We start from the raw sequence: 121,896 nt of genomic DNA, 5'->3' as shown, positions 1-121,896 counted from the left end.
TTTAGGACGTAGGGCCTCAGATTATGGTAAGAAATTGTATTTTACTCTACATGTAACAGTTCATGGAATTTAAGTCAACTTTTGTGCTTGGTTTGGGTGTGGCTGGGCGTGGTGGAGTGGTAGTCCTGCCATGAGGAGGCAAATACAGAAACTTTTCCTTGGAAATATCTCTATGTCTTTTAGCAAAGTTATTGGTTGAAATTAATGTTCACAGTGCTCTCCATAGGACCTTATATATGGTATTTGTAGATATTCAAAAAGCAAAAACACTACAATTGGAGATTCTTTTTGGGAGGATTGATTATAAGAAAACGTAAAAACATTCAGTTTGGGGTTGTGTGAATTAAAGTACTTAACACTATCTAGTAGTACTTTCTTGGTTTCTGTTCTGTTTTAGCGGGAGTTGAGGAAGAAAAACAACACTGTTGATGATTGGAATTTTTCAAGAAATGCTGTTTTAGATGTTTAACTCTGTGAAGATTTTATTTCAACTTTTTAGATGAGGGAACTGACTCTTAGTAAGTTTATACAACTGGAACTCAGTAAAAAAAAAGGAACTTGAAACCTAAGTTGTTTGGTTTTTAAATCTGTCCTCCTTCTTTATAACATGATATGCAAAATATTTAATCTGGCAAACGCCTTCAGCTATTTTTAGAGGAAATTATATGGAATATAAGTCAAAGGGCATTAGTTACTGGGGTTTCAGCGAGATACTTCTCATTGAGAGAAAGAAATAATGCAAAGTGGCAAGAGAGGGAAACACAGCACGGCACCACTGGGTCAGCTCTCTATTTAGATCTATCTGTAGTCTGGTTTCTATGCATTTCCAATATTATTCAGGTTTGAATGATAGCGTACGTTTCTGAGTGCTTGGAAGGATGGCACGAGGAACAAAGATCATTTTTAATTTAAAATTTCTAAGAAACGAAAGATATTTAAATATTTTTAAAGATTTTATTTATTTATCTTTAGAGGGCAAGGGAAGGAGAGAGGGAGGGAAACATCAATGTATGGTTGCCTCTCCTGAGTCCCCTGCTGGCAACTGGTCTGCAACCCAGGCATGTGCCCTGACTGGGAATCAAACTGGGATTGTTTGGTTCCCAGACCCGCGCTCAATCCACTGAGCTACACTAGCCAGGTAAATATTTTTAAATGAGTTCTGTATAATGAACATAAGCTTATTAGAAAAATAGAACATTCACTGATTTTACCATTTTGTATTCATGTTAAAATTTCATATTAAAAATATTAGCATTTCTGAGGCAATTATTTCAAAAACATTATTGAAAATTTTTCAAATTAGCAAATATATACATTTTATATTTTCCTCAGTTAATCTTATTAATAGAAAAAACACTTTATATTTATGCTCCTCACTCTTCAATCTGTAAAGTTTCTACTTCACCAAAGTCTATCTAAAAGTTCCTTCTCGAACTTTCCATGACTGTCTTATTTGAATAAGTGTTACAGCTCAAAACAACTGTTTTCTAAAATTTTGAAATGTTAAATATTCAACAGATTGTAATGCCAATGATTGCCATTTTGTTGAATACTTATGATGTAGTGGACACTTTGCTAAGTTCTTTATGGGTGTGCTCGTCTTTGCCATCACAATCATTTCACAAAGAAGAGAGAAGATTAGGGATACTGAGGCTAAATGAACTAAAATCCAAGTTTATTTGAAGCCAAATCCAGTGTTATTTATTATTGTATTTTGTTTGATGTTTTATTTTTTTCTTTCACAATTCTTAAAAACATTCAGTTGTGTCTGACAGTTTATTGACTGACAGCAGAGACAAAAAAACTGTGTGCTGGATATTAGAGATTTTCTCTGTAAGTTACCTAGAAGTTGCCGGTGTTTAGTGTGTGTGTGTGTGTGTATGTGTGTGTGTGTGTGTGTGTGTGTATGTGTGGCTTGTAAAGGAGAAAAATAAAAGGAATATGCAGAGTTAAATAAAAATTTTCCTAACATATACTTAGCTTTAAAACTTTAAACAATTTATCATTGAACAGTGGCAGATATTTTGAGTAAAAAAATTGTAACTGTTTATTTCTTCATCTCTGTAAAAGCCATTTCTTGGCAAGATGGATCACTTAGGTAGCTCACAGCTGTTCACATTTTGAAACTCTGCAAATTTCCCTAGAGTGATTTACAAATTTTGCGGAACATTCTGTTTAGAGTGGGGAATATTTTTAAAAGGAGGAAGACTATTGGAAAGTCAAAATTCTTGCATTCTGATTCCAAAAATTTACTAAGGGGAAGGAAATAGCAGCTTCCTCTGGCTTTTAACTCCACAGCACCTGCAGTTTAAAAAAGAGAGTTCCGTAAATTGGAATCACACTCTCTGTGAAAGTACAGATTAAATATGGATAAAGACCCCGAAGACACTTGGGTTTATAAATGACTTAGCTGGTGTTATCGCATAGTGAGAGAACAACAAATCATCAGTAATGCTGACAAAAATGGATTCATTGTGGCTACCTGGGATTTGCTTAAAACTTATTAGAACAAACTGTAGATTGAAGTAAAAGAATTTGGTACTAGAAATAATTTATTCTTCACTAAGTTTTGCTAGCTAAATTTAAACTCATTTCCAAGAATGATTTTTAAAAGAGAATAAATGCTTTAAAAATGGTTCAAAACTTTCCGTGAACTTTAAATGCCCAGATGACAGTGTAAATTGGAAGCAGATGTGTTATTTTCTTTAGAATGCATGTAATATTGACAGGAAGGAAGTTGATCAGAAAATGTTGTTCTAATCGTATGTAACTCCCAAATGTTAAATCATTTAGAATCTCTCAAAGTGAGTGGGTCCCCGTGTAAAGTAGTAACTTGGAAGCTTATCGTAAAATCTCCTGATGTGTGAGGATCAAGCAGGCCCTAGAAAATGAAATCTGCTACAGGTGTCGATTTGTATATGGCAATTGTATCAAGATAGGCTACTTTTGAAGAAATATAGCAGACCACCAAAAATGACCATATTGTGCTAGAAGAATATAGTTATTACAAGTGAGGAGCCTAGCCAATGTTGATTTTTTATTTTTAATAACAGAAAATTTTTATATATTTTATATCACTCTTGGTGTTGGATGCATTTAACTAGAAAGCGTTAAATATTTTATATTTATTTCAGTTATTTTTTTGCAAAGCAGTATAGGAACATAAGTGAAAGATCAATTAGCATTAAAGGCTTAATAAGCTGTTCCGTTTTTGCCACTAAGATGTACAATTCTATCGTTATTTCTACTTCCCTGTTGTATGTGACTTATTCCCCCACATTCTTCCTTGTCCTTCATGAATTTTCTCTTCATCACTAGTGTTTGAAGTCCTTTGTCTATGTGGGTAGAGGGTGTGTTGAGTGGCTTTGCTTTTGTTGGAAACAATACATTATTTCAATGGAGAAAATCTATGTCATTTATTCTGTAAAGTTCCCCTTCCCTCTATTTTATCTCTTCTGTTTTTTTTTCTGGAAACTCTGTTACTTCAAGGATTGGCTCCTTAATTGATATTCTAATTTTTTCATTTTTTCCTATCCCATTTTTCTTTTCTATGGCTTTTCTTTTCAATACCTTATAGATTTTCTTCACTTTTCTTCCAGTTATTGATTTTAAATAAATGTTTATTTTTTAACATTTTCCCTTTTATTAATAATACTCACCTGAGGATATTTTTATTGACTTGAGAAAGAGAGAGAGAGAGAGAGGCACTTTGATATGAGAGAGAAATATTAATTGGTTGCCTCCTATATGTTCCCTGACTAGGGATAAAACATGCAACCTTTTTATTATATGAGACGATGCTCCAACCAACTGAGGCGCCTGGTCAGGGCCATCTTTTTTTCCCTTTATAATCTAGGATTTTTGTTGTCTTTTCTCTGCATATACTAACTGCGTTACAGTAAAGAGAAAAATACTTAGCTTTTTATATTTCTTAATAACGTAGTATTTACATTTTCCTTATGGAGTTTTTCTCTGAAAATTATTTTATGCATCTTTTGTGTAATTTACTGTGAGACATGTTAGGATTTTTGTTCTGTTCTAGCTAGCACATATTTTCTATAATTTTTCTATGTGGTATACAGTAATGCTATTGATTCATATGTTAAAATTGCATATAGCAATGTTGCTGAACTCCAATATTACTTCTAATTGTTATTTTATATTCTCTTGGATTTTCAGTTATGATAAACATATAAAAATAGCTCCAATGCAAGAGTTGTACCTAATTTCTATTTCTTATCTTTTTGTATTGTCTGTAAATTTATCACTGCCTGGATATGTTGAATAATAATAGTAGTAGAAAGCATCTTGGCCTTATTCCTGGATTTAATGGGAATGTTTCTAAGTATTACGTGTTTATCAGATTAAGGGAGATCTCTCTAGTTCTCAAAGTTTTTAACCATGGAACAAGAGTTAAAATTAATCAAATGTTTTTTCTTTATCCATTGAAAATAATAATTGGACTTACACTTTTCATATTTTTAATGTTTTATTACATTAAATAATGAAGAAATTTGAACCATCTTTACATTTCTCAATAAATCATCAGTATTTGAGTATTACAGTTTTTTTCTTTTGCCTCATATTCCAGTATGGCTCAGTTACTAATTCTGTCTTTTTAAATTTCTTCATCAAGGATTTTTGAGTTAGTTTTAAATAATTTTTTAAAAAGATTTTTACATTTTATTTATTTTTAGAGAGGGGGGAAGGAAGGAAAAGAGGGAGAGAAACATCGATGTGTGATTGCCTTTTGTGCACCCCCTCCTGGGGACCTGGCCAGCAACCCAGGTATGTGCCGTGAATAGGAATCGAACTGGAAACCTTTTGATTCTCAGGGTGGCATTCAATCTACTGAGCAATACCAGCCAGGGCTTGAGTTAGTTTAAACAATATTTCTCTTAGCTACTCACATATTTTATGTCCCCTCAAACTTTGTGACTGGAGCAGGTCCCTCACCTGCCTCACTCCAACCCCGGCCCTGCCCATCACATCACCAATGTCAGACGGTGCTTATCCCAGCCAGGGGGCCGGGAGTGGGATTGTGAATCCAGCCTGCTCAATCAGTGTAAACATCACGTTTGGGTCAAGTCTGGCAAAAGGGCATTTGGATCAGAGACACTGAGGCCAGGATTTTTTTAAATTAAGACTTTATTTTTCAAAGTAGGTATAGGTTTATCGTAAAACTGAACGGAAGGTTAGGAGTTTTCCTCCAATTTTTTTTATTTAATTATTTTTCAAGTACAGTTTTCTGTCTATTACTCCCATCCCGTCCCACTCCCCATCCTCCCCCCTCCCTCCCATTTCCACCCTTCTCAGTTGTTGTCCATGTATCCTTTATATAGGTTCCTCTAAATCCCTCCCTTATTTCCCCTGAAATTCCCTCCCCTCTCCCCTCTGGTCACTGTCAGCCTGTTCTCTATTTCAGTGTCTTTGGTTATATTTTGCTTGCTTGTTTGCTTTGTTGTTTAGCTTCCTGTTAGAGGTGAGATCATATGGTATTTGTCCTTCAACACCTGGCTTATTTCACTCAGCATAATGCTTTCCAGTTCCATCCATGTTGTTGCAAAAGGTAGGAGCTCCTTCTTTCTTTCTGCAGCATAAAATTCCATTGTGTATATGTACCATAGTTTTTTGATCCATTCATTTACTGACGGGCACCTAGGTTGCTTCCAACTCTTGGCTATTGTAAATTGTGCTGCTATGAACATTGGGGTGCATAGGTTCTTTGGGATTGGTGTTTTAGGGTTCTTAGGATACAATCCCAGCAGTGGAATTGCTGGGTCAAAAGGCAAGTCCAATTTTAGTTTTCTGAGAAAATTCCATACTGTTTTCCATAATGGTTGTACCAGTCTACAATCCCACCAACAGTGGACCAGAGTCCCCTTTCCTCCACACCCTCTCCAACATTTGTTGTTTATTGCTTTGTTTATGATAGCCATTCTCACCGGTGTAAAGTGGTATCTCATTGTAGTTTTAATTTGCATCTCTCTGATAGCTAGTGATATTGAGCATCTTTTCATGTGTCTCTGGATCCTCTGTATGTCCTCCTTGCAGAAGTGTCTGTTCAAGTCCTTTCCCCATTTTTTAATTGGGTTAGTTGTCTTCTTAGAGTGAAGTCGTGTGAGTTCTTTGTATATTTTGGAGATTAAACCTTTGTCTGAGGTATCATTGGCAAATATGTTTTCCCATACAGTTGGTTGTCTTTTTATTTTAATGCTGTTTTCTTTAGCTGCGCAGAAGCTTTTTATTTTGATGAGATCCCATTTGTTTATTCTTTCCTTTATAGTCCTTGCTCTAGGGGACATATCAGTAAAAATGTTGCTGCGTGAAATATCTGAGATTTTCCTGCCAATGTTCTCCTCTAGGACTTTAATGGTGTCATGGCTTATATTTAAGTCTTTTATCCACCTTGAATTTATTTTGGTGTATGATGTAAGTTGGTGCTCGAGTTTCATTTTTTTGCATGTAGCTGTCCAGTTCTCCCAACACCATTTGTTGAAGAGGCTATCTTTACCCCATTTTATGATACTGCCCCCTTTGTCGAATATTAATTGACTGTAGAGATTTGGGTTTATTTCTGGGTTCTCTATTCTGTTCCATTGGTCTATGTGCCTGTTTTTATGCCAGTACCAGGCTGTTTTGATTACAGTGGCCTTGTAATACAGTTTGATATCAGGTATTGTGATCCCTCCTACTTTGTTCTTCTTTCTTAACATTGCAGCTGCTATTCGGGGTCTTTTATGGTTCCATATAAATTTTTGAAGTGTTTGTTCTATGTCTGTGAAATATGCCATTGGTACTTTAATAGGTATTGCATTGAATCTGTAAATTGCTTTGGGTAGTATGGACATTTTGATGATGTTAATTCTTCCAATCCATGAACACGGTATACGTCTCCATTTGTTTGTGTCTTCCTTGATTTCTGTCTTCAGTGTTGTGTAATTTTCTGCATACAGGTCTTTAACCTCCTTGGTTAGATTTATTCCCAGATATTTTATTTTTCTTTTTGCTATATCGAATGGGATTTTTTTCTTGATTTCTGCTTCTGCTGATTCATTGTTAGTATACAGAAATGCCTTTGATTTCTGGATATTGACTTTGTATCCCGCTGTTTTGCCAAATTCATTTATTAGTTCCAGCAGTTTTTTGGTAGAGTCTATAGGATTTTCCATGTACACTATCATGTCATCTGCAAACAGTGACAGTTTTGTTTCCTCCTTTCCGATTTGGATGCCTTTTATTTCCTTTTCTTGTCTGATTGCTGTGGCTAGAACTTCCAATACTATATTAAATAGAAGTGGTGAAAGTGGACAACCTTGTCTTGTTCCTGATCTTAGTGGAAAAGCTTTCAGTTTTTGCCCATTCAGTATGATGTTGGCTGTAGGTCTTTCATATATGGCCTTTATTATATTGAGGAATGCTCCCTCTATTCCCACTTTGCTGAGTACCTTTATCATAAATGGGTGTTGTACCTTATCAAAAGCTTTTTCCGCGTCTATTGATATGACCATGTGGTTTTTGTCCTTGCTTTTGTTTATGTGGTGTATTACATTTACTGATTTGCGGATATTGAACCATCCTTGCATCCCTGGGATGAATCCCACTTGGTCATGGTGTATGATCTTTTTGATGTATTGTTGGATGCGATTTGCCAATATTTTGTTGAGGATTTTAGCATCTATGTTCATCAGTGATATTGGCCTAAAGTTTTCTTTCTTTGTTGTGTCTCTATCTGGTTTTGGAATTAGGATAATGCTCGCTTCATAAAAAGAGTTTGGGAGTTTCCCATCATTTTGGATTTTTTGGAATAGTCTGTGAAGAATAGGGGTTAGCTCTTCCTTAAACGCTTTGTAGAATTCTCCTGTGAAACCATCTGGTCCGGGGCTTTTGTGTGATGGGAGTTTTTTGATTACTGCTTCAATTTCATTTGCTGTTATTGGTCTGTTCAGGCTTTCTACTTCTTCTTCATTGAGTTTTGGAAGATTATATTTTTCTAGAAATTTGTCCATTTCACCTAGGTTTTCAAATTTCTTGGCATACAGTTCTTCATAGTAATTCCTTACAATCCCTTCTATTTCTGTGGTATCAGTTGTAATCTCTCCTCTTTCATTTCTGATTGTGTTTATTTGTGTCCTCTCTCTTCTTTTCTTAATGAGCCTACTTAAAGGCTTGTCTATTTTGTTTATCTTTTCAAAAAACCAACTCTTGGATTCATTGATCCTTATAATTGTGCTTTTGGTCTCTATGTCATTTAATTCTGCTCTGATCTTGGTTATTTCCTTCCTTGTACTTGCTCTGGGCTGTCTTTGTTGTTGTTCTTCGAGTTCTTGCAGGCGTCGGGTTAGGTTGTTTGTTTGAAATGTTTCTATTTTCTTTAGGTAAGCCTGTATTGCTATGAACTTCCCTCTCAGGACTGCCTTGGCCGTGTCCCATAAGTTTTGGGTTGTTGTGAGTTCATTTTCATTTGTTTCCAGAAACTTTTTGATTTCTTCCCTAATTTCAATCTTGACCCATTCGTTGTTTAATAGCATACCATTCAGTCTCCATGATTTTGGATGTTTGGGGTTTTTTCCTGTGGGGTTGGTTTCTAATTTCAGTCCCTTGTGGTCAGAGAAAATGCTTGGTATGATTTCAATTTTCTTGAATTTGTTGAGGTTCATTTTGTGTCCTACCATGTGGTCTATCTTTGAAAATGTTCCATGTGCATTTGAAAAGAATGTGTATTTAGCTTCTTTGGGATGAAGCGCTCTATATATATCAGTCAAGTCCATTTCTTCTAGAGTTTCATTTAATGCTGCTATATCTTTGTTGATATTTTGTTTGGAAGATCTGTCCATTTTTGACAGTGGGGTGTTAAAATCCCCTACTATAATTGTGTTGCTGTCAATATCTTTCTTGAAGTCTTCTAGGATTTTTCTTATATATTTGGGTGCTCCTATGTTGGGTGCATATATATTTATGATGTTAATGTCTTCGTGCTGGATTCTTCCCTTGAGCAATATGAAGTGACCTTCTGGGTCTCTCTTTATGGCCCTTTTTTTGAAGTCTATTTTGTCTGATATTAGAATTGCTACCCCGGCTTTTTTTTCTTGTCCATTTGCTTGGAAAATTTGTTTCCAGCCTTTCACTTTTAGTCTGTGATGGTCTTTTGTCCTGAGGTGGGTCTCCTGTAGGCAGCATATGTGTGGGTCATGCTTTCTTATCCATTCAGCTATTCTATGTCTTTTGATTGGAGCATTTAATCCATTTACATTCAAGGTTATTATTGATAGGGACTTATTCATTGCCATTTTTGTACCACAGTTCCTCTCTGTCTCTCTCTTTTCCTTCCTTTCCTTAAAGCAGCCCTTTTAGTATTTCTTGTAGAGCTGGTTTGGTGGAGGCATATTCTTTTAGACTTCTTTTGTCTTGGAAGCTCTTTATTTGGCCTTCTATCTTGATTGAGAGCCTTGCTGGGTAAAGTAGCCTTGGTTGTAGGCCTCTGGTTCTCATTACTTGAAATATTTCTTGCCATTCTCTTCTTGCTTGGAGTGTTTCCATTGAGAAGTCAGTAGCTAACCTTATTGGGGCTCCCTTGTATGTTACTTCCTTTTTCTCCCTTGCTGCCTTTAGGATTCTCTCTTTGTCTTGAAATTTTGCCATTTTAATGATGATGTGTCTTGAAGTGGGCCTCTTTGGGTTCCTCTTGAATGGGACTCTCTGTGATTCCTGGATTCGTGTAACTTTTTCTCTCATCAAATTAGGAAAATTTTCCATCATTACTCTTTCAAATAGGTTTTCTATCCCTTGTTCTTCTTCTTCTCCTTCTGGTATTCCTATTATTCGGATATTATTACGTTTCATATTATCTTGCATTTCTCTTAGTCCATCTTCATTCTTTTTGAGCCTCTTTTCCCTTTCTTGCTCTTTCTGGGAGATTCTTTCTACTGTGTCCTCCAACTCACTGATCCGATCTTCTGCCTCATCGATCCTGCTTTTCATTCCTTCTACTGTGTTCTTCAGTTCCGAAATTGTATTCTTCATTTCCTCTTGTCCTTTGGTGATAGTTTCTATTTCCTTTTTCATGTTGATATAGTTTGCGGAGAGCTCATGGTAGCTCCCCTCTAGTTTCTGGTAGCTCCCCTCTAGTTTCTGGTAGCTCATTGTGAGCTCTTTGAATTTCCTGATAACTAGTGCTTTGAATTCAATATCTGATAGCTGACTTGCCTCTCTTTCATCTAACATTATTTCTGAGACTTCCACCTTTTCTTTCATTTGGGCATTGTTTCTTTGTCTTCCCATTGCTTATGAGACTCTTCTTGTTAGCTTCAGCTTCTTAAATTGATCTGTTCTGACTCCCTAGGTTTATGGTGTGAACTTCTGTGGTAGAATTCCTGTGAAATTCAGTGGTACAGTCTCCTGCAGGTATCTTGATGTTCTCTGCTTCCACCTACTCCTTTCTTTGTGTGTGTGTGATCAGCTGGAGGGGGAGGCAAAATGGTTTATGACAGCAGGAGAGTACTTTATGATATTTACAGTCACAGCTGGTAGAGAAGAGATAGAAGATCTTTAGGCTCTATATAGTGTTAACTGTAATCTTCAACCCAATTTGCCACCTCTAGGAAAGGATAGACCAAAGATAAGTCTCTTGTTGGGGAGGGAAGGCTTGTGAGTTGTATCTAGAAAGCAGTGAGGTTGCGGGTGGTCAGATTTTGAGGTAAGGTGAGAGTAAAGAATAGTAAAGAGACGTAGCGTGTGAGCAAGTAGAGTTAATCACTACAGTAATAGAATTCAGGAACCTGTAAAGTGGGCTAAGACCTGAGAGATGTGTTGTGAAGTATTTACAGTGGTATAGAAAGCAACAAACAAACAAACAAACACACAAAAAAAGGGCAAGAGAAGTGAGGAAAAAGCAGTAAGTTTGGGGTGAAATGAAGAAGGACTAAAACAGGAAAAAAGAAAGGAGAGGAACAGAGTACTGAAAGATACAGCAACAATAAAATAAAAAAAAATCTATACGATTACTGAAAAAAGTTTAAAATAAATAAAAAGTTTAAAATAAAAGTAAAAAAAACCCAAAAAACTAAACAACAAAAAGAACTCCTTCCTTGTTGGTTTCAAACTGTCCAATCCAGTTTTTCTGGTTTCGGCGGGACTCCTCTGTGGGCTGGGTTGTAGGTGCAGGCGCACACCCGCCCACCAGCCAGGCTACCAGACTAGGGTGCGAGTGCCCACCCACCTGACAGGCTGCCTTGGTCCCACGGGATCTGGTACTGGTCCTTCCCAGTCCTGTGGCTGGGTGAGAAGCAAGTCAAGCTGCCTTCACAGGAGAACACCTCAGTCCACTTTCCAGTAAAAACTTCTCCAGAAAGCGTGCCTCTCAGCCCAGCCCAATCCCCAACCTGACTGGTTAGGACAATGCTCCTCTCAAATTTCCTGGGCTGGCAGGCTGGTGGGCTAGCGACCACAGAGATCGCAACTGAACACGGCCCCCTGTCCTTGCCACCCTCCCTGCACACCTAGGCAGACAGGCCTCTGCCACCCAGCCCTGCCTAGATGGTGAGGGAGGGAGCCAGCTCTTCCAGGGACCCCGAAGCCGGCCCAATGCTCCACTGGGTGCTGGGCTCCCTATGAGTCCTCCGTGGCACTGGCCACAGACGGAAGCCTCTACACCCCTAACACAGCGGCAACGGTGGCTCCGAGGCGTTTTGGGCTGGCTGAGGGCAGCTGGTCCTGCCACTGCCGCTTTTGTCTTTACTCACAGTTGCTGGGCTCCAGCTGAGTCCTCTGTGGCAGACGCCCCGACACTGGCCGTAGACAGAAGCCTCTGGGCCCTGGAAGCTTCGGCAGCAGCAGTTCCAAGGTCTTTATGCGCCGGCCAATGGCTGCTGACCCGCCGCTGCCACCACCACTGCCACTGCCCTTGACTTTTCTCAGGGTTGCCGGGCTCCCGATGAGTTCTCTGTGGCAGATGTCCCTGTCACTGGGCACAGACGGAAGGAAGCCTGTGGGCTCCAACCTCTGCGGCAGCCGCGGCTCTGAGGTCTTTACACGCCAGCTAATGGCTGCTGCCGGTCTGGCCGCCTCCGTCCTTACTCGTGTCCCTGAGACCCCAACGACCTCTAGCTGTCTGGTTCGTCACTATCTCTGGTCTCTTATTTTCATAAATGCTGGGGAATTGTTGGTTGGGGAATTGATTGCGCTGTTCTTCTGTAAATCTGCCAGGATTTTCTCCCAGGTGTAGGAGAACTGGAGTCGCTCCATCCTACTCCGCCGCCATTTTCCCCCTCTCAGGAGTTTTCCCACATATCTTCTACCATGACCTGCATATGTAACTTCCCCCATTATTAACATCTCTACCAGAGTGCTACATTTGTTATAATTGTAAACCTACATTGACATATGGCTACAGCCCGAAGTCCAAAGTTTACATGAGGGTTCACTGTGGGTGTTGTACGTCTCGTGGGTTCAAACAAAAATGCAGAGGCACGCACCCACCACTGTATTGTCACACAGGACAGTTTCACTGTCCCAAACTCTTCTGTGCTCCACCTATGCGTCCTCCCACCCGAATGCTTGGCGGTCACTGTTTGTTTTACTGTCTCCACAGTTGCCTTGTCCAGAATGTCATATAATTGGAATCATATGGTACATACAAAACCTTTCCTGATTAGTCCCTTTTACTTAGTAATGTGCATTGAGTTTTTCCCATGTTTTTTCATGGCTTGGTAGTTTATTTCTTTTTGGCATTAAATAATGTCTTGTTGTCTGGATATATCACAATTTATTTAGCCATTGATAGATAAAAGCACTAAAGGATGTTTTAGTCGCTTCCAATTTTGGCAATTATGAATAAAATTGCTAAAAGTCTGTGTCGGGTTTTTGTGTGGACATAAACTTTCAACTCCTTTAGGTGGGTGTGAAGGAGTGTGCTTGCTGGATGGATTATTAAGATATGTTTTAGTTTGGTAGGAATCTGCCAGACTATCTCCCAAAGTGGCTATACCACTTTGCACTCCCACCAGCAATGTATTGAATATGAGTTGCTCTTGCTCCACATGTTTGCCAGCACTTTCTGGTATCAGTGTACCTCATTTTGACCTTTCTAATGGGTGTATGGTAGTGGCTCCTGGTTGGTTTAGTTTGCATTTCCTTGATGACAGATGACATGGCACATCTTTTCATGTGCTTATTTGCCACCTGTATTATCATCTTTGATGAGGTTTTTTTTAAGGACTTTGTCAATTTTTAATAGACTTGTTTTCTTAGTGTTGATTTTTAAGAGTTCTGTATATATTTTGTTTATTAGTCCTGTGTCAGATGTGTCATTTGCAAATATTTTCTCCCTCTCTGTGGCTATATTCTAATCTCTTGGTGATGTCTTTTACAGAGCAGAAAGTTTTAATTTAATGAAGTCTATCTGGTCAATTACTTCCTTCATGGATATAATTGAGGCTTGGACTTCAAATTCTTTGAGGTAAGAGAGTCCAAACTTTTGGGGCCTTCAATTCAGAAAGTATCTTGAAACTTTGTGAAATTAGAAAATAAAGACCAATATGTTTGGCAGCAGAATCAGGGGTAAAGACAAATTGAGTGTGGATGGTAGTATGAAGCCCAGAATCTATCCATACTTAAGTCAAATACCTCTGGTATTTCCATTTTTGTGATTAAATATATCTGTTTTGTTTTAGACTGTTTGGGTCAGAATTATTTTCATCTGTGAGCAAATTAATGAAATCATATTCATTGTCCTAAAGCTCTATTTATGTATTGTGTATTGTGTCCTATGATTAAAGGTATACAAAACGCTGAAGCCATCTTGACATAAACTTCTTTTTAAAGGTTTTATTTATTTATTTTTAGAGAGAAGGGAAGGGAAGGAGAAAAGGAGAGAAACATCACTGTGTGGTTGCCTCTCACGTGCCCCCATCTGGGGATCTGGCCCACAACCCAGACATGTGCCCTGACTGGCAGTGGAACTGGTGAGCCTTTGGTTCACATGCTCACACTCAATCCACTGAGCTACACCAACCAGGGCTTGATATAAGTTTTTTTTTCTTTTTCTTTTTTTAAATTTAATTATTTTTCAAGTACAGTTTTATCTGACTAAATGAAGTTTTGAAGGTTTATTAGAGAAAACAATTAGTCGATTTATTACCAAACTAAAAAGGGATTCAGCTACCTGTTGCCATCAAAAGGCAAACTCTGGAGGCAGAGGCTGGTGAGAAGAGAAAGGGTTTTTATTCAAATGCACAAGGAACTGGAAGGATGGGGGACTCTCAGGCATTAGGCTCGTCTTGAGCCTTTTGATGGCTCAAAACCCCACCATCCCCAGAAAAACAACCAAAAAAGGCAGTGTCCAGAGTTCCTGCTTCATTTTAAAATACCATCCTTTGGAGCCCAAGGCAGCTAAGTGGTCATCCAGGTAGCTTAGTTTATTCCCAGCTGCTGTATGGCTTCAGGCTCCCTCCTGGAGTCTATGTGTGGTATTGTCACCACCATTGGTAATGTGGCCTCTAGCAGGAAGGCCTCATGCACCTGGGTGGAGGAGCTGGCAAAGGCACTGGGGAATGCTCCACTAGGTCAGCAAAAGAGAGACTCCTTCCTGGAGGCCATGGCCACACAACTACAGTCATGTGGCCCATGGAGAGGACAGGCCATAACCAAGAGAGTTTCCTTTGTTTTCCTGGGTTTATATTAGTTTCAAGTGTGGAATGGACCAGGTGCTTCCTCATAATGACCAATTAAGTTCCCAGACTTTTGCCTGCTCTGGAAAGGTGCACCCCTTGACCAATCTCTATTTTTCTGCAGGCTAGACTGACAGGTCTCTTTGGTCCAACACCTCTTCCTGTTGGCATTCTGACCTCTATGGCCCATGCGCCTGCCTTCCCTGGTATCACACCCAATCAGGTACTGGCAGTGGGTAGGAGGGCTCTTTTCCTATTGAATTATCTTGCTAGCCTTGCAGGTTCTCAGTGCAAAACTTCCTTGAAATTCAACATCTTTGTCATGGCCCTGGGTAGTTTGTGAAGCTACTGTCTGGCCCTTTGGCACGCCCTCAGGGCCTTGATAAGGAGCAGGGCTCAGTGTTGAAGTGGATCCAGCTGCATCTCCTGGGCAGCCCCGCCTTCTCCTGTCCTTAGCCCGCACAGCATCCATTGGTATCAAATTCACTAATGTGCTGTTTATATGTCCTTAGTGGCAACTTGCTGCTTGACCGAAGGAGACTCTACCCTTTATTCAAAGCTATTACTATCCATGTATAAATGACAACAGAACAGAGTTTACAAAGGATTTTGATTTCCAAAATTCTCAAATTCTCATTTTAAGTCAGTTACTTATGTGCTGGATATTTAAATTAAAGATTTAAAATTCATCTTAGTTGAACAAATTAATACTATTTGGTAATGATGTAAGTTTTATGCTGTGGGATGAAAATGATTTGTAAATGTATGCTAAAACTTTTCATATTGTCTTGAAACATCAGCTGGATTTTACAGTTTACATCAGCTGGACCCTGACTTCAGGTGAATGGTCTGGAGAATATCAGATGTTTCAATAGGAAATCAGCATGCGTAAGCTGGGTAATTAAAGATATATTCAGTGAATAGTGAGTGCCATTTAACTAAATCGAAGAAGGTAATTCATATCCTGAAATTAAATCATGGGGAGTAGGGTGGGATTAAGTGCTAAAAAGTGAGTCCTTGAAGGATTTTGAGTAGTGGAGAAATATACTGAATTAATTCATAGAAATTATCAATACTGAAGTAAAGAATGCAGTAGAGTTGAAAAAAACCTAGGAGTTGGATGAACCTTTTGAAAAAGGAAGCAATGGTGATTTGGAATTGATTAGATGTAGAATATGAGAGAAAATATGAAATAAAAATTGGGTTCAGTCTTTCAAGCCCGATGAACAGAAAGAATAATGATGCTATTGCTAGAGAGTTGTCACAAAGCTAAACTAAATGGATGAAGTGATTAGTTGTTTCCAGATGACAAGTTCAAATTTAAGTGTGAAGTGTGAGGTGAACGGTACAGAAACTGAAATGTCTAAGAGGCTGTTGAGATACCAGATGGCATGCGGCTCAGCAGAGAAGAAACAGTGAAGATCTGGAAGGAGTGACTTAACTCCAGAGAAATGCTAAAGCTCTGAGAGTGAACGGCATGTGAATTTCCTGGTAGAACCTTTCTGATAATTTTCTTTTCCTCTTCTATAGAAATAATATGCCTTTTTAAAAAGTAAGAATTACTTGTTGCATGCGCAAAACCTAATGATGAATGAATGGGTTTAAGGAGGTTTAAGTACTTTTGGTAAGAAAAAATTTTTATTAAACAATAAAATTAGGGAGTACATAAGTGACTTGCCTTTAGTTTGCCATTAAAAACTTCCCTTTCCTGGGAAGCTTCTTCTTATCATGATCTGTACTTAACACATAATTTATTCAACCACCTTTATTGATCTAAAGAGTCATGAGAGGGCATGACAGAAAGTTGAATCAGACAAAATCAGGCTGGCACATGACAGAATTGACTCTTCTTTGTTCAAATATGGTCTGGCTCAAGGTCCATTGGTATACTGGTTAACACACAGGGAGAAGTATGTCTAGGGAGGGCAGCACGTAATAGCATTCTACTGTGACCAGGTCTTTTCAAACGCACAAGTGAGGAGTCTTTGTCAGAGGAAGGTGCTCGCCACCATTTTAGATGTGAAAATCCGGAAGTGCGTGTTTTTTAATGGCAGTGTTTCTTACTCTGAGCATGGGCTATACAGGAGATCATCCTCATGTATATTATATACATGTATCTGAGCAAAACAAGTAAGTAACATTATATTATGAAATAGATGATGACCAAAAAAAAAAAAAAACCAGACTGATTTGATGTGGCCAGAAGTTTTATAATTTGTAGTTAAATGGTAAATAGAAAGGGATCAAGAGAATAAATAAATTCATAGTAGTCAGTTAATAAATTACAGCCTTACGATAAACAATTTGACTAGACTAGAAAAGGAATGGTGATGAAAATGTATTAATAACAGCTAATATATGCATAAGAAATTCATGAAAATATTAAAAAGGATTTTTAAAAATAAAAATCATAGTGAAAAGCTTCATGTACAATGTTTAGATGTTGTAATGATAACCTATTTCCACTAAAGGCTTCTTTATTTTACTTTTAACTTTAATTAATCTTCCTTTTGACATTCTTTTGACGAAACCTACAAAAGGAAAAGAAACAAATTTATGCATGATAAAATAATTTATTATGTTACTTTATCTAAAATGTCATCATTATTTTTTAATATTTAACATAAAAATGTGACTAGTTTAAAATTTTACATATCTTTGTATAGGACAACCTATTTCTAAGGAAGTCACTTTGCATATACAAAAAGTTAGCTAGAATGAATGAACATGTGTATCTTTATTATTTACTTTCAGTTACATGTTCATGATCATTTTATTAAAAATATAAAGATGTGGCTGTGTATGACTGGTGGAATATAGATGATTTTATTTACATAATTAACAGTATTCTATAAATGTATACTTTTTATATTCAGGAAAAGTATTTAATTTTATTCATTATAGATAGCTTAAATATATTAGTATAATTCTTTAAAATGAAAATTTAGTGTGTAAATATTAAAAGAAAATTATTTTTAAATTAATAATTTTTTATGAAGATACATTAAGATAAATTGCAGGTAATATCCAGCAATATTATCTTAATGTAGTTGAAAAGGGAACATTTATTAGATAAATTGTAACTCTTTGTTTCTTATAATAAATAGAACTAATTTCATATTTGTCATAGATTAAAATACATTTATCATTTCAATAGCATTGTTTTCTTAAACACTAGTGAATTAATGTGAAGAATGTCTTCTCTACCTTTTCTGCAAGCCCTCAGACACGATCTTTTGGAAGTGAAATTGTTTTCATTCCCTCCACATCCACTGTAGTTAAATGGGAGACATGTCCCAGTAACTGAATTGTAGTAGAATCTTCTCTCATTTGCTTTGCACAATCCTCTGTCCGCTGGGGTCAGACACCACCAGTAACGGCTGCGATAGCCTAAGAACATGAAGAAAACAAGGTGAGGCATTATATGATAGTTAATCTGAGACTTTCATATCATTGTTTATAGATGAGTGCTGTGGCATTTTCATGTGAAACGGTAACCTAAATAAATAAAAGTAGTGTATAGTAAAATTCATATATTTCAATTCCACAAAAGTGCTTAACCAATCTCTATATGTCTGCTAGACTGAGACCTCCAATAAATGAAAAAGTAGATACATTTGCTGAGGGAAACAACTATGAACACTGTATGTATATATATATGTATATATATGTATATGTATATATGTATATGTATACACAAATACACACACACACACACATATAACAAAAACTAGTACATAACAAAAGCAACAACTATTAAACAATCTAACTTCTGATCATTTGTTAACAATATACTCTATAAAACTATGAATATTTACATATCAATTGTTCATGAATCAACTTTTAAAAAGTCCTGGTGAGCAACATCCTTATTTGCTGTCTGGCATAACCAGAGCTAAGGGAGAGTTTCTTCATTTGACTAACAAGCTTTTGAATGATGTAATATAATTACGATTTGAAGTACAGGAATTCAAGTGTAAAAAGCTCTAAGCTTCAGAGAAGAAGCACAGAAGAAATTGTTTGACTTAAGGAAGTTTTCTCATCAATTGAAACATCAGTTCTAGATGAGTTGGACACACTTTTCAAAGGGAAGTGTACTGCTGAAGCCAGTAAGATAAAACCCTTGAATGTTAAAACCAGACAGACAGGCTGGTCTGGCAGTGGGATTAAACACTCTCAAAAACAGAAGATAAAATACAACTAGGGGAACTCATTTCCTTAAGGCAAAGCAGAGAAATGGATTTGGCCCAGTGGTAGTATTTACCTTGTTTGGGAATTCCTAGCAGTGAGAGGAACTTGCTTCTCTTTAGCAGCAGGGACAAACTGCTTGCTATTGCTCCTGCACCAGCACTGCAGGTGCTGTTGGACAGTGAGAAATCAATGGCTTTGCCAAAGGGTGAGATTAGGGACAGCAAATGCAGACATATATTCAGTATTGGCAGAAGATAGAACTTTTGAGGAATCCCATAGCCAAGGAGGACAAATAGGGGACAGAAGTAAGCTATCTGATAGCAAGTGAACCCCAGATGAATAGTCTATAAAAGAATATAAAGTGAAACAAGCTGAGGTAAAAAATTAAATCTTAAATTGGTATATTTGTGTTTACTGCTTCTTGCCTTGTATATATTTAAGTAAAGTTTAGAATGTCTTGATATAATGGTGCATATAATAAGAGCAATTATGGAAAATATAAGAGTTGGAATTTTGAGGGAAGAATGTATGAGAAGACATTTTAGAAGGGTGATATACTTTGCCAAGAACTGTAATCACATAAAGAATATCAAGAAACTTCCAGGATCTATAAAACTAAGACACTATCCAAAGTCATGTAGTCTAATTTACACTGTTGTGCATCCTATTTGGGAGGTGTAGTGCATGACCATTGCCATCACACATCAAAACTAAAATGTATTGGATGAGAATGGGTTCCTAACTTTCTAGAAAATGTTGAAATCTGTCACCAACAATAGCTTATGCCAGAGGAATTTTCTAACAATCTAGGAGACATATACGCAGTTGATGTCCCCACCCCCACTGCGCAGTCTTTTCCCATGCCTGTGCTGTGGGTTCTCATGCACCTGGAGGCCAGGGCATGACAGTTATTATTTGTTACGGCTTCCATCTCCATGAACTTCCAGAGACATCACTGATGTTTAGGAAAAATACCCTATAAACAAGTAGCCTGATTTGAGAAATAGTGAAAACAGAAGAGATTTCTATTTTTTTCACTCTAGCAAGCACCTACTGGTGCATTATAGCAGATATGTATGATGAAATATGATTCATACATCTATTTCATTTTAATATTTTATACACAAGACACATTAGCCCACAGTAAGTTGCAGATACTACATGAAGATGTACTTGTAAGTGGTACACTTCTCTACAAATATTAGTTATTATGACTTAATAGCAATGCCATCCAGTACTTGACAATGTCTGCCACTGAACAGATCTACACAGAACAAGGGGAAAGGTTCCGTATAATGTCAAACAGGCAAGAAGAAGGCAGAGAGTGGGTTGATCTGAGAGCGAAGGTACAGTTGACCAGCACAGATTCCATCACAGAGAGAAGTTTCACTACCAACTAAATTGTTTGGCATCACATTGCCTCTACCCGAAACTTTTTTTTTCATAGATACAAAGAATTTTTAAATTTATTTATTTAATTGTTGTTCAAGTACAATTTTCTGTTTTTTACTCCCATCCCAGCCCACTCCCAGGCCCGTGCTCCCCTCCTCCCTCCCATTTCCACCCCCCTTAGTTCTTGTCCATGTGTCCTTTATACTTGTTTCTGTAAATCCTTCCCCTTTTTCCCCTGACATTCCCTCCCCTCTCCCCTCTGGTCACAGTCAACCTGTCCTGTATGTCAGTGTCTTTGGTTATATTTTTCTTGCTTGTTTGTTTTGTTGTTTAGGTTCCTGTTAAAGGTGAGATCATATGGTATCTGTCTTTCACTGCTTGGCTTATTTCCTGAGCATAATACTTTCCAGTTCCATCATGCTATTGCAAAGGGTAGGAGCTCCTTCTTTCTTTCTGCTGTATAGAATTCCACTGTGGTGGGATGGCAGACTGATACAACCACTATGGAAAACAGTATGGAACTTTCTAAGAAAACTAAAAATGAATATGCCTTTTGACCCAGCAATTTCACTGCTAGGATTATATCCTGAGAACCCTGAAACACCAGTTCCAAAGAACATATGCACCCCAATGTTCATAGCAGCACAATTTACAATAGCCAAGAGTTGGAAGCAACCTAGGTGCCCATCAGTAGATGAATAGATCCAAAACTCTTTTAATGTCTCTGAATCATCAAGTGTTTGGCATGTTGCTTCTGACAGCCCAGGATCTGGTGTGCAGACTTGAATTATCCCTCTCAGCAGATACTTGCTCCTACTCGGAGTGTCTGTTCGTGACTGACCTGGTGACAGTTTATCTCACTTTATTTGCCCCGATTTTAACTATTACCTACGTAGATCATCAAACACCAGTCACCTTTGATCCAGATTAGAGTCAAGGTTCCTAACGTTACAAATAAAGATATTTTGATAGTGGGTTAAATTTGAAATTAATCACTAAGGATGTAGTATTATAAATAGTTAACATTTAAAAGTTTCAAATAATAAGATAAATTATCATCAATAGGGAAGTTTTTATGAGGCCAGTTTGCTTCACAACATGAATTATACCTGACATATAAATTGATGTATTTCTCTTCAAATAATGTTAACTCTAAGCAGGGAAATATTATTGAATATGCTAGAATAAACAGCAGCATAATTAACATAATGAAGCAGTTGGTTTCTTAAGGATATTTTAACTCTAAAATTCTTTGAGTCTTGAATTAGCATCTCGTTTACTCATCCAAAGTGAGAAAAATAAAATTTTTGTAACCTATAAGAGATAAGCTTGTTTGTTTTCAGATAACATATTTATTCTAGATAAACATAGCACTTAACTGTTCAGAATCCAGATTTGAATATGTACAATGAAAGAAAATGTAAAGGTTGAAACAATTGCACAATGTGATTTTTTTGACCCTAGATTATAATTATTCACTTATTTTTTTTTAAAGATTTTTTTTATTTTGTTTTTTGACAGACAGGAAGGGAAGGAGAAAGAGAGAGGGAGAGAAACATCAATGCGTGGTTGCCTCTCCTGTGCTTTCTACTGAAGACCTGGCCCACAATCCAGACATGTGCCTCGACTGGGAATTGAACTGGTGACCCTTTGATTTGCAGGCTGAAGCTCAATCCAGTGAGCCATACCAGCCAGGGCTAGTCACATAAATTTAAGATAGAATAAAAAGACAGTAACCTGGCTTTTGTTCATTTCCAAGGGACTTTAATTACGAAACACATTCTGTCTCAATCTTTCTGTTAATAACCAGTTGGGTAGTTTCCATTTAGAGAGTCTATGAGAGGTTTCAGAATTGAGGTAGTTTCTTGCAGGAATGATCACCTAGTATGACTGCTAAATTGTAAGGTGACACTTCAAAGTCAGTATTATATGTGAGGTAGTTTATGTAAACTTGCTTTTAAACTTACACAGTAAACTTTGAATCTTATACTCACTGTAAATCTTTACTGTGATGTCGTCTTTCTTATTGTTCCCATTTTACATGGCTATTTAGCTTTTAATTTTACAAACCAAATCAGGTTTTATGCACCACATTGTGACTTGTAAATTATTTTTGTCTTCTGACACTATTTTATGTAATGGAATAACTAATCTTTCTTTGAATATGAAGTTCTTTCTTTTTATCTCCCATAATTTTGAGCGAAGAAAAACGTATATTTTTGTTTTCTAATTACAAATTATCATTGTAAATTGTTCAAATAATACAAAAGTAACAAATAAAAACAAAAATTCTTCATAATTTGACCCCTGCCCTTCAACTACTATGAATGGTTTGGTATCTATCTTCTCTCAAAATTTTTGCATATGTAAACATATTACTGTACCATTATGCCTTATTATTATACTTCATACTATTTGCTAGATAAGTTTTTATGTTTGTTCATATGTATACCTTATTTTTAAAATATGCACATATTTTATTTTTTGAATCAACTGCAAATGATTAATGTAGTACACTATATTACTCATGTACTGGTGTATAGATTATTTCTTTTTTTTCAATTCCAGACAATGGTTCATGAACATACTTGCACATAAGCTCAGGTATTTATAGAGGAGATATTTTGAAATTATAATTGTTCAAAAGCTATATTCCATTTATTTTTTGTAGATGCAGCTGAATTTTCCACTAAAAGTTTATGTATATTTATATGTCTGTAGTGTTTAAAAGTGCCTAAATATTATTTAACAAAATATAGGCCATACTGCAATATATTTATTTACTATTCATTGCTTGCTTTCTTTTCATACCCACAAAAGTAGAAGGGTACATGTAGAACTAGTAATTGCTCATAGGGCCTCAATGTTCTACAAAATATAATTTATATAGAAGTTAAGGTGCATTGATTTTTAATTTTTAATTAATTATTTATTTTTTTGTTTTTATTTTAATTGTTCAAGTACAGTTTTCTGCCTTTTATTCACATCCCAGTGCACTCCCCCAGCCCTCCCCACCTCCCTCCCATTTCCACACCCATATTGTTGTCCATATGACCTTTATACTTATTCCTGCAAACCCTTCTCCTTTTCCCCTGAAATTCCCTCCCCTCTCCCCTCTGATCACTGTTAGCTTGTTCTCTATTTCAGTGTCTCTGGTTATATTTTCCTTGCTTGTTTTTTTTTACTAGTTTCCTGTTAAAGGTGAGATCATACAGTACTTGTCTTTCACCACCTGGCTTAGTTTGCTTAGCATAATGCTTTCCAGTTCCATCCATGCTGTTGCAAAGGGTAGGAGCTCTTTCTTTCTTTCTGCTGCATAGAATTCCATTGTATAAATGTACCACAGCTTTTTTATCCATTAATTTACTAATGAGCACTTAGGCTGTTTCCAGCACTTGGCTATTGTAAATTGTGCTGCTATGAACATTGGGGTGCATAGGTTCTTTTGGTTTCAGGGTTTTTAGGATATAATCTTAGCAGTGAAATTGCTGGGTCAAAAGGTAGATTCAATAACAATAGCAACCATACCTAAAACAAAAGCAAACTAAGAGGACAGCAAGATCAGGAGCAGAACCATAGAAATGAAGATCACATGAAGGGTTAGCAACAGGGGAGTGGGAGGAGGAGAAGAGGGGAGAAGGTACAGAAAATAAGTAGCATAGATGGTAGGTAGAAAATAGACAGGGGGGGCAAGAATAGTAGGGGAAATATAGAATCTAAAGAACTTGAGACACGTGGACATAAACTAAAGGGGGGAATGGTGGGGGAGAGGTGTGCAGGGTGGAGAGGAATGAAGGGGGGGAATAGAATAACTGTAGTGGCATAATCAATAAAATATTTTTTTAAAGGCAGATTTATTCTTTCTTTTCTGAGAAAAACTCCATACTGTTTTCCATAGTGGTTGTACCAGTCTGCAATCTCACCAATAGTGCACTAGAGTTCCCTTTTCTCCACAAACTTTCCAACCCTTGTTTGTTTTGTTTATCATGGCCATTCTGACTGGTGTAAGGACATACAGAAGATCCAGAGACACATGAAAAGATGCTCATTATTGCTAGCTATCAGAGAGATGCAAATTAAAATCACAATGAGATACCACTTCACACTGGTCAAGATGCATTGATTTTTAAATGCATCATTATTTTATGTGCTGCTTGTAAAGAAAGAAAAAACCAAGTACTCTATTATACACTATCATTTGTCAGATTCATCATAATTTAAGCATATTAAAACATGGAGAAATTTGCATCTTAGAATCAATAAAATGTTGTAATTCATCTATGTGGGTCAATACACCAAACTTAAACATGTACAAGCACAAACAAATGGTAATTTGGATAGATATTTGCTGGGTTGAATTTCTTAGTCTAGATCAGTGATTTTCAACCACTGTGTCACAAGAATTTTTCAAACATGTAATAGCTGACTATTTAGTCAGGGGCACTGACCTCTTTCCCCTTAGATTGACAAATAAAGAAATGACAACAGTCAACAAAACAATGGCTGTCCATTGTGAATGCCCTGTCTTGAAACATAAACACATAGGCCATGTAATAGAGTTGTATCTTACTGGTTACATCACATAATAAGGTTGAGTTCACTGGTTAATTCTTTGTACTGGAAATCCTTATATACAAGCACCAGATTTATTGAAAAGTCCTTTGGAGCAAAGAGGTTAGGTAAAAACTATCACTATTAGTATTTTTTGTAAATCAGTTGAAATTATGCCTTTTTGGTCAGATGGGCAAATACTTTTGGTGTGGTGCAGAATTTTAATAATTAGTTTATGTGAGCCATGCAATGAAAAAGACTGAAAATTGCTGGTGTAGATACTGCTTAATCCAGGGGTAGAGTCTACAGTTATCTTTGCCCAGGGATTTTTTCTAAATAAAGCCACAATGAAAATGGGCAATAGATATATGAAAAGATGCTCAAAGTTACTAACCATCAGAGAAATGCAGATTAAAACCACAGTGAGATATAACCTCACACTTGTCAGAATGGCTATCACCAATAAACCAACAAACAACAATTGTTGGCGAGGATGTGGAGTAAAGAGAACCCTAGTGCTCTGTTTGTAGAATGCAGATTAGTGTAGTCATTGTGGAAAGCAGTGTGCAGTTATCTCAAAAATTTAAAAATGCACTGCCTTATGATTTAGTAACTCTACTTTGGGGAATATATCTGAAGAAACCCAAAACACTAATTGAAACACAGGTAGCAAGCTTAACATTTTACGCTACCACTCTACAAAATAGACTATTTTACATTCAGCTTATTCTATGCTGTTGGGGATTCTCCAGAAGCTACTGTCAGTCTTGCATTTTATTTACTTTGTGATGAGCTAGAAAAATAGCAAAGAAATATTAAAAGAACATGCTAGCATGTTGACAGCAATTGTTTCCATGTAATGGAAATAAGGCTGATTTACTTCTATTTTGCTACCTGTATATAGGTACCCCTATATACATAGCAGTGTTATATGCAATAGCCAAGATTGGGAAACAGACCAAGTGCCCACCAGTAGATGGGTGACTGAGAAAGCTGTGGTACCTTTATACAGTGGAATACTACTCTGCCTTAAAAAAGAAGGAAATCTTAACTTTTGTGACACCAAGGCTAGACCTGGAGAGAATTTTGCTAAGTGAAATAGCCAGTCAGAAAAAAGACAACTACCATATGATTTTACATATATGTGGAATCTAAGGAATGAAATGACAAACAAAATAGAAGCAGACTCATAGATAGAAAGCAGGCGGACAGCTGTCAGAGGAGAGGGTGCTATGGGGCTGGGTAAAAAAGTGAAGAAATTAAGCAAAACAAACAAACAAAAAACACCCTCCCCCCCCAAACAACCTCTCATAGACAGACAATAGTATGGTGATTACCAGAGGCCAAAGGGGACAGGGGAGGGAGAAGGGGGTGAAGGGGGAATAAATAGTGACAGAAGGAGACTTGACTTGGTGTCATAAACACATAATACAATATATGTTTACCACATAGAATTGTACACTGAAACCCATGTAATTTTATTAACCAATGTCATCCCAATAAATGCAATAAAAAATACAAATAAAAAGACATTTACATGTTGAACAAAAGAAAGACGAAAGAAAGAAAAAGAAAACCACAGTAAAATTACAAACTGTGAAACATAGGAGGGTAATTTATTATAAAATAATGATGTTTTATAATATGTTAGAAAAACTTCCTTCATGTCATATTTGCAAAATTGGAACCCTTATAAGACTTTAGTAGAAGATGAAAAATAATGCTAATTTAGTTTGTTGATGTGACTTTAAGGAAGAATGAGGTTTTAATAAGCAAAGGAGATATAAGGGAGTTTGGGTAAAGAAAGTACAATGATTAGAATATTCCCAGTTTGTTGGAATATTGTTTGTTGAAAATGGCAGCCCATCTGAAGAAGAGAGTGCATGGAAAGGCAGCGGGATGCAAAGCTGAAAATTAAGAAGCTCCTCAAACACCACTATATTTGGATTTTATCTTATTTTTTTAAAATATATACTTTTAGATTATATATATATATATATATATATATATATATATTTTACTTTTTTAGAAGAGAAGGAGAGAAGGAGAGAAACATCAATGTGCAGTTGCCTCTCACATGCCCCTTAGTAGGGACTTGGCCCGCAACCCAGGCTTGTGCCCTGACTGGGAATTGAACCCGGGACACTTTGATTCGCAGGCCAGTACTCAATCCACTGAGCCACACCAGCCAGAGTTATGTTTGGATTTTATGATGTAGACATTAATGAACCATGGAAAGTACTGAAGGATGAAAGAGACTTGAAGCAAATCTTGATACATAAAGCAAACTCAACCAGGCATGTGCAGGTTGAATCCACCGGAGACTTGCTATAGAGAATACACGAGGAAACTAACTAACGCAGTTACTGTGGGGATAGTTAAATTAAGCACCAAATTAAATGTGGAAATGGGGAAGAGCTAAGGGGAAGATTATTCTACTTTTCTTAGATTGATTGACTTAGAAAATGGACATGTTTCTAAAGTATTGTGAAACATAGTTATAGTAAAATATAGTCATAATGGTTTAGTCATTTGTAATTTTATCATGGCTTTCTTCCAGCATGGCTTTACTGAAAAGTTTCCCAAGTGAAGATGAACTTGTGAACTATGTCCATGGATGAGCCAGCATTTAGGCAAGCAGGTCCAAAATGGTAGACAGAGGATACATTAAAGCTCATGTTTTGAGAAGACAGAAGAATTTAATTTTGACTTCATAGGAAGTGTGATACTGTGGCTCTCTGTTCCCATAACACTGGTGCAGGTGTCTGACTTGGCACAGAGAATAGGCACTGAAGTTATCTCTGTGTCTATCTCCTTCCTCATTTCACAGGCATGCCTATAAACACAAAACTGTCTTATTTATTTTTCTCAGACTCCCAGTCCTCATGATGAGTCCAGTCATGTGAGAGGCACACAACGTTTATTGAACTGAATTTAAGTATAATGTCTCTACTTCAGGCTGGAAAGCAAGTCCTCTGACTTGAAATAAGATTCAAAGACACAAAATATTTATTGATATTTTATAATTATGTTTTAATTGTATCAGTGTTTTATGTTATTTCTGACACTCATAATATTAAGTAGTTAAATGCAGATGCTTCAAATCAAGCTTTAATTGTATTAAAATTATCATGAATAAAATATGTATAAATAATACCTCTGATTATTGTATTTTTTCATTATCAATCTCCATTCACACTAGTCATCATCATCATTAACTATAAATACTTTTGAGCTCTCACTTTGTGTTAAATAGTGAATTGAACATTTTTCATCACAATTTGCAATCTTCACAAAACTTTAGGAGATATTACTCTCCACGTATAAGAAATGGGGAACCTGAGGCTGAGAGTTGTGTGATTTTTTTAAAGGCCACAGAGAGAGTTGGTAAATAGCAGAACTAGAATTTAAACCCAAATCTTTCTGCAAATAAAGCCAACACTCTTAACCACTGTGATATGTCATCTGAAAACTAAGGAGAAAATAGAAAGAACTAAGCAGAGGTATTTTAGTGATTGTGAAATAAAGTTGTCACAACTTTCTCTTTACATTCAATTTCCCAAATTTCTCTTCTTTAAAGCTTAGGTTCAGAATGTCTTAGAATGTCTTAGATGCTTCATACCCTCCGTTGCGTGGATGAAGTTGGAATTCAGCAAGTTTGTACAGGAGAAAGATACCTGATCAAAATAGACTGGCAGACAAGAAGGCTGGAAACACCTCTTGGGAGTAAGAGTGCTGAGCCCAGCAGTATTCAGAGTGCTCAAACATTTAAAGGCAAGAAATATTGGGTTGTCGTGTTCACTGTGGACTAATTCTAGAAATAACAGACCAGTCTTCCTGGCTTCTATGAACTCTGTGATCATATTTTCATGGCCAGCCAGATCTGTTTAGTGGCATTAAGATGTGAGAGAAAACTAAAACCCTCATTCCGTTGTGTCCCTAGGGAAGATAGAGTTGCGATGTTCCTAATCAACACATTTTCTATCAATGCTTCCTAAATTCATTCCTGCAGATTATCCAGTAGTCAAGAAGAAAAAGGGCAGTCGTTACATTATATACAACATAGAGAAGCTTTCCTGACATGTTCCTACTTCGTTCCTACCTTGCCCTATAATAGTCAATACTGAATCCATGTATAATAAAGATTTTTTTAGTATAAAACGTGCCATCAAATTAATCTTACTAACTTATTAAGTTTTTATTTTATTTTTTTCATTGGTGGATCAGTTTTGATTTATAGCTATATAATAGTCACAGGTATAAGAAGTTATTTTCTATTATTTTACTTGTTCATGTAAACTTAATATTTTTCAAAATAACTTGGTTTACAAATTGGAAGTCAGTGGTTATTCTCTTTTAAGGGTATCTGCATATTATTTTAAGTTTTAGAAATAAGTCTCTGGAGAAATCTTATGACTGGGGCAAGCATTCATCTTTGTTAAAAACCAGGCACAGTCCAGGAAGAAAGGGATTAGCTAAAGTAGTCAGTGGTCACCTGGGGTGACTGGGTTCTGATGGCAGCGATCTTGGCAGAAAAGTGCTATATTTTTGTTTCTCACCTTCTCCCCTGACAGGAAGTAGAGGGTCTGATGGATCCTCTCCACTGGTTCTTATCTATTTTTGGAAAGCCGGCTTGTCAGAAAATCAGCATTCGAAGCACCAGATTCACCACATAGGCATGTTGAGATTAAGAGGGAAGGCTTTATGCTTCCTGATTCAAGAAGGTGTTATGAAAAATAGAACACCTCTCTGGGACTGTGGCGGTGGGCTGTCGGTAGAAAGGGGCTTTTCAGAAGCAGGGATGGTGCTTGTGGTTAGTGTGGTACGCAGCTGACTGTCTATCGGGGTGCGGCAAAAACAGGGCTACAGTTGTGTGTATTCTTGTATTATTGTTCATTAATTATTATATTATTTATTACCAACCTACTCTGGCCCACCCCTCCATAGTATATTTATCATATATACAGTATATCTGAATTACATATTTGATCTCTGTGATTGTTTATCTATCCATCCCTAGTGATCTATATGATGTCTATGCCACCTGGTCTCCTGAGTCAGTATTAGATTATGCTTTTTTTATCCTTTTTGTTGAGGGATACATTGTGTCTATATATATATATATATACATATATATATATATATGATTTTAAAAATGAAAGAATTACAAAAAATTTTCACATACGCATTTTTTAACAAAACCTTACAAAGTCAATTTTCTGTCAATACATACATATTTAAGATAAATAAATACCATTTTTATCATCCCATGTTCATTTGCATTAGTGTCCCAGTTTGCATTACACGTGATTGCTGAGGTTAAACTACACACAAAGGACTGGTGGTCTGGACAAAACAAGTAAGACGGAGGACGGAAGACACAGGAACAGACATCAGGAAAAAGCAGTGGGATGTAATGAGCGGCTAGAAACCGAGAAGTGACTACAGTTTACCACGCCCTCTTCCGGGATAATTGGGAAAATGGTGTCAGAGCTCCGAGAGTTTGGAAAGGGATAAAGAGATTTTACAAATACATTTCTTTCGTCTTTGAAACATGTGTTTCTTCTTGGTGCCGGCATTCTCAGCTCAGAGGGGTTGCTCTCACTGTGCACGGCGCATGCTTACAAAATGTTTTATAAAAACCCCTTCAAGATACAGTAAGGCTCAATCTCTGAGATCACCCAAGGAGCCTGTTAATATTGAAATATGGAAGTAAAAGGAGAAAATGAAACCTCAATTATGCTTAATATATGTTCACCTATCTTGACTGTAGGGGGCTTACTGGGAAATTATTTTCTCAAACTCATTTGCGATATTATGGAAGTTAAGAATAAATAACAATTTGAAAGAATTACCAAACCATTTCTAGTAGCATTGAACAGAACTTCTAAATTGCTTTTCCAGTATCATTATGAAGGGAAAATATTAAAATTATATTTATGCATATCTCAATAACAGTAACACAATCTAGCTACATTTTTGGAATACTCATGTGCTCTACCTAAGATTTATCATCTAGTGTAAAGAACTTTACATGCATGATATTCTATTTGTATTGTAGACCATGTTACTATTCCTACAAACTGAATTAAAACCTTCAATAATTTTGCATCATTTCAAAAAACCTAACATTAAGAGAACGTTCCACATTTCCTAAAACTTGGAATGATAAGGGCTTTGCTGAGTTTGAGAGAGACACTTTTAGTAAATGTGTCTCTCTCAACCTCAGCAAAGCCCTTTGATGGTGTGCAGAAGGGCTAATCCAGCTGTAGACAGGTTGGGACATGGCTGCCTTCCTCCCCTCTGACACTTGGACGGCATAGAGAAGGGATCTTGTGGGTCTCAGATTACAGAGAGGGACAGCTGCACCCCACTTTCTGCATCTCAGATGGGGTAGAGAAGGGATTATGCATATTTTAGGAAGAGTGGAGACAGAGTGTTCCTGTCACCCTTTACCTGGCTTCAAACCCAACTTACTGAAGCATTGCAATATTTTCATGTTTTAGATAAAAACGTTTACAAAACAAAAGAAGAATATATTGTGCTTACAGAAAAAGAGGGAAAGGGATCAAACTGGTTGGAAAAATTTAGATTTTGAAGCAAGCAAATATAATAAAATAGTTTCTAGATAAATAAAGGAGGCAATATGCCCTAATTTTAAATGAAGTTATTATGAAAGTATCATCCCCTGTTTATTATTTTAAATAAAAATCCACTTAATAGAGTTTTCTTTTAAATTCAAGTTGTGAATTTTTATGGTTTCCTTCATTAATTGTTTACTTTTATAACCATTAATTTATTTATGACTATTAGTACACATCTATAAAAAGAGAGGGGGGACATTTATTAGATCGCATTTAAAAGTCACTTATTGCCCTGGCTAGTGTGGCTCCGTGGATTGAGTACTGGCCTTTGAACCAAAAGATCACTGGTTCAATTCCCAGTTAAGGCACATGCTTGGCCAGTTCCCCAGTGGGGAGTAAGAGGCACCCACACGTTGATGTTTCTCTCGCTCTCTTTCTCCTTCCCTTCCCCTCTCTCTAAAAACATACAGATTTTTTAAAAAAGTAATTTACTGCTAAAAATAGCTGAGTCATATCATATGATTCAACAATCCTTTCTGCGCATATTTATCCAAAGAAAATAACAACACTAATTTGAAAAGATCCATGCACTGCTAAGTTCACTACAGCATTGTATATAATAGCCAAGATAGGGAAGCAACTTAAGTGTCTTTGATAGGTGAATGGATAAAGATGTGGTGTATATACACAATGGAATGTTATACAGCAATAAAAAAGGAATAAAATCTTGCTTTTTGTGACAACATAGATAGATTTAGAGGGCATTATGCTAAGTGAAATATCAGACAGAGAAAGACAAATACTATATGGTTTTACTTACATGTGGACCCTTAAAAATCAACAAACAAATAAAAGAAAACAAATACAGACTCATAGAAACAGTGAAAACAGGGAAGGGGAATATAGTTAATAATATTGTGACAAATTTGCACTACAAGTGAGTATTAGAATTAGTGGGGTGATCACATTGTAAGGTAAAAAAGTTCAGATCACTGTGCTGTGCACCTGAAAGAAGTATAGGCACTGGAAGATTGTATACTAAATTCACTCAAATAAAAAAATAAATTTAAAAACTCATTTACTTTCTCAAACTTATTTTCTCTGTTCTTTTTATTTTGGTAGTATACCTGCAAAAATCATAATTTTCATAGAGTTATTTGTAAAAAAAAAAAAAACCTTCAAGGCAAAAACATGCCCTAACCTACTCAACTCTTTTTTAATGATAAATGCCAGCGTTCCCTATTTGGATTAGTAAAGTAACCTGAACACAAAATATCACATTTTTCACAGCAATAAGATTGAACATGCTTTTAAACATGTGACAAGTTGAAAAGCATGGATAAAACGCAATTTCATTGAAAGACATAGGGCTGGAAGGATACACAGAAACAATTCAGTGAGACTATTTAGTTTTAAAGATAAAAAATCAGAACTACAAAGTTACATATCATTATCACAAACAAAGTGGTCTTTAAAAATTTAGACTCAAATTCATCTGGCATTGAATTCACTGCTCTCATTGTAGACGCCAAGGACCTTACGGCCTTTTGGGTTTACCACGCTGCTCCACGCACAGCCAGATGTTTCATGCCCTTTATGACATCCCTAGTGCTTTTAGAATGTAGATAAAATGCCTGCGATTTAGAGGATTTAATCCTGAGGCACTCAATTCATTTTTGAAGTAAACATTAAACACTTTACAGGAAGAAATTTATGCTTTAGATTTCCTACGTTAATCTTGATTCTTAGGCTGTGTGGTGGGAGATAAGGAAAGATGGAGAGGGGTGGGCTGGGTTGGAATGGCCGGGACTGAGGGTGAGAAACAAGCAGAACTCAATGCTCCTTGAACATGACAGTGTTTCAAGTACAGAGAGCATTCGTGCTGTTTGCTTGCGGATGTCAAGTCTCCTTACCCTTTCCAGTCCTTCTACAAACTTGTTTGTGGTTCTCAGGGCTCTGTGACGTCTCAGTTCTGGCATTCAAGGCTGAAGCAAACCCCACAGACATGATGGGTCTGTGTGGGTCGGAGCTGGACATTTAGATCCCTTTTGCCAGATGAGTCATAGTTAACAATTTGCAGAGCTTTGAATCCATCCGGGAAGAATTTTTGTATACTTTCTGTTTGCCTGCTTGCTTCCTATTTTGTTGTAAACAGAGATGCTCAAAGCCATTCTGATTCTGAGCCCCAACTGATTCTCACGGCCAGGGTGGAGAACCCTGGGCCCAGACACTAAATCTCTTTTTGGCCTCCGATTGCAATGTTAATAGCCCCAGAATGCTTTCAACTCATGCCAAGGTCACATTTTACACTTGCCTATGGACTACATCTAAGCAAAATCTCCAGTTTCTGAAGGAGCACATGATCTTTTAAAATTCAGGTGAAAGTAGGACCTTACATTCATCCCATTAATTATCAGCTTTTTAGGTTGTTTTGAACTGCTCGGATAGTTGTGGTTTCGGCTTCTACTTTCCAGCACTTTCACTATTTTCACAGCTCTGCAATTTTGTGGTCATAGTTCCTCTATGATTGTTTAAATTTGAATAATACATTGACAGGGTAGGGCCCAGGGAAGAGTTCTGCAGAAGTCCAAACGAAAATGTTCTTCCAAGTGACATAACCTTTGGGGATAATTATTCGACATATTCTTAGTCTGTCCTGGGACCAACAGCAGAGACAGTGTCCCGTGTCACCCTCAGTTCAAGGGCACTTACATCTGCCTCTGACGCACTGCTGCCATTATGATTTAACATCGGACACTGAGATGACAATTTACAGACTCGTTTTATACATTAAATTTGGCATAGAGTTAAGCGTCATGTGATATGGGATGAAAAACCTATTTCAATACATGTTTAAAATAGATTAGGAAAATTATTACTTTCCTGAGATTAAATGTCTTAAGACTTGGAATCTCGGTTACTTTAGCATACCTATTATTAAATAACAACAGAGGTATAATTTTTAAAAAAATCACAGTTCTAATATGCATTCCATTTTTATTGATAATATGATAATATTTTCAGGCAGAAAATTTTTTAAAAAATAAACTTCTTACCAACATTTCTGACAGTCTCGGTAGACGTAGACTGGGGGGTCGAGGAGACACTGTGGACAGGAGCAAGCTGGGCGCTGTCATTGTTCACTGGAAAATACACAGTCAGTTAAAGTGGGGGACTGTGCCCGAGGCTCATAAGCAAAAGCACAGCACAGCTGTCATGGTAAGAGAAGCAAGCTTTTAGAAATTTTATTCACATGGCTGTGTTAAATCAGTATGCAGTGGATCTTTTAAAAAATTACACATATAAAGCTAACATTGTCATGAATGACGGTGATTCTCAGTTAAAAAAAAGTATAACATTGAATGTTTAAGTCAATACTTTAATAATAAATGTTATGGTCACGTAAAACTGATTGATTTTAGGTGGAAATTTCCAAAGAATTCCTTGCCCTCAAATTTTTATAAACTTAAGGATTTTAGTGGTTCTACTCTTATGCCTTAACCATAACACAGAATTCCCAGGAAAGAAAACTAAATAATGTAGTCTAAAAATACCCTGTTGGATTTGCGGAAACAATTTTCCTTGTCGTTGGGTATTTCTTAACTACCTGTCTTAAAATTTTTCTAACGCAATGACTAATTTCTATCAGATTTGTATGGCTAAAACAAAAGCTAAGTGAACTTGAACGTGCCGTAAGATGTCATACTTTTTAAAACATGCGCATAAGTGAAGTGCAATCAAATGGAAATGAACTTACAGGAATCCTCACAGGTAGCCCTGCATTCTTCCAGTGATTCGAAGTTATTCATGTTGCCCAGGCACCCACCATATATGAAGCTCTCACACTGTTTGGACTGGTTGTTATAAAAATACCTAGTGAAGTAGGCTCGACAGATTCCAACATCTTCTTCCAAAAAGCAGAAATCTGGCTTTTCTAGAAATTGTAAAGTATCAGAGAATAATACTCTCTTGTATAAGTAATTTAATTATGTTAATTAAATTGATAAGAACTAGTTGTGTTGAAGTTACTTAAAGAATAAACATGAAACATTAAAAGTAAGGTAAAAGAACCTTACAATGCTACAATGTTAAAATTACTGTGTTAACTGTGACATTTAGAATAAAGAAGATAGAATAAGAAAGATGCAGCTACTATCAGGCATTTTGCTATTTGAATTTCAAATCCTAAACTTTTCATAGTAAATTAGCAGGGCATTAATTATCAACTATTTCATGATTTGAGAGAGTAGAAAATATTGAGTTATTTTTACCCTTGGATTGGAAGTACAAAATACGATGGTGAAAATTAGGTTTAATTGTTTTTATTGTGTATGTGTATCAACATTAAGAAAGACCCATAAATACTTCATATTTTTTAGGTGTGAGGTCTCATTGGGGAAAAATGTAGTGTGTTGCTTTAATAAGAAATTTAAATTAAAAAAATTGGAGGAGCTTTGAAAGCTGTGGGAGCTTTCCCCCAGCTATTCTTAGGAGTTCCTGAATTCTTATGCTGAAATTAATATCTGTGTTAGGCATGACATCCTCCACTTTGGTTTCCTATTTTTCCTCTCCAGCCATTGGAAGGGCTGCAACAGTGCAAAGGCAGAAAGGAAACAGACGTTCAGGGATTGCACAGGCTTTTGAAAAAGCCTGATACCCATTCTTGGTTAGTGTCCCAAGCCAGGCCAAACACAGCTGTCACCAAAGTTGTGCCGCTGTGATTCGCTTCACAAGCTTTTTCTACAAGCACACTTTGAAAATAAGAGGACTCAACCTATTTTTTAAATTATGATAATCTCAAGAAATATTGAGAATTGTCAATGCAAAGCTTCAATGTCTCCATTTCTCCCCTGCACCTGTAGTACCGTAGTGGTAAAAATGGACTATAGTATCCTTTTAAATCTTGTCTTTACATTGTTTTGTGTGTGTGTGTGTGTGTGTGTGTGTGTGTATGTGTTTTCCGTTAGCATTTATCCCACCTATACACTCTTCCACCCTCACAATCACGACATTGTTGTCCAACTGGCTGGTTGACCTAAGGAAGCAATACTCACGAGTGTTTTACTATTTAAAAAAGTGTTGTTTAATAATGCTAATGATTTCTGCAACAGTTTCATATCTGCAGATAAATGTATCTCCTATGAAACATTGTGTTCTTAAATAAGAGATCCTATTGTAATATAGCATAAAATATCTATTTTATATAATTTCTTTAAGTTCCAATCAGAAAGTTATTTTGTTATTTATTGACTTTTGTTTCTCAAGGTGAATATTACTATTATTTCCATAGTAACAATTTGTAATAGTTAAGTTTAATATGTGGGACAAGAAAAAAAGAAATTTAATTTGTATAATACCTTTTTTGTAAGACAAAATTACATTTAATTATTGTCTGATTTGTTTGGTCAGACAATAATTAGTATGACATACTTCTTAGTATGTCCTTCTTATGAAATTTTAAATTATCTTAAAGTATATAAGAATTTGGTGTTCAACAAAAAGAAGTAGTAAAAATATTGCATATAAATAACAGACAGCAGAGACAAATTATGCTCAAAAGTATAATTAATAAATTATACTTCTAGAACTTGCTATTATTTATCTGAGGCTCTGTTCTAGGGCATAAATATATTTTAGGACAAAGTCAGAACTGCACCCATAAATTATTTTTGCTTAGGCCTACAATTTAAAATACTTTTGGTTATAAATCAAGAAATGTATACCTCATTTTTGTCAGATAAAGCGGTATTTGTTTTGAATCTGCACACATAATCCTTGCTTTAATTTAAGACTCAATTAAAATGTATTAATATAGAATGCATACTTTGAGTTCTATACCAACTTCTATGAGCCACATGATTTTCACTCAAATTTTGTCTGAGGCTACATATTTAACAATTGTCTTAAACTCAATTTTCTTTAAAAAATCATGCCTCACAAATCTCAGATATATAAAGCAACATTCATATTGAACCTGCATACAAACACTAAATAATATTGACAAAAGCAATATTTATTGTTAAATATCTTTAGCTTATGATTGTTGACAACTCAGAGATGTATCCATTCAGGGTAGTACTGGTTGAAATTTGCTAACACCACACAGCACTGAGCTTATCAAGGGATTGGAACTAACGTAAACTAGCAATACCTAAGTCACTATTTGGTAGATGTTGAAACATCACGTGTGTGGCTGGCCCTGGATTGTAACTAATTCTAAATATCACGCTGCATTAGAATAAGAGTGAATACAATGTTAAAGCCTTCCCTACCCAAAACTATGCCTGTTATTTATAATTTTTAATTTTACCTACTAAAATAAAACACCATTTCAAAGATCACATGGATTTATAATGAACCTCATCTCAGAGAAACTTCATATTCAAATTCCCATATTAGGGATTGAATTTGTAAGTGCCTTAAATAAATGATGCTAACAAGCATACAAATGAATATTCACCTTTTTGCAATGCCGTCTTTAACTTTCCAAGCTTCTTTGGATAATCTGCAAGAAAAATAACGCATGTGTACCAGTTATCACAATTTATAAAATAATGGGATGAATTTCAGTTGAACAAACTAGGATGATATATTCATTATCATTCTAACTGTTCTTACATAGAATGTTAATATATTCATTTTTACTTTGTCTAAATATTACATTATTTTAATTATTGCAACCGGAAAACCATCTCATTTTATCATAATAATGTCTCAAAATCTGTGCTAAAAGTTTCAGTACATTTACAAAACATAAAAATTCATACTGAACTATCCCAAATACCTGTGCTTACCATAGTTATTTATAAATAATGTGAAATGTGATATTAAACTGCCTATTTCTCATATAAAAACAGATAACTTCAATAGATTTGAAAATACCATATAACTGAGTAACAATATGAAAAGTTGGGGTCAGTGGAGGCTGTATGGATTAGTGTGGATGGTATTTCTTTTCTCCAGTATTCCAAAGCTCCTAATAGAATGATTTAACTTTATGCATGCATTTCTGATCTCTAATGAAGCTCAGAATTTTGTAATTGGTAGCTAGGAATAGGCTTAAAGTGGCTTCTCAGATTCCTTATCTTGACAGGGGGCAGCTATGATATTGATGTATTGGTAAGGTCTAACTCCAGGTGACTAACAAGGTCTTTCTCACCAGCTCATAGCTGCTGAATTGCAAGCACTTCATTACAGATATAAAAAACTGGTCTGCCAACCTAAATGTTTTTCTTCCATTTTTTTATTATGAAAAAGCATATAGGATAATAAATGGGGCTTAACATATTCTATAATGACTGATATAGAAAAATAAAAAACAATAGTGAACATGAATGCTGAAAATAGAAAAAATGTGAAGGATTCCTTGAAATGTTAACATGGTTTAAACTTTTTTTTTCTAAATTATCAAATCTGTGATGATCTCTAGTAGCCCTAAAGGACTACTGTCTCCCAGGATATAAGTGTCCCCAGAAACCTACCTCTTATACATTTTTCTTTGCACTCTTGCAGACTTTCAAATCGATTCTCATTTCCTTCACATCCCCCATATATAAATTCTTCACACTGTCGAGTGAAAATATTGAAAAAAAATCTCTTCAGCATTGCTTTGCATGGGCCTTTATCCGCTTTATATGCACAGTATGAATGTGCAAGTTTCAGTGGTGGTAGCTCAGCATCTACAAAGTAAAACATAAAAACTATAACATGTAATCTCCATCAACATGGTGGTAATGCTCTTTGCTTCCTTTTTATTGCCTTTTTAATATATCCAAACTTCAAGGAAAGGTACAATAAACTAGGCTGAAATAAGAAACCATAAGAATACATTTATAGCTATCAAAATGGTAAAGTTTATAAATTCACCAAATGAGACAGGCTTTATCAACTACTAAATCTTAGTAATTGATTAATAATCAACTATTATAGGAACAGGTAGAATAATTGTTGATTATTATTCAACTATTAAAAGAAAAGGTAATTTTTCCACACTCTTGCTATTGTTTACACCTGTACCAGGTGACCAGCATAGAGCTGAGTAGTGATTTTAAGGTAACTGATGTGTTGGCATTACACATAAATAGAGAGCTCTTTTTTAATTTGGCCGTATTTAAAGGCAGTTGTTAACAGACAATTCTTTGACTTCCCCTCCCTAACCCACAACTGTTCACTTTTTACACACACACACACATACACACAAACTTCTTTGAAAACAACAGTGCCCTCATATTCATATATGTATATATATATATCATGCTATATTAAACTATCCCCTAATTATGAAAATTTAAGTGTTTGGTCTATCTATCTCATGGTGAATTCTTCTTACTTGTCATGGTTCTTTCAATGTCTAACAATATTGAAAACACTAAATACTTTCTATGTTTTCAAATATAATGAAGCAATTCTTTTGACTTTGAGTTATACTTTTATTTCCTAAATATTCAGTCACTTAGTTTTAGTCACAGAAGAATTTCCTGTACTGGGGAGGAGTATAGTTTCCTGTAGTTTCAAAGCTAAAGTTTTGAGGAGAAAATATATATGCCATAAAGTATAGATTAGATACTTTTATTACACCTTTCCTACCCTTTCTATTTTTGTCCTATTAATCTTAAATTGATGTCAAGTACTAGCCACATTTCAGTAATGTTAAGATTATAACAAAATAATGGAAATGTTATTTTTAATTTTCTTTATGAGTCATAAAGTAATAAGTAGGCTTTGCAATGTTGGGATGGTTAAAAAATAGCCTTATATGTATAAACTGGTAGTATTGTGCTGTTTGATTCACTTGACAATTTATATGAACATGTATATAGCTTTTAATTTTTAAAAATCTGAGTACAATTTGCAAAATGCCATATTACCCTTTTGATTGTTAACTGAATTAACCATTATTTTAAGTTAAAATAAACTGAATCAACATAAAGTCTAGAATAATAAACTTTCAGACCTAAATTTTTAAAAGGCAGATTACATGTTACAGATTTATTATAACACATATATTTTACCTACAAAAGATAGCACCAAACCTATATTGCCATATATATTCAGAGAAACTATTTTTATAAACCAATAATTTATATTAGGTTCATTGTCATTGACACTACCTCTACTTTTTACTCTTAAGATATTTGATCATTATGTCAAATCTTTTATTTTACACATTCTGTATTAAGGATGGACTTACCCAAAGTACAATCTGCTATCTAGTAGTGTTGCCACCAGGTGGCAGCAGTGCACCACAACAGTGAAACAGTATAGCCCAGTTGTGATACCAACTTATACTATTAAAGGCAGCTCATGTTTACTGAGTGATTACGATCAGTAATTTTTGTAATTATGCCATTTTATAATTATGTCATTTTATTATCACCACAAACTTATTAGTTAGGCATTATTATCTCCATTTTAAATATTACAAAATCACGGGGAAGAAATTGTTTCATTCACACCATAAGTGATGACTTTTGAATTATCCCCTGTAGTTTTACAGCCCATTTCTCAGACATTCTTAATAACTTAGTCATATTGTCACAGATCTGTGTGACTGAGATTCTTGAGATGGCACTTAGATCAAGCAAATTCAAGCAAATTCATTTTATAGAAACTAAGAGAGTTCGATGATAAAAGTAGGTGTTGATTTTACAGCGATTTCATAAGAGAAACACTAAGAATTAACTTATTAATGATTAACTCATTATTCATCTTTGTATCTTAATGTATGTTTCTTACATGAATCCTGAATTTTTCCACAGTGGGCGTGTGACGCACACTTGAACTCAGGGACCCCGCCAGGGGAGTGGACCCAGTATGGTACCATTCCACCAAAAAGGGGCGGAAGTCCGTCTTGTTTTCATGTCTTACTTTGGATAAACCTTTTGAAAGTCAGCAATCTTTGTGTTGACCATGTGTCAGACACTGTGCTGTCTCGTCAGGACAGATGGTAGTGAGCATTTTAGGTGGCAGCAGTCCCCTTTGTACGTCATGCAGACACTAGAGATTTCCTCGTATAAACATTCCAGAAGTTCGGGGAGCCCTGCAAGTGTATGATGAGACTCAAGCTTGTCCGAAGGGGTTAGGGATAACTTTCCTGGGACCTGACACTGATACGAAGACAGCGTTGACAGTGACCAATATTGATCACAGGTGGTGGAACTAGAACACACCTACAGGGCAATGTTATAGGAATTTAATGTGATGCAGCCAAATAAATACAAATACGGCTTTTATATAACCATTTTTGTTATTGAGTGTTTTATTTTATGTCTTGCCATCTGTGGATTATACTCTTACTCTCCTGTTCCCTGTCCTGGAATGTTAGATGGAAGGCACCTGATACCATCTGGCAACACGGTAGTGTTCGTGACTGTTAGAATGCTCGTTCTCCTGGGTATGTTTGGGAGCCTAGAGCTTAAGGCAACTTCCCAGGAATCTGTGTGTTTCTGTACTCCCGGACCGAAAGGTCAAATTTCTCTGGAAAGAAAGAGCATAAGCACGTACTCTTTGCTTTCTCTGTGTCAGAAAATGAGTCAGATGTTTTTTGCAGTTGATATAAGAACCACAAGAACGTAGTTAATTATATCACTTATTCATAGATTAGGACACTGGAGTCAGAGAGTTTATATAACTCATCTAATTTTGCAAAGCTACTGTGTGGCAAACCACACATGCAAGCTTAGGTCTGTCTGATTCCACGTCTTATAAAAGATAACTTGACTTTCTCTAAAACTGTACTTGAAAAATAATTAAATAAAAAAATTGAAAAAAAGACTTTCTCTAAATATTCTCTGCTAATCTGCTTTCTCCCAAGGTAAGAATTTTTTTTAAGTTTATCACTACTGTTTTTATTATTAACATTTTCATAAGAATATGAAAATTATTCATTCTTTGAGAGAATGAATAATTTCATTCATTTTTTGGAGAAGTTTATTCTTTTTTTTTTAAGATTCTATTTATTTACTTATCTTTAGAGGGGAAAGGAGAGAGGGAGAGAAACATCAATGTATGGTTGCCTTTGGTGTGTCCCCTGCTGGGAGTTGGCCTGCAGAGAACCGGCCTGCAACCCAGGCATGTGCCCTGACTGGGAACCGAACCTCGATCCTCTGGTTCGCAGGCCTGAGCTCAATCCACTGAGCTACACCAGCCAGGGCTGGAGAAGTTTATTCTTTAAAAAATTTTTATTGTTGTTCATTTATAGTTGTACCCATTTCCCCCTCCTCCATTGCTCTCCCCCTCCCTGCCTACACCCACCTCCTACATTCAATTCTCTCCTCCCGTTGTTTTTGTTCATAGGTCCTTTATACATGTTCCTTGCCTTGACCTTGCCCCTTCTATTCTATTTCATTCTCCGTGCCAGGTGGACTGACTAAACACAATCTACCATTGACTTAGAATAGGAGCAGTAACATCTCGTTCACTTTTCTGTAAAATGGTAGTACACCATTTCAATTAAACAGTAGAATTCTATAAAATGCCAGGATGACCTTGGCATAATGTGATAAATGGTATCTCCAAAACTGAATTGATCCAGTTGTGGGATCATGTTATTACAAGGGTAATTAAAAACAAAGCAACCAAAACTTGACAAGACTGCACATCTCTTTAAAAATAAATAAATAAAAGCTAGCTAGTCAGTGGTCTTCAAGTCTAGCTTTAAAATAAAAATATTTCTCGTATGCAGCTGGGTTTGGTCTGGATTTATCCAGGGATCTAAACTTTGACCTAATTAGTGGTAGGATAATTTCGGTTTCTTGATTGACTGTGGCAACAATTTCAGGAAACTCTTGGTTAATTGGCATGCGATTTCTCAATCTAATCAAGGGAGATTGGATTAGATGAACATTGGGAACACTTGGATCCATTCACTTCTCACTTCCCAAGATGGGGTTGCCTGGTTTTTCTCTGTGGGGGCTTAGCTTACGCTCCACATTCCTTCTCTACTTCCAGAATTTTAAATCCCTTTTGAGAAACGAACCAAATGAGGGATTGGAACCTATATGAAAATGACTAAATTTCAACCAAATTCCAATGCTTTTTTAGATTTTATTTATTTATTTTTAAAGAGAGGGGAAGGAAAGGAGAAAGAGAGGGAGCGAAACATCAATGTGTGGCTGCCTCTCGTGTGCCCCCTACTGGTGCCCCCTACTGGTGCCCTCTACTGGAGATGTGGCCCACAACCCAGGCATGTGCCCTGATTGGGACTTGAACTGGTGAGCCTTTGGCTCATAGGCCCCTGCTCAATCCACTGAGCTACACCATCCAGGGCCAAACTCCTATTTTTGTGAGACATATTACAGCTTTTACTTTATTAAATAATGTTCCATCTTTTAAAATATTACGTATATATATATATGTGTGTGTGTATATGAATATATGTATATATATACATGTGTCCATATCTGCGTATATATATTTGGTGCCACATAACAATAAGCCTTTGTTTTTCGTTCCCGGGTAGGATTTGAGTGACCCCGTTGACCCTAGCTGGGTTTGCTCTCACCTACTGGTTAGCTGGGCTCATCTAGTGTTGGCCTGCATGGGTGGCTGGGCTTCAGGCTGTGGGTCTGGCCACTGCAGATCTTCAGATCTGCCCCAAAGAAGTGAGGCACCACGTACCACTTGGTTACTGCTTCCACACGGTTGTGTCTCCCCTTGCCGAGCTTAGACGAGTTCCCTTCCTCTACGTGCCGACAGCAACACCCTGTGCACACCTCCACCACTTCCTTTAATACCTTATACTGAAATCACACGTCTACCCCCCTGTTTTCTGTGTGAGACCGAGATTCTTGAGAACCTGGGCTCAGTCTTCATTGGGTCCCTAGGACCCCCTACCAGTTTCTGGCACAGGTGTTTTTGTCTATCTTTATCCAAGGAAAGTGCACTGTAACAAAATCACTTTAAACAGCTGTGAGAGATACACAATGAGAATGTATTTATGGGCATTCTGTGTACCTTATAAGCATAACTACAAATATAACCTATCACTTTGTTCATAATCTCTCACCATTACCCATGATGTGACTTTTCTATCAATTTATTAGTTTGCCACAAAATATTTCTTTAAGAAATAAATAAGTCTATAATAATAATCACTTTACAGTCTTTCCCTTGTTCTGCTGTTTTACTGTTACTATTTTATTTTTGGATGTGTAGCTTTATGGGATCAAATCTCACTTCTGCCCAGATCGTTTGGTGTCCTGATTCACTAGATTCTCACATTGGGTTCATCTGAGAATGTCTTATTTGGTGTCTAAAGGCAAAGAGAGAGAGAAAGACAGAGAGGGAGTGAGAGAGAATGGCTGAAAACTCTGATGTCCCTGGTTTCCTCTTCCTTCTCGCAATGGCAACGAAGTTCGCAGAGTTGTTTGTTGAGCACACTGCTCCTCGCAATTTCCCAGAGTTAACTCAGTGTTTAATGTAATAGGCAGGGGGGGGGGGCAGTCTTCCTTGCTAACATGACTTCTTTTTGTAGACAAAGGTTCTGTTTGTTTCTTTGTTTTGACACATCACATCATGTGTATTTCCTAAGAAAAGTGTCCCTTTGACAAAAACTAATTTCCCTACACAATGGAAAAAAAAATGAAATATTTGGGTTACAATTGAGAGCTTTGACTAGTTTAAAAAGAAGAATGCTTCTAACATTTTACCTGTAGTGTTGGAATCTTCATCTTCCTCAGGATTAAGATCTTTGTCTTCCTCAGCATTAAGAGGAAGACAGGCACAAGTAAGCAGCAGACATACAGAAATCCCCCAAATTGGTTTTATCTTCATTGTTCAAATCACCTCTGAAATACAAACCAATAAATAATGAGTTAATGTGGAATCACCAGTAGACTATATGTTTGCCTCCAAATGTACATTTTTTTTTACCTCTAATGGGTATTCTCATACATCTTTGTCCAAAAATTCCATGAAATACATACTCAGTAAACATATCTGATAATTTTCAAGTACACAGGTCATTTTGCAACCTTAACATTTCTTTTAAAAAAGAAACACTGTGTAGGAATTGACTCTGGGAGCAGAGGATGGGCTGGGTAGAGGACGGCAAAGGGGGGGAAGTTAGGACAACTGTAATAGAATAACAGTACTAAAAAGAAGTTAATAAAGAAAAAATAAAAAGAAACACATTTTCCAAATTTTCATCTCTGTCTCCTTACAATACACTCCTGTTTTATTTTTTAAATAATTTGTTGTGTGGACATTGGTTCCTAAAAACATACAGGTTTCCAGTGTGTGACCACTTTCCTAACCAAGTCCTCTATGAGACGGCAAACAGAGATGCGGAAAAAGGGATATCTAACATCCCAGCGGTCCTTTACTCCGGGTCTTCTACCCTCAATTTGGGGACGCATCTGATTCAACAGTTTCATAGAAAAGTGACTTTAAGGGATGAACCGACACATCTACACTCTAAGGGAACACATTTCACCAGCAGAGGGATATCTCAAAATGATTTAAATACCCATAACAAAAAGTAATGGAAAAGTGCCTTTAAATGTTTTTAAAAGGCCATTTCTTCTCTGGGTGCGAAGGTGAACGGAAATGGGCAATGTTCATGCAGCACGGTGGGAAGAGGGTGGAAGGAGCATGTGCGCACGCCAGCCTCCCGTCCTGTGACAGAAAGGCAGAAGAGCTGTTACCACGGAATGAGTGCGGAGCAGACATTCCATCAGAAACAAGTCAGAGAACACTCTGTTTACGTATATAGTGAATACAGCTACAATATACACCCTTAGGGTGTGGGGAGTAATAAAGTAATAAATGCCATTTTGCTTTCAGCTTCATTAAAGTCACTAATAAATTTATAACCTATTTTCCTGCAACAGTTTGAAAATATTAAGACATATTTGGATTTTAGCAAGAAGCAGCATTATTATATATCCCTTCTCAATCGTATCATAACTACTTGAATCCACAAATATACAAGTATGTATATGTGTGCATATATATGTGTCTACATATGTATATATATTTGAAGATTCTACTAGCTACACTTGTAATTTTTGTCTTATTTTTTAAGTATTTCTCAGCAACTCTTGTTTCCATTGGATTTTATGAGACATATAACCCTGTTACACTTTCAGAGTTGAATGCATGTCTTTCAATCCCACCCCTTAGGTTGCAGGCTGAGATGGGGAGCCTGCTGAAGAACACGATGAGCACTCGGTATCTAAATCCATCAAGTTACTCTCTTTCAAAATGGTGGCCTGGAGTGTTGTTCCATTTTAGTAGGGTAGACTTTCCTGGGTTGTAAGGATCCGAAGCCAGCTGGGATAGTGTAAGTCAAAAGGTCATAAACTCATTCATTCTAGGGAAGGTAGAACAATCTAGAACTAGAAAGGCAGCAGGTTTGAAGCTGAATCTCAGAAATGTCTAGGGTCAGAGATCTGCACGCCATGGTTGCTGCTGCACTCCTTAGACAATAATGGAGATGACCCACAGCACATGGTGGGTTTGGGGTGGTGGTTTTGGTCTTGCTTCACCCGATGATCTGCTTGAAAATACGCTGACATTGAAAACCATTAAGAAGATGTAACCAATAGGTCAGTGGTTCAGCATCTACCAGTTTAAAAGTATATTTAGTGTGTTTTACTTACTCTTTGACTTATATTTTACTACTTTAAAACTTATTTGCCACATTTTTTCTACAGAAACATAGTTTTTACTATTTTACTTACTTGCCATTTGATCGATATCTTATTGCCCACACAACTCTAGCATCATTTGCAAAGGTACTTGCAAAAACTTTCATTTAAATTTTATAACTGTTCAATAATACAACTCTTATGTTTTATTTAAACTTTCCTAACACAGAAGTCAGCTTAATGAAGTTCATGGATAGCACAAGAATGGTGATTAATCAGTGGCTTGATATATTTATAATGCTGATGCCTTAATTAGTTAAACCTACAGTCAGGCGCAATTTTGTACCTGGTTTCTGTCAAACACCTCCCTCAAAAAGCCATTTGTTATGTGTGACATGTCAAGATAAGTTGTGACAGTTGAGTCAAAAATGCTCTAGGCACTTACTTAAATTTATCTACTGTAGGAAATCAGTTTGTTTTAAAGAAAATTTACCAGATGGATTGTTAGTGTCTTCTCCAAGAATCCAAGTGAAAGTAGATTGTCCATTATGTTCTTTTTAAAATCAGGTATAATTTTTGCACCATGATAAATAGGTGGTCACACTGGTGTTTGGTCTGGGCACCTGTCCTTGATGAATTGGCTTCAAAGTCTCTTGCAAGATAAATGCATTTCCAAACTTATTTGACAAGGGACTATATTCCTATAATATACTTTTGGAACATATCTTGAGAAATAATGTTATACATATGGAGAACTCAGTAGATTTTCTGAACCAAAAACACATATAAAAAAGTATAATGTGAGTAGTGCTTTAATAAAATCCAGGGTTTGTGAAAAGATGTTGAGAAGGCAAATTTATAAATGGAATTAACAGCTAGAATGTTTCAGAGGACCAGATTGAAATTACGAACAAGGGCCATCAGTGGAACGATAAGAAAAGGGCAGCTGTGAGAGACCTGTAGAATTAAGTGTTGATAAAACTGAGTGGTAGAGTAGGTACAGAGGGGCGGACTCTGGCCAGCAGAGTTCCCCTGTTGTGGCTGATGCTGAGAATAAATGCACAGGTGACAACAATCCTGTGGAGAAAAAGGGAACAGCACAGCTGCGCTCTCAAGGGGAGAGTGTCATGTCTACGGATGCCTCGGCCACTCTCTCAAGAGGGGAGTGCCTCCACCCTTGCCTAGACAGGCTTTTATTGTTTTGTTCAGGTGTTACATCAGAGAAAGATTTATTATCTATTACATAGAATATTATTGTCTACATTTTAGGTACAATCAAGGAAATGAAAATAACCTGCAGAGGGGAATGGCGATGAGCTGATTAGCTCTGTCCTTGGGAAAATTCACACAGGCTTTGGAAATTGCTTTGAAGATAGACAATACACATTTGTTGTTTTAGACCAGGGTTATGGAATTTTAGCAAGAGCAAGCCATAACAATCTGTAAGCATTTTCTAGGCCTGATTCCCATGGGAAAACCTGGTTTGAAGGTCTGGCTCCTGCCCACCACTTCGCTTCTATAGGTTTTCCATACAGAGCGGAGTCCCATTTGCCAGACCAAAACAAACTGGTCTCCTAAGGTTCAGGATATGAAGGACAGAGGACTCAAATATGTCTGAAGTAAATTGGTGTGCTAGGCATAAAACTAGGTAAATGAATATAAATATTAATTGTTGTGCATATTAGGAGCACATCCAATTCTGGAAAGATCACATTAGACATTATAAATGCACCTGCAAAAAACAGTTGAAGACACAAAGCAGGAACTGAGATATGATTTTTTGTATCATTGTCATCATGAGACAAGATCATTTCTCCAAGGAAAGGGTGTCCAGTAAGTTATTTCTAGCCCTCCTCTGAACTTCACTTCCTGTCATTCTTTTTTTTAAATTTTTAATGAGATTTTATTTATTTATTTTTAGAGAGGGAAAGAGAAGGAGAAAGAAAGGGAGAGAAACATCAATATGTGTGGTTGCCTCTTGCATGCCCCAAACCGGGGACCTGGCCCACCACCCAGGCATGTGTCCTGAATGGGAATTGAACCGAGACCCTTTGGTTCACAGGCCCGTGTTCATTCCACTGAGCTATTCCAGCCAGGGCACTTCCTGTCATTCTTTACAAAACTGCTCAGCTTTCTGGACACTTCCTCCAACCCCTGACTCTATTAAGACTACTGATTCTGGAAAACACTCTACTCATTCTAGACCTAGTACTTTGAAATTGCTATTTCCTATCGCAGAAACATTCTTCTACAAGATATTGGAAGGGAAGGCTCCTTTCTTTGGGTCAGAACCCCTGCCAGATATCCTCTTGTCTAAAAGACCCTTGAGCACCATTAAAAAAAATCACCACCAGTTCCTCTGTCATTCTCTATCCCAATAACCTGGCTTCTTTCAAAGGCTTTAAAACCTTATTATTATTGAGTTAAAAGAGATCTCTACATATTATGAATTATTCTTTTTTTATTGTTGTTCAACAAGTTAGTTCTTTGCCAAAAAATATGCCATAAAGATTTTTTTATCTAGGTCTGTGGCTTACCTTTTCATTTTCATGCAAGTATCTTTTGATGAACATACATTTTAAATTTTTATAGTTTTGATTTTCAAAAATTCAAAAGCTGTTAATATATCCATCCTCAGGGCTCTATAAACATTGCCACAACCAATTTTAGAACATTTTTCATTACTCCAAAGGAGATTCGCCACCTTTTCACGTACCACTTCCCACACAATTTCTCCTTTCCGAAGTCCTTGGGAAGTCATTAATCTGCTTTCTGTCTCTATATATTGCCTAGTTATAGATATTCATATAAGTAAAATAATACAATATATCACTTCTTGTGTCTGGCTTCTTTCATTTATATACTGTTTTCAAGTGCATCCGTGCTGGAGCACATATCAGCACCTTATTTCTTTTTGTTGCTGAAAAGTTATATATTGTATCGATATAGCACAATTTATTTACCCATTCATTAGTTTATGAGCATTTGTGCTTTTTCTACTTTTTCATTATTATAAATAATAAATATAAATGCTGCTATAAACATTTGTACACAAGTTTTTGTGTGAACATAAGTTTTCATTATTTTGGGGTATATATATCTAGGAGTAGAATTGTTAGATCAGATGGTAATTTTCTTTAGTTATTTGAGGACCTGCCAGACTGGTTTCCAAAACAGCTACATGGTTTTACATTTCTACCAGCAATCTCTCACTTTGCATTTTTGAATAGAACTGATTGTCACTTACATATTTATTTACTTACATGTTCTATTTTCTATTTTTAGTGTAGATATTTTATATAATGACAATTTTATGTTCAGCACTAAAATAATGACTGGCAAGTAATACTTGATGAATTAAGATAAGCTTTGTAAGTTCATATTAGATTGCCGTACTGACCTCTGGACATATCCATGCAATTTTCTTTATATTTTACCAACCCCACAAAAATTTAATACATTAGAAGCAAATATGATGGAATGGCCATCCATATTTTTTCCGACTTGTACCCTTTGTTTTGCTTATTTCACTTTTCTAGTGGTATAAAATATTTCAATGTAAATTTTGTTTAAAAGAAAAGAAAATGTAGCACAAATAGATTACATTTCATATTTATAAAATTTTTGCTTAAGTGATAGGTATTTTCCAGATCAAAGAAAGAAGGCAATGGTGATAGCTGAAATCGATTCAGAGCAGATGGCATGAGTGTAGGAGAGATGACTGAAAAAAGAGGAAATTAGAATATAGGTAATTAGATAAAATAAATATACGTTTTGCTTTGTGGGTATCATAAGGCTTATTATATATGGCAACATATACCCATAAAAAAGCAAAACCAAAGTAAATACACAAAAGATAAAGACAAAGAAATGCAAGTATACCACTAAAGAAAGTTATCAAACCACAAAGAATAAGTGAAGAGAGTGGAAAAAAAAGGAACCACAAAAACAGCCAGTAAACAATTAATAAAATGGCAATAAGCACATACCTATTAATATTTACTTGAACTTTAAATGGACTAAAATTTTCCAATCAAAAGGAAGAGTTCCCGAGGGGATAGAAAAGCCGGTGCCATCTACATGTGATCTGCAAAAAACTCACCTTAAATGTAAGGACACACCCAGACTGAAAGTGAAGGAATAGAAAAAGATATTCCATGCAAATGGAAACTAAAAGAAAGTTAAAGTGGCTACATTTATAACATAAAAGGGAGATTTTGAAACAAAAATTGTAATAGACAAAGATGAGTGTTTTATAATGACAAAAGGATTAATCAAACAAAAAGATATAATATTTATAAATACTTATACATCCAACATAGGAATACCTACAAATGTAAAGCAAATATTAACAGACCTAGAAGAAATAGACAGAAGTACAATAGCAGTAGAGGATTTTAATATCCCACTTACATCAATGAATACATCATCCAGACAGAAATCAATAAGGAAATATCAGCACCAGGTAACATATTAGAATAGAGAACTTTCATACAGTACATTTGAAAGTAAATGTACTTTCATACAGAACATTTCATTTGAAAGGAACAAAACATATTCTTCTCAAGGGCACATGGAACATTTACTAGAACAAATCAATGTTAGGCTATAAAACATGTCTCAATAAATTTAAGAGGATTAAAACCATATCAAGCATCTTTTACAACCACAAAAGTATGAAACAAGAATTAATTACATGAAGAAAATTGGAAAATTAAAAAAATATATAAAGATTAAACAACATGCTACTGAACAACCAATGAGTCAAAGGAGAAATGAAAAAGTAAAAAGTTGAGCCAAAATTGAGCCAAATGAAAATGGAAATGGAACACGCCAAAACTAGTGAATGAAACAAAAGCAGTTCTTAAAGGAAGATCATAATGATAATACCTTTCTCAAGGAACAAGAAAATTCTCAAATAGACAACTTTAAACCTCAAGGAACTAGAAAAAACAGTGCCCAAGTTAATAGAAGAAAGGAAATAACAAAGATTAAAGCAGAAATAAATGAAATAGAGACAAAAGACAATAGAGATCAATGATACTAAGAGCTAGTTCTTTGGAAAGGCAAGTGAAATTGATAGGCCTTTAGCTAGATTCACCAAGAAAAAAAAGAGAAGACTCAAATAAATAAAAACAAAAATAAAAGAGATGCTATAACTGATGCCACAGAAATATAGAGGATAATAAAACTGCTATGAATAATTATATGCCAACATAAAAATTCCTAGAAAAAAATCAACCTTCCAAGACTCAATCATGGTGAAACAGAATATCTGAGCAGAACAATTACTAATAAGAACATGGTATCAGTACTCATAAACTTCCCAACAAGCAAAAGTCCGGAACCAGATGACTTCACTGGTGAATTTTATCAAACATTCAAAGAAGAATTAATACTAACCTTACTCAAACTTTTCCAAAAACATGGAAGAGAAGGGAATTCTCCCAAACTTATTTTATGAAACAAACATTACCCTGATATAAAAACTAGACAAGGACAACATAAGGAAAGAAAACCACAGGTCAAAATCCCTGATCAATGTAGATGCAAAATTCCTTAATAGAATACTGGCAAATGAAACTCAACTATATATTAAAGAGATTATACAGCAAAATCAAGTGGGGTTTATTCCAGAAATATAAGGATACTTCAACATCCACAGATCAGTTGATGTGACATACCACATTAACAAAATAAAGGATAAAAATCATATACATGGTCATCTGAATGGATGCACACAAATTATTTGTTAAAATTGAGCATGCATTTATGACAAACACTCTCAACAAAATGAATATAGTGGGAACATACTTCAACACAAATATGGCTGGCAAACCTATAGCTAACATCATACTCAATGGTGAAGAGCTGAAAGCATTTTCTCTAAGAGCAGGAACAATGCAAGGATGCTCAATCTTAGTACTTCTATTCAACATAATATTGGAAGTACTAGCCAGAGCATTTAGGCAAGAAAAAGAAATAAATGGCATCCAAAATGGAAAGGAAGAAGTAAAACGTTCATAACTTACAGATGACATATTATATATAGAAAACCCTAAAGACTTTCAAAAACCAGTAAGAACAAATAGACAAATTTAGTCAAGTTGCAAGATACAAAATCAATGTACAAAAATCTGTTGCACTTTTGTACACTAATAAACAAACTAACAGGAAGAAATGAAAAAGTAATTCCATTTATAATTCATCAAAAATAATATATTTTGAAATAAACTTAACCAAGGATATTGAAAACTACAAGACATTAGTAAAAGAAACTGTAGAAGACACAAATAAATGGCAAGATATTCTGTGCTTGTGCACTGGAAGAGTCAATATTGTTGAAATGTCCATAACATGCAAAGCAATCTATAGATCAGTGCAATTTCTAACAAATTCTAATGCCATTATGAAAGTACAACAAATAATCTTACAATTTGTGTGGAGTGTCAAAAATCTCCAATAACTAAAGCAATCTTGAGAAAGAAGAACAAAGTCGAAGGTGTCATGCTCTCTGATTTCAAACCATGTTACAAATCTATGGTAATTAAAGCAGCATGATTTTGGCATAAAAAATGGACACATGGACTGATAACACAGAGTGGAGAGTCCAGAAATAAACCCACACATGTATGTTCTATTAATTCATAATAAAGGAGCCAAGAATATAACATGGGGGAATGGACAGTCTCTTTATGTGGGAAAAACTGGGCAGCCACATGTAAAAGAAGGGAACTGGACCACTATCTTACACCATCCACAAAAATCAACTCAAATTGGATTTAAGGCTTGAACATAAGACCTAAAACCATAAACCTCCTAGAAGAAGAACTAAGTGGAAGCTCTTTGATTGAGTCTTGGCAATGATTCTTTGAAGCTAATACCAAAAGCAAAAGTAACAAAAGCAAAAATAAATAAATGGGACTATATGATACTACACAGCTTCCACACAGCAGAGGAAACCAGTGACAAAATAAAAAGATAACCTACTGAATGAGAGAAAATATTTGCAAATTGTCTATTTAAAAAGTGATTAATATTCAAAAGCACATAAAGAATTCAAACAACTCAATAGCAAAAATACAGTCTGATTAGAAAATGGGCAGAAGATTTGAATAAACATTTTTCCAAAGAAGACATACAGGTGGCCAACAAGTACACGGAACAATGCTCAATCTCATTAACCATCACTGAAATGCAAATCAACAGTACAGGTCATCACCACACACCTGGAGAATGGCTATTATCAAAAACACAAGAAATAGTAAGAGTTGAAAAAGATGTGGAAGAAAGGGAACCTTGTGCACTGTTAGTGGGATGTAAACTGGTACAGCCACTGTGGGAAACAGTATGGAAATTACACAAAAATTTAAAAATATGACTACTATGTTTTCCAGTACTTCCACTTTTGAGTATTTATCTAAAAAAATAAAAACACCAATTGGAAAAGTTTCATGTGCTCCCATGTTCATAGCAAAATTATTTATAATAACCAAGATATGAAAACAACCTAAGTGTCCATTGATGGAAGGATGGATAAGAAATGTGTGTGTACATACACACACACACACACACGTATGACATTATGCCAAGTCAAATTAATCAGACAGGGAAAGACAAATGCTATATGATCTCACTAATATATGGAATGAAACAATTGAACCCATAGATTCAGAGAACAGATTGGTGGTTACCAGAGGCAGAGAGTTGTGGTGGAGGAAATGGGTGAAAAGGGTATAAGTTTATTTTTAAAAATGTGTGTTTAATGTAGTTTATGGATAGGTTGAGGTTAGGAAGAATTTGGAATATGCCTGAGAAATGAAATTAACAAAACTTATTTTCTCCTAGAAAATGTTGTGGTTTGAAGCCTGGAGGTGAGGTTAGAGAAAGAGTGTGAGTTGGGAGAGTTGTTTTTCTCTAATTTGCATTCGGCAGGATTAATTATGTGATTGTGTTTTGATCATTATGAAGGCAAGAAGGAAGGGGGTAGAACAGGATGCAAATTGCCTATCAAGCATTAGTAAGAAATTTCCAGAAAAATATTTGCAATTTTAGCATTTATTTATGATATATGCTCAAGAGAATTTGTGAAAGAAAGAGAAGTCCTCTGTATAAATCTACAAAATGAGGAGCCAACAATGAAAAGGGGATCCAAGTCCATTGGGGCCAGAAATGTTTTTGTAATTTGACTTTGGTGACTGGAAAGAAGAGAACAGCTCAAAGGAAAGGCATTGGATACTGATGCGGCCAAGGACTTATGACAGGATTCAAAGAGCAAACAGGCTCACAGATTTTGGAAAAGATGAATAGTAAGCTAGAAATACAGCATTAGATTTCTAGTACCTCATTTTGGGAAATACACGATACGACTTGTAGACAGTTACTGATCTATCATTAGTTTGGGGTTACATTCTCCTTACTTCATCGTCTTTAAACGAATCTGTGAAATCACATATTGTGTTTATATATATATGATCAGCATGGTGCTTATATAATTTCAACTTCTTAGTTCAAATTTTCTTCATCACATATTGTTGCATTTTTTAAAAAGTTGTATGATTAATCTCTAAGCACAATAAGTACTTTACCATGTCTAGAAGAAACAAATTTCATTTTGGCTGCTTCTATTTATGGTGTACTAGTCAAAAACTGGGGGGACAAAAACCTGACAACCAGGAGATGAGAGAAAATGTAACTTGAAGAATAATTCCAATTTTCTGCTCAGCAGTGGCTAATGCTATTCTCTTGGTGTTTATTACTTCCATCAACTCAATTTGGCTGATCCCTAGGGTGCCTATTCTCCGCCCACTAAAACCTGCAGCCTGTTTTTACCTTTTATTTATGTGCTTTCTTGGCTGTTCACCCTCATTTTGGGTGAGTTTGCAGCACTGTAATACCAAGGATAACGAATGAAGAAAGAAGACATTAGAATAAAACTATCATGTAAGGAAGGAGACAAAAAAGCGATTCTAATAGTTAAATACACATTCTTTTTATGTTTTGAAGTTTACTTTTGTAAGTAGTATTTTCAACAGTGGGTCTTTTTGTTCTTTTTGCTCAATCTTTCCGCCCTTTTGTTTTTGGATAGATAGTTGCATAATCTCAACAAGAGGTTTGAGAGACAGATCTTTCTCAGGAAAAGGATATTTTCTGAATAAACACTTTGTAGGAATGTAAAAAAATCTTTAGGCAGTTTCTGAAGAGCAGTCTAACGCTGTGACTGTTCACCACATGCCAAGTTCTAACAAGTAGGTACAGAGCCTTCTTCATCTCTGTTATCTTCCCTCCTGCGTTCCGTATTCGTGGGATATGGAGTAGTCACTACAAGCATTTTATTTTGCCATCAGGATTATTTTCTATGACAGTAAATTTTTTTAAATCTAATTAAAAATGGGTGAAGATCCTGAATAGACATTTCTCCAAAAAGGACATACAGATGGCCAATACACCTATGAAAAGATACTTAACATTACTAATGATCAGAGAGATGCAATTTAAACCACAATAAGATTATCATCTCACACCTGTAAGAATGGTCATCATAAATAAATCAACAAACAACAAGTGCTGGCAAGAAGGTGGAGAAAAAGGAACCCTGCAACAGTGTTGGTGGGAATGCAGACTGGGGCTGCCACTGTGGAAAGCAGTATGGAGTTACCTCAAACATGGAACTGCCTTGTGATTCAGCAATGCTACTTCTGGGAATATATCCAAAGAAACCCAAACACTGATTCAAAAGAGTCTATGCACCCCTATGTTCACCCCTATGTATCAGTGGGTGAGTGGATAAAAATGCTGCGGTTTATTTACACGATGGAATACTACTGCACCTTAAAAAAGGGAGAACGTTTTACCTTTTGCAACAGCTTGGATACACCTGGAAAGCATTATGCTAAGTGAAGGAAACCAGTCAGAGAAAGACAACTACTATACGATTTCACTCATACGTGAAATCTAATGAACAAAATAAGCTACCAAACACAATAGAAACATATTCATAGATAAGGAACAGACTGACATCTGTCAGAGGGGAAATGGGGGAAATGGGGGCTGTTATTTCACCTTATGTGAAAAAAAACAACTAAAATTAAGATGAAATATTATTAGGTTCTGGCTACATGGACATATAGCACATTTATTTTAGGAAATTATATGGGAAGTACAAAGTACAAGATATATAATTATAAAATGTCACTTTTTGTAATGACCATTTTTAAGTGATTTCTTGTCTGTTAAGCTACTGTGTCTTAATCATAGTGCTATGCAGTCCATTGAGCAGATATACTAAAGTGATGTTAGAGATACATGATTTATTTTCCAGTGACATATGCTTATGGCTAGTAAGTGACAGGCAGGACTAGATCCTGGACTTTTCAAAGCATCCTTAAAATAAGCAAGATTTGTGGACTAGAGACCAAATCCAATTCAGAAAAATATAATTAAATATATTAATTACTTATGTCATTCAATATTCATTTCTCTTTGATATATTACCCTTATTGTGACTTAAAGATGATTATCCCCTGGCTGGTGTGACTCAGTGGACTGAGGGGTAGTCTGCAAACTAAAATATTGCCAGTTCGATTCCCAGTCAGGGTACATGTTTAGGTTTCCAGCCAGATCCCCAGTAGGGGGCCTATGAGAGGCATCCACACATTGATGCTTCTCTTCCTCTCTCACCCTCCCTTCCTTTTGCTCTAAAAATAAATACATAAAATGTTTTTTTAAAAAGGAAGATTACAGGATTAAAAAAAGATTCGTCAAAGGAGCTACAGAATAAAATGGGATTTTTCTGGTGGGTTAATCCTACAAGACCAACTTAATAACTAAAATCACTTTTTAACATGATCATCATTATGATTTTGATTAAATGAGTTGCCAACATTTTTATTCCTAGCATAAAGTCTATACTTGTTTAATAATCATACTTATTACTGTATAAATATTTTCACATCACTTTACCCACTTACAGACCTATGGGAAGCTCATTTCTGGCCCCAACCCCTAGCTAACCATATCAGAGAAGAGCACCTGAGCATGGGACCCAGAAGGTCACCCATCAGTCAAAGCCCAGCTGAACAGATTAGAACAAGGCCACTACACAGGGAAACTCTTTAATAGAGGTGCTTGAAAACCTGCTTTCTCTTTTTCCCCAAACTTTAGAGGAAATAGAAACCACATGTATACACACACACGCCCCAAATCTTGGCTAAAGACCAGAAATAAAAAGAGGAAATTCCTATTTTATTAAAGCCCCATTTCAAACACGTCATTATAGTCAGCTCTTGAGTTATCTGGGATTAATTTTCATATTGTAGAGTAAGTCTTTTTTAGACTTTCTCTCTAAATGCCTGCTTTTAAGCCATTTTTTCTTATTATGGGGGGTAAAATTACTTTGTTATGTTAATAGCAATAAATTATAGTTCAAATAGAAGTTTACATTAACGGACATTCATTATTATTTTCTTTATAATTTGTATCTCACACTCACCCTAAAGTAGTGCTATTTTCCTCGTTTGATAGAGGACATAGTGATTCGAATGGTAAAATAACGTCTCCAAGAAAACAGCTTGTAAGCAGCAGTCAAGGAGCTACTCTGAAGGAGATGCTGTCAATCATTGTTTCATGCTGTCAGATTTTTTTAAAAGTGTTGGCGAAGAAAATTTAAATGTTAGTAAAAAGTATACATTAATTTGTGCATTGGTCACTGTGATTTGCTGTCGTAAAAATGGTAAGTGATGATATGAAAAAGGCACTATGGATTTGAGTAAGGCAGTCACCATCTTACAATGGAACTGTGGTCTCAACCATGTTGGTAGGGTAAGTTTCCTGAACAGTCAGCATGCAATGCTGTAAATGACATTTATGTGGATAGGCCAGCTAATAATAAAAATAAATTTAAAAAAGAATGAAAGAACCTCAATGCTAAAAATAGGCAACCTTTAATAATTTAGTCCAGGTTTAAGGTTTGGCATGAAGGATGAATTGCACACCTTTGGAGGTTGTTTTTCTTTGCTTTCACTTCAAACCAGTTAAGACTTACATTGGATCTTCACTAGATAATGATAAAAGTGGTTTTTTGTATAAAGTTCATAGGAGATGTCTTGGTCTACTGGGGCTCACATAACAAAATACCACTGGCTGGGTGACTTAAGCAACAGAGATTTATTTCCCACAGTCCTGGAGTCTGGGAACTCTTAAGACCAAGGGGATGGCTGGTCATGTTCCCAGTGAGAGCTCTCTTCTTGGCTTGTAAACACCCCTTCCCTCAGTCTTCACATGGCCTTTCCTTGGCCATGGACACACATGTATAAATCTCTCTTTTCCTCTTCTCATAAGGCCTCTAGTCCTCTCAGATTAGGACATCACCCTTATGACCTAATTTAACCTTAATTACTTCCCAGAAGCCCTGTCCAAATATGATTACACTGGGGGTGGTGTCTCCTACAGATGAATTTTGGGGTATATGTGGTTCAGTACATAATATGACCTATTTTTTAAAGAAAGTGCCTCTAAACTTGTTTAGTAAATTTGTCTAAGAGAAAAGGCCACCTCCATTTGATCAGGCTGTTGGAGAAGATGTATGAGGTCCAGAATGTGCTTTTTACTATGTAAGCGAATTATTTCCTTTCTGCACAGCTACAGACTTTCATGCTCTATTTCTTAATGGATTATTAAGCCTGGGGCAGGACTGGCTATTGCCTATAATATTCCTGTAGGAAATGCAGAAATCATTTATATAAGAAGGACACCTAGGGGGCAGTTTTTCCAAAATAAGTATTTTTGGTTTTATTCCTCAGACGGTACAGCTGTTCTGAGAAAATAATTGTTCTCTATAAATCTCTTCTAAGAAGAAAATGTCTTTTTAAGTTCATACCAAGAAGAAAAAGACTTGGCAGGTAAAGTAGACCCTCACTGTCTAGCCCCTTCTCCGCTGTAGTTCCTCAACTGCAATCATACATCATATGTCAGAGAGCAGAAGGCACTGCCCTGTGCATCAATTCTTATGAACTGAAATTCGGGACTAGTTTTCTCTCAGCTAGTTTGTTGTGTGGGCTAACCAGAAAATAACTAGGCTTTTTTATTTTTAAAATTAGAGATTTTTTTCATAATTTGGAATAGTAACATTTTGTAGAAAAAGATTGTAAGGGCTTGGATGCCAAGTACGTAGCCTTTGCTAAGACTTTAGGAGAATGAGCAGTCATTACCACTATTATGGAAGAGATGTAGACACACTCTTAAATGTAGCATGGACTCATGCTCTGACTCAGCCACACGGATCAATGGAAATACTGCATCTACAGCAAATCTCTGCTCAAATGGCGTTTGTTCGGAGTTTTTTTTTAAAACGTTTTATTTTTTTTTTATTTTGAGAGAGAGGGGAAAGGGGGGAGGAAGAGAAGGGGAGAAATACTGATGTGCAAGAAAAACACTGATTGATTGTTCTCTTGTACACGCCCCCAACCAGGGACCAAATTTGCAACCCAGACCCGTGCCCTGACTGGGAATCAAACCAGTGACCTTTCATTTTGTGGGACGATGCCCAAACAACAGAGCCACACTGGTCAGAGCTTAGAGTCCTTCCTTTTGCACCTGAAAAAAATAGCTCCATGATTATGTTCTACTTTGCTCACATTTTTGGTTTTAATTGCTGCACTTATTCTTATGTAACACAATACATATCTACTTGCTTACTAACTGTCTTGTCTGTCCTTAAATGCAGAATTCATGTCTGTTCCATCTGGTATCTAGTAGGAGCTCAAAAAATATCTGTGGTACAAACCAATGAATTAAGGAATCTCTAAAAAACTAATTTTTACAAATGTAAAAAGGCACTGGAGAGATTTAAAACAAAAGCATAGACAAATTATTTGAAGACACAGGAATGAAAGTGAAGATAGTAGACCTGAATTGCAAATTACTCCTCTATTAGAGAGGACAATAGTCACCTAATTATTTATTCTTTTTTCCATCCTCACTTCTTAGAAAACGTGCTAATGTTCTCTATTCATAGAACTGCTCCCAAAACTCCTATCAAATGGACAGTGACAGAGTCACACTAGCACCTGGCCCAGACTGACTTGTCTGACTTGACACGGGTAACCACCTGCACGGAGACAGGGCGGGTTCAGTTCTACAGAGAGAGGTGTGGTGTGGACCTCCATGGAGGGCCAAACTCGACTCTTGTTCTCTTTCAAAATGATATAAAGACTAAAAATAGATGAAATGGAGCAAGTAAATATGTTAATATTTCAAATAGAGGGCAAGGCACCATGGCAAAATTACATGAAAAGAATGGATAAAGAAAGGAATAAGAACGATGTAGCTTGAATATCAGTATGGTGCTTTCTAGTTGTTAACTACAAAAAAGTTTTAAACATCTTTGAGATTGAAGTTTTTTGTTTGTTAAATGAGGATCATATTTAACAACCAATTTGTGTTGATGATGAGTAAAGACAGTATATGTAAATCACACAGCAGATAGAGGACAACTAAGCAAATATTGGTGTTCATGCAGAATAATATACTTTAATAAGGGAAGATACATTAGGCCAATAAGATAAGGGATGTACCTGTGTCATTTCTTTCAACTTTTAAAAATGTTATTTCAGTTATCTCTTTAATACAACACCCATTCTCTGTCACTTTTCATTGAGAGTAGGTGAGTTGAATATGTTCATAATTCAGTTCTCAGGGACAAATAGCCTGTGCTCAGTTAAGAAATAAATTTATAAATAATAAGCTCTTCATTAATCACATAATTATGAAGAGTCCATTTTTTTACAATGATTGTTTTAGATATTTTTACATGATAAAGCTCCGGACAATGAAATTAGAGAGAAAGTATGCTGTCTTCCAGGGTTGGAGATGGGGTACTCTTAAAGGAGATTTTTGTTTTGAAGAGAACCACCCCGAGTTAAAGATGACCTGCTATAAATGTGAAAATAAAATAATGGAGAAAACCTGGATTTGTGTTGAATTAACCAGTCTTGAAGCTTCCTCCCTCTGTACTTTGCATGATGTGGGATAAATTACCCCGTTATTTAAGCCACTTGTGCTGTGACTTTGTCCTATCTACCACCGCCACATGCAACTTAGCTGAGGTATTTTGCTTTTTCTGTTTAAACTAGTTACTGATCAATGCTTTTCAACATTTTTAATTGAAGGATACTTGGAGGAGGGGATAATAGCACTACAAAGCCCCCCATTTCTATCATTAAAACTTTAAAAAATTATTTTATTGTTGTTCAATTACAGTTCTCTGCATTTATCTCCCCCAACTCCCTCCCTACCCCAGCCATCCCTACCTTGGTTTTGTCTATGTGTCCTTTATAGTTGTTCCTGAAAACCCGTCCCCCTATAATCCCCTCCCACCTCCCCTCTAGTTACTGTCAGATTGTTCTTAATTTCAATGTCTCTGGTTATATTTTGCTTGCTTCTTTGTTTTGTTGAGTAAGTTTCAGTTAAGGGTGACATCATATGGTATTTGTCCCTCGCTGCCTGGCTTATTTACTTAGCGTAATGCTAAACAATGCCTGATGTTCTAATATAAAAAAAGAGTCAAAGTTGGGGATTTTTAAAAATTATATAAAATATAAAATAAAATATGGGAAAAATGAAGCAAAACATTTTGTATCTGATAAGAAAATTAACATTAGAAACATAGGCTGATTTTAAAAATAAAATCAAAACAACAACAACAAAAAACAAACCTCCCAAACTAATGCAGACCATTGACTCTAACCATGTTTACTGAAAGACTGGCCAGTTCACCAGGGAATCATCTACTAGATTTGGCTCTTGGTTCAGGAAGTCATGCTTTTGGGGAATTGCACAATGTAAAATTTCCTAGTTTTAGTTACTAAGTCAAATCATAACACATCTCTATATTTTAGATGGTGACAATTTCACTGATAAAATGTTACTCTATATCTTTTAGATACAAAAGTAGTTGTCAGGTATGATTTTATAAAGGAGGGAAGTGTCCTCTAGAAATACAATATGTTACAAACTGTTCCCTGTGTAGGCCTCCCTTCTTACCATTCCTCCTATGAGAAATAAACATGAAAAATAATCTCATAGAGAAGAAAGGGTGACACTAGAGAGAGAGGGTGAATGAATGCCTTCATGTCGCAACCAAATAGCACACAACATGTGTAAACTAAGTTTATCTTTAAAAAAAACAAAAGCAAAAGCAAAAACTGAAGTGGAGGACAAGGTCTACAATTACTTACTGCTAGAAATAAAAGGAACTATAAGAGATATGTACCTGGAATATCTCAGTGTTTTTGACGAGGAAACTGAAGTCCAGACACATTTTCCTTCTAAGTCCTACATTTAAAAGGCAAGTGCCTTTTAGCCGAGGTCTACCTCAAGTGCAGCAATTGGGACCATTCAAGGAAAGGGCGAATTCAAGCCTTCGGAAGATGCACTATTCTCCCAAATAGCTTCTCTTTTTTTCCTCTAAAGTAAATTTCAGATTCTTTACAATCTCTAGAAATGATCATTTTGTCAAACCAAACTAGGAAAATTTTTATTCTCTGGTTTGAGCCAAGGTCCTATAAGTGAAAAAGTAAAAAAAAAATCAATTAAAGGAACTATTTTAATTTTTTATGTTTTCTTTTTTAAAGAGGAAAAAATCTCTTTCTAAATAATAATGGGGAATATTAATTCTTATAGCCATTTAAGAGAACAATGAAGGCCTGAGATATGGAGAAACAAATTAAGAAGCAATAAGGGAGAGAGAATAAAAAGATAATTAGGAAATTAAGAATAGGAAATATGTATATAGGTATATACGTGTATATATGTATATTTCTAAAAATTTGTAAATAAAGTCCCAAAAGAATGTGGTATATACTAAAACTACAATGAACAATGGGAAATAAAACAGAAACACATAACAAAGGAAATACTTTCAAAGGATTCCTTCTTATATGGTTGATCATATTTACTAAAACTGTTTTAGAAAGAAATGTGTGTATTTTATGGATTTTTACAGTTACATCTGTAAAAAAGCCTTTTTTTCAAAAGAAGGTGACATTTGTTTCTTTGAGTTGTTTCACCTCTCCTCCACACAGTGGCTTTGATTCCCATACTAACACCCAGTTTGTTTCAAAGCAAAGCTCGTCATTGCATGCTGTTGCCACTTTTTTCTTTAAAAGAGCATTGCATGCTGTTTCTTTCTTTTTTCTTTTCCACTATTTTTCTCCGGAAAAATAACAAGTAAAAGTGGTATTATATATGTAAACCAAAATGGAGGTTTCCAAGAACACAGTTATGCTTAACTACTAATGCCAAATGGAAGGAAATGGAAACATACAAATAAATATTTTAAATATTTATTTTTACAAATAAATATTTTTAAAGGGAGAAGAGAAAGAAAAGATTGCATGCATTAACTGTGTCTCTATTATGTTTACTGTTCATATGAAGAAAGAGAATGACACAGAAAGACCTCTGGCTACTCTATTTTTCCTGCTTTTTGTATCTGGTTTTCTATGTACCCATTATTAAGATAGGAAAATGGTATTTCAGAAAAACGATTGTTTAACAGCACAATTCTACTAAGCCTTTAAAGAAGAAATAATACCAATTTTCATTAACTTTTCTAGAATATTTAACAGAAGGGAAGAAATACTTGCAATTTAATTTTGTGAGGCTCGAATTATCTCAATATCAACAAAAGAAAGATGTTATGAATAAAAAACATAGATCTGCAATACAACAATTTCATGTCAAAATATGTTCAAAGTTCCATCATGAAACAAAATAGGAGCCCTGGCTGGTTTAGCTAGGTGGATTGAGCGCGGGCCTGGGAACCACACGATTGCGGTTTGATTCCCAATCAGGGCACATGCCTGGGTTACAGGCCAGTTCCCAGTAGGGGACTCACGAGAGGCAACCATACACTGATATTTCTCTCCTTCTCTTCTTCCCTTCCCCTCTAAAGATAAATAAATAAAAAATCTAAAAAAACAAAAAACAAAATTGGAAAATCTTGTTTTTCTTTTTATTTTATTTTATTTATTTATTTTTTCTCTTTTTAAAAATATAAGTATCTATTACGAAAATATAAAGAGGTTATTGTGGCTCTAGAATTCTTCAAACTAAATTATTATTAATAGCTTCTACTAAATTTTTATTATGGTAAAATATATATAAAATAAAATTTTCTAAAATTGCTCATTTTTAAGTATACAACTCAGGGGCATTAATTAAATTTACAATGTTGTGCAGTCATCACCATTATGCCTCCAGCTTTTTATCACCTAAACAGAAACTTTGTGTTCAATAAGCAAAACTCACCCTTCATTCCTTCCAGACTCAAGTAACCTCTAATCTCGCCTATTCTAGGTATTCCATAGAAGTGGGATTATACACTATTTTTTTCTTTTTCAGTCTGGCTTATTTCACCTAGCGTGACATTTTCAAGGCTCATTCATAATGCATGAATCAGACATGCATTCACTTTATGTTCACGTCTATTGGAAACCAATTGCATACAAAAGGATTACGTATCGTATTTGATATAGTCATTTTGATTTATTTCCTGGGGTACCTAGAAGTTTCTGCCATAAATTTTAAACATGTTATCAAAATTTTGCAACAAATGCTTTTATTTTGGAAATTGACCCCATTACTGAGACTTACTCCCTTTGTGAGCCTTGGGAAATGAGGAATGATGTGACGCTGCGAGGTGGGTTATTATGGAGTTACAGGTGGGAGAGACGTTGTGGGACTCCCAAATAGGGAAGACGGACTGAGGTTGGCAGCAGAGCGGTGCTGTGGGCCAGTTGAAGGGTGTCAGTGGCACGTTATGCTTGTAGCAAGAACACATTTTATCTGTGCCATATTGATTGATACTTTCCGATTCCTAACCTAATTAACGATATATGATATTTATTCAGTCTGTAAAAAATGCTACCCTCACATTTTGACTGGGGATTCCTTCCCTGTGTCTTCTGGGACCTGTGGTCTGCCAGAACAATTGGGACAGAAATGTGCATCATGGGCGCTCTGACTATGGACCATGGTGTCCTTTTACTCTTGTGTTTTTTTCAACTTAGAGAGAACACAGAATCCCAAAGGAAGGCCTGAGGAGAGAGTAACATAGCAGATTTGATGTGAGTCCAATGATTTTTGTTATTATTAGTGGAAAGAGGAAAGCAGAAACAATTAGGTCACTCTCTGCCTTTTGGTAGTTGAAGCTCTGGTTCCATGTGGCACCTGACATTTAGAGAAGAAACAGGGAAAGGAGCAGTGGGAAGCCTGGGCTCCTAGAGATGATGTATCACACCAAGAAAGCAGTCACCGAGGACCTCAGAGACCCAATAAAGTTGACCTAGCAAAAAAAAAAAAAGACTGTGAAATAACTTGCACCCTTTCTTCATTTTGGTGAAATTAATATTCAGAAATAAGAACTTCAATAGTCATGTCATGTCTTAAATTCAGATTTCTCCTAATGCATGTGATAATGATCAGAAAATTACAGCATTGGTATAATTCTATCAACTCTATAATGCCTTTTGTCCTTAAGAGGTCAACTCTGAAAATCAAATTACTCAAGGTAAATGTTTTAGGTGGTAAACAAAGACAGTAAAGAATTTTTATTGAAAAATAGATGAATTGGATGGTAGTACAGTTCTCAGATCATGTCTCCATTGCAAAAATAAATTAATGATATAATTAACCCATTTTAATCAATGTTATCATTTAACTTATTTATTATGCTAATAAAAAACATTAAAAAACTGCTCTGAGTACTTCCATTACCTTTTCACTTTCATCTGTTCCACCTTTGTCTATTTATTTATGTATGTATGTATGCATTTATTTATTTATGTTTTGGGCTGTTTAGTTTGTGTTTTTCTTCTACTAGGTAGAGATATTAGCTGAAGTCTGTCTTAAAAGTTTGTGACACTGAATTTAATAAACCAAACTTTCTGAAAGAATCGAGAGCACATTTATGATTTTTTTTAGAATGCTAGGGAATAATTAACCTTTTGAGATTAGCCTTTTTCCTCCATAGTTTATCATCCTGTCCAATTACCATTTAAATTTCAATAATGTAGATATAACAAAGCTCAGAAAATTAATTTTTAAAGGATGGAACAAACTAGTGTCATGAAAATTATAGTTTAATACAAAAACAATTTTCCATTTTGTAGATTGCTATTTTTAATTTTTAATCTAGCAACAATCAATGATTCCAGTTGAAATAGTTGTACCATCAACAAGTGAAGAAAGACTAGAGTTATGGACACTCAGGCTAGCAAGCAGTAGTGATGGTATCATCCATTGCCACAAGAGTCATATTTCCCAAGGAGTTTTGATCTAGTTTTTAGAGGTAAAACAAATGCTATTCGACTGCACCTTTAAAAAAGAATTCTCCAATTTAGCATGACTAATAGAAAGAGGAACCAAATAGTACTATAAATGTCATAAAGTTTTCCAACAAGATTCTATGGTTATCAGGAGACAAATTTGGTTTTACTCTAAGGATTTTAAATCTTTACTCTTAAATCTATAATGTTAATTATCTGTATTTAATAACTTTAATCTCAGTTGGTCCCTATGAATATTTTATATCATTGTATTAACCTATAGGCCCCAGATTAAATTTTTGTACTCCAATAAATTTTCAAAGAGGTTATTCACCCTTTAGTTTAAGGAATAGATGAGATATGGATAACATGTCTTGAAATAATTATGCACTGGAATGATGAACTTAAAAGAATCTTACAACTGTTTTATTAAAAGATTTTGTTAGGTTAAAAAACTTTTCAGTAAGTCAAAATTGACACAACTTGACCCCTCTGACGTACATATTATGCTTTTACACATGAAGAATGACTCTCTGACTTGTGTGTTTCCCGCTGGAGTTTGACCTTTGTGTGTATGTTATCATACATTACGCAAAGTCATTTTGTGACTAGTTCCCAGAGCTCTGAGTCACAGTGTGGCTGTTGCTTACCTTTTTGCTTTTTGCTACATGCCACTGCTCTAGGTCCTCACTTTTTGGTGACATTCTCATACAAATGAGCTTTTTTCACAATTAAACAATTGTTATCTAGTTCTATGGCCATGTACTTCTACATTGTATGTTTGCTACCAAAAGCAGAGTTTCACAACCAGCAAGAACATGACAGTACATCACGTAGGTATATATCCATTGCTTTAATTTACATAATTACCTTATATATAGGCTTGATTATATATGTTTTTATTTAAGTATTTAAGAATATGAGTTCTGGTCTTTGGTGACTTATAAAATATTTCCTTAAAGAGATTTGTTAATGCTGGTATAAAATAATTTAGATTACAAGAATTCTAATGCTTATATCTCACTTTAAATATCATTAATTAATGGCAATGAAAAAGTTTTCTTTAAATATAAAGATCTTACATTGTCTATTATATTTCTTTACATTTCACTAAATAATATTTAAAGGGAAATCATATATTCAGAAAAGTCCAATTAAACAGACATAATTCATAAAGAATTGCCAGTACAAGCTTAAAATTATAAAAAAAGGCTACATCTGACCCATTCTTACAAAATTGTTTATAATTTTAAGAAACATGTATTGCATACATATTTGCTTAAAAACTGAATGCAAAGTTCTGAGCACTTAATTTCGCATTACCGTACACATTTACTTTTTTTACAGACAAGAGTCAATTTTCATTTTAGGGTTACAGACAGTGGCCCTCTCCCACCCCTCTTCACCTCTCAGTAAGTGCTGATTTCTCCCCTAAAAAATAAATAAACATTATTTCTCATGGGCTACAGTGTCTATTGCTAAGTACTCACATGTAAAATCTCTGAAGCAAGTTCTTGGAAAGATTTTTTCAAAGCAGAGTTGAGGCGGTTTGGTTTTCACTTCCAGGTATTGAAGACAGTATTTGTCTTTTGTACTTCTTTTTTTATATAGATCGAGAAACTGAGGCGGGGTGAGGGAGGGGAGGAGCGGAGAATAATGAAGGGAATGAAATCTGATCCTGCGAGCTGTGAAAGGGCGAGCCAGGAATCTGCCCGAAGTCACTCCTCTCTATTGGGCAACGGGAAGCTTCAGAGGCAGCTTCAGAGGCAGTTTCAGAAATCACAGGCATTTGGGAATGGCCAGGCTTCCTGTTTAGGTCCCTCCAGCTCTCGTTGGGATAATTTTGCTAAACTCCTCAAAAGCCTTCTTTAAAAAAACAAAGTATTATGGAAGAATCTGCCAAAGGAAACTGCTTACACTAGGATTTCAAATTCCTGTTTTTGAATAACTATTTATTTTGCTTTCCAGGATTCTTTTTGTAATCAGTTAAAAAACAGCTTACCAGTTATATATTTTAAAATCATTATATGTTTATGATTACACTGTTATTTAGTGAAATAAACCTTTTTTGCAGAGTTTATCTTCTTCAAAGATTTCATCCATATTGTCAGTTTATTTACGAAAAAAATCTGAGGGCTGTTGAAGGTCCTGCTCTGATCACAGAAGCAATGCACTGTATTATCTACTACAGAATGTCAGGTTATGAACCCTGCCTCAGTTAGTTGCTTCCTTTGCAACTTTAGTCACTTATTTAAACTCTGTACCTCATTTTCTGTTTCCCTAAATAATGATAATAAAAGGTCCTAGGTTGGGTGTAAGTAGTAAATGGAATGATGCATATGAGTATGTGTATACATATAAATATATATAAAACAATTAAGATGGGCCCCCACACATAGCAAACCTTCAATAAATGCTATCATGTTTATTGTTATTGCTTGTGTTATATTATTATTATTTTACACAATGTGTAAATATTTTTTAAAGATTTCACTTATTTATTTTTAGAGAGAGGGGAAGAGAAGGAGAAAAAGAATAAAAGAAACATCAATGTGTAGTTGCCTCTCACGGGCTCCCTACTGGGGACCTGGCCTGCAACCCAGGTAGATGGCCTGATTGGGAATCGAACTGGTGACCCTTTAGTTCGCAGGACAGTGCTCAATCGATTGAGCCACACCAGCCAGGGCCACAATGAATAAATATTTAAAGAATTCACTCAGCATTGCTCTGCGTAGGTTGATATCATTTTTACCTCTTACTATTTTTACAAGAAATTATGGTCATCTCAGGCTAACATCACTAGGGACTGGTTTAGATGGCAGAATGTACTTTGCAGGGAAGATTGAAGAAATTTGTAAAGAAAATCCATTCTTGTCTTGTTTTTTTCTACCTCAGATTCTGTTTATGTCTTTAACTTTCCTTCTTTCCTCTGACTTCTGAGTGAGAAGTAACATTTCCTCTTGTAGATTTTTGACATTTATTAGATATCTGGCAGAAAATTATCTCTTTTAATTCTCATAACTAACTGAAGAATATTGTTTCTGTGTACCCATTTGACAGATTTAGGAAGGATGAATGAAGTTTGAAGAGCTGAGATTCAAACCCTGTGGTTTGACTGCAGAATTAGATGCTCAAATACTCCTCTATGCTTCTTTCTCACCCACATTCTGGATTTCGTATCATATTAATAGCAAAACTTTGCCATATAATTATTACCTCATACCTGAAACTCAAGAACATTCAATGTCTCCTTTGTGCTCAGATTATTTTTAAAAGTTGCTTGTTTTTGGACTGAAATGGACATTGGTTGCATTTTGGCCAACCTACAAGCTCTGCCTGGGTAGAAATAAGTTCAGCCAGTCAGAATTCTTTTTTTTTCTATAGAAAAAAAAAAGCATATAGTAAATGCCAGGCTTTTAAGCAAAAATCTGAGCTAAAGGGCTGGTAACCATAATAGTGTGTGCAAGCTGATTATATGGAGAAAGCTAGTTGAAAGAGAATAATGAAAAGAATAAATGAAAAAATGCAGAACTCCTGAGAGAGGTCATAGGAAAAGAATAAAAGAGCAAGACTGAACACGAGACATGAGAGAGCTTGTCTGGGCTCTGTAGTGGCAGCCCTTCCTCAGACCTGGTTCGATTTTCCCCGAGTACTCAAGAACATATATCCTTGTAATAAACCCCATTCCCCCCCAAAATCATTTAAGAAATCTCCTTTTCTGGTAATGTAAAGAACCTTATGTGAAAGAGCCACAGCTAAGATAAAGTTATTTTCTCCCCAATTATCAATTTCATATTTAAGCTGCACTTGGCATTAATGAAAGCCCTCCACCATGGTGCTCCCACGTAACTCACACACACCTATGTGTTCTTGTGATGAGGGAACATGGACTTATGGTAACTGTTGTGAAGATACGGCAGCCTGACCAACTCTGTCTCATGAACTCTGTGTGTGAACTCAGATGTTCTCTCCCTGAGGCTCGGGTGAACTTCTTTTTGAGGACTTATTACTAGTTTTCCATTCTGTTGTATATAGATTGTACACAGTCTAGATTATTTGGTTCATTTTTTTCCCTTGCCAACATTTTGCCTATGTGACATTGTATCTTCAACTTCTTTGTATGAATTAGTATCTGGATATTCCAGGCCCCAACTAGTATGAAATAGTCTCCTTTTCATTTATCATCATTCTCTACTAATTTCTTTCATTCCAACTCCCACACAATTTGAATAACGTGCCAGACTTTTACTATGAGCCTGTTTATTTCTTGTCTAAGAAATGAAAATAATCCTCCTTTTCTTTGCTTGCCCTATGTAACAAGAAACATTTCCTAATTGTATCCATTAAGAATCTCATTTATTAAAATATATCAAATGTTTCAGTAAGTTCAGAGAACTCTATACAAGTGACACAAATCTGGCAAGTTGGTTCCTTAATGATAGTGTGAGAGCAGAACACAGTGTTGCAGGATAGAGAACATCACAATTAGAAAGATCATTAAAAACAGATTATATAGAAGTGTTGATAAATATCCAAAACAAAGTTAAATTTTATTACATCAAATCCTTGTTTCACTCAGTTCTTTCTAAAGAATGTGAGAGATTAAATATTTTATTATTTCATAATTCAACTGGATAGTTTTCGCACAAAGTGAGTCCTTGACCTTCATTCTTTTTCTTAGTCATCATCCTTCTATTTAGAATCTAAACTACCTACTGCTTGTGGTTAACTCCTTCAAAAGGAAATTCCCCCAAACTGGTAATGAATGGAAGCAATTCACCTTTTCTGATTTCAGATGTGAAAAACGAAAAATGGCATTTAGGTTTTAGCAAATTGTGTTCTTTGAAACGTGGTGTGATAGATATGACACATACAACATGGCTGCAAAATTCTCTCGGTACTTATTTCACTGTTGACAAAATTAAATTTTGTCCTGAGCCCATATTTTCGCGCATGTGAAAAATGTCACCTTTCCTATTCTAGGTAGTTTATTGTTGACTAAATTGCTAGTTGAAATTTGGCCGCCTTCAGGTTAACCCAGGCAGTTCAGATATCTCACTCCTCCCCTTCTCCTGGGGGCACCTTATCCCTTGGAAGGATTTGGAAAGGGCATCTGGCCCGCTTGCTTCCTCTGTCCTGACCGTTATCTGCTGAGAGCTCATTCAGTCTGCTTGTGTATATTATTACAGTTTGGCTGAGATTTTCGTGCTCAAGTAGGTTCTTGCATTAGATCTGTGTTCTTGAAAATTTAAAGCCACAGCTTTTGAGAATATCTTCTATCCTGTGGGTTAAAACATCCATTCAGCAAGTTAAATGGAGCTTCTGCTCTTTATTTTGTTTATAGCTCTATCTGCTCAGGGTAAAGAGTAAGGAAAAAATAAATGAAAAAAAAAACCATATGTAGTTGTACATCAAAACACTGCCAGCTACAGTTCAGTTGCCTTGCTTTAAGCCAAATTTGGAATCTTACTCACTTTATTAACAGTTGAGGTGTCTACACACAGTATTAAGTATGAGCTTGAAGTCAGAGCATCTGACTGATTTATATTTGAATAGTTTTTTTTAACCACTAAGTACCTCAATTTTCTTAATTTCTAAATAAGTATTTCCCAAAGTAATTTATCTCATACAGACATGAGGACAATTAGATACATGTCAGGGAGAAAGACAGTCTTTTACTAATTTTCCTACTCCTCCCTGTGTTAGATTTTGTTATTTGCTCAGACATAATTGCCGTTGCTGCCTCTGGCTCCCTCATTGGTACTAGTGAGGAGAGTGTATTTCTCTCCAATTTGACACCAGGGTTTGCTACATTACTAGCTTCAGTTCATAGAATGAGTAGATTTAAAAATAAGCAACAGGCTAAGTGGACTTTTATAGCTTTTGGAGAAATTTATTAATTGTATGGTTCTACAACTTTTTTCCATTTGCTCTCATGTCCCACATAAGGGTTATCCTTTCAAATGGGGTCACAATAAAAAAGAAATGGAGCACCAACACAGGGAACCCAGAAAGATAATGGAAAATGAACTCTTTCTTGATGAAAACCTTGTTGATTTTTGGGGTGGTTTAATATCAAGTGCAACTTAGGCAGAAACTAATAGTACCCTCCCAACCCACATACCTTCTTCCCTTGAAGATCTGTTGTCTTGACTGCATCCATTTTATTACATTACCTAACACTGGACACTGGACTAAATTGGACCCTTGGACCTATGTCCACTGTTTCCCTGGTACCTTCCTTTATTTTCCTTCCTATGCACATTGTTGCAGGATATGAAGTAATTTGGGGGGAGCATGCTTTCAGGAAATTTAGTGACAGTCAGCTGCAGAATAAACAAATTAAATAATAATTTATTTGAATTATATTGCAAATTAAAGTAAGTTCTTATTAAGCAGTATAGCAATCAATACAGGGCTTTCAGAAAATTTTTGGTCACAGACAAGCTGATTCCATCTGTAGGAAAACAAATTCTTCTCAAAGTGGTTTAAATCAAAATATATACAGACATAAAAGTTTGAATACTGGAATCATTATGTTATTTTTGTTTAGTTCATATTTCTTATTAATAAGATAGTTCTTGCTAATTTTATTTATTTATTTATTTTAGAATATTTTATTCATTTATTTTTATAAGAATGTGGGAGGGAGAAAGAAAGAGAGGTAGGGAAACATCAGCATGTGAGAGAAACATCGACGGGCTGTCTCTCAGCCCGCAACCCAGGCCTGTGCCCTGACTGGGAATCAGACCAGCAGTCCTCTGGTTCATAGGCCTGTGCTCAATCCACTGAGTTGCACCAGCCAGGGCAGTTCTTGCTAATTTTATATGAGAATGCTTATTGAAAAATAGTGATAATGGGTGAAAGAATGAAGGTCTGGTCACAGCTGAGGATGATTTGGCCCCCTCAGGAGATTCTCCACAGAACTCTTTGGCATTTTCGAGATACCTTGAGGAAGATCTTTTCCTTCATCTAACAGATCATATCTACTAAAAACAATGACGAAGCTAACCTTTGTATCACCTGCACTCAGGCAATGCACTTCACAACACGGCCATGTGTCACGTAACTATGGGGATTTGTCCTAAGGAATGTGCCATTAGGTGACTGCAGTGTGTGCATGTCACAGGGTGCACGTACACAAACCTAGAGGACATGACCCACTGCACACGTAGGCTACATGGTATGCCCTTTTGCTCCCAGGCCACAAGCCTGCACAGCACGTTACTTTGCTGAAAAATGTGGGTAATTGTACACAATAGTAAATATATGTGTACCTAAACATAGAAAAGTTACAGTGAAAATATGGTACAAAAAATTAAAATGGTTTATTGTATAGATCGCTTACTATAAGCAGAGCTTGCAAGACTGGAAGTTGCTCCGGGTGAGTGACTAGCGAGTGCATGCAGTCCTAGGGCATTACCGTACACCAATGTGGAACACACGAGCGTCACCACAGACAGGAACAATGTGCTGCACTATGATGTTATGAGGGCTACAATATCACCAGGTGATAGGAATTTTTCAGGTCCATTATAATTGCATGGGACCACCGTGATATACTGTATGCGGTCCATCATTGACTGAAACATTGTTCTGAGATACATGACCACGAATTAGTGCTACTTATTGATATATATTTTTACATGTAACATCCAAGAGGAAAAATAAAGCAAACTGAATTCCTACCTATTTCTTTCTGGATTTCTAGGATTAGATATTTTATTAGGTAGCACATGAAGTTAGTTAGAACATTCACTTTCATTAATGTGTTTTTCCAAGTCTTATTTAGTTTATTTTTCTAACTCCTGTGAGAATTGGAAAGTATATCTGTGCCTCTAAAGCATGAATAAAGAGATAAACCCTTTTGCTTTTTATTGATGAATAATAGGGGTTTCTTATATATCTACCTACTAGCATGGAAGTAAGTCCCATGCTAGTAACAATTCTCTTTTAAAAAGTACTGTACAACCCTGGCTGATGTAGCTCAGTGGATTGAGCGCAGGCCTGTGAACCACACGATCGCGTTCAATTCCCAGTCAGGGCACATGCCTGGGTTGCAGGCCCGTTCCCAGCAGGGGACTCACAAGAGGCAACCATACATTGATATTTCTCTCCTTCTCCCCTCTCCTTCCCTTCCCCTCTAAAGATAAATAAATAAAATCTTAAAAAAAAGAAATTATAAAAAAAGAGTACAGTACAATCTTAGGTCAAAATAATTGCTCTGCATTATCTAGCATAATTAAAGTAATATTCCCACTGTACTTTGTATTATTTTGCTTTCATACCTGGACCAAATTTTAGGAGAGCAAAATCGAAGCAGAAAGTGTTGGGAGTAGTGAGTTAAAACCATGTTTTTTAGAACATACACATTTAAATACATTAAAAATACATATCTCAAAAATTGTTGAAGCAACCCACGATATTTGGTTTTAGGAAAGAGAAGTTGTATATGCTATCTTAAAGTATTTAGTAGACAGTTATGTGAAAAAGAAAGTAAATATAATCTATTTTGTTTTCAAGAGAATACTTAGGTGAATGAAAATATTGGGGACATAGGTTTTTAGCTTAAAATCAGGATAACTTTCCTACCAATTACAGTTTTGAAATACAGGATAGGCTGTTTTCTGATAAAGAGTGTGCCGTTTCCTGGAGATAACGAGGCAGGGAGAGCGATGCTCATCTAAAACCCAGATATTCTACCTCTGTTTTTCTTTAAGAAAAGAAAAGTACACTCTGTACTTGTGCACTGGTAGGTAAATGCAATGATATTGAGTGAAATATTGGTGTAAGAATGTAAAATTGAAAACAATTTGAAAATCAACCAATATGGAATATAAAAATACATTGTGGTATAATCATCTGGTAGAATACAATTTGAAAAAGTGTATTCTTGAATATGTATGAATATAGCCAGAACTAAAAAATAAATCAATAAGTAAAAACCACAAAATCAAGAATAATGTCATTTACCTAAGTTTGGCAATACACAGAAATAATACTATATATTAAGTAAAGATACATATGTAGTAAAAGGACACACAGTTATGTTAGTTTGTTGATGTAGAAAGGAGAGAAACAGAATACAACTTTGAAAGGCTATAAAAAATGGTGCAACCTGTAACTGTATTTGTAATATTTTATATAAGAAGACTACATAAATACTACATATTTATTTAAAATACTATATAGCATAATATAAATACTTTTATAAAAATACATAGAAATGTGGAAATGTTAACATTGATTAGTTATAGGTTATCATTATTTGGATTTTGGTATTTTATTTCTTGTGCTGCTTCTTGATTCCAAATATTTAAATTAAAAGTAAATTAGAATATATAACAGCAGCAAAGATTATTGACAAAAATAGACAAAAACTATTTTTACTGTTTATTCTGTCCAAAGTCTTTAATTTTTTAAACACTAAAACCTGCCTAAAAGGAAGTAAAATAACAGTTTCACATCAAGGTGATGTTTTTTTAAAAGTAAGTTCTTAAAACATTATTGTATTTTATCATGTTTATCAGATCATGAGTAAAGCAGGCAGTCTTTTATTTTTAGCAAACAAAACTGTTCTCTTCTATAATATAGTTTTCAAAGCCAATGGGCATGAAGGCAAAAAAATGTCTTTTCTGGCTAACTGCACTAGCATCTTTATAGAATCAATAACCATTAAGTGTTAATATTGTACCTATGTGAGATTAAAGCACTCCTTGTAAATACTCTGATTTTTCTTTTCTACAGACTTTCTCACAAAGAGAGTGAGCATTTTTAGTGAGACCTGGAAATTTAACACTCCGCTCTCTTAGCTGTCTGCCTCAAGCAGGAATGGCGACAGGTCTTCAGAATTGCCCTCTCAGAGGGAGCTTCTTTTTGCCTCCATTTTCTTGTTCTCATGAAGAAAACAAATAAATAAACTTCATTTGGGGGTAAGGCTGCTTTCCCCTTTATAGACAGGAAACATCGACTCCTTTTAGGGTGAACTGTGTGACCTGATAAACGGATACAATGATAGCACTTGCCACCATTCTAAGGTTTGCAACATTTAGTATAAATCTTCGAACCAATATTTTGCTGCCCAAGAGAAAGCACACACAAGAAACGTATTTATTTTCTTTTTTGTGTGCTTTTCTTCTTCTGTAAAGAACTAACGTGGATTTGAGGTGTCCAGGAGACAAAACCTCTTGTTTCTTTTTCTCTCTCCCCGACTCTGGTGGAACTAAACATCAAGACAGGCCCGTCTTGTCCAGCTTGTTTTTCTTATCCTATCTGGGAACTTTAACAAGACAAAAGTCCAGGTAGAAAAAGTAGCCTCCGGTGAGATAAAATTTGATGAGCAATGAGAAAAGCCTCTAACATTTGCTCAATCTGTCATCCCAGGTTCTGCCATGTGTAAAATGCACCCAACATTGAGGAATGTATTTGTCTTGCTTGCTCACCATATATTCTTTTAAAATTCAAGTTTTATTAGAAGTAGTATTTCATTTGACACAAAATAATAGAGTCATTAGGAACTAAACTCTTATGTTATTTAAGGATTTTAACTAAATGAACTCCTTTGATTTCTGCACCAGCTCTATGATAGCACATAGGGTATTTAAATAACTTACAATTACGAAATTTAACTCCAGGATCCTTGAGCTTAACAGTTCGGCCACGTATCACTGTGGCCTCATTACATTATTTTAAAGACTGAGGTAGATCCCTTTTCGATTACAGGAGGGGGTTAATATAGAACTATGTAAAATCTTGAGCGGGACACAAAGAGAGGAAAGGGCAGGTAAAGGAGAAGCAAAATGACTGAGAGTAAGTGGACAGCCCTAACCCCAAGGGACATTAACCCACTCAGAGCTCACGTGGGTTACAGCAGGTGATCTCCTTCTTCAGCTTGACTGCCTACATGGCCTCTCAGAGCAGGTGGCATCTCAGAAGGCAATGGAAAGGAATAATCTTTTTTTAAAAATATTTTATTTATTTATCTTTAGAGGGGAAGGGAAGGAGAGAGGAAGGAAACATTAATGTATGGTTGCTTCTCGTGCATCCCCTGCAGGGAACTGGCCCCTGCCAGAAACTGGCCTGCAACCCAAGCATGTGCCCTGACTGGGAATCGAACCGCGATCGTCTGGTTTGAAGGCCCGTGCTCAATCCACTGAGCTACACCAGCCAGGGCGGAAAGGAATAATCTTTTTTTTTTCCCAATTTTTTTATTTAATTATTTTTCAAGTACAGTTTTCTGTCTGAAAGGAATAATCTTGATGTTAGTGTTTCTACATCATTCAGGAACCTGCTTCTGCATTGAAACATTGCTTCTGCATTGGAATATTGAGATTTGAAGTTTATACTTTAAAAAATTTTGTTATTCCTTAGTCATCCAGGCTATATTTACTGTGCTTCTATTTACTCTCTGTACTTAAAAATTTTAGGCTCTTAATTGTCTGGTCCTTTCATTTTAATTATTTTGTAACACTGTTTTAATTAGTTTATTATTACTAGTACTATATTAGTATATGTATAATGAATCATACCCATCTGTGTTATTATAGTATAGTGTAAACCAGGAAACTTTGGTCTTTATTTACTTCAAGTTTATATAAGAACCAGTCCTCTAATGCCCCCAAGATAGAGTAACCTTCCCTTAACCACAATGGAACTCAGTGACTTTAATATCATTATAATAAATAATCTGATAGGCTCACTGACAAAACTTATTTTCACCCTCAAGCTTACCTCTACCACCAGGACAGACACTGGCAAATTGCATGAAAAGTCCCTTCTCACACTACAGTATTTCATTCTGAACCTTCCTGGAACATTGTACATACATATGCCTATTTTTAATCCCAACTCCACCACCGTCTAATTTACATATCATGTTTGAGGCTAACTACTTACACCATAAGTTGTCTTTCTTATTAAGAATGTTCAGGGAGTTCGCCTCAGAGAGGACAATCCTTATATCCCCACTCCTCCTGTTGTGGACTTCGGTAGGGAGCTAATCCCTTGACAGAGCCTGCACTCGAAGAGCCTGATAATGTGACCCTGCCCAGAACTTCGCAGTAGAAGAGACCAGCCAGCATCTTCACTCTTTCCTTGAATATATTCCAAGCAATCTGGATAATAGTGCTTTATTTAAAATATTTATTTTATTTTCATATTTCTTTATTAAATATATGCCTATGTTTTCACTACACCTTTTTTTGTGAGAAACCGGGAAAACTATTGTTCAATGTCATTTAAAATTCTGGAGAAAAATGGTTCACTCACTACAGAAGTTTTATGATTACCTATTTCCCTTTGTTTTACGATACAAGACTCAACTACAAAAGCAAGAATGGATGGCAGCAGACTTGACCAGATTTTTGGTAAGAATCATAAAAATATTGCTAACAGATAAACTTTCGTTTAGAAATTTAGAAAGTTTGTTTGCATAATTTATATATCTTTATTAAAACAAAAATATGTTCATTCACAAACTTCTTATGAAAAATTTCAAAGTGTAAAATAAAATACCATATCAATTTGCCACATGGAGATATTTATTGAGCACCAACCACGTGGCAAACACTGGCCTGGTATCTAAGGAAATAGCCAAGAACAAGACTTGGAATAGCCAAGAACAAGAGATGGAACTCCTGTCTTCTTAGAGCTTTCATTTTGATGCCATGAACTTAACGCTACTAATGATCACAATTCTTAGTGATTGAAAAGTATAGCAAAAGAAAGGAAGAGAGAGACAGAAAAGAAAGAAAGAAAGAAAGAAAGAAAGAAAGAAAGAAAGAAAGAAAGAAAGAAAGAAAGAAAGAAAGTCTCATACCTTAAAATACCTCCTTTTGAGGCTATGCAGGAGCTAAAAATATCAATATTTTTACTCCCACCTTCTAAATTCTAGTAGACCAATATCCAAAATAACAGAGACAGAATAACAGAGGCAGGAAAAAATTGCCACTTTAATACATGGGCAAGGAGAATTCACATAAGCATGACAATTCCAAAGACAATGAAGCAACATTGGGTGTATAAGACACTTTTGGATAAAGGAGAAAAAAAAGAATGAGGAATTAGGTTTCAGAAGTGAGAATGGAGATTTACAGGTAGTTGAGGAAAAGCAGAAGGAAAGTGGCAGGACAGTTCTTGCTCAGCATTCTCCAGGGCAGGCAAAGGGTACTAATCAAAGGCTCTTTACAAGTTTTGTTTCTTAATAAAGAGCTTAAAGTCAATACCCCAAAAGAGGAGCTTCGGGGAAGCAAAATATTTGTTCCCTTCAGTCCTGCCTTGGAAAATAAGTCAGTTCGGTAAGTTGTAGAGTCCCACTTAAGGACTATAATTTCATTTCTGAGATCTGAAGGCAGGCAGTCAAAAGGTTCCAAGATGTCTATCTTGTATTATTTTCAAATATAGTGGAGGCAGGCAGTGACATTCTGACAGATTCTCTTGATCTGAAATTTGGACGTCACTGATGATGTCACCAGGTGTTCAGGTAAACTCTGCAGTATTTACAGAGCATCAGTCTCTGATGTGATTTAAGTACCATCTGTTGTGACAATTTCACAGAAGTTTCTATCAAGTCATTTAGCTGCAACTTGTAATTGCTCAGAAAAAAAGTTTTAATTCCCAGTTATTCCAAGGCAAAGTATGGGAGAAAAATGAAACAGTTCAGAGGATGTGGCCAACTATTTAAGAAAACTAAAAAAATTCAGGATCCAGTCCAGTATATACTTGAAAAATAAAACTTTAAAAACTAAACTAGAATCTAACTTTCATTACTGCATATTACATTTTCTATTAAAACACAATTTTGCTTTCTAAAATCACTTTTACTTTTATCAAAGATAACCAGATTAAGACTAATTTATTGCATAAATCTAGTTTCAATAAATTTAGCCTGATTATTTGCATAAATACTTTAATAGAACATAAAGATGTTGTCCATCTGTCATTAGCAGAGCGAACACTATCTCTCTTTACTAGTTTTTAACAACTTTGAGGTTTCAAACTCAAACTCTTGACAAATTTTGCAACAGGTAATATGAGTTTATTTTATAAACCTAAGTAAAATAAAAACACTATATTCAACATTAATAACTCTAAAAGACATATCTATTTAGCAAACCAAACCTAAAGTAGCTTAGTATCAAATTTTTCCTAGTAATATGATCCTAAAAATTAGTCAAGTTCTGCTATATTTCTTAATTTATATGACTGCTTAAAATGCTTAAGTCAAACAGATATTACAACTTACTAATACCCTATATCATTCTATGCATAAACATATATCCCAAACATAGATATATCACAAACATAGATCATGAACAGAATTACTAATAATTGTAGGGAAAACACAAGACTTTTCAATTGTTTTGGGCAACTTTGAGGAGCCTACAAAGGGGAAAGGGGCTAAGGCACAGGAGGCAAAAGTGCCCCTTTTCAAAAAAAAAAGATCCCATTAGACTTTAAAAAAAATCAGCTTCCAATTTTGTTGAATTCTGGATCACTTATCAAATCTTTTAAAACACGTTCAAACATACCAAATTTCATAAAGTTATACCTCAGTTACCTGTAAAATATTTCTACCATGTTCGGAAACCTTTCATTTTACCTTCTGCCTTTTAAATTTTCTCTTGTTAATTAATCTGCTTCTTTTTTATTTAATGTTTTGTTTTTATTTTTATTATTTATGCTATTACAATTATCCCGATTTTCCCTCTTTGCCCCCTCCACCCAGACAGCCCCCGTTTCCACAGTCAGTGCCCACACCGTTGTCCATTTCCACAGGTCCCTCATGCATGTTCTTTGATCCTTTCACCTTCTTTCAAACAGTCCCCACTCCTCCCCTCCCAGCTTACAGCTGTCAATCTATTTAATGTTTACAGTAGCATCTGTGGGACTAGTGGAAACTAAATGGCACATTTTAAAGTTTTAAGACTAGTTACACTTCTCTGTATCTATTTCTCTTAAATGTTAAGTGTCAATAAAACAGTTGTGTACTATGAGAGCTCGACAATAATTTCTTCTTTAGAAGTATTTCTCCCAATTGAAAATATATATTGTCTGGCCAGTAATAATGAGATTTTAATAGTGATGCAAATCAATAGGCCTTTTATAGCTTAACCAAGGAAGCAGAAAAGGCTGCCAAAAACAGATGCAAAGCCCTCATAGATCCAAAGGTTCTATGGATCTATGGTGGATCTCTGCTACAGGATCCTTTGGAGATTCTATAGTGCAGGCCTCATTGCACAGGTGGTGAGGATGGCGGAGTGCACTTGGTGTCTCCGCCAGTGTGTGAGACCCTTCCAGCCACAAACCTGCTCATTTGTGGCACTGGACACATGCTACTGAAATCACAATTTCTAGCATGAACAAGTAATGAAGGCTTAGATGACAAAGAGCCCTTATGGGCTGGGGCCCCTTATGACAAACTCCCCTGAGATCTGGTGTAACCTGACTAGGAGACATCTGGAACCCCACTCTAGGCCACTATCCTTCAGGTGCACCCTGGTAAGGGTAAGTGCACCTTCCAGATGGTAGAGATCAGAGAAAATATTTCTGCTGGTCACAAAGCCAAGCTCTAGGGCATAGAAAAAGCCAAAATAAAAAAAAAATGTCATTCGGTTTCCATATAAACACCTCCAGCAGAGTTTTTCTGAACAGACACCCACCTGGAGAGAACCACTTAACTCCCCACGAGGCCGACACAAACCACAGGCTTAACAGGGAGGCTATGAATGGCCTATGGCATTTTCTTCCGATGACAAATGACATCAAAGACACATAGCCATAGAAGAAAAGTAACCATCTCTGGGAGAGAAGGATTGATAAAGAAAACCCCAGTTGCAAGACCCAATGACCTAATTTCACAAATACTGTTTAATGCTAATGTAAATTTACAAGAGAGAAAATTACTCTCAATATTTCCAACTTTCGTCAACACCACGGATCAGTGCACAGAGGGCTGCCAGGGTAAAAGGCTCCCACTCTCTGCTGGCTGCAGTGAGATACCCGTGCCTCTCAGCTGCAGCAGGGCAGTGCAGGGAGCAGAGCTGTCCCAGCCCGTAATTCTCCTGGGATGGCTTATCAGAACTAAAATAAAACTTGAATACTTTTCCTCCCCCCTTGTAAGTTCTTCTAGCTGGGCTAATAATCAAATGAACAGAGACAGATTGTTAACAGGAGAAAATAAAAGTTTTAATGTAAGTGCATAGGTGTGGGAAGTCTAAAGAAAATGAGGCAAAACATTTTTGGACAAAGAAGAAAGGGGTAGGAGGTCAGGGTATTAGATTTCAGAAGTGAGAATGGGTGATGCAAAGGTATGAGGAAGAACAAAACACACATACCCTTAAGATTCTTGTTAGGCAACCCAGCAACAAAGGGACACAAAGGTAATCTAGCCTACAGGCTTGGAGTCTTCCTGACTAGTACTAGCAGAAAAATTCTTAAGGTCATCAAGCCAAGGCTCTCTTCCTACACACGTTCCTCCTTCCCAACCAGGATGCTGGGCAGGAGTGGGAATGAGGTCAAAGACTCCTTTCCAGACTTGTTTCTTAATAAAGAGCTTAAAAACAATTTTCCCCCAAGCAGCTTCAGGATGAGAAAATGTTGGTTTCCTTCAGTTGTTTAGGGAAAAAAAGGTTATTCAGGAACTTCATGTGGAAGTCCTGTTCCTTTCCTCTGATTTACATAAACATGTGTTTATTTTATGGAGGTTTCCATTGATTGTTCAGTGTCTCAAATGTGAAGATGAATTTTTATTCATTTCATATCTTGATTATGAAATGTTTTTAGAGTAGAATGTCATTGTTAAAAGTTATATTTTTACATTAATTTCTAACCATTTGAACTTCACAGTTTATCATAGTTTTCCTTTGATTACTCATTTTAAGTTTTTTTCTATTGGTTTCACAAGGTAAAATGTTAATTTGCTGTACATTGAGAAACAGTAGGGTCAAATGTTCTTTTTTTATTAAACATTTATTTTTTCTTTTGTGAATCACTAGTCCTGTTCTTTGTGCAATTTATATTTCTGTGTGTGTATTTTTTTATTGACTTGCAAGAGTTCCCAACATTTTAGTATCCAAGATTTTTAGGGTTTTTTTTCTAGCCTAAAGTTGCCAGCATTTTAGTATCCAAGATTTTTAGGGTTTTTTTTCTAGTCTTAACTGCTATTTATTTTAATTAATTAAAATATACATAATATTACTAAAATCCCATTCAAAGAAACAAATCATTAGTTTTTACTTAAAAAGCATATACATATTATATATATGTGCATATACATATGTGTATGGATAAAGGATAAAATGAAATAACAAGTAAATCTATAGGATAATGATGACAGTAATGATGACAATAAACATCATTATGCACTTATTTTAATACTTACTGAAAGGAACCAAAATTTTGGCACCCTGAAGCAGCCCTCTTGGGATATTAATTTTAAGCTATTTTTTAAGAAACAAAACTCATAGAGAACCTTCAATCCTGCCCCCTCTCCTGCCAAAGAGACTCAGACAGAGAAACCTGCAATATGGTTGTTTGTATAAATTCAGTAAGAATTCGTTCTGTTTATAACCAGACACAACTGGAAACTGGTTACATTTACGAAGACTTGGACTGAAATGTCACATTTGAAAGAGACATGCATAGACTCAGATGTCACCAGAAAGCTTTAAGGAACTGGGATTGACTTTGGAACAAATAAAATTCCCTTGGAAAAACAGCCTGGTACTTTGCTTACATGATTCACAGCAATCTTGTCAGGTAAGGAACACGGGTTTCTTTTTTAGGAGATGGTCAAGGAAGAACCACAAGACATTTTGAGGGACCTTCACAGCCTGAGTGGTTTATAGGTATTGCAGGCAAAATCTGATGGGAATTATGAGGCTTGGCTTCTTAGTTTTGACAGGCTAATTCAAGTTCAATCTGGAGATTCTTTACGGAAATTCGGCAAAGCAAATTTTAACTTAATTTAATTTATTGATTGATTTGAAAAATTATGAGAGAGAGAAAGAGAGAGACCAGTTTGTTCCATGTATTTATGTATCATTGGTTGCTTTTATTTGCCCCAACCAAGGACCAAACTTGTACCCTTGGTGTGGTGGCATGTGCTATAACCAACTGAGCTACCCGGCCCTTTGAACAGAGCCCTGTGACCAATTGTTGTTATCCTTGTGTTTATGCAAATAATATGGCCACATTTAAATAAACTAGACTTACAAATGATCAGCCAATAATCAGTCTTAATTTGGCTATCTTTGATAATAATGAGGGTGAAAATGGGAGAAAAATGGTGTTTCAACAGAAACTATCATGCACAATGTAGATGTTAGATTTTAGTTGTTAATTCTCTGTAAAGTTTTATTTTTCACCTATAAACTGGACCAGGTGCTAAATTTTTCTAGTTTCCTTGTCTTTTGGCCGAATGTAACTTTTATCTCCCATCCTTTGGGAATTACAAAGAACTGAAACTCTTGTTTTTTGAGATACATCAACCGCAGAGAAATCACCACAGCTGTTCCTATTTGAACAAGTCAGTGACTCATATGCATATGTGGGTGTTTGGTTAATTAACCAGTAATGCTTGGGGGAGTAATGAACTAAATATATACATAACTCATAATTATTTATATACTTACCTCATACCATTGGTCTTTCTTGATTTCATTTCAGCAAATTAATAATACTAAATAATAAAAATCAGTATCTAACAATATGGTGATAAACAAGATTGTCACATTTTTTCTCCCTCAAGTGTATGCAATTTATAGTATTTTGTCCAAAATATAAATTACGGTAAATGTTAATATTTCAAAAGCTTATGGTTTCAAAAAGCCTTCTCCTAAAGCACTCATAATTATTTCTTAAAACATAAATGAAAAGTACACATTTTAATGAATATCAAAATTTAAAATAAGAATTCACATGACTGAAATTTTAATATCATTTTGTAAAATCTGACTGTCTTGAATGTTTTAAGAAGACAAAGAATTTACTTGAAAACAGAGAATTCACTTGAAAACCTGATGACATCATAGAGACATTTAAACTGCAGACCAGACGTGCCTGTCAGATTGTCAGCACCTGCCTTCCTTCCAGCAAAATTGCCCGGAGACTTGCATCTAAAATTCTTCTCAACTGAGAGCTTTACAGATTTCAAAAATGATTTAATTTGCTCTGACCATTAACCTTTTTTAAAAAAATAGACATATCTCTTATTACACACATGATTGTCTGCTTTTATAATTTTGGCCTCTCTTCAGGAGCCCATTTGCATCACAGCCTCTTCAAATGAGGCTCAGCAATTTACCTCAACTGACTTATTCTCAGAACTAAATAATTGCACCCATGAAATATGGAGCAAACTACCAAGTGAGCTTCTGGAATGTAAATTTTATTTAAAGCTTTAAATATGAGACTGAAGGGAACCAAGTTTTGCCACTCGGAAGCTGTCACAGACAGGGACTGGACCAAGGCAGGTCTGTGCTGACATGTCTGGAATGTATAGGTTCTTGACTCCATGTGGGAAATATTTCATGACACCAGTCTATGTGATTCTGAGAGTATGTCTGTTAAGAAAGAAGAGGCAAGATCACAGCAGTGAGCTGCCTAGATGCAGAAAATGCATTATAGTTACAGAGGCAAAAGGAGAGTCCTTAGAGACAGGTTTAGGGAGTTAGCCAGGGACGAGCTGCTGCTGCCTGCAGCTCCCCTAATTGCAAGTCCCGTGGGGACCCTTAGAATTTAGGAGAAAGAGAGTAAAAGTACAAGAGCAGCACAGGCATGCTTCAAGGAGAGCATACACTTGCTTGGTCCTTCTTCTTGAGGGCTCTTTTCTGTCTTCTAAAGGTTTAGGGGAGATCTCAGGGGAAGGTCTGAAAAGAATATTCAATAGCTTTCCAGGTGCGTCTTTTATTGTTGAAACATCAAAATGAGCATATAAGGGAGTTTGGGATTATTCTCTGATCAACTTCACTGTTTTACTTTTATCTCGTGCTTGTCGGGCTCTAAACAGGTTTTTGTTATTTATTCCCCCGACTTCATCTGTTCTGGGGTTCGGCTGACACTGATTGCACCCACTGGGTCTTTGTTATTTTTTCCCCTTGACTGGGATGATTTAACCTACACACTCTCGGGTTGGAGAAGAGAGGTATAAACCATCTGCTCCTCAGTGTCCTTGATTAAGAAAGATAAGATCTTGCGATTTATTAGCAGGCTATTAATTGCTTGGTCTTGTTTAATTGTCTCATCTCAGTTTCTCTTATTGATTAAAAAGCAAGACTGAAGGAGCCTTTGACCATCACCCCTTTCCTGCCCTGGAGATTTAAACAGAGAAACTTGCTTTAGGAAAGAGGCCTCTGCTTAATCACCTAAAAGCCTTCCTGCCAGCAAGAAGAGTCAGAGACCATTGGCTAGATACCTTCGTGTCCCATTGTTTCTGAGCTACGTAGTAAGAATCTCCTCCCATGTCTCTTCTGCTCTTCCTCAATATCTGTGAATCACCCCTTTTCACTTCTGAAATCTAATACCCTATTCCCCTTTTATCCTTTGTCCAAAAATCTCATATATTTCATGTTGTCTCACTGCCTTTAGAATTTTCATGCCTATGCAAATTCTCCATGCACATGTATTAAAAACTCTATATTCATTCTCTTGTGAATCTAGATGAACTTGAAAGGTGGCAGGAAAAGTATTCATATCTTTAGTTCCCCCATACTATTCTGTTATATCTTTTATAAATAATTATTTTAATCCTTAAACAATAATCTAAAGTGGCTATTGTCACTATTTTAAATTAGAACAAATCTGAACATTGGGAAGCTTAATTCAGTAGGGCAGAAGTTAGCACTCACAGATAGTGAATACCGGCGTATGGTGTAAAACTCAAATCTGTGCTAATCTAGCATCTGTAATCTTTCCAGCAATTAGAAGGTAGAGTGGAAATTGCATTCTGATTCCCATTGACGAGGCCTATTATCACAAAATTCACTTCCTATCCTTCCTTCTTTTGTCATGTTTTATCTTTCTAGCACAAAGGACTGAAGTAAAAAGTATACAGTTGGCTGCAGTGTTTGTTTGAGTGGAATAAAATTGAAATGTAGTCAAAATTGTCAGGAATAACAAGGAAACAGCAGTACTATCTTCCTTCAAATTCTATTAAAAATGATTCTTTTTCTTGCTCAGAGAACATGAAACTATTTCTGACTAACTACTGCCCTCTCTTGACAACATGTTATATAGGTCTTTATTTATGTTTTAGGAGTATTCGATGGTAGGGTTACACAAAATCCCATCTGAAAAAATGAACAGTAAAGTCCCAGAGAATCCAAGTGCCTTGTGCCAACACCTCTGGCAGGTTATCGAGAAGACAGAGTGAAATTTCCGGTGTCGTGGCCGACTGTCAACCTGTTATTACCTACATTAAAAACAAAAACTTTTTTGCCTAATATATTTTTAATTCTATAAGTCTAAAAACAAAGTTTATAATATTCAGAGGAATTCAAAATTATTCTATATTTTAAAAGTTTAAATTAAATATTCCTCAAGTTTCAAAATAAATCATACAGCACAGAAAAGTGAGACAAAGGGAGAGAAATATCTTTTCCTCCCCACCCGATTCCACTCCCAGAGGTGGCCACCTTTAACAATTTTTTTGTCATTCTAGACATTATATATATGTTTAGTTTTTTAATTGAGCTACTGTTTTCCATCTTTATAAAAATTTAAAAGATATATTTTACAGTTTACTCCATATTACCACTCAGAGATATAACTTCTTTTTTTTTAACATGGCTTCTTTTTATTGACATTTTTGAAGATTACAGGCAAGTTTCGAAAGTCCTTAGTTTAGGTGTGCCTGATATTCCCTTATAATTTAATTTAGGTTAATTATAAGGGAATTATAGTGGTCTAGTGTCAGGCAGTTTTGTTCTCCTTTCATTCCTTCAAGGGGCTCATGATTTTGGTTTGCCTCATTACTGATGAGGGGTATTACTTTTGCTCACCTGATCAAGGTGTTGTCTGCTGACTTCTCCATCGCAAGCTACCCCATTTTTCTGCCTCTGTGCACAGAGAGAATTTGAGTGGCAGAAGTGCTCAGCTAAGGTACAAAATTTAAATAATTACCTTGTCAATCCTTTCTCTCGGGTAGAAGTAATAAAATAGGTTTTAGATATTAATTATTATTTTCCCAATACTGGTGATTATTCATTGTCTGGCTTCTCATTTAATTTCAATTCCTCTTTGTGGAGGAAAACGCAAATTAATAAGGTACTTGCATCAGTTGGACATGGAGTGTCAGGAATGTCTTGGTACATTAAACAATTTGTGTAACTGAAATTTGTTATATGTAGGTCTGTATATAACATGCAAAGTGTAACAATAATTATTTGCATATACAACTAGATGAACGTTGAACAGCAGAAATACTAGACAGTTCTATTTTTCTTAAAACATTTAATAAGACAGATTTTACAAAATGATATTAAAATTTCAGTCATGTGAATTTTTATTTTAAAATGTGATATTCATTAAAATGTGTACTTTTCATTTATGTTTTAAGAAATAATTATGAGTGCTTTAGGAGAAGACTTTTTGAAAACATGAGCTTATTAAATATTAATATTTTCTGTAATTTATATTTTGGACAAAATATTACAGATTGCATATACTTGAGGTAGAACAAAATTATGTGACAATCTTGTTTATCACCATATTGTTAGATACTGATTTTTATTATTTAGTATTATTAATTTGCTGAAATAAAATCAAGAAAGGCCAGTGGTATGAGGTAAGTATATAAACAACTATGAGTTATGTATGTATTTAGTTCATTATTCACCCAAGCATTACTGGCTAATTAACCAAATACCCACATATGCACAATAAAAATTCAATTGGTGGGCCTTTGGTACGCTCTCATCTTTCAGCCATAAATATATGGCTTTACAATGTGTCATACAATTCTATCTTTATAAAGTATATTGGTCTAAGTAGGACTAAAAATTTTTGTGTAATGATTTGCAAACTTAACTAATAACTTTAAATTTTTAATATACAGTCTTTATAAAGTCTTGGTGCTTCCCACTTTACTATAATACAAGCAAAGAATTTTTTGAATTATCCATTTACCAAGTATTGACAACCTATTACATGTAATGGTTTGTATTAACATGTATTAACAGTAAAGACACCAGATAAACATTCCTGTTTTCCTCTAACTTACATTTTAGTACATTTTTCAACATAGAGGTCAGGGGGTATATTGTGGAATATGACAGCTTTTAACCATACAATGGCACACACACACTGTGCCAATTTTCTTTGTTGGCATGACAAATTCCAACTAAATTCATATGTGGTTTTGACTACATGTGTAGTATGTAGTCATAACCGCAGATGGATTTATCGGAAGACTTGGAGAAAAGGTCTGGCCATGGGGAAAATGTTTATGAATGAAAGAAAGCAGAAGAAATATAGGAAAAAGTCAGTGCAGCCAATAGTGTCCTCAACATTTAGTAAGTAGAACTGAAAGAAGAAAGAAACAGGGATATATAAATTTACACACTGTTGTATCAGGTGAGAGCCGTATTCTGGCGAGGAAGCAGAATCAGCTTGGTGAATTGGTAATGCAGCATGTAATATGCAGCCATAAACCCACCCTCTGCATGCCCATGGAAACAGTGATGAACAGCTGCTATCCATTTTGCACACACAGAAAAGCAAGGTTAATTAAAGTACCGTACTTGCAAATTCAGTTCCATTAACAGCAAAACCAATTCAGGAAAGGTTATTTTCATGGCGTGATTTTTTTCTGAGCTCTATTAGGACTGTGTCAGAGCCACATATTAGTGATTCAGAAGACAGCTTAGAAAGCGGGGCACCTGCCAAAAACCCACCTGAACTGAGAAGAATATATTTCTACTTCTTTGACAACAGCCATTTTGTTCTCTTTTGATGCGGAAGTCATTCCAGGTGACGTTCATTATAATCAAAGTGACTAAACAATGAAAGCAGAAAGACAGTATGAGTGTTCATTCTCCCACAAAACTTGAAGTAATGAGATGCATAAATGACAAGATTGATGTAGATTTTTCATGGGTTACTTTCGTGTCACAGAGTGTACCTTTCCCTGCACACAAAAAAATGGACAACTAAGTAATGCATGATATTTTAGCTTCTGAAAACTATATGTCACTCAGTGTAGAAATAATCTTCTGTGTTAACATTCCTTTATAGCTCATGGATTAGAGTGCTCTTTTCCATCTTGAATCATTTCCCCGATAATGTGTTCTAGTCGTGTTTTGTGGACAGCATTGGCCACTCACAATCGATAAGGCCCCAAATTCATTTCACTTTGCCTGAAACGACCTGAACTCCAATCCATCCCGCAGTCTCTCTTCCACTTTAGAAGTGGTCAATATCCATGAATTGAGATTAAACTTTCCCATTTGTGGTATTGTATATTGTTGTATATGATATTTCAATACATAATTTATACAATTATTTTTTTAGAAAATGTGGATAAATAATATTCTACTCTCTTGCAATTTTCTTTTTTCACACATCATTCTGCTTCCAAAAAATATATATATATATGTTTACATAGATGTGTGGCCTTCCTTTACTTTAGCTACAGTATGGTATTCCATTCGTGAAAAACTGCAGGGAATTTTTCTGCTCCTCTCCTGAGGAGCAGTGCGTTTCATTAGCAGCCTGCGCTTGCTTTTGTTTCCGTGAGCATTCTCACCCACGGCAGCTTTTCTAAACCTCAGTGTGTCTTCAGGAGAAAGAGGTGAATGGAGTTGCTGGGCTCCCCCATAAGCAGCAGTTTTGTAATTGCACAAGGTGTCGCTACCCTGCCCTCAAAGCAGTCTCACCACAGCCCTGCACCATCTCCTCACATCCTTGCCAAAAAGCATTGGCATAATTTTTCATTGCTGTCAAACTGATAGTTATGAATAGATGTTCTATTGTTGATTTGATTATATTTCTCAGATTTCTTATGAAAAAAAATGTGTCCATGTTTATTGTGTTATTCTTCTGAGGAATGTCTGTTTTATATCCTTTGACCATTTAAAATGCTTGTTTTTTCCTCTGTCTTGTTCTTGTTTAAACAATAGATGTTTCTTACATATGCTGGAAAAATTCTCTATTGGTTTTATAGGTTGAGGTATCTTCTTATCCAAACATGTCTTGTCTCCTCAGTTTGTTTAGAGTGTTTGTGTCATATATGAATAGTCAAGTAAGTAAATATAGCACTCATTTCCTTAGTGGCTTATGCTTTTAAAATCTTATTTTAAATAGTCTACCAATCTTAATATAGCAAATATATTACTCTACATTTTCTTCTAAAATTTTACTTTTAAATATTTATCTTTGATATCTTTAGTTTTGTCTTCTCTTTCAGATATTTCAAAATCCTTAATGCCTCTTTATCTTCTATATGAAGTTTAGTAGAGGTGTGGCAATTTCTTAAAAATTAATATTGACTGGGATTGCACCAGATTAATAAATTAATTTTGGAAGAATAAGCTTGAATAGCTAGGAGGAGCTGGCATTTAGTGGCCTGATAGGTATAATTGCCCTTAGCTATGAGACAGGCAACTCTTCCATTAAAAATAGAAGTAAAGGCTGAGGTAAAGGCTGGCTTCGTGGGTGTGGGCCTGGTGCAGTCACACATGGCACTGTGCTCAGTTTCATGTCCTGCTATTGCCACCATCTTAAAATTTTATGAAGTCGTACATATTTCATTTTGTGCTGGGCCCCCCCAAATTATGTAGCTGGCCCTGGAGAGTATGTGGGTATAGTTGCAAAACATAGGCAGACAGTATGATTGGTATATATAAAGTTTAGCTTTTATTTTATCAATGAAATAGGAAGTATAGGTAATTATCTACACATGCTGCATTCGGCATTGTATCTCAAGTTCTCATACTCCATTCACAAATTCTCATTGTGTCTAATCTGCCGTTTGTCTCTTTCCATAATTCTCAATTGCAGTGATTATATTTTAGCTTTAGAAGTTCTATTTGGTTTTCTTTCAAGTCTGCCTTTTCTCATAAGTTGGTGTTTTTTGGCTTAATGCTCTTAAGTTCTTATTCTGCCTGTAATAACTTTAATCATATTTTATTATCTTTTTTTCTGGGTCTTGAAGTTTGTAGGAGTCTAATCATCCTGTTGGCCATGTATGCTGTTGACCACTTATAATGCTAACAATTTTGGTAATGTGCTCATTTTTACAGTAAAATTATTTGTGAATATTGTCTTAGATTTTGTCTTTTTTCAGAGAGGTTGTGTATTTGCTTATACCAGGTACCCTAAATAACCGCTATTATTCCACCCGGAAACTTTTTGTCAACATCTCTATAGGCATTTTTATTTCATAAAATTGTGAAAAGGAATTGAGGTCATTAGAGCAACACAACTTACTGCCATTACTAAAAAAAAGTTACAAAACCATACAATTTATGATGCAAAAGATTTGACTCACTCAATTTGACAGTGGCACCATTGCGTAGAGCAAAACCTGCCAAAAAATCCATGATGATGATGGTTTCACCTATTTTTAAGCTTTTAAAATGCAATCTATTTTAAGCCTTTTAAAAATCTTACTAATATTTCAAAATCATCAGAGTTATGCAAATTGCACCTCAAACTCACTCTAGGAGCACACACACTCATTGCTTTAAGTTATCGAGAGAAACTTGGTTTCTCGAACTAACCCCAGATCAAATATTCTTATGATCTACTTGTGAGGTGGATATTTCCCTCATTTTCCTTTTCAGTAATTGTGTAACTCTGGATATTTTTAGTTCTATGCAGGTACCTTAGCTCTAACTTCCTTTCTCATACAAATTCAAAACTTATTTCTTGTCCCTGTGGGTATTTAGAAGGAAACTCAGTACTTAGCCATAGCCACCAGACCAGCCCTCTGTGCCTGGGGCAGTATCATTCGTTCCTGTAAACACAGCAATATATTTTATTTAAATTTTGTATTTTTTCAGCATTCTGAGGTATGTGTAGAAGAAAGGTTTTGTATTAACTTATTCTGCCATATTGCCTCAATTAGAATGTTTTTAACTGAATATTAATTCAGGAATTTATATTTTTCTTCAAAACAAAAGGACCCAACTACAAAGGCTAAGGCAAGTTTTTGAATACCAAATGCAAGTTAAAATATTTCTAATATTCCTTAAGTCTTTACTCCAAAACTTACTTTTCATTCTCAACAGAAATTCTTATTTTGTTTGGGGGGAAGGGAGATGTCAAAGAGTGTTTCATCATTTTCTATTTCAATATTTAAAATTTTAATGACACACACACAAAGTCCAACTGGTCCTATGGAATCGCAAAATTAAAATAATGTACATTCTGTATCTTCTTTATTTTTTATAAAGATTTTATTTATTTATTGCTAGAGAGAGGAGAGGGGAGGGAGAAAGAGAGATCAGAGAAACATCGATGTGCAAGAGAAGCATCCATCTGTTGCCTCTCTGACCAGGGACCGAACCTGCAACCCAGGCATGTGCCCTGACTGGGAATTGAACTGACAACCTTTCACTTTGTGGCATGTGAACCAACTGGGCCACATTGTTCAAGGCTCTTTCTTCTTATAATCACTGTGTTATCATGAGTTATTTTGAATCTATTTTTTAAATAGAGGAATATCTGATTCCCCAGAGGTCAGGGAACTGAAAGACATAGGGAATGATTTGGAATGACTGTGGGCAGTTATACCCTGGTATCCTATATTATTGGAAGTTCTCAGAATTAACTTCCATGTAAAAAAAACTATGTTTATATGAGTGATTAGAAAAATAGTGTTAATTTAAAGCTTACTATTTGATTATTTGTTGATGCATAACAAACTACCCTAATTCTTACTGGCTTAAAGTGATGACTATACTTGATTGACTTTGCACCTTCATAACATGGGTAGGCTCAGTGAAGACAATTTGTACCTGTTCCAAGTGGCATCAGTGGGGTCAGCTAGGAGAAAAGTTGGGTGCTGGAATCTGAAAATTTATTTACTCAATGGCTGAACAGTTGATGCTTGCTTTAATTTGGGACTTCACCTGAGATTGAATCAAAGAAAAATTTTATTGGGTGAATTTTAACAGTCAAGGAAGAATTTATTGAAAAATATTGCAGTGCAGGTGAAGACTGTTGTGATAGGGAGATAAACTGAACTCAATGTCACTGATACAAAAGGCAGGAGAGATTGGAAGTGCTGGGATGAGCCAGAGAGAACGTGTTATAGGGCATTAGGGCAGAGTTTGGTCAATGTGGTTAGGCCATCTCTATTGGCTAATGTGAACTTACTGATATTAGGCTCCTACCCTCCCACAGACACTGAGAAATGGGGACACTAATTTTCTTTTTTAAAAACTGTTTTTAATGTTATTCAGTTACATCATCCCCATTTTCCTCCCATTACTCTCCCCCGTGCTACCTACCCCCCACCCTCCCACATTCAATCCTCTCCCTATCTCTGTTGTCTTTGTCCCTGGGTCCTTTATACATGTTCTTTGACTTGACCCTTCCCCTTTTTACCCTGTTATTGCCCTCCTCTTCCCTTCTGGTTACTGTCAGTTTGTTCTTTATTTCTATATCTGATGCAGACACTGGCTCGCAGCAGTGCCCCCAGCGTCGTGGATGAGATCTGAGACAAATTCACACGGACTACCGAGTCCTGTGGAGGAAAAGGGGCGGGCCACTGTCTCAAGGGGAGAGTGCCTAGGAGTGGCCTGGCAACTCTTAAGGGGAGATCGTGGGGACCCTTGCCTAGACAGGCTTTTATGGGGTTTAATTTGCGCAGGAATATAGATACAGCTCATTAATCATTGTCAGGCAGTAAACAGTAGATAGCATACAGAGAACTATTAGGGCTTCTTCTGAGTTATGGTCTATCATCTAAAAGGCTACAAAACTTTGGGAAACAAACTAGTTTCCTGCTTGGGCCTTTATCATTAAACTAAGAGCATTCTTAGCAAAGCAGACTTCACGGGACTTCACCCATAGTTTCTCAGGCCTGATCACCCGGGAGCCCGCCGGGCCTTTCCAGCACAGGGCTGCACCACCCTCTGTCATTGTTTCAGGCTTAAGTCAGGCAGAGGAGGCAAGGAATTAGGAGAAATGAGGACTCAGGCTTTGTTGAATGAGTTTGAGTTTGTCAGAGAAATCATGGCTATCTTGGGCAAGTATCATCAGGAGTAAAAACTTGGAACCTCTGCAATGACTGCTTGCCTCCCTCATGGGAATGGTGGCTGTGTTGCAAAAGCAAGCTTAACCAGAAAGAGTTACTTATGACCTCACCTCAAAAGTCTCAAATGTGCTGCATTGTCTTCAATGAAGCAGCCACAGAAGTCCACACCACGGCAGGCAGAGGGTGGTAAGTTTCCCTCTCTGTGAGTGAGTGACCAAATTCTGAAGAGCACGTGGGACTAGAAATATCTTTGTAGCTCTTTTAAAAAATATAATCGGCCATGGTGGCACATATGTTATTGTAATTCAGCAATAACTGCTGAAATTGTTTAGAATTAGACCAACAAAATTATTTTTCTGGGAGGAGTATTTTATCCCAGGCTTAGTTTAGAAATACTGGTGCATAATGAAAACAGACTGAATTGATTTTCTTACTGTTTTTAGGTTATGTAGAAAAAAATGCATTTTTTTCCTGCCCATACCCATGCAGTTTCTTTGTACTGCCTTGACCTTGTTAAGATACTAGCCCAAATCCCCTCAGAATAAAATAGATTCTCAGCATCTCCTTGAAGTACTTCATAAACCAAGAATTTTCTTCTTTTTAGAGATATTGTCTCAATGCCCAGTTGTGCCCTACATTCTAGGCATACTGTCTTACAGCTCTCAAAAAAAGTTAACTGACTTACATGTCCATTTTCCTTATATACTTCCCTTCTGCTTCAAATTAAAGCTACCTCAGCTCTTGCCTCTCAACTCAGGCTTTACTCTTCAAGAGGCCTTCTTAGACCGCCTCTGAAACCTAGGACCATCCAGTCTCACCTGCTAGGGAGCTGGGTTGATTCAGTTCACTTTATCCAGTGCCTAAACCCAATCTCCTATGATGGCTTCTTATTTTCCTAGACCTCAGGTTACTTCCAGATCAAAAATTGGAATTAGATTTATGCCACTAAGATCCACATTAGGACCAATGAATTATTGGGTTGTATGTTAATTAACTTTTGTGTTTGCTCTATAGCATCTAATGGAAACTGCAGCTGGATAATTGACACCTCTTTTTCTTAACACTAGCCTGAATGTGTTAACCTACTTTGAATAGCAGCCACCTATCCTTTTCAGAATGGCTATGGATAAAAGGAAATCTTCAGTTTCTATCATTTGTGCATTCTTGTGTTTGTCAATTTTGCCAGGAAAGTACTCAAATATAACACAAATCCTTCAGCCTCGTTCTCTACTCTCTTCAGAAGTAAAACAGTCACCATGCTATTTGGAAGAGGCTTTAATGTACTTCAAACCATTATCTAATCTTGTTCAGCATCTCTAACAGAGAGAATAAATCCAGATTACTTAATCTTTCATCACTAATCAAATTTTCTAGTATTTTAGATACTATTTAATTGATTTTCTTTACATTCAATTGATTATCTTCTTTTTCATCATGTTTTACCGATCATAACTGTATACCTGTATACATTTACTTCGTACAGGTCATGTACTTCGTATAATAGAATGATTATTTGCTACATTTAATAGTCCTGGTTATATGCTTGAGTAACTTGCTCACTTGTGAAATACCTTTGATACATCACTGAATGAAGCTTTGCCTTTTACTTGCTCTTGACTGGATTATTTCTCTTGTCTTTGCATATACCTAAGAATGTGCCATCTCAGACTTGCAGTTTTCTTTAGGTTATTACTAAATTTCCTTTTTTGTTTCTCATTTTTCCTACCTTGCAAGGTAGAATACCTTATCTCCTAGCAATCTGAATCCACATGCACTTTATAACACTTTTAAAGTGCTATTACTGATGAAAACATGTGACAGATTTCAGGTAATAGTAACAATATGTACACAAATAGTCTATAATGTATATAAATCTGTACACACCAAGCACTGTATAGGTTAAAGTCATACATCAAAGTCTCTATGTACAACTGGATACTCACAAATCAGTTTGAGTCTTCCAAGAAAGAAATTCCAAGAATAGAATATAAAAAATTCTTTGAGGGTCACACCAGTGAAGGATAAGTGGAAGGGAGAAGAAGGCAAGGAACGAATTTAGACTATGAGGCAGGTGTAACACCTGTGGAAAGAGAAAGTAGGAAGAACTGGATAGACAGAGCTTCAGACTGTAGCACAGTTCTGAGAAAATTATCCACTAAGCTGCTGTGGATCTGCGTGACCAAAGGTGGCCTGTTTAAAGAACCCTGAATGAGCTGAAATGTCTCAGTACCTGGCTTCTAGATGCACAACATGCTTTCTGTCTGAAAGCAGTCTGCAATGCCCCATGCATCGAAGTTACAGCCGCTGGAGGATTTCCATTAATTTTACACTTGTATTGTGGAGAGATATGTGTGAAGTAACTCCACATCTGCCAGGATTTACAGACCAATATAAATGTCTTAGTAAATGTAATAATTATAAAGTTGATTAAATATGGACACAAAGAGGAAACCATAATTTTTCAAAAGTAGAAACTCTACTAGCCACATTCTCTGATTGAAATTTTTATAAAATTGTAAATAAATAAGAAAAATGGATTCATAATGAAGATTTAATAATATAAAAATTAGGAAAAGTATTCTACAAGTGTCTAGACCAAACAAAAAATCAAATGGCAATGATATTTTAATTAAAAGCTTAAAAAACTTAGAATATTTTATTACAAGACTAATGTAATACAGCTAATGCATATTTAAGAAAAAACTAAGAAAGACTGATAAAGTATATGAATTAAACAATTAGAGGAAAAAGCAAGAAAAAGGTTAAAGAAAAGAAACAGAAGTGTAAATTCATATATATTAAAATAATTCAATAGAAAATGGTATAATATGGTCAAAACCAATAAGCCACAATCTTCCTGGAAAATGCTTATTAAATAAACTCTTAACAAATCTGATGAACAAACTATAAGGGACAGCAGAATTACACAATATTTATATTAATAAAATAGATACAACTTCAGAAAAAGAAAATGAAGAAATTATAAAACATTACGAACAACACTGTGTCAATAAATGGAAAAATTTGGAAGAAATAGATGGTTGCCTATAAAATGAAAACCAGCAAAATAAAAATTACAGAAAACAATTGGAAATATACTTGGAAATCTCCTATTAAGGGAACCAGACCTTCTTTGCTGTATAACTGATCTTTATCTAAATATTAAATCTCTATATAGTAGGAAGTATTCTAAATCATAGAAAAATTGAATATTTCTCAAATCACTTCAGGCATTTATCATAACCTTAGTATTATAACATGTTAGGAAACTTTACAATAATTCACTTAGCACCATTAATTTTCTGAATAGTATTTTGCTTAGAAAAATAGATTCCCATTGCATGGAAAGAATAACATCAGAAGGAGAAAGGGTTTATTTTTGTTTAATTTTCTAAATTGTTGTTCATATACAGTTTTCTGTCTTCACTCCCATCTCAGCCCACCGACCCAGCCCTCCCCATCTCCCTCCCATTCTACCTCCCTAGTTTTTGTCCATGTGTCTTATACTTGTTCCTGCAAACCCTTCCCCTTTTCCCCTGAAATTCCCTCCCCTCTTCCCTCTGGACACTGTCAGCCTGTTCATTTAGACAGATGTTTTGTTCAAAATTAGGACACCAATCCTAAGTAACTACATATGCACATGAAAAGAAAACATTCTGATAAAAAGCATTTGCTAAAACTCTGTATCAAATCTGAATTAAATTTCTTTTTTTTCTAAACTTTGTTTAAAAAATAGAAATGGAAGAAACTTACTTAAAAACAATGAAGAATAATTACACACACAATGCTAGCAAACAACAAATAAAATACTGAAATATTAAGGTAAGTAAAATGACAAGATGTTTATTATCATTATATTTTTCAATATTACTTGTATTTTTAGCCCTGCACTTGTCAATTTATATGTGATATTTTAAATTTAAATTAATTAAAAGTAAATGAAATGAAAGAGTCAGTTCCATGGTAGTAGCTACCCCATTGGTAGTGAAGATTGAAAACATTTCCATTGTTGCAGAAAGTTCTCTTGGATAGTGCTTTTCTGGACATAATAAGAAGACAATAAAGATAAAATAATCTGTGCATCAAAAAAGAGAGAAACTTACTTTTAGAAGTAGATTACTTGAATTTGTTCCTAAAAAAATGAAGAAACTCTGAAGATATCAATAAGAAAATTTGTTGACTATCAGGTTAATATGCAAAAATCAGTTTATTGTATCATTTATTTGTACTAACAGTTACCACTGAGCAATGGAAATAAAATACCGTTTATGCTAGTATATAATAAATATATAAATAGTAAATGATTAAATACCTATAAATAAATTTAACGGTAAAAATAGAAAACATGTAATTGTTTTTCAAAATCATGTACATTTCTTCAATATTTATGTACTTTTTTAGTGTGTGGTAAAGGATACCACAAAATAGCTAAAGCAAGTAAGTAATAATAATGGCTAAACCAATATGAGGTCTGTGTGGAAAAGTACAGCCATTGTTAATATAATGAGAATGGTTTGTGCATCATTGATGTAACTTGGGAGCCAAGAAGAGTGGACTGAAATGCACATGTGTGAACAATGACGACTCACTGTACTAGTCAATGACGACTTCACTGTACTAGTCAGTAGATGCCACCAAGTGAGCATGTGTACAGTGTGGCCATTGCATTCCAAATGACTGAGAAAGCAGAGCAATGAATCTGCATCAAATTTTGCATAGAACATTAAGCTTCAACATTCCCTTATGGGAACTTTTCAGATAATTTGGAAGTCTGTAGCTATAGGCAGTTGGTGAAAGCTAGCTTCATCACAACAATGTCTGCTCATGAACCACATCTTGTGCAGAGTTTTTTGGCAAAGCATTAAATCACCCAAGAGACTCAGCCCCTCTATAGCCCAGATTTGGCTACCTGCAATTTCTGGCTTTTCCCAAAACTAAAATCACCTTTGAAAGAGAAGAAATTTTAGACCATCAGTGAGATTCCAGAAAATATGGCAGGGCAGGTGATGGCGTTTGAGAGAAATGTATGAGGTCCCAAGGTGTCTACTTTGAAAGGGACTGAGGTGTCACTGCCCTAGGTATAATATTCTTGTATCTTGTATCATCTTCAATAAATGACTTTATTTTTCATATTACATTGCTGGATACCTTCTGGACAGAGCTTATATATCTAAATGTAAACTATAAAAGGTCAGTATCTCCTACAAATATTTCTGAGAAATTGATTTAAGAAGAAAAGTTTAAGAAGTGTCAGTTGTTGCAGACATGGTTAGTAGCCATCAAATATTCACCAAATATAGCTTGTATGTTTTTCTCAGCTGTACTAGTTGTTAGAGTGATGCTAATGGGTTAGTCAGTGTAAGAAGTGGAGACAGAACACAGTATGGGGTGAATAAATAGTAATGGAAAAATACAAAAAATAAAAAAAATTAAAAGTACTTAAAAATAAAACGAAAAGTGACAGACATCATCGGGAGCGTTTGCGGCTATGAGCTGATATGCCTCCTCTCTCATTCTTGGCTTCTTTGGAAGCTCCTTGGAACAAATACTGCAGGTAGTTTCAGATACAATACCAAAGAGCTTTTTCTGCCGGACTCCCTGAGCTACTGCGGGTCTGGGCTTTCAGCTAATCTACTTTGAGCGTGTAACATATTTCAGAAATAAAATTCTCCTGCATTAAGCCATCAGAGATTCTGGGTTAATATATTACCACAGCATCACCTTGATTATCCTAATACATCAGGTGATTTTAAAAAGAAGAAATAATACAGCCACAACAACAAATTAAGGAATATTTTTAACACGACTCAAAGAAATGCAAACTAAAGCAATAATTAAACCATAATTTTGTGTTCAGATTTATCAGACTTTTAAATTTCATAATAACCAGTATTAGGACCAAAAGGAGGAAATAAACTTCTCTTGTATTTTATTTCATGACTTGCTACATTTTCTCAAAAACGTGTAGTATTTATTACACAAAAGAAATACATGCAACCTTTAGCCTAGCATTCTTATTTTAAAAAATTGTTTCTATAGAATATCATGCAAAAATAAAAATGATGCTAATTAACTGTGCATATATACAAAGATGTTTGTGGCAGACAGCATTATTGCAATATAGAACTAAAAAATGGAAGCAATGTGAGGATCCATCAGTTAAAAAGAAGGTGAATAAGCCTTTTGATCTAAGGAATGGTCAATATGTTTATGAAGAGATTTTTCTATTACAGTGCACTGTTTGTGATCTATATTTTTGTATAAGAACCGAACAGCCTCTATACCTCTATTCATCTAATATAGTCATACAAATATAGAGGAAGTATGGAAGAATATACTAAGAACTTTGAAACTGATTAATTCAGAGTTGGGAAGGTGATGAATGAGTGGAGATAATGAAAGTTTTTTTATAAACCCTTTTGCATTTTTTACTTGAGATAATATGTATATACTAAATTAGGTAATGAAAAAGAAAACTAGTAAGTAAGTTTTCAATATTACAAGGACAAGAATTTTATGCACTTTTCAGTCTTTTATGTGGAGAAACAATATAATTTGTTTATAATTTCATAATTGGTAATTAGTTGCAAAAACCTATGTTTCTTCTTCAAGATTTTCATCATTTGATATCACATATGCTGCATAAAAATACAGATGGGCCATAATTATGTTTAAAATAAAATACATCAATAAGTAAGCATCTTAATGTTATGGTAATCAAATTCTACATGATTAACTTACATTTCTGTAAGTGAAAATTATTGAAATAAAGTTTGTTTCCCTGTAATAGTCAACTGTTACTCACAATTTTCTTGGAAGACTGAAGGAAATGTTACCTACTGCAGAAAGCTTTCAAGTGTTTAAAGTTAACTATTATGAATCGTCTGTGCTTTTCTTTCTTGGTTCACATAGTCAAGTTTCCTCAGTCCTCTTATTATCTACCTATTTTAACACCTTGCCTCTTCTCAAGATGCTTTAACTTGTCAATGGCCTCCTTAAAATGAGGCAAAAACAAACAAACAAAAAAAAAACTGGACAGAGTCAGGTGCAGCCTTAACCAGCTGGAGTTCACAGTTGGTTTATTTTTTCCTTTTAAAAATAAAACATAATAATAATAGAAATTAATAGAAATGAAGCAGACTAAATAAAACCTCTCTCACAAATAAGTTACGCTGAATTTCTGGTCAACTAAAAATCTCAAACATTTACTTTACAGTATGAGCTACTGTCAGAGAATATCTCCCTTGTAGTGTGTTTTTGTGTCTGATGTGACATTTTGTATGTACTTCAGTTAGTGTCGTAGTAGATCAGTCTATTTTCTTTCAACTTATCTTGTTTCATTAAAATGTGATTTTACTTTTTGGATTCATGCATTCACTCTCCCAACTACATTTCTAGAAATGTTGAATTGCAATGTTGAGCTTTCAATATCCCATGTGTTAATGAAAATATTGATGAATGCAATGACAAGGACAGCAGCATGACTGTGACGTCCTTCCCCTCCCAAATACACACACCAATACACACACAGTTTAATGTCTAATAACTTTCTTTTCTGGTGTGGAAAAATCTAAAAAAATATGTCTAGAATAAATCTGAGCTATCACTGGATGTCACTGTTGCTTTGCCAAATACAGCTGTTTTGTTCAGAAAGACAATGATTAGAGTATTTTTCTAAATAAGCACTTTATTAAAATACGCAAATATATACCTTAAGTTTTTATCAGTTAGATTTAGATCCAAACTACATAAGAAAGACATCAAGAATTAGGGAACATTCTGCTTTTTAATTTATAAGATGTGTTTCTTCTAAACTTACAGATATGCTTAAAATAACACTAAGAATTCATTTGAAACATATGAGCTCATTGCTATACTTCCTTTATCATGAAAGTGCCTTCATGCAAAAAATAGTTCAGGGATGTTACTGATTAATATTATCCCTATGAATATAACATATATTTATGTGAGTGATATTAGAGAAAGAATAATTTAAAGGGTTACTGAGACCTATTAAAGAATCTCAAGTGTTACAGCTATGGTTTCATATTCATCTAACTGTTGGGCTGAGATATTCTAAAATCTGTTTATGTCATGTGCACCCCAATGGCACAAAAATATAAAGGAATGCCAGGCTCCTTTCACACTTTCCCCTATCTGGTCAGATTATATGAAAGTTTCAATGCCTGTGCATACTGTGGAAAATAAATTTAGTGCAAATATTCACTTTCTGAATGACCACAGGATAATATATTATGATGCCTGGGGCATAAACTGCTTTTTCCTTTATGTTTCTCAGGGGAGAACAATCAGTTTTCCTTAATTTGCATATGCAATAATACACAGGGTATAGGATTTTCTGTGGATGATTACAGCAAAAAAATCAAACTAAACAAACAATATCTTAAAGTCTAAAGTTAGAACAAAACTTGTCTATATCTTCAAAGGATAGGTTACTTATATTATGGTGGGCTTTTAACTTAAAACTCAGACAGCTTTAGGATGGAAATTAGTATGAAGCTTTTAGTTTAGAAATATAAAATGTCTATGACATAATAAATGACTGGTGCATATAAAACTGTGTTGCATATAAGAAATATTAAGATACCCGATTTATAACATATCAAAATGACCCCTGCTTACATGCCCTGAGAAATTAGCAGTTTTTTCCTTGAAATTAACTTTATTTACTTCAGGATAACTCTCATCCTTTTGATTCTCTGATCAAACGCAGTGAAGATCTGAAAAAAAACTCAATATCCTGTGCTGCAATGCTTCACAGGTTGGCATCAAATCTTAGTGTAGAGAGTATTGTTTTTAGAGTTTGACGGATCTGAATTTTAATCTTGTTTTCACCACTCAATAATTTTGAAAGCCCTAGCAAGTTTCATAAACTCATAGAGAGTGAGATTTCTCATCTATAAAATGAAAAACGCAGCGTCAGGTTTGATGCCTTGCTCTAACGTTCACCAGCTGTGTTATTCCGGTCATGTCATCGAACTCTCTGCGGGGCAGATTTCGCATCTGCGCAATGGTGATATTGACAGTGCTTCCTTCCGGAGGCACACTAACCGAGTAGCTAATACAGGCTCCTTCCAAGGTCTCGTATCTAGCTATACATTCATAGTTACGTGTTATGTTTGGCCTTCCCAGGTCGAAGAAAATCTGGTTTCTTTTCTATCCACTTGCTTGGTGTTTATTATTGTTACTGTTTTGAACAATTACTATTACCTTTAAAGAACAGATATTATGCATTATGTTTGGATCAATGTAGGTACTCAACTAAAGGTTACTTTACTAATAGAATTAACAGTTACTGAATTATTGTTACTTTATTAACACCACACCCTACTGTCTGCCATAATTGTACAATTATTGAATGTTCAATTTATGATACTAAAGTTGTGTACTAAAAAAGTCTTAGTCTAGTTAACTTTCATTGGCCAAATTAGCCTTTGGCTTTACCAGTATATATATTTTTTGCTAATGAAAATAATAGTGGTTACTTTCCTTGTTATTATAGCTAGCACCTCCAGAGTGCTTACTTAGGGCCAAGCACTCTTTAAGTGCTACTGATAACAATAGTAGTAATTGGTCTATGCTACTTTTGAAATTAATATATTGTAAATCTTCGTGATGATCTCTATAAAATTAACAATGGTGTGAAACAAGACACAAATTATGGAATATGCTCAAAGTTCCACAGCTTGAAACAGTAGAGCTAGGGTGCGGATGCAGGTCTTGTCTGATTCTAATCAGTGCTATATTACTAAAGCACTGATCTATAATGGCTCTCCATATTTATGGAGAACCTAAAAGCATAATCATATCAGACAGAAGCACTAATTTATTTATTTATTAAATAGCCAACATCTTTTGCCTCTTCAGCATTCAATGGCCCCTTTTTTGACACCCTGATTTCCATTTCAGATGTTACTTCATTTTCACTTTGGATGATCTTAATGGAACTATCAAGATGCTCTGACCTTCTCTAGGGTCCATGTGAAAACCTAGTAAGGCAATGGAAATTTTCTCATAGAACTGCCACTGACGAGTTGAGTCGAGACCATGGCATTTAGGTTCTAGAAAACTGTCATAGAAATCAGATTTTTAAACTCAAAACTTATTGGACAGTCAGAAAGCAAGTTTCTTAAAAATATATTATATTTATTTATTTTTAGAGGGGAAAGGAAGGAGAAAGAGAGGGAGGAGACAGATGTCAATGTGTGGTTGTCTCTCACATACCCCCTACTGGGTGGCTGGCCTGCAACCCAGGCATGTGCCCTGACTGGGAATCGAACCAGCAACCCTTTGGTTTGCAGGCCAGCACTCAATCCACTGAGCTACACCAGCCAAAGAAGAAAGGCTACAAAAGACACTCTATAATCAGAGATTATTTGAGGTATTAGAGGCAGTGGAATGTGAGACTTACGATAACTATTTCTGTTAAATATTGTTGCTTAGAAAATTTAATCTAACTTAAGGAAATAAAAAATTGTCATGGTTTTCCCTTATAGTAAAAAAATTATAAAACCTAACATTTAGAATAAGTTCCATTCAGAGAATAAAAACTATCTTATACTGAAGTAAGGGCTATCTTCTATGATGTCAAATAGTTCATTTAACTAATAACATGCTTATGAATGCCCAAGTTCATTTAGGACTCCATATTGTTAATATAGAGTACAATGCCCAAACCATACAATGATTTTGGACAGAATAATCCACTGGACACACATAGAAGAAAAAAAAATCTTCTATGTAACTTAGAAAATCCCTATGACATATCTGTTGATATGAGTGGTGAAAGGATCTTCAATAAAAGTGTGTGATACGTGAGCCTGGTAATTGCTCTGGTCAAACCTCTGGTCAAAGGTTTCTTCTAAAGGAAGATCCCAAAGCCCTTAATTAAAAGAGACATGTTTCAGCAGATCTGCAAGGAGCATCCAGCTGTGTGGCATTCCATTCATGGGTTATCTTACAGCAGGTTGTTTAAAATATTTAGATAAAATTTCTGTTAATAAAGGGAATTTTGTTTGGTAGCATACCATGTTGACTTATGGGGAGACAGCAGTTTCCATTATCCCCATTTTTTTACCTTCCACAAATATGTACTTATGCAATAATTATCCACAGGGTAGTTGGATAGAATAATTTTTAAAAATTTTTTGTGTTCCACAACTAGATTTATCCCCTATATAATGCCCACTGGCTTTTAATGACCTGACTGTGTTCAGAAGTCACTAATAAGCCAACGGCTTTTAGTAGCCACATCAATGGCCAATACACCTGATGGAATAAACCTGACAGGCAGGTGGTAATCTTCTAGCAATGCTTATTAATAGGAAGAAAAAATGCTATTTCATGTTTGGCCCCAGACATCTTCTGGGGCTCTAGAGATTACTCTCTTCTTCTGGTAAATGGTATTTTAGAAGATGACATGGGGGGTGGGTGGAGCTGGAAAAGAGTTAGAAGGGATAAATGGTAATGGAAAAATACAATAAAATACACTATTTATAAAAAAGACACAATGAAGAGAATGAAAATCAAATGCAAAATAACAAAGCATTAATAAAGTTGGATTTTTAAATTTCTCTAAAAACGAGCTGCAACTTTCACTTGTTCACCCCACTTGTACCTTTTCTTTGCATGATGTGTGTATATATATACATGTATGTGCATGTGTGTATATGCATGTATTGTGTGAAGTATGAGCATTTGAGCCATGTACTTACTAGGCAGATGATTAATTTTGGTTTGTGTAATAAATTAACAGATACTCATAACAATACTTGGATTATCTATGTTAGTATATTTTTAACATGATAATAAATTATATAAACTATGAATCCTCTGAGGAATTACTATATCCTTCTGTATCAACATATGTATTAATATCAATATCTATATTAATATCAACAATTCTCCCAGTATAATATAACAACAAATAGGTGCTTAGAATTTTAAAATAGTACTTTGTTTTTCAGTAATTTCTAGATAAGGATTTAATTTGTTAGCCTTAATACTACACAGAAACTAGTCAAGATACACCTTTTTGCTTATATTACTATGTTCCTGGCATCTCCTGTTGCACTGGGTCCTACGTATAAGACAGCACTTCGACTTGTAGGTGACCCGCACATCTCTGTTTGTCACAGATCTTTAAAGGACCGTCCTTCTGACACATCTGTGTCAGTGTTAAGCCTTCTCAGTACATAAATGGTCTAAAAAGTAAACAGAAAATCTAGCTCCTCTGAGTAGATAAATACAGCCTTTATGGACCGTTATGAAAGAGAAAAGAGTAATGTGTTTCCCAGAAATCACAGGTATGAGCTGAGAGGACTAAGTAATTAGACTGTGTTAAATATTTATTTTTTCTTTAGTCAGTACATTCTGACCCAAATGGTAAAATTTGTTGTTGGCTAGTCCCAAAATGTCTGCTAAAACTTTGAAAAACAAGAATTTTTGCCATTTTAATTTAAATATAATTGCTATAAACACATAGAAACAATTATTAAAATTCTACTCTTATGTGTTTAGGAAAGAAGAATAAATGTCCTAAATTAGGAATATTGGACAAAGGAGAAGAAAAATGAACAAAATAATCATTTGGTTTTAACAGAAGGGCCACTCTGATTCATTCACACACAATCCATTGGTTTATCCTATACCCAGTGAGAGACAAATTTCCTAAATATTATGTGGGGCACCAGTCACAAGCTGAAAGTTTTCAGCAGTATTTATTCACACAATATCCATAATATGTAACCTAAAGGTAAGATCCTTATAGCTTCCTGATGCAATTTATCAGAGTAGGTAAATTATCTCCTAGTTTTGAATTGCGGCAAACACAAATGCAATATCACATCAGTAAGAATATTACTACAGGGAGATTCATAAGATAAACCAATGGAATACTTGTGGGAATGAGTCAAGAGTAGTGACTCCCGTTAATATCAAATGATTATTATGTTTATTTTTTCTCCTTGGTCTTATGTTTAGGACAGTCATTCTTCTTTTCTAAACACACAAGAGTGGGATTTAAAAATTGTTTCTATGTGTATTTGGCAATTATATTTAAATTAAAATGACAAAATTCTTGTTTTTTCAAAGTTTATCAGACATTTTGGGAATAGCCAACAACAAATTTTACTCTGGGAAACAAACTAACTCTTAAAACTAAGTAAGCTGAGAAACTAGTTAGTTGTTTTGGAAATTTTTACATCTGAGATCATCCAGTGAGAGTACTTCAGTGATGTAGAAGGCTGTGATGTCACTGAGTTCAGACACTACTTCTTTCCAAAAGTAATTTCTTAGCATCTTACATAGTGCCTGGCACATACTGTGGCACACAATGAGCGGGTAATGTTTGTTGTTGCTACTGTCGCCACCACCATCACTGTCCCTCTCCACAAATATGAAAGACATTGAAAATTTCTGTAACTTCAGAGATACTTCTCTATGGTTGTGTTTTACTTTCCCCCACTTTCTAATACTGTTGGAAACACCACTACAGAAGAAGGTGTGATTTTATGTTTCCATTTAATTTACTCTTTCCCTGAACTGCTGGGGAAACTCAAGAGAGAATTCGAGTTGTTATTCTGTGCAGAGAATTTCCGAAATGACCAAAGCAAGACAGTTTGTAATGCAGAGGTGGGTGCTCGGGGCACTAGGAAATACGGCCTCACGACTCGGAGTGTGTGCACCAGAATGAGAATAAGAATGTATTGTTTGAGGGAGCAAGCCTTTCTTTTGTCTGAAAAGTGAAATTTACTGTTTTTTGAAATTCAACTGAAAACACAATAAATGAGTAATATATTTCAGTGGTGACAACTTCTAGGAAAGCTATGTTTTATATAATTGCTGAGACAAAATTAAACTTTCTATATTGTAATATTTGTGATTTGGGAAACCCTAGCTAGAGATTTATAGTGTGGGAAACAACATTTGAAAATTAATAAAAGCAAGATTTTAACAAGTTGAAGAAGTAATCAGTTACAGTTTTTTGTTGTTATGTTATTTACTGATTAGTGTTAATCAGTGACTAATAATCTGTTTGAGGAGGCTTAACTTGTTCTCATGTGTTTAAGATTATAGTTATTAATTATATAGGCTAATTTTTGATGTATGAATTCTTTTATTTCTAGTTCCCTATATTACTTCTTGTCCAGAAGTGAATAGACTACATTGATTAAATCAGGAAGGATAGCTGCTTGAAGCAAAGACTGCCTTGCCAAAGTAAACAGTTGTTAACCAAGCATAACAAAGATAGCTGAATAGTTTAAGTCATGAGAACAGCAAAAATAAAGGCAATATAGTGTGAAATTAAAAGTTAAGCTGAGTAACTAAGATGGGCAGAAATGGACTTTTTTAAAATGAGGGTAAAAAACCAATTAAGGCCATCTTTTTGTTAACAATAAACACTCTTTGCTTACTGCGCTGAGTATTTCAGACTCTTCCCCTGAAGCCTGATGGTAAAACTCAGATGTTTTGCATCTGTTCCTGGAGCAAACATTCAAAGCAGAAAGTTTTAGGGTATAAAGTAAATTATAGTTTCCCCCATAATAAAGAAAACTCGACCCTCACAAAATTGCCACAAAGTCATGAAGTCAGGGACCAGGCTGGGAAAGGAGCAGGTGTCCATCCTTCTGTGCTTAGGTGTGTTGGAGTCACACGCCCGTGGTGCCAGGAGGACAGAGGTGAAAAGGAGATGATGTGAGCATAACTTGAGCATGTTTGAATAGGTACAGCAGCCTACTTCCTGTGGGACTTCCACCATTCGAGTGGGACAGTCTCCTGTGGAAATTCTATCATCCACATTGCAAGTGCTCCAAAGGCACTCCTCCGTTTTACAGGATTGTGAAATGACAGGGATGGAGATCATTAATTGCCTTTATATAAACTACTAGTGACCAAAGAACAGAGTAGAACATAATGGGTATAAAAGTACAATAACTAGATGCATGTCCTTATTAATTACTTTTCTTAGTCTCATTCATCCTCTTTTGTAATGTGAGGTTCATAATATACCTAACTCCCAGGGTTCTGTGTTGTTAAAATAAAACAAGATAAGAAAAATATAATTTTTAAATATTGTTTAGCATTTTGGAGGCCTTTGTTAACACCTACATATGCTGGAAATCTACAAGATGTATTGACATTGGAGACCGATCACATTCATATACATTTTGAAAGGGGTTTCCGGGACTTCTGAGCATAACCATGATGAAGAAAAGCCTCGAGAAGAGGGAGTCACAAATGTAGGCTCTGTTCTCCTGTCCTTTAGAAGGTATATATATTATTAGGGTTTCACAAACAAAAGGGAAACATTGATTTGGTTACTGAGCCATTTTATTTGAAGCCCTTTTCTCCCTTTGGTGTGGCTACTGCCACAGTGACCCCGTTGACACTGTGTCCAGGCTCTGCCCTGCTCCCAGCTCGCCACCATCCACCGAGGGGACGGTTCTGAGTTTGGAGCTATCGGCCATCTCGCCACTCCCGATTTTAGTCCTGATTCTAATTCCTTTTGTGTCTTCTAGCATCCACCTAGAAGGATAGATTCTTTAACGTCTTACCACAGATTAGTGTTGGGCAGCTCCTAGTCAATGATCCACAGTAATATTCAAGTCTGGAGAGAATTTTAATTTTTAAATTTGTGTATAACAAATAGGTAAATGACTTAAATATTAGATCACAATAATTTTATAAAAGTAGAATTACTGAATATAAAATCTACTTTAGCTGTATTACAAGCAATAAAAATGTGCTTACAAACAGCCTAAGGAAAGAATGGAGAACATTAATAGATGAGGTTTTAAGAGGTTATATATGGTTTAGTTTTATTGCTCTAATTTTTACTATTTAAAATATGAGGAGTTATTATTTCATTAGGAATACTTAACAACTGTGAACGTTATAAATTTCTCTCGATGTTTTAAATAGCAGTGACTGATATGAAATATAGGGAGGCAGTGGAGGGTATAGTGTGTAATAGCAGTTTGAAAATGTAGTTCCTTAGTGGAAGGTATGCTCGAAAACAAAGAGCTACCTAAGACTAAATTTAACAAAAGATGTGCAAGACTCCTAAAATGAAAATAACAAGACAATGCTGAGAGAAATTAACAAGGCCCAAGTAAATGGAGAGATACATTGGGTTCAGGGATTAAAAGTCTCAGTGCTGTTAAGATGTCAACTCTCTCCTTTATTGATGTATAGATTCAATGTAATTCTAATAAAAATTCTAGCAGACTTGTGTGTAGAAAGGTATAAGCTAACCCTTAAATTTATAGAAAATCTAAGGACTTAGAATAGCCAAAATAACTTTGAAAAGGGACAAATATGGGGAACTTGCTCTACCATATTTAAGACTTATAAAAGCTGCAATAATTGACACTGCAAGGTATTGACAAAGATAAATCAATGGCACAGACTAGAAACCTAGGTATAGACATAGATACATATTATCAATGCATATACAATAAGGGGAAATATATTTGCCAATGGACAAGGGTTTGATCTCCAAAATATATAAATAACTCAATGGCTCCACTCCAGAAACACACACACACACACAAAAACAATTTAAAAAAGGACAAAGGATCCGAATAGACATTTCTCCAAGGAAGACATATAGAGGGCCCCAAAACATGAAAGGATGCTCAGCATCACTAGCCATCAGAGATATGCAAATTAAACCACAATGAGATACGACTTCACATCAATGAGAATGGCCATCAAAAACAAATCAACAAATAACAAGTGCTGGCAAGGTTGTAGAGGAAAAGGAACCCTAGTATATTGTTGGTAGGAATGCAGATTGGTGTAGCCGTGGTGGAACAATAAGAAATTTCCTCAAAAAGCTAAAAATGAATCTGCCTTTTGACCTGGCAATTCCACTGCTGGGATTATATCCTAAGAATCCTGAAACACCAATTCAAAAGAACCTATGCACCCCAGGGTTCATAACAACACAATTTATAATAGCCAAGTGCTGGAAGCAGTCTAAGTGCCCATTAGTAAAAGAGTGGAACAAAAAATTATGATACATTTACACAGTGGAATACTATGCAGCAGAAAGAATGAAGGAGCTCCTACCCTCTGCAGCAGCATGAATAGAACTGGAGAGTATTATGCTAAGTGAAATAAGCCAGGTGGTGAAAGACAAATACTATATGATCTCACCTATAATTGTAACCTAACCAACATAACAAGTAAGCAGAGACACTGAAATAACAAACAGACTACAGTAAACAGAGGGGAGGGGAGATGGGGATAAAAGGGGAAGAAGGGGAAAGGTTTTTAAGGAACATGTATAAAGGACCCGTAGACAAAGCCAAAGGGAGGAAAGATTAAGGGTGGAAGGTTGGGGTGAGTGGGTTCGGGGAAAGTGGGGCCAGGAAAATAGAGACAAATGTACTTGAACAACAATAAAAAATAGTATAGGAAATGGGGAAGTCAAAGAATTTATGTGCATGACCCATGGACATGAACTGGAGGCGTGAGGATTGTTGGAGGGCATGGGGGTACTAAGAGGAGGAGGGTGAAAAGGGAAAAACTGGGACAACTGTAATAGTGTAATCAATAAAATATATTTTAAAAAGGACAATTTAATCAGATAAAGAAACTTCTTTTAACAAGTGATGTTGAAGACATCCTGAATACAAACATTTCAGAGATGTTTTTATTGATTTATTGTTGTGTAACCAATTACTTCAAAATTTAGCAGCTTAAACATACAATATCTGGTCCTCTGGCTCTGGGTTGGTCACAAAGTTCTAGTCAAGTTGATAGTCAGGACGACAATCATCTCACAACTCAAGCAGCCCTGCAGGACCCACTTTCAATATAACTCATGTAATTGTTGGCAGGACAACACATGCTGTTGCCTGGGGGCATTAGTTCTCTTCCTTTCCATAGAGATGCTAACAACACTGAAGCTTGCTTGTCCTGAGTAAGTAGATGACTGAGCAAGAGGGAATGATGTAGAAGGCGACAGGGAGAAAAGGAAGGAGTGATGGAGGGAGAGAAGAAGAGACAGAGAAAAAAAAGAGGGGAGTTCAAATGAACGCCTTGACTTTTTATAATCTAATCACATGTTATTGGTCATACAAAACTAACTTAGGACAATGTGGGAAGGTATTTCAAAAAGGTATAAATACCTGGGTTGTGGGCACCATTGACAACCATCTTGGAGGCTGGCTATCACATGAGAATAAAGGAAATTTAATGCACAAGCACTAAGAACACTTCCTGACACAGAAGAAGGACCATACAAATGTTACCCATTCCTAGCATGACTATATAAATTACTTTTGACTATTTGGTGAAAATAAGATGATGCATATGACATATGTGTTTATGAACTATTTGTAATTATGATATTTTCTTTCTTACAGCTATATGACATATGTGTTTATGAACTATTTGTAATTATGATATTTTCTTTCTTATAGCTCTTTCTTGAGCTATAATTAGCAGTCAGATGTTGCTCTGAAGTTCTAAGTTCACTAGATTGATGTAATTAATGTGGAGAAATCATTTTACTGTGTACTGTAAAATTCTTAAAGTGATTCTTAAAGAATCTTAAATTCTTAAAATTCTTAAAATTCATTCTTATTGAATGAATGCAGGGACTGTCATTTCAGTGTCAGTGTGAATTCAGAGAATTGTCCTCACATTACAGACTGACCTTGATTGCATTACATTTTCTATTGAATCTTTATCCTTCTAGACTTTGATGGGTAATGCCATGTGGCAGTTTCTAGGTTCAGTGTCAGCAAGTAGAGCCAATGTGCCAGGTGCAAGCTGAGATGATGTTTCAATACATAACAATTTGGATGCCAGTGTTAGTGCTTTGCTTCCTCTGGGTCAGCTCATCTTTCTGACATTGAGCTGTGACTGGCTCAGTGCCCTGGTGATGTGAGGTCAAAATACACGGAAGACACTTGGATGATTCTTGCTGCACACACATATCTTTGTGTAAAAAACAAGTTGTTAACTTTATTGCTGCTTACTATTTTCTTTGTCAAAGTCAGAATCATGACCTTTCAGGATTTTCAGAGGTTGAATAAGTGGATTTACAACACTTCTGAATGCAATAGATCTCCGAATGAAGTAGGAAATTGTAAAACTGTAGATTTGAAATAGATAACTGGCACCTAGTTAAATGAAGTGTTTTCCTCAGAATGCAGTTCTATAGGACATCAATAGCTATTACACGATATCATTGGCATTTGTAATTTTTGACCATGTTTTTTTTCACAATAATCTTGTGAAATTTTTGGTAAATTACCTTTCTCTCAGGGTGTATTAGCCTAGGTGCCCTAGAAAACAGAGCCAGAGGCAAACTTCATGCTAATCGGTGAATGTCATCCAAATGAAGAAAACCTGGGGGGAAAGGAAATGAGGCAAGGAGGAGGAAAAAGAAATAAAAGCATTTCTTTAGACCTTCCAAGAAAACCTAGATGTTGGCTCAGTCATGAAGAATATCTTGAGAGAGACAGCTTAAAACCACTGCTCACAGAATAATCCTATTTCCTGTCTTTCATTAGATAAAGTCCGTTCTTAAGGGTGTTATGTTCTTCACATTCCTGAGTTTGTTGACTGTCTCCTCTTGAAAGCATTTGGGGGAAGACAGCGCCTCCATTGGTTTGGTCTCATTGGCACTGGATATTCTATGGTTCCTTCAGTGATGCATTTAATGGAAGCCATGAGAGCCTGCTCTACACCTCCAGCACAGGCTAAAACTATGGTATGTGTCATTAATCTGTGGCTTTAATACTGTGGAGACTGTGAGAACTACTGTGTGAATCTGGAAAACAGGTCAATGAGAAGAAGCCTAAGTGGGTGGTGCTGAGCTATTCTGTTGAAGGCATATACCAAGTCCATACACAGGACTTTACTTGAGAGGAAAAGGAAAAACATCTATTGAAGTCAAAAATACCAAGTCATCCTATTCCTTAATCTTCATTCAGTCTGAAATAGTAGAATAAATCAGATGCTTATCTACTTATCAAAATATGCCAAAGAGTTTTCAAAAAACTGTATTTGCAACCTTTATCTTCTCAATCATGTGAAGAAATAAAAGCTATGAAGTTGAAATTATTTTCCATATAGAATTATAAATTTGCTATAAGGGAATCATGCTTCTCCCTTATTTCAGAAAAAGTGATAAAGACTTAAATATGACTGCTTAGAGAATCTGAGAGGTGTTGCTGAAGTTTGGGGGACAAAATCGACTTGTACTTCCTTGCTCAGGAAAAGTGAAGCTCATTGTAGCAAAGTGGTGGTCTGGGGTAGTTTAGAAAAGGATTCCCAGTGATGACTGGTCTAAGGGCTGGGATTGAGCCCAGTTAAGACAGTCGATTTGGACCAGAAGCTGACGAGAGGGTCGTAAATGTCCAGGTGGGTCTTGCATCTCCTCTATACTGGCACTGCAGATGGGGAAAGTTTACTTAAGAAAGATACTTTCATTATTTACATCTTTTTCCCATATCTGTCCAAGTCTGGAGTTGTTTGATGGGTAAGGAGAAGTTAGTCTAGCTGAAATATGGAATAATTTCAACTTTAATTTATTTGAGAACTTTGATTACTATACATGTTTGAATATATTATAGAGTGAGACTGTTTCAGTGCTAAAGTGAATAAGGAAGTTTTGTTAACTAAAAGTGAACAGCTATAGGTCCCACCCAGATTTAATCCTAGACAAAAACAAAAATGGTCCCATATAGTGAGGTTTCAGGGGCAGTCTTAAAAAAAGAGAAAAATATAAGGTGTTTTATATTGTTTTGTGATTGTTCTATAACTTCTGCTCTCTTAACATGCTGGTGATATATGTCAATTTTCTTCTTTCCTATTTGCAGAGATGAGTTAAGAAGATTTCGTTATTATTTTTTCTTTTTTTAATTGCTGTTCAAGTACAGTTTTCTGTCTTTTACTCTCATCCCAGCCCACCCCCCACCCCAGCCCTCTCCCTCCCTCCCATTTCCACCCCCCACCTAATTTTTGTCCATGTGTTTTTTATACTTGTTCCTGTAAACCTGAAATTCCCTCCCCTCTCCCCTCTGGTCGCTGTCCCCCTGTTCTGTACTTCAGTGTCTTTGGATATATTTTGCTTGTTTGATTGTTCTGTTGTTTAGGTTCCTGTTAAAGGTGAGATCATGTGGTATTTGTCCTTCAACACCTGGCTTATTTCACTTAGCATAATGCTTTCCAGTTCCATCTATGGTGTTGCAAAGAGTAGGAGCTCCTTCTTTCTTTCTGCTGCATAGGATTCCATTGTGTTTTATGATCCATTCATTTACTGATGGGCACTTAGCCTAGGTTGCTTCCAACACTTGGCTATTGTAAATTGTGCTGCTATACACATTGGGGTGCATAAGCTTTTTGGATTGGATAGGGTTCTTAGGATATAATACTAGCAGTGGAATTGCCAGGTCAAAAGGCAAATCTATTTTTAGTTTTCTGAGAAAATTCCATACTGTTTTCCATAGTGGTTGTACCAGTCTGCAGTCCCACCAACAGTGCACTAGGGTTCCCTTTTCTCCACAACCTCTTTAACATTTGTTGTTTGTTGCTTTGTTCATGATGGCCATTCTGACAGGTGTGAAGTGGTATCTCATTGTGGTTTTCATTTTCATTTCTCTGATAGCTAGCGATATTGATCATTTTTTCATGTGACTCTGGATCCTCTGTATGTTCTCCTTGGAGAAGTGTCTGTTCAAGTCCTTTCCCCACTTTTTAACTGGGTTAGTTGTCTCCTTAGAGTGGAGTTGTGTAAGTTCTTTGTATATTTTGGAGATTAAACCTTTGTCTGAGGTATCATTGGCAACTATGTTTTCCCATACGGTTGGTTCTCTCTTTATTTTAATACTGTTTTCTTTAGCCATGCAGAAGCTTTTTATTTTGATTAAGTCCTATTTGTTTATTCTTTCCTTTATGTCCTTTGCTCTAGGGGACATATCAGTAAAAATGTTGCTGCATGAAATATCTGAGATTTTCCTGCCTATGTTCACGTCTAGGACTTTAACAGTGTTACGACTTAAATTTAAGTTTTTTATCCACCTTGAATTTATTTTTTGTATGATGTAAGTTGGTGCTTGAGTTTCATTTTTTTTTGCACGTAGCTGTTTAGTTCTCCCAACACCATTTGTGGAAGAGGCTGTCTGTACTCCATTTTATGTTGCTACCCCCTTTGTCAAATATTACTTGACTGTAGAAACTTGGCTTTATTTCTGGGCTCTCCGTTCTGTTCCACTGGTCCACATGTCTGTTTTTATGCCAGTACCAGGCTGTTTTGATTACAGTGGCCTTGTAATGCAGTTTGGTACCAGGTATTGTGATCTCTCTGAGTTTGCTCTTTTTTTCTCTCAAAATTGTAGCTGCTATTCGGGATTGTTTACGGTTCCATATAAATTTTTGAAGTGTTTGTTCTATGTCTGTGAAATGTACCATTGGTACTTTAATAGGTATTCCTTTAAATTTGTAAATTGCTTTGGGTAGTATGGACATTTTGATGATGTTAATTCTTCCAATCTATGAACACGGTATATGTTTCCATTTATTTGTGTTTTCCTTAATTTTTTCTTCAGTGTTGTATAGTTTTCTGAATACAGGTCTTTTTCTTCTTTGGTTAGGTTTATTCTAGGTATTTTATTTATTTATTTTTTGCTATATTGAATGGGATTTTTTTCTTGATTTCTGCTTTTGCTGTTACATTATTGGTATACAAAAACATCTTTGATTTCTGGATATTGACTTTGTACCCCACTGTTTTGCCAAATTAATTTATTAGATCGAGCAGTTTTTTGGTGGAATCTGTAGGATTTTCCATGTACACTATCATGTCATCTGCAAACAATGACAGTTTTGTTTCCTCCTTTCCAATTTGGATGCCTTTTATTTCCTTTTCTTGTCTGATCGCTGTGGCTAGGATTTCCAATACTATATTGAATAGAAGTGGTGAAAGTGGACAACCTTGTCTTATTCCTGATCTTAGTGGAAAGGCTTTTAGTTTTTGCCCATTGAGTATGATGTTGGCTGTAGGTCTCCCATATATGGCCTTTATTATGTTGAGGAATGCTCCCTCTATTCCCACTTTGCTGAGTGTTTTTATCATAAATGGGTGCTATGCCTTATCAAATGCTTTTTCTGCATCTATTGATATGATTATGTGTTTTTTGTCTTGGCTTTTGTTTATTTGATGTATTGCATTTACTGATTTGCGAATATTGAACCATCCTTGCATCCCTGGGATGAATCCCACTTGGTCATGGTGTATGATCTTTTTAATGTATTGTTGGATGCAATTTGCCAATATTTTGTTAAGGATTTTAGCATCTATGTTCATCAGGAATATTGGTCTGAAGTTTTCTTTCTTAGTTGTGTCTTTATCTGGTTTTGGAATTAGGATGATGCTGGCTTCATAAAAAGAGTTTGGGAGTCTTCCATCATTTTGGATTTTTTGGAATAGTCTGTGAATAATGGGAGTTAGCTCTTCCTTAGATGCTTTGTAGAAAGCTTTGTAGAATGCTTTGTAGAAAGCATTTTCATGGGTTTCTCCTGTGAAACCATCTGGCCCAGGGCTTTTGTGTGATGGGAGTTTTTTAATTACTGCTTCAATTTCATCTGCTCTTATTGGTCTGTTTAGGCTTTCTGTTTCTTCATCATTGATTTTTGGAAGATTATATTTTTTGTAGAAATTTGTCCATTTCACCTAGGTTTTCAAATTTTGGGGGGATATAGTTCTTCCTAGTAATTTCTTACAATTCTGGAGCTCTCACCAGCTCTCTCCCAAGAGCCCTGTGGCCGGCTCAGTGGGCCCCTGGTTTGGGGCTGCAGCCTCCCTGGTCTACACTCTGATCCCTGGGCCGTTATTGTCCTGGAGCACTCTCCTTACCACCTGGTTTTTCAATGTCCGCTAATTCTTGATCTCCTATTTTCATATATGCTGGAGTACTGTTGGTTTTCTGCTCTGTTCCTCTGTAGATCGGCCGGGTTTCTCTCCTGGGTGTAGGAGGAAGTGGAATCTGCTCCCTCTTATGTAGCCACCATCTTCTCTCTCCCTGATTTCCTTATTATTATATTTAATATTAAACTGTCATTTCTAGCCCTGGCTGCTATAGCTCAGTGGATAGAGCATGGGCTGCAAATCAAAGGGTCACCAGTTCCATTCCCAGTCAGGGCACATGCCGGGTTGCAGGCCAGGTCCCCAGTGGGAGACGTACCAGAGGCAACCACACATTGATGTTTCTCTCCCTCTCTTCCTTCCTCCCTTCCCACTCTCTAAAAATAAATAAATTAAAATAAATAAATAAATAAATAAAACTGTCATTTCTGTCATGGTCTTCCTTTCCATGCTCTTTGCTTTACTGTTTTCACTAAAGTCTTCTTTAGAATACTTTTTTTTACTATAGAGTAACTTATTATTCATCGTAACGGGAGTTTAAAAATATAAAGTCTATGCAAAAGTTTGTAAAAAAAATACCACAAAGGCACTACCCAGGAAGAATCATTATTATTACCTTGTTTTATCTTTCAGCAGGTATTTCTCTACACTATGTGAATTCTTATACATACTATATTTTAACCTAATTTCAATCATCACATGTGCTCATTTCCCCCATTATTCATTTTAAAGATTCTCTGTATTTCATTGTATGGATATCTAGTGTACTTAATATTTTCATATTTTGTGGCATCTTAGTTACTTCCATTTCAAAAATTAACAATGACATGAATATTCTAGAATATAATTTGATTCATGCAGTAATACTTTATCCAAAATTCATACATGTCCATGTATATTTTACATCTTGATTTTATATTTACACTTTTTGTTTTACTTTTTATTTCTACCCTTGTGGCATATTCTCTGACTACACAATTACATCAATGCTTTCTCCTGTTACTCATTCTTGGATAAAGAGAACTCTATTTGAAGTGGGTAGAACATTTATTTGAACACTTTGGAATTATCTTAGGTCATCAACTTTAGGTTCTACTTTTTTTCTCAGTAATCCCACAGGAGTAGCTGCAAGGAAGAAGTTGGAGATGCAGTATTCTTCAAAGGAAAACAATATTGTTTTCTTTCTGTAGTTTAAAATTATGGGCCAAGTGTCTGTCTGTACCTAACTTGGCTTTACCTTCCCTCGAGGTACAAGTTTATGGCCTCTCTGCTACTCTACTATGAATAACAAAAACTAAATCAATTCATATTTTAGGAATTGATCCAAATTAACAATGAGAATTTCAAATATTTTAGTTGTTTGCTTAACTAATATGAAATTTTCAAATATTTAGATAACATTCTAAGATTTGTTTCTGAAGTTTTCTTTCTTGCCAGTGCATACTAGCTTCTGATATCTTATTTTTAAACAAGGCTATTTATTTTTAAAC

General features: G+C 35.6%; 1 protein-coding gene across 2 annotated transcripts; it reads right to left on the bottom strand.

Annotated features, from left to right (window-relative positions):
* Positions 1–16,266: 16,266 nt before the first annotated feature.
* TFPI (tissue factor pathway inhibitor) lies at positions 16,267–69,028 on the bottom strand. 2 transcript variants are annotated; one of them, XM_037043787.1, is made up of 8 exons: positions 68,792–69,028; positions 45,034–45,171; positions 38,866–39,063; positions 37,845–37,889; positions 35,142–35,318; positions 34,441–34,527; positions 17,874–18,056; positions 16,267–17,197 (listed from the first exon to the last, which is right to left on the bottom strand). In XM_037043787.1, exons 2-8 carry the CDS (start codon positions 45,155–45,157, stop codon positions 17,103–17,105), a joined length of 909 nt encoding a protein of 302 aa, XP_036899682.1. In that variant the 5' UTR covers positions 45,158–45,171; positions 68,792–69,028; the 3' UTR covers positions 16,267–17,102. The 2 variants fall into 2 exon arrangements, with proteins under 2 accessions (XP_036899682.1, XP_036899683.1); XM_037043788.1 differs by lacking the exon at positions 68,792–69,028 and adding an exon at positions 59,281–59,294.
* Positions 69,029–121,896: the final 52,868 nt, after the last annotated feature.

The sequence above is a fragment of the Sturnira hondurensis genome, unplaced genomic scaffold, assembly GCF_014824575.4.
Source record: "Sturnira hondurensis isolate 20B ecotype Veracruz unplaced genomic scaffold, ASM1482457v3 Scaffold0004136, whole genome shotgun sequence".
Lineage (NCBI taxonomy): Eukaryota > Metazoa > Chordata > Mammalia > Chiroptera > Phyllostomidae > Sturnira > Sturnira hondurensis.
This window is presented reverse-complemented; position numbering and strand designations above follow the sequence as displayed.

What these genes read in the sequence shown, in the direction of transcription:
- TFPI (XM_037043787.1), bottom strand. Translation starts at nt 45,157, where the DNA reads ATGAAGATAAAACCAATTTGGGGGATTTCTGTATGTCTGCTGCTTACT. An exon ending in TGAAGATTCCAACACTACAG is followed by an intron (nt 39,064 to 45,033) that starts GTAAAATGTTAG and finishes TTTACTTTGTAG; the next exon opens with ATGCTGAGCTACCACCACTG. An exon ending in AAAGACGGCATTGCAAAAAG is followed by an intron (nt 35,319 to 37,844) that starts GTGAATATTCAT and finishes TACAATTTCTAG; the next exon opens with AAAAGCCAGATTTCTGCTTT.